The sequence below is a fragment of the Symphalangus syndactylus genome, chromosome 1, assembly GCF_028878055.3.
Source record: "Symphalangus syndactylus isolate Jambi chromosome 1, NHGRI_mSymSyn1-v2.1_pri, whole genome shotgun sequence".
NCBI lineage: Eukaryota > Metazoa > Chordata > Mammalia > Primates > Hylobatidae > Symphalangus > Symphalangus syndactylus.
The window spans coordinates 90,013,440-90,153,424 of record NC_072423.2 but is presented as its reverse complement, the minus strand read 5'-3'; the positions used below and the strand labels follow the sequence as shown (position 1 = coordinate 90,153,424).

At 55.1% G+C, this 139,985-nt stretch overlaps 2 protein-coding genes, 1 long non-coding RNA gene and 1 pseudogene across 15 annotated transcripts; 1 reads left to right on the top strand and 3 right to left on the bottom strand.

The window, feature by feature from the left end:
• Nucleotides 1–2,395: 2,395 nt before the first annotated feature.
• Nucleotides 2,396–25,235, bottom strand: LOC129490380 (large ribosomal subunit protein uL10-like; annotated as a pseudogene).
• A 33,924-nt stretch (nucleotides 25,236–59,159) lies between these two features.
• SYT7 (synaptotagmin 7) lies at nucleotides 59,160–126,331 on the top strand. 13 transcript variants are annotated; one of them, XR_008658422.2, is made up of 14 exons: nucleotides 59,160–59,522; nucleotides 84,144–84,247; nucleotides 88,931–89,010; nucleotides 93,048–93,179; nucleotides 94,103–94,327; nucleotides 97,774–98,142; nucleotides 102,058–102,180; nucleotides 107,209–107,344; nucleotides 112,184–112,454; nucleotides 115,880–116,049; nucleotides 116,470–116,584; nucleotides 117,139–117,338; nucleotides 119,404–120,059; nucleotides 121,043–122,892. XR_008658422.2 is itself a non-coding variant. In XM_055282162.2 (13 exons), the coding sequence occupies exons 1-13, from the start codon at nucleotides 59,492–59,494 to the stop codon at nucleotides 119,692–119,694; spliced, it is 2,247 nt and encodes a 748-aa protein (XP_055138137.1). In that variant the 5' UTR covers nucleotides 59,160–59,491; the 3' UTR covers nucleotides 119,695–120,501. The 13 variants fall into 13 exon arrangements, 12 of the variants coding, with proteins under 12 accessions (XP_055138137.1, XP_055138271.1, XP_055138444.1 ...); XM_055282162.2 differs by lacking the exon at nucleotides 121,043–122,892 and having other exon boundaries at nucleotides 119,404–120,501; XM_055282387.2 differs by lacking the exons at nucleotides 119,404–120,059; nucleotides 121,043–122,892 and adding an exon at nucleotides 122,901–126,331 and having other exon boundaries at nucleotides 59,167–59,522.
• A 4,259-nt stretch (nucleotides 126,332–130,590) lies between these two features.
• LRRC10B (leucine rich repeat containing 10B) lies at nucleotides 130,591–132,850 on the bottom strand. The gene has a single exon (XM_055294177.2). It carries the CDS (start codon nucleotides 132,608–132,610, stop codon nucleotides 131,732–131,734), a length of 879 nt encoding a protein of 292 aa, XP_055150152.1. The 5' UTR covers nucleotides 132,611–132,850; the 3' UTR covers nucleotides 130,591–131,731.
• Nucleotides 132,851–134,919: 2,069 nt separating this feature from the next.
• Nucleotides 134,920–138,690, bottom strand: LOC129490360 (uncharacterized). Its single transcript, XR_008660225.2, has 3 exons — nucleotides 138,570–138,690; nucleotides 136,336–136,413; nucleotides 134,920–135,812 (listed from the first exon to the last, which is right to left on the bottom strand). It is a non-coding gene; the product is annotated as an uncharacterized lncRNA (long non-coding RNA).
• Between the last annotated feature and the right edge of the window lie 1,295 nt (nucleotides 138,691–139,985).

The following is a 139,985-nucleotide window of genomic DNA, read 5'->3' as shown; positions in this document are numbered from 1 at the left end:
TACATGCAAAGGGCTTCTCCTAGTGTCTGGCACATCATTTTATTAGCAATTTCTTTCTTTTTTTTTTTTTTTTTTCTTGAGACGGAGTCTCACTCTGTCGCCCAGGCTGGAGTGCAGTGGCGCAATCTCGGCTCACTGCAAACTCCGCCTCCCGGGTTCACGCCATTCTCCTGCCTCAGCCTCTCCGAGTAGCTGGGACTACAGGTGCCCGCCACCACGCCCGGCTAATTTTTTTGTATTTTTAGTAGAGACGGTGTTTCACCGTGGTCTTGATCTCCTGACCTCGTGATCTGCCCGCCTCGGCCTCCCAAAGTGCTGGGATTACAAGCGTGAGCCACCGCGCCCGGCCTTCATTAGCAATTTCTACTGCTTGGAGGGGAGCAAGGGAGCATGAGTCTGACCCAATTTACCTGCCCCCACCGCCTTTTTGAGAGAGGGTCTCACTCTGTCACCCAGGCTGGAGTTCAGCGACGGGATCCTAGCTCACTGTAGCCTCAGAACTCCTGGGCTTAGGCAATTCTCCCGCCTCAGCCTCCTACAGGAGGGTGCCACCACACCCAGTTAATTTTTTAATTTTAATTTTTTGTAGAGATGGGGTCTCATTATGTTGCCCAGGCTGGTCTTGAACTCCTGGGATCAATCCATCCTCCTACTTTGGCATCCCAAAGTGCTGGGATTGCAGGTATAAGCCACTGCACTTGGCTTCAATTTACCTGTCCTTTTATACATTTAATAATCATAAAAATCTTTGAGTTCTGGACTATTCCAGGTACTTTACAGGGTACCACACCCATAAGGCCAATACGGGGAGCAAGGCATGGGAAAATGGGTGTCTTGCTCTAGGTGCCCTGATAGAACCCCGAGTTCTCTTCTATATGGATGTATACAGGGGTGGGAGGTAGGAATAGGGCGGCCCAGGCTCTGTAACTCTCCCAGTGGTAGATTCTCTGGGATGGGAATCACCTCCTTTCTTTGTCCATAACACCAAGCATAAACCCTCGCACCTTAAAAGGAGCTCAAGTAGCCGGGTGCGGTGGCTCACGCCTGTAATCCCAGCACTTTGGGAGGCCGAGGTGGGTGGATCACTTGAGGTCAGGAGTTTGAGACCAGCCTGGCCAACATGGCAAAAACCCGTTTCTACTAAAAATACAAAAATTAACCGGGCATCGTGGCACACATCTGTAATCCCAGCTACTCAGGAGGCTGAGGCAGGAGAATCGCTTGAACTCTGGAGGCGGAGGTTGCAGTGAGCTGAGATTGTGCCACTGCACTCCAGCCTGGGAGAGAGTGAGACCCTGTCTCAAAAAATAAAAATAAAATAAAAAGGAGCTCAAGCAATGTTTGCAGAGCTCTCCCAGGGCTGTAGAGCAGCCCCACTGCTGGCGAGAGGTCACACGCTGAGAGCTGCAGTCCTCCCTGTGGCCACGAGGGGTCTCCACGCTCCACCGAATGGCTGGAGGGTCTCTCCTAAGGCTACGCGCTAGGCCACGGCTAACTCGGAGCCCCTGGACACTAGGCACGAGGGTGACAGGGTGGGACGCCAGGCCCTGGCCTCCCAGGGTGCCATCCTTCCTCCCTCCTGTCCTCCCCTGGGGTCAGGTTAGAGATCACCATGAGGTCCTGCCTCAGGCTGTCATGGCCTGTCAGGGGCTGGGGGCCTGCTTCATGAGGGCTGAATGCCTACTGTGTGCTCCTTCTTCCTGCTCTGAGGCTGTCGTAACCTGTCAGGGGCTGGGGACTTCATGCTGGCTGAACACCTACTGTGTGCTCCTTCTGCCTGCTCTGAGGCTGTTGTGGCCTCTAAGAGGCTGGGGGTGTGCTTCACTCTGGTTGAACACCTACTGTGTGCTCTTTCTGCCTGCTCCTTTTCTTTTCTTTTTTTTTTTTTTTGAGACAGAGTCTGGCTCAGTCACCCAGACTGGAGTGCAGTGGCGCGATCTCGGCTCACTGCAAGCTCCGCCTCCTGGGTTCACGCCATTCTCCCGCCTCAGCCTCCTGAGCAGCTGGGACTACAGGCACCCGCCACCACGCCCGGCTAATTTTTTGTATTTTTAGTAGAGACAGGGTTTCACGGTGCTAGCCAGGATGGTCTTGATCTCCTGACCTTGTGTTCCGCCCGCCTCAGCCTCCCAAAGTGCTGGGATTACAGGCAGGAGCCACCACGCCCAGCGCCTGCTCGTTTTCTTTAAACCCCACTGTCACAACCGTGGAAGCAGGTGTTGTTTTATTTTCTTTTTTCTTTCTTTCTTCTTTCTTTCTTTCTTTCTTTCTTTCTTTCTTTCTTTCTTTCTTTCTTTTCTTTCTTTCTTTCTATCTTTTTTCTTTTTTCAAAGAAGTAAGCCTTTATTTCCTTGTTTTGCAAATAAAGCTGGCCAAGTTGGTTGCTTTTTGGTGATTAGTCAAAGAGACCAAATCCCATATCCTCGTCTGACTCCTCCCTCCGACTCTTCCTTGACTTCAACCTGAGCTGGGGCTGCTGCAGCAGCAGCAGGAGCAGCCGTGGTAGCAGCAGCCACAAGGGCTGCAGCCACAAAGTCAGATGAATCAGCCAAGAAGGCCTTGACCTTTTCAGCAAGCAGGAAGGTGTCATCAGTCTCCACAGACAAGGCCAGGACTCATTTGTACCCGTTGATGATAGAATGGGGCACTGATGCAACAGTTGGGTAGTGGATCTGCAGACAGACACTGGAAACATTGCAGACACCCTCCAGGAAGCGAGGATGCAGGTTCCTCTGTGATGTCAAGCACTTCAGGGTTGTAGATGCTGCCACTGTCGAACACGTGCTGGATGACCAGCCCAGAGGAGAAGGCGGAGATGTTGAGCATGGTCCGCAGCGTGGCTTCGCTGGCTCCCACTTTGTCTCCCGTCTTGATCAGCTGCACATCACTCAGGATTTCAATGGTGCCCCTGGAGATTTTATTGGTCATACCTAAAGCCTGGAAAAAGGAGGTCTTCTCGGGCCCCAGACCAGTGTTCTGGGCTGGCATAGAGACTTCACATGGGGTAATGGCACCAGCACAGGTGGCAGCTGGCACCTTATTGGCCAGCAGCATGTCCCTGATCTCAGTGAGGTCCTCCTTGGTGAACACAAAGCCCACATTCCCCCAGATACGAGGCAGCAGTTTCTCCAGAGCTGGGCTGTTTTCCTGGTGCCCTCGGATGGCCTTGCGCATCATGGCATTCTTGCCCATCAGCACCACGGCCTTCCCGCAGAGGGACATGCGGATCTGCTGCATCACATGTGGATCTGCTGCATCTGCTTGGAGCCCACAATGTCTGCTCCCACGATGAAACATTTCAGATAATTATCCAATAGTTGGATGATCTTAAGGAAGTAGTTGGGTTTCCAGGTCGCCCTGTCTTCCCTGGGCATCACGGCGGTGCATCAGGGATTGCCACACAGGTTTTTTTTCTTTTTTTTTTTTTTTTTTGAGATGGAGTCTCGCTCTGTCGCCCAGGCTGGAGTGCAGTGGCGCAATCTCGGCTCACTGCAAGCTCCGCCTCCCGGGTTCACGCCATTCTCCTACCTCAGCCTCTCCGAGTAGCTGGGACTACAGGCGCCCGCCACCACGCCCGGCTAATTTTTTGTATTTTTTAGTAGAGACGGGGTTTCACCGTGGTCTCGATCTCCTGACCTTGTGATCCGCCTGCCTCGGCCTCCCAAAGTGCTGGGATTACAAGCGTGAGCCACCGCGCCTGGCCTCCACACAGGTTTAAAGACGATGTCACTTCCACCAGGACGCCTGGCAAGAGGCAGGCATTGTTTTCTATGCTGCCTGGGGAGTGAAGAGAGGTGGGGTTAGTGGGGTTGGGACTCCAACTCAATTCTGCCTCGTTTCAAAGCCTGTGTTCCTTTGGCATCTCTCTACCTCTCCTGGCACCCCCAGGGCATCTCAGGCCCGGCTTCTGGACAAGCCGACTGGGCCTGAACCTCACACACCCAGTTGCTCACACAATCGCACCCACGCACACTGACACACACGGGCCCCACACCCCATCCACACCTGGAGCCTCAGAGCTCAGCAGGGATTTGATACTCAGTCCTTCAAACCAGCTTCTCATCGAGGGGGTGGGCGGGGAGGAGTTACAAGCGCAATTGCTGTAATCCAATCGTCTCTTCTTTTCTTGTTTTCTTCTCTCTGAACACACTGCATTAAGGGCTTGTCCTCTTGGTTCCCATGAGAACGCTGTGCTTTTTCTTAAATGAAGGTTCGTTGATCGTTTTTTCCTATTATTACAAAAGCAATTTGTGCCACTGCAAAAAAACACAGAGAAGCCAAGAGAACAAAAACTCCTCCCTCCCCTCCTCCAGGGACAGCTCAGGCTGACAGGTGTGGCACTGTCCTCCCCAGCACACCCTCCTGCTGCCATGGATCCCTGGCGCCCTCATCAGGCCTAAGCTGCTTCTTCCAGATGGGGCTCCCAGGCTGGGAGTCAGAGGCTGGGTCTTTGTCCTGCCCCATCATTGGGTCCTACATGTCCTTGGCAGGTCCTCACCATTTTGGGGTGGGAAGGGGATGATCTCAAAGGGTCTTCTGCCCTCACACTCAAGGATCCTGTTCTCTTATTCCAGACAGATGAATCTGGGGCTGGGCCAAGAAGCAGCTATTAGGAGTTCCTAGGTAACAAGGGGTTCTCCTAGAATAATCTGGAGACCAGGGGAGGCATGGAACCCAAAGCCTCACTCATCGCCAGCATTGAGCAGACAGGCAACCCTCCCAAGGACAGACAGCTGAGCCCATTATAAAGATTCTGGTGTCCTGTGTCCCAGTCTCAGCCAGCTTCATGGTTGTGCAGCCTTTGCAACTGCAGAGGGCCCTACATTCCAAAGGGCTAGAGCTTGATTTAATGCTCTGCTGTCGACACCTTGAAATTCTTCATAATGTGTGAGCAAGGGCACCACATGTTCATTTTGCACTGGGCTCTGCAAAGTATGTAGCTGTCCCTGTTCCTAAAAATAATAACACCTGTTACTGACATACAGCTTGCTGTATAGCCGGCACTGAATATTTTTCCTGTATACTGTATAATTCACCTGTCCCTCACAGGAGCCAGGTGTAAATTGCCTCTCTCAGATTTGGCCAGCCCATGTGATAATGTGAACTGGGTGCTAGGCACTTTAGATATGTGATGCTCTGAAAGCTCTCAGCAGTACCAGGAGCCATTGTAAGCCAGGCACCATGGCTCACACCTGTGATCGCAGCACTTTGGGAGGCTGAGGCAGGTGGATCACCTGAGGTCAGGAATTTGAGACCAGCCCTGGCCAACATGGGGAAACCCTGCCTCTACTAAAAATACAAAAATTAGCTGGGCGTGGTGGCGGGTACCCGTAATCCCAGCTACTAGGGAGGCTGAGGCAGGAGAATTGCTTGAACCCAGGAGGCGGAGGTTGTGGTGAGCCGAGATTGTGCCACTGCACTCCAGCCTGGGCAACAGAGCAAGCCTCCATCTCAAAAAAAAAAAATTACAGATGAGGCATATTATAGATGACGCATGAAGTCTGGGGAGGTTAAGTAACTCGCCTGCAGTTGCAGAGCTAGTGAGGAGCCCACAGACCCTCCCATCCCTGCCCGGCTGGCCAAGGGCCACCCCAGGAGCTCTGCAGCCCTCATCCTGCCCTAGCCACCATCCCAGCTGTGGTGGGCACCTGGCAGTGCCTAGGGGGGTGAGAAGCTCCACCCACACTATCAGTTCCCATTTCCACCACCTCCTGATCCACCAGCAGTTGCTGCACTTCGCCACCTCCTGTGCCCAGGTGTGCAGTCGGCTTCCTACATGGGGCACGGAGCTGTGGGGCCGAGAGGTGTCAGTCTTCATTTCTCCGCACTGTGCTGAGCAACCAAGCATTCTTTTTTTTTTTTTTTTTTGAGATGGAGTCTCGCTCTGTCACCCAGGCCGGAGTGTGGTGGCGCAATCTTCGGCTCACTGCCACCTCTGCCTCCTGGGTTCAAGTGATTCTCCTGCCTCAGCCTCCCGAGTAGCTGGGACTACAGGCACGTGCCACCACGCCTGGCTAATTTTTCTATTTTTAGTACAGACGGGGTTTCACTATATTGGCCAGGCGGGTTTCGAACTCCTAACCTCGTGATCTGCCTGCAAAAGTGTTGGGATTACAGGCGTGAGCCACCGTGCCTGGCCTGCTCCTGAGCATTCCATGCTACAGGTGTGGCTCCAGGAACTCTGGTTCATCAAAGCTGGTTTCATTTATTTATTTATTGAGACAGGGTCTCACTCTGTCGCCCAGTGCAGTAGCACCATCACGGCTCACTGCAGCCTCAACCGCCCAGACTCAGGCCATCCTCTCACCTCAGCCTCCCAAGTAGCTGGGACCACAGGTACACATCACTACGCCTGGCTAATTTTTGTATTTTTTGTAGAGACGAGGTCTTGCTATGTTGCCCAGACTGGTCTTGAACTCCTAGACTCAAAGGATCCTCCTGCCTCAGCCTCCCACAGGGCGGGGATTACTCAGCCCCCAGTGCCGGTTATTGCTGAGGTAGCCCAGACAGAGAGGGGTGATGCCAGAGAAAGCCCAGGCAGCCGGAATTGGAGTGAACAGAACAGCACTAGGAGACTCGCACACACCCAGGCTGACTTGCACAGCATCTCTGTCTCAGCTCCCACATCTGTAACAGGGGGTAAAGCAGGGGTCCTCAAACTTTTTGGTATCAAGGACCTATATAAGGAGTGCAGAAGGCCAGGAGCGGTGGCTCATGCCTGTAATCCCAGCACTTTGGGAGGCCGAGGTGGGTGGATCACCTGAGGTCAGGAGTTTGAGACCAGCCTGACCAACATAGAGAAACCCTGCCTCTACTAAAAAAAAATACAAAATTAGCCAGACATGGTGGCAAGCGCCTGTAATCCCAGCTTCTCGGGAGGCTGAGGCAGGAGAATTGCTTGAACCCAGGAAGCAGAGGTTGTGGTGAGCCAAGAACGCGTCATTGCACTCCAGCCTGGGCAACAAGAGCGAAATTCTGTCTCAAAAAAAAAAGAGTGCATAATCTAGATCCCTCATATGTGCAGTTCACAGTAGGGTTCGTGCCCCTATGAGAATCTAATGCTGCTCCTGATCTAACAGCAGGCGGCACTCAGGCAGTAATGAGAGTGATGGGGAGTGGCTGTAAATACAGATGAAGCTTCTCTCACTTGCCCTCTGCTCACCCCATGCTGTGTGGCCCAGTGCCTAACAGGCCACAGACCAGTCCCAGTCCACAACCTAGAAGCTAGAGACCCCTGGGATAAAGAAACCAGCCAAGCAGTTAAGAATTTGAGGTTTGGGAATACAACACCCTGAGTTCAAGTCCCAGGCTCAGCACTTAACAGCCATATGACCTTGGGCAGGTTGCAAAACTGAACTTCAGTGTTCTCCATAAAAACACAGCAAAAATGGAGGCATTCTAATTAAGAACTCAGGCCCAGCAGACCGACAAGAGTTCAAATCTCACCTTGAGCACTTATTAATTATGGTAGCTTGTACAAGTTATTTCACTTTTCTGAGCCTTGGTTTCCTTGTCTGCCAAATGCAGATAATCCTTGCAGCATCCTCATGGGCTTTTGTGAGGACCAAATGGCCTGGTGCCTGCGGAGCCCTATTCTCAGCCCCTGGCACTTAGTAAGTGCCTAGTAAGCCGTTACGACAGGTGCAAACGGATGGGATTGCTGGGACGTCACGAGAGCAGGTGCCCTGCCGGAAGGTCTGTGTCAGGCCAAGCCGTGAAATAAGAAAGCCAAGCACAGGGCCACCTTCCCATAGCCAGGCGGCCCTGAGAATTGGTGGCTGAGGCCTGGGAGGGCTGCTTGTTCAGTGAGGTCCAGGGACTAAGCCACCAGGAGGCTGTTGACAGGTCTGTGGGGACAGCTTCTTTTAATGGGAACTGTGGCAGTGGGATGAGAGAGACAAAACCAGGCTCACATCTGCCTGGGCCGCCTCCCAGCCTCTCAGCTACCTCTCCTGCCAGGCTCTGGGGTCAGGCCTCCCTCCCCCAACTCCCGCCAGATGCCACTCTGTAAACCCTGAAGCTGTGCTCCCATGCTGCACTGCACCGCGCACATGAATTCCCCGAGGAACTTCTTAACGCGCTGATTCGGATTCAACCGTGGGGGTGGCCCGAGACCCTGCATTTCTAATCAGCTCCAAGGAATGCGAGACCACGCTTTGAGTAGCAGCATCTAAAACACGATATAAATGTAGGTCATGAAAATTAACAATAATGTGGGGTGTGGAGTTACTACCAGATCTGACTAGCAGACTTTGGGAGAGAGCCTGTCTAGGAGAAAATTCTCCCCAGAGGTCAAAAGGAACCCCCACCCCAGGTTCTGGGGGTGCTAGAATCTGATTTTGCTCCTAATAGCAAAGAGACAGTTAGAGGGTACCTTTCAGCTTGAGCCACACGGACAGCGGTTCCCAAACTGCAGACCACACACCAGCTGCATCAGAAGTACTTGGGGATTCGTTTTTTTGTTTGTTTGTTTTGTTTTGTTTTTTGTTTGTTTTTTGAGATGGAGTCTCAGTCTGTCGCCCAGGCTGGAGTGCAGTGGCACGATCTTGGCTCACTGGAACCTCTGCGCCCTGCTAATTTTTGTATTTTTAGTAGAGACAGGGTTTAACCATGTTGGCCAGGCTGGTCTTGAACTCCCAACCTCAAGTGATCCGCCTGCCTCGGCCTCCCAAAGTGCTGGGATTACAGGCATGAGCCACTGTGACAACTGAATTTTTTAAAAATACAGATTCTGAGTCACGAAAAGACAGATCCTGTATGACTCCCTTATATGAAGTATCTAAAGCAGTCAAATCCATAGAAACAGAAGTAGAATGCTGGTTGCCAGGGGCTGGCTGGGAGGGAGAATGGAAAATTGTTGTTTAATGGGTATAGAGTTTCAGATTTGCAAGATGAAAAAGTTCTGGAGGTCTGCTTTACAATGGCGTGAATATACTTAACAATACTGAACTGTCCACTTAAAGATGGCTAAGATGATAAATTTTATGTTATATGTTCTTTTTTTTACCATAATGATAGACAGAGTCTTGCTCTGTCACCCAGGCTGGAGTCCAGTGACCCAGTGGCTCTCGACTCACTGCAGCCTCCGCCTCCCAGGTCCAAGCCTCAGCCTCCTGAGTAGCTGGTATTACAGGTGCATGCCACCACACCCGGCTAATTTTTGTATTTTTAGTAGAGATAGGGTTTCACCATTTTGGCTAGGCTGGTTTTGAACTCCAGGCCTCAGGTGATCCACCCGCCTCAGCCTCCCAAAGTGCCGGATTATAGGCGTGAGCCACCACGCCCCGCCTCATAATGATAATTAAAAAAAAAAAAAAAAAAAAAACAGGTTCTGGGCCAGGCTCAGTGGCTCATGCCTGTGATCCCAGCACTTTGGGAGTCCGAGGCAGGTGAATCACCAGGTCAGGAGTTCGAGACCAACCTGGCCAACATGGCGAAATCCCATCTCTACAAAAAATACAAAAAATTAGCTGGGCGTAGTGGCAGATAACTGTAATCCCAGCTACTCAGGAGGCTGAGGCAGGAGAATCACTTGAACCCAGGAGACGGAGGTTGCAGTGAGCTAAGACCACGCCACTGCACTCCAGCCTGGGGGACAAAGTGAGACTCCGTCTAAAACAAAACAAAACAAAAAAACAGATTCTGGCTCTAGCCCCTGAGATCCCGTTTAAGTGCATCTTGAGTAGAGCCCAGAAACCTATTTTTTTTTTAATCTGCCCAGGAAATTTGGGTGCACAGCTGGGCTTGGGGACCACTGTCCAGGGGGAAGCTTTCCCCCAGATATCTCTGGAATCTTTCCACCTCTCCCACCTCCACCTCCATCTCCACGGCTGAGACTCCATTCTGGACAATGACAGAAGCCTCCTGCGCCCTCCCTCTCCCTGCCTCCATCCTCTCCCTGCCTCCATCCTCTCCCTGCCTCCGTCTGCCACGCGGCTGCCCCGGTGATCTTTCAAAGCACAAATTCGATCCTGTTGCGCAGCTCCTTTAAAACTGTTCCATGGCCTCCCGTTGCCCTCCGTACAAAATAGAAAAAAGCACAACCTTCTCAGCAGAGTCGAGTCAGGGATTCAGCTGTGCGCACAGAGTATTACAGCAGGAAGCCTTTGGAGCTGCAGAGGTCTGTGCAAGGGCCCCGGGAGCACCGGGGGACACAGATGAATTATGCCAGGAGGAGAGAGGTGGTGGGAAGCCTCCGCAGAGAAAGAGGCATTGAGTTGAGCTGGGCCTTGCAAGTGAGCTGGTGTTTGTCAGGAGAGTGGGGTGAAGGCAAAAGGCGGTGGCGGCAGGGGGATTCCAGGCAAGGGGGATAGCATCTGCAAAGCCAAGGACGTGTTGGGGGCTATGTCCCCCTCAGTGCAGGCAGGGGCTAGGTGAGCTGGGAGAAGAGGGAAAGGTGAGGGTGGGAAGAGGCAGTGAGGGAAGAGCAGATAGACTGTGAAAGTCCAGTTCAGCTGGGAAGCGCGCTTCTCGTGTGTGTGTGTGTGTGTGTGTGTGTGTGTTGTTGTTGTTGTTGTGTGAGTCTGGAAGGTCATGTGGTCACCCAGTCTCCGTCTTTGTCTGTCTAAAAGCTGGTATGACACAGCGTGCATGTGTTTATGAACACGTCCCTCCTGCCCGAGGGTTCCTAGCCTCAGGGTCAAGTCCCCTGGGCCCATCAAGGCTGTAAGAGGTGATTCTAGGGGCTACAGCAATAGAGACCCAGCCAGAGGGAGCAGGAGAGCTCCAGCCCACAATTCCAGGGGCCCCATGGCCAGCCACCTCCAGAGGAACACATGGCCTACGTGAAAACAGAGAGCCCACAGCACAGCCACAGCACCTGGGGTGGCTGAATTCCCCTCCTGCCCCGCTCAATGCCCAGCACCAGCCCGACGCTGCTGTAGAGGAACTTGGGAGCTGCATGCATTTTAGAAAGGGCCCCTTCACCACAGTTAGAGAGCAAATAAATGGGTCCTCTGGGGCTGGGGTTGGGGCTGGGATTCCCTTTGTAGCCCCCTTCCCCACTGTGGAGGCCCCTTTCCTCCACACACCCTCACCCCTGCAATTCCTCCCCTGGAGCAGAAACAAGGTTCTACCCAGGCCATGGGGCCTGGCCATGCAGGTCAGCCCTGGGTCCTGGTGGAGGACCCAAAGTCTCCCTGCTGAGGACCAATGTCCGGTGGCCCAGCTGGGGTAACATCACACAAGGGGCTCACACAAGGCTTCTGTCTTCCAGGAAGGAGATGGGAACAGAGATCTCCCTGCAAAGGCTGGAAAAGAAATCACGTCCCAGAATTGTTGGCAGAAGGTTAATTGGATGCATTTGTAAGCTCGTTCCTGGGACAGGCGTGTTAATAGCACTAAAACATCTGAAAACTTGCAGAGCCACACGGAGGAGTTAATAGACCTGGAGAGTCCAAGGTCACATTGAGGCACCTCCCAGGAGTGGAAAGAGCAGTGGACCAGGAGCCTGAGAGCCTGAACCCCTGGCTCCTCACCACTGCTCGCTGTGGTCCCCAGGCAAGCCCTGGCCTCTCTAGACCTGGAAAACAGTGTGGAAGGCGGGTCGCCTGGGTCGCCCAAAGGAAGCCTCACTGTGGTCTTGTGTGGTGATGTTATCATTATTTCTGTTTTGTGGAAGAGGAAACTGAGATTCCTCAAATGAAGTGGAATTTGCCACTGCTGGTGCTGGGGTCAGTACTGGAGCCTGACTGCAGGCCAAGGGCTGAAATCACAGGGCTGGACCACAGGCCAGCCAGAGCAGACGTTCCCTTGGTGTCCACTGGGAGGCGCCCTAGACTGCTTCTCCTAGTTGGCACCAGCACCTGCATCCCTCAGCCAGAGTGGTCTCCCCTGGGTGATCTCTGGACAAGGTGGGACTGGGGGCTGCCAGCTCCTGGGGCAAGGTCAGGAGGCTTCCTGGTCCTCCCTCCCCATCCTAGCCACACCCATGAAAGAGCCTCCTGCCCTCACCTTCCAAGGGCAAGGGAGGGAAGAGTGAGGTTTCAAACCCATGAGGTTTCAAACCTTCCCTCCTCAGGCCCCTGAAGAGCCCATGTATCAGATTGGAGTCAGCTACAAATGTCAGAGGCTCAGAGAGGGTTAGTCACTTGCCCCAGGTCACATAGTCAGGTCCGTCTGATTCTGAACACCTAAACTTGGTCCTGATTCAGGCGAGGCTCACAGCAGATGTGGTGGGATTCCACAGGTCACACGGCCCATAGCAGACAAGAAGGTGCTGGTCAGCTGGGCCTGCGAGTCTCACTGGTGGCAAAAGGGCTGAGTCTCATAGAGAGGGTTCCTACAGTCACTTGAGGGTCCAGGGCTGGGTGCAGGTAGTCAGGGCGGGGTGTGGGAACTCGTGAAAGGGCAGGAGGAGGCATTCAGCCAGCAGATGTCCTTGGTGTCAGGGTCGGTGTCTGTATCTGAAAGTGGGCGTGTAAGTGGGGGATGGGGTGGAGGCAGAGGGCTGCAGCTCAGGCCCAAGACCCCAGGTCATGCTCACTCAGAATTCAAGTTTGTCAGCTTGTTAGAAGAATGAGGATGGTGACAGCCGGGGATCTGGGGAGGAGAGAGGCCTTTGGAGATGGGAGTTGGGGGGCTGTGATTGGGGGATGTTGAGCAATGGCTTGAGGAGGTCGAGGGATCCAGCTTCCCGAGTATTCCGAGTTGGTCTGGAGCTGACGGGGAGTGGCTGGGCTGGGTGAGGGGAGGTGACAGTGGCATTGAGTATGGGGACACAGGGCTCTTCTCTCCCTGCTGGGCTTTCTGGAGGGTGGAGGACAATAGGAGGGAAGCCGAGCGTCCCAGGACAGAGCTTTGCAAAGTTACAGCCGGTTCCTGCCCTCTATACCCAACTCTTGCAACTGTGACTCTCTCCTAGAGCAAGCCTGACCCTACCAATATAGAGTCCACCTAACCCAACCCGTTACTCAGGTCACCTCACCACAGCAGAGGCAGGAGCAGGCCCAGGGCTGGAAAGAAGCCCATCCCCGGGCCCCAGGGCTCACAGCAAAGCCAAGGAGACAAACAACCACCAGGTGCCCCGGATTAAGACTGTCCAGGTAGGGGGCTCCATCTCCCCGTAGACAGAGGTAGCCGAAGGGACTATAGGGCTAGAGGAGGCATCCTGGAAAATCCCAGCCCTTCCCCAGCAGGTCACAGAACCGGCTCTCCCAGCTGAGGCCCTTCCCTCCCAGCAACATGTCCAGGGGCACCTGACTTGAACTATAAATAGAGAATGACGGAAGGCTCCGGAAGCCCAAGGGAGGGCAGGAGAAAGGGATTCTGATTCTCGCCCAGCGAGGCACTGCAAGGCTGCACTGACAGAGCAACGCCTTAGCACTGGGTCTTCGAGGTTGGATAGGAGTGCCCCTGGCATCGGAGGTCCGGTAGGGCCATTCAGGCAGAGGGAACAGTCTGGGGAGGCAAGGAATGGAGCAGGCAGGTGGCTCCAAGAGGCTGGACACAGGCTGCAAGGGGCTGTGGCAGTTCCTGAGACCCAGTGGCAAAGGGCCCTGAACGTCAGGCTAAGGGCTTTGTTCTGGAGGCCTGAGTCTGGCTTTCAGGGCAGTTCTGGTTTTGTGGTGAGGGGTTAAGAGTAACACAAAAGGCTGGGTGAGGTGGCTCACGCCTATAATCCCAGCACTTTGGGAGGCTGAGGCAGGTGGTCACTTGAGGTCAGGAGTTCGAGACCAGCCTGGCTAACATGGTGAAACGCTGTCTCTACTAAAAATACAAAAATTAGCTGGGCGTGGTGGTGCACGCCTCTAATCCCAGCTACTTGGGAGGCTGAGGCAAAAGAATCTCTTGAACCTGGGAGGCAGAAGTTGCAGTGAGCTGAGATGGCGCCACTGAACTCCAGCCTGGGCAACAAAGCAAGATCCCATCTCAAAAAAAAAAAAAAAAAAAAGTAACACACAAGAACATGTAACATACAAGAACAAGGTCACCTGGAACAGAGTACCAGAAAGTACATGGCCATCATTCTCCGTGGAATGGAGGAATACCATGCTGTGCCAGAGACTGCTAACTATTCCCCAACATCTGTTCTGTCTTCTTTGCCATGGAACCCCTGATTTTTGCTGGGCAACAACCCCCTGAAATACAAGCTACATTTCCCAGCCTCGCTTACAGCCGGGTATGGCCATGTGTATAAGTTGTAAGAAGAAGTGCCATTCAGAGGCAGGAGGTTGCACCTTGTTACCTCTTCTCCCTTTCTGCTGGAAAGGAATATGCATGTGATTGCTCGAGCAGGAGCAGCTATCCTGGATCATGAGGTAGAAGCCCCATGTTAAGGATGACCAAGCCACAAGAAGGAAGTGATCTGGGTTTCTGATGTTTGTAGAGCTGCCACACCAGCCCTGGACCAGAACCTCCAAATATTGTTTACCCAAGAGAAAAATAAACTTCTATATTACAGTTTACCACACAGTTGCTTAAGTTTTCCTTCAGATGAACATAACCTAAGCACATACAGGAAAGGAATTAACCTCAAAAGAAGAACCCCAGGAGCATTTTATACATCTTTTTTTTTTTTTTTTTTTTTTTTTTGAGATGGAGTCTCGCTCTGTTGCCCGGGCTGGAGTACAGTGGCATGATCTCGGCTCATTCCAACCTCTGCCTCCTGGGTTCAACTGATTCTCCTGCCTCAGCCTCCCAAGTAGATGGGACTACAGGCACCCATCACCACACCCGGCTAATTTTTTGTATTTTTAGTAGAGACGGGGTTTCACCATGTTAGCCAGGCTGGTCTCAATTTCCTGACCTCGTGATCTGCCCGCCTCGGCCTCCCAAAGTGCTGGGATTACAGGCGTGAGCCACCGCGCCTGGCCTTACCTCTTAAGTAGTAAGAGGTATGCTCTGATTATATTCCATATATCCTGTCTCATGAACTCTCTGCAGAACCCTCCTTCTAGGTGTAGGGGTGGAAAAGGCGTGATACGTCTTCTCACCCATCATAAGGGTCACGGCTGACACTCCTATACCAAAAGACAGAGAGAAGTTAACAAGAGAAGAGTATAACAAACGTATTCAATGAAAGTTTTACATGCCACTGGGGCCTTTGGAAATGAAGAGCCAGGCTGGGCGCGGTGGCTCACGCCTGTAATCCCAACGCTTTGCGAGGCCGAGGTGGATGGATCACTTGAGGTCAGGAGTTCAAGATCAGTCTGGCCAACATGGTGAAACTCTGTCTCTACTAAAAATACAAAAAATTACCCAGACATGGTGGTGCGCACCTGTAGTTCCAGCTACTCGAGAGGCTTGAGACATTAGAATTGCTTGAACACGGGAGGTGGAGGTTGCAATGAGCTGAGATCATGCCACTGCACTTCAGCCTGGGCAACAGAGCAAGACTGTGTCTCAAAACAAACAAACCAAAAAAAAAAAAAAAAAAAGAAAGAAAAAAGAAAAAGGAAAAGAGATGAATATCCAGATTGTACAATACCTTTTTATGCAAAGGTTCGATGAAGAATGGGCAGTCATGTAGGAATGTGATTGGACCAGCTGGGCGCGGTGGCTCACACCTGTAATCACTTTGGAAGGCCAAGGTGGGCGGATTACTTGAGATCAGGAGTTCGAGACCAGCCTGGCCAACGTGGTCAAACCCCGTCTCTACTAAAAATACAAAAATTATCTGTACTTGGTGGCGGGCACCTGTAATCCTAGCTATTTGAGAGGCTGAGGCACAAAAATCGCTTGAACCCAGGAGTTGGAGGTTGCAATGAGCTGAGATCTCACCACTGCACTCCAGCCTGGGCAACAGAGTGAAACTTCATCTAAAAAAAAAAAGTGATTGGAGGCCGGGCACGGTGGCTCATGTTTGTAATCCCAGCACTTTGGGAGGCCGAGGCGGGCCGATCACCAGGTCAGAAGATCGAGACCACGGTGAAACCCTATCTCTACTAAAAATACAAAAAATTAGCCGGGCGTGGTGGCAGGCACCTGTAGTCCCAGCTACTCAGAGAGGCTGAAGCAGGAGAATGGTGTGAACCCGGGAGGTGGAGCTTGCAGTGTGCCGAGATTGCGCCACTGCACTCCAGGCTGGGCGACAGTTGAGCGAGACTCCATCTCAAAAAAAAAAGAAAAAAACAGTGATTGGAACAAAAGAATATGACCTAAAGATAATAGGCCAAGGGAAGGAACCCAGCGAGGCCTGTGTGTGCACATTCTTCTTGACCTGTCTGCCATATTCCTTATTTCTGGGTATGGGGCAGGACCCCTCTGGAGCGAGGGTCTTACAGCCTACTATCAGACCAAGTGGGGTCGAGAATTTCCTTATGGCCAGCTCCTACACAGAAAGGCAGGGGAAGGTAAGAGTAATAGTTCTATTTTCTTTTCTTCTTCTTTTTTTTTTCTTGAAACAGAATCTCTCTCTGTCACCCAGTCTGGAGTGAAATGGCACAATCTCGGCTCACTGCAAACTCCACCTCCTGGGTTCAAGCGATTCTCCTGCCTCGGCCTCCCAGGTAGCTGGGACTGCAGGCGTGCGCCACCATGCCTGGCTAATTTTTGTATTTTTACTAGAGCTGGAGCTTCACCATGTCGGCCAGGCTGGTCTCAAACTCCTGACCTCACGTCATCTACCCGCCTTGGCTTCCCAAAATACTGGGATTACAGGCATGAGCCACCATACCCAGCTCCCAATATTTCTACTTTCTATGACCTACCTTAGGGAAGAGGAATTCTCATTTCTATAGCTGCCTTGGGGGAGAAAAGAGGGACAGGTCAGAGAGAGAGAGATACTGCTTCTGAGGCTGCTTCTGAGACCTTCCAGTCTCCATTAGCTCAAAGTACTCAGCATGCCACAGCACCATACTTTGGAATATCATTATCTCAGCTCCAATACGGGAAGATGCTTGAAAATGCACTGTCTTTGTTGCAGATGCCATGCAACATCCTATGAGAATGTGATTCCCACGCCAGGCCCCCCATCCAGACAGGCCTGGTTTTCTGGACCCCATGACTCAGGGCCCCGAGAGCCACAGGCTCACGGAGGCCCCAGAAACTTTATTTGACCCCTTTGGCATTCCTGGTCGCTTCTTTGTCTCCTTTCCCAAAACACGTGGTTATGTGGTCTTATCTTGGCCACCATAACTACATAAGAACAAGAAGCTGCCGTTCACTGAAGACGCTACCATGTGCCCCTACAAGATCAGCACCCTAGGAGCGGACTAAACATGTGCCCTCTCCCCTTGGCTGAGACAGAAAGAGAGGAGATGTGGCTCTTGGCTAAGGATTTAATGGAGCCCTTTCAGGGAACAGCCTTCTTGTGGGGAACTGAGGGAGCAGTTGTTAGGGGCCCAGGCACCACTCTGCATGGTCATGCCACTTACTGGATCCAGGGCCAGCAGTGTCGAGAACAGGAGGTGGCCGTTTCCCTCCTCTTCCCTCCACCTTATGGCTCAGGCTCCTTTGTTCTGTCTCTGAGTCTTCTGTTTGCCTTCAGGAGCAGCTTGTGATGTTCCCAGGGTATGGGAGTCCTGCCTGTGCAGGGAGATCTGCAGGTGAGCTGGGAGGGCCGCCTGGATCCCCGACACTGCAAAGGCCAAGCCCACACCCTACCCCGCCATGCTGGGGCTGGAATGCCTTGGTCATTCCTCCTTACCCTGGTTGCTGGTAAGGTCCCTCCTGGTCCTGCCCCATACCTGGTGGGATGCACTTTCCAACCCTGGGGGAAGGGGACATTCACATGGGTAAGGCAGGAAGAGGTGGCAAGTTTGAGGTTAAGACAGTGTGGGACAAATGAATGACTGGACCCAGAACCGCCTGGGTTTGATCTTGACTCCACCACCAGCTCTGGGAGCTGCCCAATGACTTGACCTCTCTGAGCCTCAGTTTCCTCATCTGGATAACAAGAAAATTCATTATACCTTCCTCCTAGGGCTGTTATGAGTATTAAACGAATCAATACATGTCAAAGTTTAGGATGGTGCGTGGCACATAAAACCTGCGCAAAGAAGAGTAGCTGTTAGTATTAGTATCAGTGTTAATATTATTGTTAAAATATTTCTTTTTTTTTTTGAGATGGAGTCCTGCTCTGTTGCCCAGGCTGGAGTGCAGTGGCACAATCTCAGCTCACTGCAGCCTCTGCCTCCTGGGTAGCTGGGATTACAGGTGCCCACCACCACACCTGGTTAATTTTTTTGTATTTTTAGTAGAGACAGGGTTTCACCATGTTGGCCAGGCTGGTCTTGAACTCCTAACCTCAGGTGATCCGCCTGCTTCGGCCTGCCAAAGTGCAGGGATTACAGGCATGAGCCACTGCGCCTGGATTGTTACAGTATTTCAAGAGATAAATTCAAACTCAGTGAGCCCCCTCAGGGAAGAGAACTAGTGAGGAATTAACTTCTGAAATGCCACCCCAGACATGCTGTCTCTAGCACACACCTTGAAGTATTACTCCAAACCACTGTAAAGTTATCTAATCACTCCAGCCCATCGGGAAGAGGGTCTCATCCTGTTTAGGGAGGCAGAGGAGCGTAGTGGTTTTGAGTGCAGACTTTGGGGCCCGACTGCCTGAGTCTGAATCTGAGCTCTGCACTGCTGGAAGGTTCCTTAACCCTCTGTTTCTTGGTTTCCTCACTTGTGGCATGGGAAGACGCAAGCACCTGCCTGGGAGGTTTAAGTGGGATCATGTGTGCCTGGTGAGCCCTGATGACAGCCTGGCATTGGTAGCACTGTGGACTAGGGGCTGGGTGTAGAAAGGTCAGGGCTGCCACAGGCCACCCCCGCTGGTGTCCCTAAGGGGTTGTGCCCAGGAACTCCAGTGTGACCAAGAGGGGGAGGGTGGCAAAGCCACACCATAACTCCCTCGTAGGCTCCTCTCTCTGAAGAGCCCTCGAAGCAGAGGGGCCCGAGTGGCTGCTTCAGGTGACCAGAGAGGTTGAGGCTCTGTCCAGCTCCCTCCAAGCTGGAGGCTGCTGACTGTGCAGGACACAGGGTGGGGCACGCTGGTCCCCACTTGGTCATCTCATTCAAGCCTCCCTCTACCTACCTCCAGGAGGTTGGCATTTACTGTCCCATTCTGCAGACGAGGGACTAAGGCCCAGAGACCCAGACATGAGGGTATCAATTCCAGGCCTGACTGACCCTGGAGCGGCCCCATTCCTCACCAGGACATCCTTGGCCTCCCTGCTCTGGGATGAAGCCACTGTCCCCCATCTCAGGTACAGAGCCAGCCATGCACACTTTCCCTCCTTCCGGGTCTAATTTTCCATCCCAACTAACTTTTCTGTTCCCACTTGCTGGCTCCCCCTTTCTCTATGTATCTGAAAGCTCACCCTTGTAATCCCAGCACTTTGGGAGGCCAAGGTGGGCAGATCACTTGAGGTCAGGAGTTTGAGACCAGCCTGGCCAACATGGCAAAACCCTGTCTCTACTGAAAATACAAAAATTAGCTGGACATGGTGACGCATGCCTGTAATCCCAGCTTCTTGGGAGGCTGAGGTGGGAGGATTGCTTGAACTTGGGAGGTGGAGGTCGCAGTGAGCCAAGCTCATGCCATTGTACTCCAGCCTGGAAAACAGAGCAAGACGCCATCTCAAAAAAAAAAAAAAAAAAAAAAAAAGATCAGTGATTTTTCATGCCTATAGACTCTGTCATGGAACCTCAGAGACTCACAAGCCCTCCCTTCTAGAACTTGTCCAGGAGCTGGGAGGAGGTTATGGTCTGGAGTAGACATTCTGCAGCCCGGGAGGTTGGAGAGATCTGCCCTGGAGACAGCCAGGAGGGCTTCCTGGAGGTGGTGGACCTTGAGACCGGTTTGGAAGAGGTGGGGCCTTTTGGCCAAAACAATTCATGAAAGGCAACAAATGCCTGCAGACCTGGGATCAGATCTCAGCCTTGCTGCCACCTAGTTGGGTAACCTTGGTCCTGGTAATTAACCCGTCTTTGCCTCAATGTCCCCATCTGGAACAGAGGCATCGAGTCATTGATGAAGGAGTGTGACTTCATAGCATGTGCACTACAGTGTGAGTCCAGAGGCCTGGGTCCCCACTGCACTGCGAACAGGTCAAATAACTTTTTTTTTTTTTTTTTTTTTGTGACAGAGTCTCTCTCTGTTGCCCAGGCTGGAGTGCAGTGGCGCTATCTCGGCTCACTGCAAGCTCTGCCTCCTGGGTTCACGCCATTCTCCTGCCTCAGCCTCCCAAGTAGCTGGGATAACAGGCGCCCACCATGGCGCCCGGCTAATTTTTTGTATTTTTAGCAGAGACGGGGTTTCACAGTGTTAGCCAGGATGGTCTCGATCTCCTGACCTCGTGATCCGTCTGCCTCGGCCTCCCAAAGTGCTGGGATTACAGGCGTGAGCCACCGCGCCCGGCTCAGATCAAGCAACTTTGATAATGGTAGTGGCTGAGCTGATTGGTGCTTGCTTGGTGCTGCATGCTTTACATGTATTATCTCATTTAAATGTCACAGTCACCTTACTTGGGAGGTCTCCATTTTTCAGATGAGGAAGCATGTCCAGAGAAGTCTGGTGTGACTTCCCCAAGGTCACACAGTTGGCATGTGTCAGAGAGAGTGTCTGTCAGATTCTCGAGCTCGTGCCCCTAACATTCTGGACACTTTGACCGACCCTCCCTCTCAGGCTTCCCCATCATTAAAAAGGGCAGGGGGCGGGCAGGTGACATTCTGCTCCATCACAACTCGCAGCCCAGTTGCCTGCTGCAGCAGGAAGGGTCCCTGCTGGAGCCCAGTGCCCTCACCCGGCCTTTCAGCAACTTCCCTGAGGCCTCCACCCCCAGGATGGTGAGAAGTCGTGCCTGGGGGCTCTTTTCCTGCCTTTGAGAGGGTGGGACCTTAGGGAGGGAGGAGCTGGGTCCCCAGTGCCCAGGTCTGCTGGCTAAATTTAGGTGCTGGGGCATAGAAGGAACAAGGGTAATTAAGGGGTGTGGTGTCACTTTCCAGCCGCCTCTCACATCCCCTGAGAAGTCACACGCCATTTGGGAAGGAGCAAGGAGGCGTGGGTGATAGAGGGGAGGAGAGGGGAGGAATGATGGACAGTTGGAGCCAGAGGTGGGGGAAACCTACAGCTCCTCCACAGACCTGATGGCTGCCTGTATCACAGTGAGACAATTTTCAGCCAAACACCCCAAGGGCTTCCTTCAATTCACACCATTCATAAATGGAAAGTCTGCCCTGAAAGTAGTGACCCCTGCCGTTGGAAATGCTCTGCCCAAAAGGAAATCTAGCAAGCATTGATCAGGCACGAGATGCAACAGGATTTACACATATGTTCTCAGCAAGCCCTTGCAACAACGCTGAAAGGAAGGTGTTATCATTCCCATTTTACAGAGGAGGAAACTGAAGAGTTAGCCTCCCAGGTTGCACAGCTGAGGCTTGGGGGAGCCAGGATCTGAACCAGACAGGCTGACTCCGGAGCCCGTGTGCTTAGCTGCAGGGTACAGCTAACTCTGGCCCACTGCAACATGGTCGGCGATCACTCTGCGATCAGAGAAGGATCATAAAGGAGGTTTAAAGAAGGCTTTACCGAAGAGATGAGAAGAGAAGTCATTGTAGGTGGCAGACACTGCTTCTGTAAAGACTAAAAGGTAATTCTGCCCACCCCAAAGTGCACAGTCTGATGTCAAAGCAAGCACAAGGCTACTGTGTTGGAACCTTCACAATTGTTGCTTTATCCCTCTATCAAAATGAGACCTGAAGCCTGAGCATGGTGGCTTATGCCTGTAATCCCAGCACTTTGGGAGGCTGGGGTGGGTGGATCACTTGAGGTCAGGAGTTTGAGACCAGTCCACATGGTAAAACCCAATCTCTACTAAAAATACAAAAACTAAGGCAAGCCACGATGGCCCACACCTGTAATCCCAACACTTTCGGAGGCTGAGGTGGGTGAATCACCGAGGTCAGGAGTTCGAGACCAGCCTGGCCAACATGGTGAAACCTCATCTCTACTAAAAATACAAAAATTAGCTGGGCATGATGGTGTGTACCTGTAGTCCCAGCTACTTGGGAGGCTGAGGCAGGAGAATCGTTTGAATTCCGGAGGCGGAGGTTGCAGTGAGTCGAGATGGCGCCACTGCACTCCAGCCTGGGTGACAGAACAAGACTCCATCTCCAAAAACAAACAAACAAAAAACAAAAATTATCAGGTCATGGTGGCAGGCATCTCTGATACTAGCTACTCAGGAGGCTGAGGTAGGAGAATTGCTTGAACCCTGGAGGTGGAGGTTGCAGTGAGCCAAGATTGTGCCACTGCACTCCAGCCTGGCCAACAGATACCCTGTCTCAAAAAAAAAAAAAAAACACCCAGACCTGAATCATCCCATTAAAAATGGGCAAAGGATTTGAACAGGCATTTCTCCAAAGCAGATATACAAATGGCCCATAAGCACACAAGAGATGCTCAGCATCATTAGTCATGGGGGAAATGCAAATCAACACCACAGTGAGATACCCCTTCCCACCACTAGGATGGGCTACAATAAAAAAGAAAGACAATAACAAGTGCTGGAAAGGATGTGAAGAAATTGGAACTCTTGTGCATTGTGCTGGGAATGCACAGTAGTGCAGTAGAAAACAATTTGGCAGTTCCTCAAAAAGTTAAACATGGGCCGGGTGCGGTGGTTCACGCTTGTAATCCCAGCACTTTGGGAGGCCGAGGGGGGTGGATCACGAGGTCAGGAGATCGAGACCATGGTGAAACCCCGTTTCTACTAAAAATACAAAAAAAAAAATTAGCCGGGCGTGGTGGTGGGCGCCTGTAGTCCCAGCTACTCGGAGAGGCTGAGGCAGGAGAATGGCGTGAACCCGGGAGGCGGAGCTTGCAGTGAGCCGAGATTGTGCCACTGCACTCCAGCCTGGGCGACAGAGCAAGACTCCGTCTCAAAAAAAAAAATTACAAAAAATTAGCTGGGTGTGGTGGCGGGCACCTGTAATCCCAGCTACTTGGGAGGCTGAGGCAGGAGAATGGCATGAACCCAGGAGGTGGAGCTTGCAGTGAGCCGAGATCGCACCACTGCACTCCAGCCTGGGCGACAGAGCAAGACTCCGTCTCAAAAAAAAAAAAAAAAGGTTAAACATGAATTACCATATGATCCAGCAATTCCACTCTTAGGTATATACCTAAGATATCTGAAAACATAAGCCCACAAAAAATAGTGCTCCTATGAATCTGAATGTTCATAGGCTGGATCTCGGCTCACTGCAATCTCTGCCTCCTGGGTTCAAGAGATTCTCCTGCTTCAGCCTCCTGAGTAGCTGGGACTATAGGTGTGTGCCACCACACCTGGCTAGTTTTTGTATTTTTAGTAGACACGGGTTTCACCATGTTGGTCAGGCTGGTCTCCAACTCCTGACCTCAGGTGATCCACCGCCTCGGCCTCCCAAAGTGCTGGGATTACAGGCATGAGCCACTGCCCCCGGCAAAATGGAAACAAGTTAAATGTCCATCAACTGATGGATATATCCATACAGTGCAATATTATTTGGCAACAAAAAGGAATGAAGTACTGATAAAAGCTACAAGATGAACGGACCTTAAAAGCCTTATTCTAAGTGAAAGAAGCCAGACACATTTGATATAATTCCATTGATATGAAATGTCCAGAATCAACAAATTCATAGGAACAGAAAGGAAATGAGTAATTTTCAGGGCTTGGGTGTGGGAGGGAATGGGGAGTGACTGCTATCGGGTGCAGGGTTTCTTTTGGGGGTGATGTAAATGTTCTGAAATAGATACTAGTGATGAATGCACGACTTTGTGAATATGTTAAAAACCACTGAAGCATATACTTCAGAAGGGGGAGCTAAGACTCCCATAAATTACATGTGAATTATATATACATATATATCAATAAAGCTGTTATTAAAAAAAACTCCCAGACCTGTCTCTAATATTTGCAAGAGCACAAATGAAGACCCACATACCATATGCCTAAATATTTCAAAAGCAAGCGAACAAGCTGTTAAATAAAATATGTTCTCTTCTCTTACCTTGACAAATATACATTCATAGTGGCACAATTGAAAAGCATGTGTAAAGCTCTGGTTTTTATATGCTTGAAAGCTGGTGTGTTTGGGTATTCTGTTGAACGGCCGGCTGTGTTTAGACAAGTGATCAAATAAAGACATACGTAATTCACAAATTCTTATCGTTTTAATCCATAAAAATGTTCAGGCCTTTATTTCACCAAAATTGCTAATTTGTGTTTTAGTGACAATACCCATCCAAAAAGATTAAAGAAATAAAATACAGTTTTTGTCCAAAAGGAAAATTATAGTAAAGGTAAAATTTTAAATGATTTTTATAAAGGTACTTTTTCTAAAATATCCAAAATTATTTATTGAAATTAAAAGGTAAAATACAAATTATAATGAGTGTAACTGTTTTTTGACAGAGAGTCTTGCTCTGTCACCGAGGCTGGAGTGCAATGGTGTGATCTTCACTCACTGCAACCTCCACCTCCCAGGCTCAAGCAATTCTCATGCCTCAGCCTCCCAAGTAGCTGGGATTACAGGCGCATGCCACCACGCCCAGATAATTTTTGTAGTTTTTGCAAAGACAGGGTTTCACCATGTTAGCCAGGCTGGTCTTGAACTCCTGGCCTCAAGTTATTTGCCCGCCTCGGCCTCCTAAAGTGCTGGGATTACAGATGTGAGCCACTGCAGCCAGCCTAGTGTACATTTTAAATCATCATTTTAAATTAAATCTGGGGCTGGGCATGGTGGCTCACACCTATAATCCCAGTGCTTTGGGAGGCCAAGGTGGGAGGTTGGCTTGAGGTCAGGAGTTCCAGACTGCTTGGGCCACATAGCAAGACCTTATCTGCACAAAAAATTTAAAAATTAGGCAGACATGGTGTCGCACACCTGTGATCCCAGCTACTCAGGAGGCTGAGGTGGGAGAATCACTTAAGCCCAAGAATTCAAGGCTGCAGCGACCCATGATCACGCCACTACACTCTAGCCTGGGCTACAGAGTGAGACCTTGTCTCTAAAAAAAAAAATAATAATTTAGAAAATATGTTAAATCTGAATTTTTATTAATCTTTTGAAATTGTAATAACATTTTATTAAACATTTTTAGAAAAATGACAAATTAGCAATTCCAGTGTTTAACACTATATTAGTTCGTTTTCACACTGCCAATAAAGACATACCCAAGATTGGGCAATTTACAAAAGAAAGAGGTTTATTGGACTTACAGTTCCACGTGGCTGGGGAGGCCTCACAATCATGGCAGAAGGTGAAAGACACGTCTCATGTGGCAGTAGACAAGAGAAGAGCGAGAGACTGAGAGCAAGTGAAATGGGTTTCCCCTTATGAAACCATCAGATCTCGTGAGACTTACTCGTTACCACGAGAACAGTATGGGAGAAACCATCCACATGATTCAATTCTCTCCCACCGGGTTCCTCCCACAACACGTGGGAATTATGGGAGTACAATTCAAGATGAGATTTGGGTAGGAACACAGCCAAACCACATCAAACACCCATCTAGTTGGTACTGTAAATAATCAGTATCACACTTCATGCATGTTATATCTAAATTTATATATACAAATATAAGAGTAAATGAACGGTTTAAACATTGCAAAAGGTTCCTCAGTTGCTATAGGCATCATTGTGGATATTGCATTAATCCACAAGAACCTCTGGAACCAAGAATTGGTACATGAAGAAAAGCAAGAAAATGGACAGCTGACCCTGCCGAGAAAATGCTTTGGTTTGCAATAATCTACTGCATTCATGCTCTCTGAGAGTGAAGATTTAACAAGTTCATCTCAGGCTTTTCTCACACATAAGCACTGCTGCCTCTCAAGTCTACCCTGTCTTCAGAAGCAGAATCTGTCTCTCAGGTCAGCAGCTGCACCACCCCTAAACCTTCATACATTCCAGACTTAGATCACCTTTTGTATCCAGGACCTAGAGCAAGAGAAGAGGAGAAGCAGTCCCCCAGGACCTGGGTGGTGCCAGTCACAGGAGTGGGTGTTTAGGACTGTCCTTGCAGGGGGGCCAGTGCTGAGCTGAGGGCAAGGGTGCCTCTTCCCCTGGTGTGCCAGTGGGACTGAAGGAAAGTACAGACCTTCCATGGGTCACACATCCCAATGGATGAATGCTCATGAGAACTGCCTCTTTGGGCCCCTGACCCTACTGTCTTCTCTCACTTGTCTACCTGCCTACCAGCTGGCCCCAACACCCCCTTCCTCACTGGCTGTCCTGCCACCCCCTATCTGCCAAGCATCAGCCTCAGCAGGGGGTAGAGAGGGGCCGCCCTCTCTCCCCAGCTGATGGGCAGATTATATAGCTGTCTCTCCCAGAAGAGGGGGTGACAAGGGTAATTACCCACCCACCAGCTAGCCACCCAGAGGAGCGGGCTCTGCCCCAGGAGTTTATGACAACAGGGGAAGGCTTCCTTCACCTCCCGTTATGGCCAATGCCTCCCCGCCTCCTGAAGGCTTCTGGGTGCTGGAGCTTTGAAGATGCCCAGCCCCCTAGTCCTCTAAACGGGGCTTGTCAACCAAGCAGCCATATCACGTTGTGGGGCTGTAGAAACAGCTCTGGCTGCAGCCTTAGGAGGCCTGGGTTCCAGCCCTGCCCCTGCTTTGCTGTGTGACCCTGGGCAAGTCATTTCCCCTCTCTATACTCTGGTGCCCTGATATATAAATGGGCCTGGCTGGGGGATGACCAGCTCCAAGCCCCCTCCATTGTGTAACAGTGCAGACCCTGTTGGCTGCCCACCGAATTCCTTTTCCCTCCCTCCCTGCTTCCTGACAAGATTCCAATTTTGTACAGGGTTGCCACATTCCCCCACCTCACATCTGTATAAACAGATGTTGACTGTGTAGGGTTTCAGGAGAGTTTTCACTTTTAAAAATAAGGGGCAGACTGGGTTCGTAGGGTTTCTTTTGGTCCTAACTTCCATTTATCTTGCCAGGAATCTGAACATGAAATCTGGAGGTACGGTAGCCATTGTGGCACCATACTGTTGAAAGTCAACATCTAAAGCTGTGGGAGCAGGAAGCTGGCATCCTGAAGTCAGCACACTGGTTCTGGGCAGCTCGCCTCCAGAGTCCTTGTAATGTGAGAAGAGAAAGCCCTGAAGTGTTTAAGCCACAGTTTTTGGGTTTCCTTTGTCTTGGGACCAAATGTGTTCCTCATAGACACAGATTAGAATCTGTCTGTGGGGTGGGCTGGGTGTGGTGGCTTACGCCTGTAATCCCAGCACTTTGGGAGGCCGAGGCAGGTGGATCACTTGAGGTCAGGAGTTCAAGACCACCAGCCTGGCCAACATGGGGAAACCTGGTCTCTACTAAAGTACAAAAATTAGCCGGGCGTCGTGATGCATGCCTGTAATCCCAGCTACTCGGAAGGCTGAGGGAGGAGAATCGCTTGAACCCAGCGGGTGGAGATTACAGTGCTTACAGTGAGCCGAGAGCGTGCCATTGCACTCCAGCCTGGGCAACAGAGTGAGACTTGGTCTCAAAAAAAAAAAAAAAAAAAGGAATGTGTCTGTGGGGTGACTCCATTGCTGTAGGCCACTTTAGGATGTTTGGACCTGTGCCTGGATGGTATTATTATTATTATTATTATTATTTTGAGATGGAGTCTCGCTCTGTCACCCAGGCTGGAGTGCAGTGGTGTGATCTCAGCTCACTGCAAACTCAGTCCCAGAGTAGCTGGGACTATAGGCACATGTCACCTCTCCTGGCTAATTTTTGTATTTTTAGTAGAGACAGGGTTTCACCGTGTTGGTCAGGCTGGTCTTGAACTCCTGACTTCAGGTGATCTGCCCACCTCAGCCTCCCAAAGTGCTAGGATTACAGGTGTGAGCCACTGTACTCGGCCATAAGCATTTGTTAACCTGTTTGCACATCTCCATCTCCCCCTTGCTCCCTTGTAAGCCCCTGCAGGTCTAGAACGGTGTCACTCACCATCTCAGTGTCCCAGGGCTGCCATCACAACATACCACAAACTGAGTGCCTGGAAACAACAAAGCTTGATTGTTGCCCAGTCCTGGAGGTCACACATCTGAAATCAGGCATCAGCAGGGCTGTGCTTCCACCAAAACCTGCAGGGGAGAACCCTCCTTTGCTTTTCCCTACGTTCTAGTAGTTGGCTAGGTGTTCCTCAGCTTGTGGATGCATCACTCTCATCTCAGCCTCTGCCACCACTTGGCATTCTCCTGGTGTGTCTGTGCCTTCACAAGGCTGTCTTCCTTCTTTTCAGAAGGACACCCGTCATATTGGATTAAGGGTCACCCTACTTCAGCAAAACCTCGCCTTAATTTGATTACATCTGCAATGACCCTATTTCCAAATAAGGTCATATTCTATGGTGCTGGGAGTAAGGACTTCAACATTTCCTTTGGGGGGATGTAATTCAACCTATAACTATCCGCAAGGCATCCTCAGCACCTGGTGCAAGAGATATCTGCGGGATGAACAACAAATACAAATAAATAGATCCTTCTGCCTGTGAGCCCCCACAGGCAGGGCTCAGCACCCCATCTCTGTGTCCTGGGGCCTAGGTCAGAGCCTGCTCTCCTGAGGGCAGGTGGATGGATTTCCATTTAGATGTATCACAGGGAATCTGCCCAGCCAGCTGGCTGACCAAGCCACCCCTGACGAGAGTCCTCTGGCCGGGGGTGGGGGTGGCCCAGGGAGGGGTTTTCACCCCTCAGAGGTGCAGGCCTGACTGCTGAGCCCAGAAAAACTGACAGCCTGCTCAGTACCGCTGCCACTCAGCACAGACGGGGCAATCCCTAGGGAGATGTCACAGGCAGCCGGGGGCGACTGATGTCTTGGTGACACTGCTAATCCGGGGCCCAAGCTGCCCTGTGTGTGTGCGTCAGGCTGACTTGCAGTGGGGGTAGAAGGGTTCCTGGCTGGGAGGGGGCAGCAGATGCTGAATCAGGGAAGAGTGGGCTCCTCCTGCCTCGGGTGGGGAGGAGAGGGCAAGCTGGGCTCTGCAGGGCCTACCTTCCCGTCCCCCGTGCCAAACAGCCCCTGGCCACCACCACCTGCCCCCTCTTGCCCTTCAAGGCTCCAGTATCCGGTGGCCAGCCTGGCTGCACTCAGAAGGCTGGAAGGGGAAGAAGGACCAAGGCAGCAGCCGTAAAGGTCAGCAGCCCTTGGGGCTGGGAACATCCATGATGCAAATGTGGAATTTACACTCCTGGAGTGCCTGTTGGCCAGCCTCCCGCCTGTTTCTATGCCAGCCAGCAGCCTGGGCAGCACGGGCACAGCAGATGTTCTGGGCCCTGGCTGGAACGGACAGCTCTGGGACTCCCCACTGCTTTGCGCACCTCCCCAGAAGAGCCCTGATGTGCATGGGGGCAGGCCTCGGTGGGACTGGGCAGGTCTGCTCCGGCTGGATGAGTGCAGCCCATCCTACTGGTTGCGGGCTGTCTGCCTGGGATCTCCAACCTCAACTCTCCTGGTTCCACGGCTGAAAGGGCCAGATGTGGGGAGAACAACTAGACACTAACTGTGCCCTTTGCCGTTCATCCTGCTCCAGCCAGCTTCTTTCCAAGGCCAGTTCCATTCAATGACTTTCCTGACCGTCACAGGGACTTGGGATGAGGGGCAGAAGAGGCAGGACCATGGAGCGCTCCTCTGTGCCAGGGGCTTTCCTTTAAACCTCCCAACAGCCCTGCTCTTATCATCCTACTATTCCAGGAGAGGAAACTGAGGTTCAGAGAAGAATGCCTCCCAACAAGATCACACACCCAAAGAACGGCAGAGCCGGGACTCAAATCCGTGTCTCCATCATTTCCTATGGCTCAAGGAGCTGACTCTGATCTTTACTCAGTACCCACTGTTCCTAGCCACCGTTCTGCAAACTGCTTAGCCTAGCAGACCCGAAACCATGTCCTCCAAACCTCACGCCAGGCACTGAGAGTCACATGCCTTTGCTGTGTGTGTGTGTCTGTGTATGCGCGTGCCCCATGCAGTTGTGCAGTGCTGTGGTACTGTGTGGTGAGTGTGAGGCCAGGAGTCCCAGGCCCAACACCTCGTCAGCCTCACCGAGCCTCTCTGGACTGCAGGCTCCTCCCATGTCCTCTGTAAGTCTGGAATCCCCAAGGCAGAGTTGACCTCCCTCTCTCTCTGCTCTTCGAGCTCCCGCCTGCCCCCCGGCAACCACAGCAGAGCCTCACACGCCGTGGGTGCTTGAGACATCTTGTCCTTGCCTGACTGACAAAGCTGCCATTCTGAGTCCCTGGGGATGCCATCCATGGCTTCCTCAAAAGGCTTCCCAGGGCAGAACCCTTCTCGGTGCTCAATCTTAATTTTCCTCTCATTTACAAACTTGCTTGTCCCCTCCCCCATCCCACTGCACTGTCACACACACACTCCCCGGCATGCGCGCAGGCACTCTGTCAATCTCTCTCTCTCTCTCTCAATCTCTCTCTCTCTCTGTCTCTCTCTCTTTCCTTCAATCTATCTCTCTGGTTTCTTTTGCTCTATCTCTCTGGTCGTATCTAGGATTCTGTCTCTCTCAGTCTTTCTTTTTCTTCTAAACTTTCTCCTTTCTTGGTCTCTCATGCCTTCCTTTCTCTCCTTCTATCATCTGTCTCTGGCTTTTCTCTCTTTCTCTGTCTCTGTCACTTGTCTCTGTCTCTCTCATCTTTGCTTCTATGTATTTGCCTCCCTTCCCTCTCTCTCTGTCTCTCTCTCTCTCTCACACACACACACACACACACACAGGACCCCACCCCCCGGGAGCCCTTCCATGCGTCTGTCATGATGTGTCACGTCACATTTTTCTCCTGGACCATCAGAGCCTTTAATCCTATTGACATTCAGTTAACGAGTTTCTCTCGCTGTTGACAGAACCTCCTGCCCCACCCGTGCTGGGCTGACCGGGATCAGAGTTCAGAGTTGTTGCTGGGCAATTTCGGGCCTGCGGGGAAGGGAGTGGGGAAAATGGCCTCGGTTGTGAGGGGCTCGTAGTCTCCTGCAGCGGCCTGAGGGCTGCCATGGGGAACAGCCCCTCGAGTAGTGGGAGTCGCCTCCTCCTTCCCTGGGATGAGGCCGGCGCTGGGGGAGCTGGCACGTCGGGGAGGTGCTTCGTGGCATGCAGGAGGCCGTGGACACAGTGAGGCCCCAGGAGGCCGAGGGACCTGCCCAGGGCCATGCAGTGAGGTGCACTCATGGCTCAGGGCCCTTCTTCCCCCATCTCTGTGCTCGCCAGCCAGTTGTTGGTTGTGCCAAAGAGATCTGGTGGCATGGAGCCAGAGAGGAGTGGGGCCAAGCCCAAGGGATCAGCGATCCAGCGCTAAATGTGCACAGGCTGCTGGGGCTGTGGGTTGCCTGGAGAAGGACAGGGGTGGGCTCAGGAAGGGGACAGAGGCCTGGGGGAACAGCCTTCGGAAGTTGCTGCTGAGAAACGAACCCTTGGGGGTGCCAAGGGAGGTGTTGTCAGCATTGCCCTCTGGGGATGCCAACCTGCCCAGAGCTTAGGACCAGTGGAGCCCACCTCCCATGGAATCGCACCCTGGGAGAGCAGAGCTGGGCTCTGGAGGTCCTTCTCAGGGAGGGCCTCTACCCCCATGCAGGGCTGTGGGGGTCCAACCCTCTGTTCATCACCCAACTCCAGAGAAGCAATAGCCCTGGGAAGGTCCAGAGCCTCAGTGGGCCAGGTGGGGTGGCTCCTGGCCTAGGGTGTCCTCAGCAGCCTGTCACTGAAAGGCAGCCTGGAATAAGGAAGGAGCATTGGCCCGAGTCAGACAAACTGGGTTCGAACCCCCACGCTGCTCCCAGGGCTGTAAGGACGGTAGGAAAGTGCCTAACCTCTCTGGGCCTCAGTTTCCTCCTGTATAAAATGGAGCAACTGCTCTCTGCCTCCAGTGGCTCCCCATGAGAAATGAGCAGTATGTCATATGTAAACGTGCCTGGCATGGTGTACTCCTGCTCGGTAAACAGCCACCAATATAATTGCTGTTTTAAAATGTCTAACCACACTGACATACCATTATTCAAATATCAGATTGGCAAAGCTCACAGAGTTTGATAACACTGTGCTGGCAAAGCTATGGGGACCAGACAGATGCAGACAAGGCCAGAGAAAGTGTAGCCTGGTGTAATCTCCAAGGAGGGCCATCCGACCTCTCCATTCCTTCACAATTGTGCATAGCCACGTCTAACCCGGCGGTTCCACTCCTGGGAATTTCCCACAGGTCCGCTAGCACACATTTGAAGTGGCATGTGTACAAAGTTATTTATTGTAACGTTTCATGTAATTACCAAACACTGGAAACAAGCTAAATGTGCATCAATAAGGGATCAGCCGGGCACGGTAGCTCATGCCTGTAATCCCAGCACTTTGAGAGGCCAAGGTGGGTGGACCATGAGGTCAGGAGTTCAAGACCAGCCTGGCCAGCATGGTGAAACCCTGTCCCTACGAAAAATACAAAAATTAGCTGGGCGTGGTGGTGCGTGCCTGTAATCCCAGCTACTCAGGAGGCTGAGGCAGGAGAATAACTTGAATCCGGGAGGCGGAGGTTGCAGTGAGCTGAGATTGTGCCATTGCACTCCAGCCTGGGTGACAGAGCGAGACTCTATTTCAAAAACCAAAAAACGAAAAACAAAAAATAAGGGATCAGTTGAATAATGTGCAGTCCTTCCATACAATGAAGTCATCTGCAGTCACAAAATAAGAATGAGGAACCTGTTTTGCAAGTGACATAGAACAATAATCAAGATGTGTTTTTAAGGGAAGAAAGCCAGGTGCAGAGCAGGATGTGTGTGCATTTTAAAAGGATAACAAATGAGAATCCCTAGGAGGGTGATGGTTTATACATAGACGATCTCTGGAAGAACACACAAGAACTGGCAACAAGGTTCCCTCTGCAGAGGGAAACTGGGTGGTGGGGACCAAAGGAGGAGCGACTTTGCACTGTCGGTCCTTTAGGAATTTTGAATTTTGAATCATGTGAGTGCATTAGCCATTCAAAATATAAATCATGTCTTCAAAAATAAATTCTTATTTCTGTACACTTAAAAAATATCCATTTTATGATTAGCCTCTCCTGGTCCAGACTGAGCTTCAAATGAGCTTTTGGCTCTATGTAAAGTTTCTAGGGGTAGAAATGGCTTCTAGGAATACTCAGAAGCTGGGCCCTGGTGTCTTCAGTGAGTTAGGACCCCCCAGGGGCCCCAAGCCCACCCCAAAAGCAAGGGAAGGGGGACACTGAGGGGCTGCGTTAGCACCTGCCCATCCATGGCCTTGGAACAGCTGTGAAGTCCTTGTGGACAGGTAAGTCCTCATTACGTTCTGCTCCACATCCAACTGAGGCTAGCAGAGAGGTGGGAGTGGGTGGGTATGAATGGGCAGAGGAGGGTCCTGGGGTTGAGGTCACCACTTTCTCTCATGGAGGGGGGACGGTTGAACATGCTATATCCTCCAGACAGCCATTGTCAAATGCCTGTCTCCTCCCCTGGGAATTCGGACTCTGCTGGTACCCAAAGTGTTCAGAATTCCACCAAGGAAAGATTCTCCCCATCACTAAGCATCTACTGTATACCTGTGCCAGGTGCTTTCCCTCTCGATGGCACAGGACCCTGGGGCAGCCAGGACCTCAATCTTACCTGCCACACTCCTTGAGGGGTGCACCATGCTGGCACCTGCCCCTGGGAGAGCAGGCACTCAGGCTGGCCCTGTCTCCAGTGCCCCTGGCTGGAGTCCCCTTCCCACTCCCAAGAGCTAGTCAGTCCTGATGCTGGAGCGCCTACAGCCCCCAGTGGGCACGGCAGCGTCACAGACACCCATGGCGGGCAGCAGGAGCTCCGCTGCCAGGAGACTGTCTCCCTGGATTCTGACTCTCTGAGGTGGCAACAATGTGGAGGAAGGAGGGTGCTACCCACCCCCTCCCAGAGCTGGGGATGGTTGGTGCTGGGCTACTGGAAGTGGGATAAAGGCCCTCTGCCAGGACTGGTCACTAGGGACCAACTGGTATACAGTGACCCCTTCCTGGTCCTGTTGTTCAGAGAGACACTGAAGGTAGGGTTCTCCCTAGGGACAAGGGGCTCAGGGGACAGGTTTTCCTGCACTGCCAACACCAGGGGGTCTTCATTTGACTTCACAAGTGGGGAACTTGTCACAACGGGTAGTTATGGATTCATCGTGTGCCAGAACCTCACAGATTACCATTATAAACCTCGGAAGAAGCTGGGATGGATATCTTCATTTTGCAGAAACTGGGGCTCAGGGAGATGGGAACTTGCCCTGAAGCCACATAACTGACCCTAAAGCCCCAAACCTCTTCACTGACTCCCCACACTGACACACATACCACTGCCTCCTTCCCCCAGGCCTCTGTAGGTGCTTGTATGTCATGGGTCAGCTCAGGCATAGGGCACTGGAGCTCAGGCATAGGGTATTGGAGCCCAGGCAGACATAGGGGAAAGAGCACTCTGGGAAGTGTGCACAGCTTAAGGAAAAGCACAGAGGTGGGACCGTTCAGAAGGGAAGTGTGAAACTGAAGCGTGAGAGTGAGACGTGAGCTGAAGCTCCAAAGTGTGGAGGGCCACCTTGGGGAATGGAAGGTTAGTCAGGAAGGATGCTGTTTGAATGCCAGGAGGGATGCCTATTCAGGGAGCCCTAGGGCAGCACCAGAGGCTTCTGGCTTGAGGACTGGCAAGATGAGAGGCAGCTTCCCAGAAGAAGATGAGCACAGTGGCAGCGAGGCACTGGCTCAGGCGAAGAAGCCCCGGGGCAGGTGCAGAAGGTGGTAGTTCAAAGAGGCTTCTGGAGTCAGGATGGCTGGATTGAAGCCCAGCTGCTTACCAGCACTGTGACCTTGGGCCAGTTACTTAACCCTGGGACTAAGTAATCTCATCTATAAAATGGATATGACCATGATGATGACAATACAGGTTGAATATCTCTTATCAGAAATACTTGGAGCCGGGCATCATGGCTCACACTTGTCATCCCAACACTTTGAGAGGCCGAGGTGGGAGCCCACTTCTACAAAAATTTAAAAATTAGCTGGGTGTGGTGGTGCACAACTGTAGTCCCAGCTACTCAGGAGGCTGAGGCAGGAGGATCACTTGAGCCCAGAAGGCTGAAGCTGCAGTGAGTTATGATTGCACCACTGCACTCCAGCCTGGGTGACAGAGCGATACCCTGTCTCAAAAAATAAAAAAAATAAAAAAAGAAAAGAAAAGAAAACAGGCTGGGCGCGGTAGCTCACGCCTGTAATCCCAGCACTTTGGGAGGCCAAGGTGGGTGGATCACATGAGGTCAGGAGTTTGAGACCAGCTTGGCCAACATGGTGAAACCCCGTCTCTACTAAAAATACAAAAATTAGCCAGCCGTGGTTACAGGCGCCTGTAATCCCAGCTCCTTGGGAGGCTGAGGCAGGAGAATCGCTTGAACTCGGGAGGCAGAGGTTGCAGTGAGCCCACTCCAGCCAGGGCAACAAAGCCAGTCTCCATCTCAAAAAACAAACAGGCTGGGCGCGATGGCTCATGCCTATAATCCCAGCACTTTGGGAGGCTGAGGCAGGCAGATCACAAGGTCAGGAGATCTAGACGAGCCTAGCTAACACAGTGAAACCCCGTCTCTACTAAAAATACAAAAAATTAGCCAGGCGTGGTGGCAGCCGCCTGTACTACCAGCTACTCAGGAGGCTGAGGCAGGAGTATGGCGTGAACCCAGGAGGTGGAGCTTGCAGTGAGCCGAGATCACACCACTGCACTCCAGCCTGGGCGACAGAGCGAGACTCCATCTCAAAACAAAATAAAACAAAACAAAAAAATGGGCCAGGTGCAGTGGCTCATGCCTATAATCCCAGCACTTTGGGAGGCCAAGGCAGGTGGATCACCTGAGGTCGGGAGTTCGAGACCAGACTGACCAACATGGAGAAATCCCGTCTCTACTAAAAATACAAAATTAGCCAGGCATGGTGGTGCATGCCTGTAATCCCAGCTACTCAGGGGGCTGAGGCAGGAGAATTGCTTGAAGCTTGAATCCGGGAGGTGGAGGTTGCGGTAAGCCAAGATCGCACCATTGCACTCCAGCCTGGGCAATAACAGCAAACTCCGTCTCAGAGAAAAAAAAAAAAAAAACCGAAAACAAGTTTTGGGTTTCAGATTTTTTGGGGAATATTTATATTATTCTTATCTGTTGAGCATCCCAAATCTGAAACCCAAAAGTCTCCAGTGAGCATTTCCTTTTAGTGTCAGTCATGTGGGTACTTGAAGTTTTGAATTTTGGAGCATTTTGGATTTCAGATTTGGGGGTTCAGGATGCTCAGTCTGTTCACGCATGGGGCTGTTGTTAAGACAAAGTGGATAGACACATGTCCAGCACTCAGTGCCTGTTAGGATATAGTAAGCGTCCATCCGTCTCTGCGATTTGGTACTCGGTATCATTACTACCCCGACACTCAGCCCCGCCTCCCAGCCCTGGGCTGCTGGGACAGAGTGTTTCTGTTTCCTGCTCTGAGAGACAACAGAGGGGACAACATGGGCCCAGTGGGGGAAGGAGGAGCTGCCCTCCCTGGAGATTGACGTGTCCCTAGCCCAGACCTAGAGGGACCTCACTGGTTTTAGACCCCTGGTAGGTGACCAGACAGAAAAGGACCAGCCCTGGAGGCTGGATCCCTGCCACACCTGTCCTTGCCCCAATTCTAGGTGAGTGGGGAACTATACACCTGTTTCCCTAGTCAGGGATCACTGTACCCAGTTATCGAGGCCCCAGGCCAGACTCCTGTGTCCCCCCTGACACACCTGGGAAGAGGAGCGGGTGGGGTGATGTCTGGGCCATGGGCTGGTGGGCATGCCCCGGCAGCTCTAATGAGGCGTGTGAAGGCCACAGAGGCTGCCTTGTTAGCGGCACGGTCAATGAGAGGGCAGGGGAGAGGCAGGCCTGGCGTGACGGCCGTGGCAGTCGTGGGCGATCAGCCCTTCGCCGACGGTTGCTCGGGTGAGCAAGCGCGCTCCGAGCCATTCGGCTGTAATAACCCTAATCTGCTCATTACCACTCCCGGAGCTGACAGGTGACTCAGGCATGAGCTGCCAAGGGTTCCTGCCTTCGTAACCCCCATTCCACCCTCCCCCCTCACATCTGTGCAACAGCTGGGCTCCAGGACAGCCAGTTCCCAGCAGACTCTGGCACCATCTGCTTCTCCTGTGGGAGTCAGGCTCCGCAGAGGGTGTGCTCAGGGAGCCTCCTAGAAGAGCAGAGCTAAGGGACACCTGATCTAGTGTTAGGGAGCTCTGTGTCTCACTCTGCTCCCCAGAGGAGGTGCAGGGGTCCAGGCTGGGGGCTCAGGAGGCTTGGATCCTGATGGATGTTAAATGACTTGTTTCCCCAACGCCTGAGACTCTAGGTCTCTCCATCTGCGTGATGGAAGGACTGTCTGGCTCCCTCCCCACTTCTCCAGCCAACCAGACCTAGTGCCAGACAGGGTTTTTCCCCATCTGAGGCCTGGGGCTCCTGTGTGTTGTGTGTTGGGGTGTGGGGTGCATTAGAGGACACTTAAACTGCTGACTTCTATGGAGTGTGGACGGGGTGCAGTGGAAGGGGAAAGGGCAGAGGCACCACTTCCCAGTACCTTTTGCCCCACCCAGCCCCAGCCCGCCTATCAATTTGGGGGTTCTCAATCCTCCTCTCCTGCTCCTGCTGGCTTTTGAGACTTGTTCTGCATGGCTGCCACTTCCTAGGACTGGGAGGACCATCAGGATCCTTGGTAGTCATGATAGCAGCTAAGGCTTGCTGAGCACCCACCTTGAACCCTTAGAAGGCATTGTGCTGGCAGTCACAGCAATCCAGCTAGGTTGGCGCTATCATCCCACTTCCCAGATGAGAGACCTGAGGCACAAAGCAGTTACAGAAGGTCACACCACTAGCAAATGCATCCAGGGTATGAATCACAGTGCGTGTGACTCTGGGTCTCCTCACAGAACCGCAGAGCCACACGCGGCCCCAGTGTACAGTTGGAGATGGAAGACCCCCCTTCTAAAGAAGGAATACACTGAGATTGGAAAACCTGGCTGCCCTACATGACTCTGTGCCCACCTGGCATGCAGTAGACACTCAGCAATTGCTCAGGGCTTACAGGGCTCATCAGGCAAACTGCTTAAATTGGAACTGCTCTGGTGGAAGCAAAGATGGGGTCCCATTGGCAAATTGCTCATAAACCTCTCTCCCAGCCTCTCATTTTCAGGTAATGACATTGAAGTTGAGAGGGGGAAGGGACTCCCAGGGTCACTCATCAAGTTGGTGGCAGAGTCAAGACTAGAACTCATGTGGTGGGATATCCCCAGGGGAGCAAGCCCAGAGAGGTCAGGAGCAGGTGGGAGGCTCTCAGAGTGGGATGGGTCACGCCCCTGCCCCTTTCCTCAAGCTGAGCCAGAGAGACAGGGGAAGAGGCCTGGAGAGAGACGCGGCCTGGGCTGAGCCATCTGAGCACCCAATGGGCAAGTGCACTGGGCTCCACGGGCTCCCACCAGCCAGTGCCCTACATGGCCCTCTTGATGGCCTAGTCCAGGGACAGCCCTTGTGTGTGTAGTGCAGAGCCACCTCATTCCCCACTGTTGACATACTAGACTCCCTTATTCCATCAGCAAACACTGGGCCTGGAGAGACAGTCCAATTGGCTGGCAGTGTCTTCCTCCCAGCTCCCCTCCTTGCCTAAACAGACAGCTCTGTTTGTCCTCCCTGCCCAGCCACCAGGACTTCACTGTCACCTAGATCCCTGCCCTGTCAGCAACTCGCCTCCTCTCACTCCCACAGAATCCCGTGTCAGAGCTGGAGAGGCCCATGGGAAACTTTTAGGGCAACATCTAACCCCCTACCCAAGCAACACCACCTCCACCTTTTTTTTTTTTTTTTTTTTTTGAGACAGAGTCTCGCTCTGTTGCCCAGGTTAGAGTCCAGTGGAGTGATCTTGGCTCACCGCAACCTCCACCTCCTGGGTTCAAGCGATTCTCCTGCCTCAGCCTCCCAAGTAGCTGGGATTACAGGGGCATGCCACCACTCCCGGCTAATTTTTGTATTTTTAGTAGAGACGGGGTTTCACCATGTTGGCCAGGCTGGTCTCCATCTCCTTACCTCAGGTGATCCACCTGCCTCGGCCTCCTAAAGTGCTGGGATTACTGGCATAAGCCACCGCGCCTGGCTACCACCTCCACTTTTACAGATAAAAAAAAAAAACAGAGGGGTGGCCAGAGCCATGTAGAACAGGAAGGCAGGCCTCACATCCAACCACTCACTGCTGGGCGTGGCCTCTGTGTCCTGACGTGTGCTGTTTCTTGTGCTAGGACAGCCCTTCCTTGATGAAGCCTCAGCTCACTGAATGAATGACAACCTTGGCTGCACCTGCACGTCACCTGTGGCTGTGTTTATTGTGGCTCATGATGCCCGGCCCCCTTTCCATCACCCTGCAAGCTTCCGAAGCCCGAAACCTGGGTTGGTTCATTGCAGGGCCCCCAGCTCTCAGCCCAAGGTGGCCAGAATGAGATGCTGACAAAGGCTTGGACATGAATGAATCAGTAGGCTTGAGCCAGAACAAATTCTCTCAATCCTGGCCCAACTTGGACCCCCAAATCCCAATCCCTCTTCTCCTAGGCCAAAGCTATTCTGAGAGGTCTTTCAGGCCCCTATTTCCAGATCCCAGTGGGCTTTGAAGACTTGGTCTCCCTTGCTTCCCCTGGGCCTGGGACCCGCCTGGGCAGAGCCTTCTCTCAGTTGTTGTGGGTGAATCACTGGCAGGCTGTAAACAGCTCTATGGAGCACTGGCTGTACCACCAAGGCCCTGGCACTCATCCTAGCCGCGCCAGGGGGATCTAAAAGAAGACATGGCTCCCACGCACCCACGATGGAAAGGAGAAGGTGGAATAGAAACAGGGGGGAGGCTTCCAGATTTGCATACCAACACGTGCACAGGAGTCTGTAACGCAGCCCAGCCTAGGAGGGGACAAAACAGAACCTGGAGGACGAGAAGGGGAGGAATCAGAAAGCCTTCCAAGGGGAAGGGACCTGCAGCGAGGAGGTGGGCTGGCTTCTGGGAGTTTAAAAACCACCAGTATTTACTGAGCACCTACTATGCAACAGGCACTGCTCCAGGGCTGCAGGTACTGCCATGAACAAAACAAAGACCCCATGCCGCGCAGGAAAAAAAAGCAGAGCAGGGCCAGGGAGGGTGTGGGCAGCTGCCTTATGCATCATTTGCAAGATTCTGTAGAAGGACAAGAGCTTGGAGACCTTTCCAGCCACTTAACAGATGGGGAAACTGAGGCCCAGAGAGGGCTGAGGAGTTGCCTGGAGTTGCACAGGAAGACGGGGCAGGGGAAGACCCCCAGGCCCTGTGTTGGGCTCAGAGGTGAGGATGACTCTTTGGACTTCAGAAAGGAGAGGCTTTGACCTTCAGTAAAGCCCTGAGCTCAGTCCCTCCCCATGTGGCCCAGGTGGGGACTCATTTCCATGGTAGGTAGTTGGGGGCTGGCTCAGGGCGGGACTCCTCCCCTCCTGCCCCTCAGAGGAGGGATCCCAGGACACTCAGAGAAACAGCAGAGGCTCGTGAGGAAAGCGAAACAAGTCACTCAGCGGTGGGTTCCCCAGGGCTGCACCTCCTCCGCTCCCTGTCTGTAGATGGGCAGCTCTGACTTCGGGCTTTTGGCCTTTCCAAGACCAAAAATGTAGCTTCCTTTCCTCCCCCAGGAGCAGCCAGCTGGGGCCGCCAGCATGGTCTGGCGTCTGGAAACTCAGACTTCTTCCAGCCCCACACCCCACCTACACCAGCCCCAGCGCAGAGCTTGATGTCTGCTGAGTGACTCGCTTTCTGTGGCTTCAACAGCCTCGGCCGAAGCAGGGTCAGAGCACGGGCACTGACTTTTCAGGCTCTCACTCTGCTAAGTAAACATTAGACCCACATTACATAGCCGCTGAAATTTGTGGATGCCTCCTACAAGCCATTTGATAAGCTCTTATTGTCACCTCCCCCTGGTTTGTGTGCATCCCCAGGGACTGGGGCAGCTTGTTCACTCAGAGCCAGGGCGCTGCCAGGGGGCAGGAGCGGGGCATGGGTGGCACAGAGCCCTGGCTGGGAGCTGTGGCCCACTTGTGTTGCCTTGAGCATGACGCTTGCCCTTTCTGGTTTCCCCTGGAAATGGCTCTCCAGAACGTGACTCAGCTTCCCTGTTCAGCCGGCCCCCTCACTGGTCCATTCCTAGGCACAGTCCTGGACTCTGGACAAAGCAGCCTCTTCTGAGGTCACTAAACCAGCCCCCAGCCCTAAACCTTCCCCCAAACAATTTGTCATCCCAAGACTCTTGGACCTCTTCCCACAGCTTCCCAGTATCCCTACTCCAAAGCTATCTTCCCCTTCTCTGAGCTCACCTCGCCTTGTCCAGGCTCTGTCCAGACAGCGTCCTGGGCCATTGCACAGGTGGGTACTCGATAGGGGTGGGGCCTCCTTTACATTGGACCCCCCTGCACAGGCCTGACACATAGTTGATCTCTATAGATGCCCATTCAGTCACTCACCAATTCAACAAACAGCTCTTTGGGCCAGCTTTGTACTCAGCTCCACACTGGGTCCTGGGATATTAGAGGCTAATAAGGCACTGCCTTACCCTCAAAGAGCTCCCTGTCTGAGGAAGAGAAATACAACGACAAAGCAAGTGATTCATGCCCCAGTGGGGGAAGCCCTGGGAGCAGCGGGAGCACACAGCAGTGCTACCTAACCCTGGGGAAATGAGGGAAGGCTTCCTGGAAGAGGCAACATCTAAACTGAGACTTGAAGAATGAGTAAGAGCCAAATAGGGGAAGCAGTTCCAGAAAGTGGGAGCGCCCAGGCAGAGTTCTGGAGTCTAGAGACAGCACATGGATTCTGGGAACTCTCAGGAGTCAGGCTGGCCTCTTTGCTTCTTCTATTGACTGGCTATTCCCCACCCCACTAAGAAAGGAGGGGAGATAGTTCTCTCCCACTGGGTGGGCTTCCCAGACCCCTATTCCTGCCGGAAGAGGCTCGATAACTCCCAGGTGGCTGGTCACTTACCACATGCACCTAACCTGCCCGTCACTTCTCTGCTCTGAGCCTCAGCCTCATCTGTCAAATGGGGTGGGGCACTTATGCTCCTATGTCATTCTTACGAGAGACCTGGAGGAGAGAAGAGAAGGCCCAGCCCTTCCCCTGCCTAGCTAGGGGTGCAGCCCGGATTGGGCCTGGGTCTGCAGGGGGCAGTGGGGTGGGGGAGACCCTGAATGCTATTGCCCACCAATCTGAGCCCAGGCCGGCCGAAGACCCCTGGCTTCTCTCCCATCTCAGGAGACTTTCTCCCTCAGCCCCCTCACTCCCAGCCACGTTGGATGATGATAAAAAAAGAAAAGAAAGAAATGGTCCTCCCACTACCTGGCAGGCATGCCCACGATGAGAAATGCCTTTCCAGGGGAGCGTGGTCTCTGCAGAGCCCTTGCCAACCCCCAGCCCTACCTGTCGTGATCCTCTGGCTGCTCCCCTATGTTTTCTCCCCCTACTCCCACCTCCAACTCACTGGCTGGAGGGGAGCGGGGAGAGAAAACAGCCTTCATGGTGGGGCTGAGGACTCAGAGACTAGGCACGGGGGAATGGGGGGCAGAGGGTGGGAGGGGAACCCCAGGACCAGCTTGAAGCAAGTCATTCTTCCCTTCCTGGTTTATAGGGAGGAGGAGGTGAGGGGTGGGAGTGGAGTACCTGACCATCAGACACTCTAGGTCAAATTCAATGCCCAGAAAGGGCTGGGCCCCAGTGAAGGGCTCAACAAGCTTATGGGATTAGATCAGAGAGCCAGAGGGACATCAGGAATGGTCTTATCCAGCAAATGTGCAAACTGAGGTCCAGAGAGGGGCCAAGACTTCCCCAATCACACAGCAAGTTAGAGGAGGCTGAGGCAGGACTAGAACGTGGGCCTTCTGTATCCAGCCCCAGTGGTGGGAACGGAATGCAGGATAACTTAGAGGACTGTGACAAAGCCAGGCCAGGCTGCCACAGAGGCTGGGGTCCAAGCCTGACCACGGCTTTTATTCCTTCTACACGCTGGGCTCCTGTCCCACCAACTTCGATGCCATCACAGGGAGAAGAGAAATTCTTGCCTGGATCTTCCGGGGAGCCGGATTTCCAGGTCTTTCAATGTTCCAGAATTGCAGAAATGCTGGAAGGAACCTCCTGGATCACCTACTCATGAGAGAACTCAGGCCAGGGAGAAGAAGGCCATGCCAAAGGCCAAGCCCCAGTGAGTGACCCATGCATGTCTCAGGCTCCCAGACCAGGGCTCTTTCTGGTGTATCACAGTGGTTAGGAGGCCAAGCTATGGATGGGTCTGACACACCAGGGTTTGAATCCCTGCTCTGCCATTCACTGGCTATGGGACCTCACTTTACTTTGTAGTCATTTATCTGAGCCTCAGTTTCTCCACCTGTAAAATGGAGATGGCAGCACTTACCACATAGGGTGTTACAAGAATTTAATGCAACAACATTAGCTCCACGGGGACAGACTCTGTCTCATTCACCACTGTCTTCTTAGCATCTAGAACACTGCTCAGCACATAGTAGGTCCTCAACAAAATGGAACAGTCATTATCACACTATACTATGCTGCTCTGGCTTGACATCAGTAGCAGGGGCAGAAAGGGGATGACCTCTTTTATTCCACTGGCCCCTGAAGAGAAGCCAGAGTCTGCCTGTTGCAGAGGGAGGCCATCAGCCATGCTAGAAAGAATGGCTGTGCAGCCTTAGACATGTCCCCTCCCCTTTCTATTTGGTTTCCCCCACAAGACAAGGAGGGCATTGCTAAGTGATGACGTAAGTCTCCCAGCTTGAGGACTGCTCCTGGACCCTGTGCCATGGCCCTATCTGAGATACTTAAATTTTCTCCTCTGCGATGCCCAGAGAGAAGGGCTGAGGGGCAGGGCTGGGCATCCCAGATGAGAAAAGGGGTGGGGACGGGGCAGTGGCCAGGCTCTGCCAGGATCCTGGGATCCTGTGCTCTATTAGGTGGTCGGCTTATAGGACACAGGAGTGATCAGGGCAGCCAGGCGTCAGTGCAGGCACCAGCCTCCGCTGGGGCCTGAGAACGAAGCTTCTGGTGGATGCTGGCTGGTTCATTAAGGGGATGAAGGGCAAGGCTGGAGACTTGCTGAGCACTTCATCTGCCCCCACCCCCAGCCCCAGCCCAGCCTCACACTACCTGGCAATTAGTGGTTCCTTCCCCAGCAGGCACCAGCAAATGGTGAGGAACTCTGAAGCTCTCATAACAGTCTCCAGTGCCCGCTCTGCCCATTAGCTCCTGCTCCTTGTGGCTCTTTATTGTGAGGGAGGCTTTATTGCTACCTCTGGGTTGTAGGGTGGAGGGTGAAGTTTTAGGAGCAAGAGGCCCTGGCTGGGCATGACAGAGCAGGTTCCCTGCAAGACTGTGAGCCCCCTCCCAGGGCTGCCAGCTCCCAGCCTGTGGTCTTGCCATGGTTTGTTGCCAGCCAAGCCACATTTGTCCCCATGAATCCTCTTGTCCCCTACACACACACACACACACACACACACACACACACACTGACCACACCCTCAGCAGAGCCCCACCCCACTCCTGGCATCAGGGCCTCTGGGGAGGGGCTAGACAGCCAGGCTACTTTCCAGGGAGTTTCAAAGGCCCAGATCCGGAGGTTCATGAGTCCAGAAAGCTCTGGGCTCAGGAGAAAACAAAGCAACACCCTTCCCTGACTCCTTGGAGGAAACGGCCTCCAGGGGCCAGGGAGGAAAAACAGGAAGGTCCAGGCTGGGGAGGATGTCCTGAGGGTGGGGATGGGGAAGAGGGCCAACCTATCCCTGTCTTCCTCCCTACAGTAGTGGGCCCTGTGGAGGGAGCGGCCAGTGTGGTCCTGGCCTTGGGCTGCGCTAGGGATGGTCCTGGGCTGCACTCGGAAGTCTGTCCTCAGCTGGTGGCCGCCCACCTGAGAGCTTCCTCAGGGATCCCAGTTCCTGTGATGGGAGCTGAGCCCTGGGGTTAGAGAGTCGGAGTCGTCCGTGCACAGGGGCAGAGCTGTGACACCTGCCCTCCTCTCCCCACTCCTTGGCATGTGGGGGCCCAGAGCAAACTCCCCTCCCCTCATTCACCCTTCGCTCTGCATTTACGGAGCCCTCCTCAGTACAAAATAGCAACAACAGAGTAGAGGATAGCAATAACACAGAGTGCTTCCTCCTACCTCTGCCCCTACTTCACAGATGAGAAGACTGAGGCATGCGGACAATTAACGAAAACAAACAAAAACTTTGCCCAGGTTACACAGCCAGTGAGCAATGGAGGAGAATTCAAATGCTGGCTGCCTGACTGCACGGGGCTTGTTGGTAACCTTTCCTGGAGCAGTAAGGGCTTAAACCTCAGTGGGGTCAGGGAGCCCCGGGATCCCGGAGGTGGGCAGCTGACCCCAGCCCGAGTGGGGCGGGAAGGCTCACGCTGGCGATTCTTCACACTTACCGCTGAGTCCGTTCACCCTCCCTTGCGTGTGGGCGACTCATGCTTTCTCACGATCTCCTCTCCTCAAGCCCCACCCCACCCTCCCCCGTCCTCACTCTCAGCTGTTGACCTTGTTTCTCACTCCCCGAAGACAATCCAGTCTCTCAGAAGTACTTCCAGATTTGCAGGGGCACATCCGCCCCCACCAGCCTCTGCACCCACACATTGCCTCCCCGAGTCCTAGGAGAGATGACTGCCCACGCCTGCCCTCACCCACCACCCCAGGCAGGCACCAGAGCCCACAGTCCCTCTGATCAGCAAGTCATGCCGTCCCTCTTCACCAGACCATTCCTGTCAGTGGCTGTTTTTCCTCCCATCTTACACATACCTGCTCTCGATCCTGCTTCCCCTGCGGCTGCCACCTAATTCCTTGTTCCCCTCTGCAACAAAACTCCTCCCAGAGGTGTCTCTATCCACTATCATCAGTTCTTCTCCTCCTGTTCTCTCTTAAACCCACTCCAATCTGGCTTTCATCCCCACCACTCTATCAAAAATACTCCTATGGGCCAGGCATGTTGGCTGATACCTGTAAGCCCAACGATTTGGGAGGCCGAGGCAGGAGGATTGGAAGCCTGGAGTCCGAGACTAGCCTGGGCAACAGAGCAAGACCCTGTCTCTACAAAAAAAATTGTTAAGGCCGGGCGCGGTGGCTCACGCCTGTAATCCCAGCACTTTGGGAGGCCGAGGCGGGCGGATCACAAGGTCAGGAGATCAAGACCATCCTGGCTAACACTGTGAAATCCCATCTCTACTAAAAATACAAAAAATTAGCCGGGCATGGTGGCACACACCTGTAGTCCCAGTTACTCGGGAGGCTGAGGCAGGAGAATTGCTTGAACCCGGGAGGCAGAGGTTGCAGTGAGCCCAGATCACGCCATTGTACTCCAGCCTGGGTGACAGAGCGAGACTCCATCTCGGAAAAAAAAAAAAAAAAAAAAAACTTAAAAATTAGCCAGGCTTGGTGGTGCACATCTTTAATCCCAGCTACTCAGGAGGCTAAGGCGGGAGGTGGGAGGATAGCTCAAGCCCAGGACGTTAAGACTGCAGTGAGCTAGGACCATACCACTGCCCTCCAGCCTGGGTGACAGAGTGAGACCCCATCTCAAAAACAAATAACTAAATAAAATGCTCCTATCAAGATCTCCAGGGGCCTCCCCATGGCTAAACTCAGCTGTCGGTTCTCAGTCTTTCTGCCACTTGCCCCCGACCCCATGACATTTGGCAGTGTAGCCCTCCCTCTTCCCTGAAACACTCTTTCCACTGGGCTTCTAGGCCACCTGCTATACTCACTTGGTTTTCTGTTACCTCTCTCACCTTTCCCTCTCCATCTCCTTTGCTGTTTTTTTCTCTTCTTCCAGACAGCCCAACATGGGGTGCCCCAAGCCCAGACTTTGGTTCTGATCTCATTCCTCATTCCTCTGGTGAGCTCACCCAGTCTTATGGCAACAGCATATATACACCAATGACTTTCACATCCATACCTCTAGCCTGGACCTCACATGTTCCACCGTCCACTCAGCGTCCCCTCCCTGCACTAGATAGCTCAGGTCCAACGTGTGCCAAGCTGAGCGCCTGTTCTCCCTTACAAAACTCGCTCCAACACATGCCTTCTCCACAGGGATGCCACCTTCCCCAGTGGGCAAAAATTGGTTCTCGAGGGGACAGAAAAATATTGATATTATAATGGTTTGTAATTTTCCAAAGGGCCAAAGTATAGGAACATATATACATTATAGCTGTGGTGGTAAAATTCCATTGTGGGCCGGGCACGGTGGCTCATACCTGTAATCCCAGCACTTTGGGAGGCTGAGGTGGGTGGATCACCTGAAGTCAGGAGTTCAAAACCAGCCTGGGCCACACAATGAAACCCCGTCTCTACTAAAAATACAAAAATTAGCCGGGCATGATGGTGCACACCTGTAATCCCAGCTACTCGGGAGGCTGAGGCAGGAGAATCGCTTGAAACCAGGAGGCAGAGATTGCAGTGAGCCCATAGCCCATATCATGCCACCGCACTCCAGCCTGGGCTACAGAGCAAGACTCCATCAAAAAAAAAAAAAAAAAAAAAGAATTCTGCTGTCGGGGGAAGTGGTTAGAGAAAAACGTCTTAAAAGGCTCCTGAGGGTGGGTGATAGTGAAAAACTGATTGAGAAAGGGCGCTGCTCCAATACAAACCCCATTTCAGCCGATGGCAATCCAAGCCTTCCATGGCTCAGGCCAAAGCCTTGAAGGCGATGATCTCGGCTCCTCCCTTTTTGAAACAACCCACGCCCAATCCATCAAGAAATCCAGTTGGTTCTGCCTTCAAAATAGATCCAGAATCCAAGCCCTCCCAACCACCCCCACAGCATCTACCCTGATCCGAACCACCATCATGTCTTGCCGGGATTAGTGCAGCAGTCCCCTGACTGATCTCCCTGCAGCTGCCCCCACTCCACACACACACACACACACACACGCACACACACACACACACACACCCAGAGTGATCTTTTAACAATATAAACCAGCTCATGTCCTTCCTCTTACAAAAAACACTCCAGTTGCTTCCCATCTCCCTAAGTTCTCACAGTGACCTGTCCTCCCCTCTCCCCCCACACTCTCCTGACCACCTCCTTCCTCCCTCTGCTCCAGCCCCACAAGCCCCCTTGCTTTCCTCCAATAAACCAGGCATTATCCCACCCTACAGCCTTTGCACTGGCTGTTCCCTCTCCCTGGTACACTGTTACCCAGATAACTGCAGTGCTAAATCCCTCTCCTCCCTCAAGTCTTTGCTCAGATGCCACCTTCTCAATGAAGCCTGTCCTCACCACCCTGTCTCAACATTGCAATCCACCCCCAGATAACCCTCACTTCTCTCCACCTTTTCTTTTTCCACAACACTCATCACCTTCTAACACACTATAACATTTCCTTCTTTTGCTCATTGCTGATTGTTGCCTTCCTCTGCTAAATGCCAGCTCCTGAGGGCAGGGACGTTTGTTTTGGTCACTGCTGCATCTTCAGCATGAGAACAGAGCCTGGAACACACTAGGTGTGCCTGGTACACCCTGGACACTCACTCTAGCCTCCTGCCATATCTGCTTTCTGATTTTTCCCACCCCAGGTTCCATCATATCTCCCCACCTTTGAAATCACATTTCCCTGTCCCTGAAATGCTCCCCACGCCTCCATCCCTTAGTGAGCTTTTTCTCAGCCTCAGAACTCTCTCAAAGATGACTTTGCCTCTCTGGTTAGGTCAAGAAGGGCCCTGCCTGCCAGACAGGGAATCTGAGCTTTTTCCTAAGAGCAATTAGGGATCCATGGAAAGGCTTTGAGCTGAAGAGCAACCTGGTCACACTTGTGCTTTGCTGCCCTTAGGATAGTGGACGGGAAGGGAGCCAGGCTGGAGGCAGAAGAGGAGACCCAGGGAGGAAGTCGATGCAAGATGGGAAGACTGGGGCTAGGGCCATGAATGAGGGGCAGGGGAGGCTGGGAAGGACTGGAGCCAGGAAGGAAAAAGACCAGGACTCACCACCAACGAAATGTGCCAAGTAAGGAAAAGAGGGAAAGTAGGGACATGGCCAAGGTCTCTGCTTTGTAGGGTCAGGTTCGTGATGGTGCCTTAGCTAAGGACAGGTCATAGGGGAGCATGCATCAGAGTCCTGTGCGAGAAGCTTCTCTTCTCTCTCACTACAGCTTCCATCACCTTTCACTGAAGCATCTTGCACCCCAACACTTCTGGCCATAAAGGGAGAGGTCAATGGGGATTTGGAGAGGGATGGGCCTTCCCCAGGGGAACCCAGAGCTCAGACCTGGAGTGAAGGGAAGGGGCTCACACAGAGGTCTTTTTCAGAAAACAGATCTTAAGGCTGTTCCCCAGAAATTAGAGAGGAACTTCCGGCCGAGAAGTCCACACTTGCCTCATGTTCTGCATGGCCTTGTTTGACCAGAAAGACAAACAGGACAGGGAGTGACCTTTGTGACATTATGAGGACTCCCCAACTCAGCCCAGGGTGTGGCAGTCAAGAGAGGACCGAAGGCATCCCCTAGTCAGACACAGCTGTCCCTGGAGCATCTCCCTGGAGGAGCCGGAGACCCTCAGAATCATCTCATGGTATGTCCTCATGTTGCAGATGGGGAAACTGAGGCCCCGAGAGAGAAGCAAATTGTCACAGGGCACAGCTGATATTACCATGAGGGAACTGAGGCCACAAGGAGAGGACTTATCTGGTCTGATGGGGATAGACTGATAATAGCCCCGATATTTGTATAGTTATTTTCTTCCCAGGCGTTCAGAGCACTGCACGTCCATGATCTCATTTGTCCACAAGACATCCCTCAGGGATGGGTGACAAGGCGACTTCATGCAGATGTGAAAATGCTCTGTCATCCCCCGCCGCCTGGCCCCAATAACCTTAATTTTCTTTTTCAGTCTCTATTATGTCCCCTTTCTTCCTGTAACCAATTTAATTCAGCAAAGATTTACGAGGCTACTGCTTGGTGCAAGGTGCTGGGCATTTGGGAAGCTTCAGGATTTCCCCAGGGCCAAGGTCATTGCTCTGCTTTCTGTGGTCCCAAAGCACTGTGTTCAGACCTGCATTTGTACACATCCTATTGTTTTTATACAGATACCATCCTGGAGGGCAGGGCTTGGTCTTGTTCAAGCTTGCACACCCCCATGGTGCTCAGGCCAGGGCCTGGCATTCGGGAGCCTGGAGAAATCCTTGCCCAGGGCCATGTTTCCCTGAATCCACCTGTTAATGCACTTGTCGCACTGTATGACAATTACCCAGAGAAGGAGCAGGATTCTGTATATGCAGTGCCTAGCACGTAGCAGCTACGTCATTAATGTTTGCTGAATGGATCAATAAAAAATGTGAAAGGAGGAAGATGAAGGTGGATAGTAATGGGTGATCCTTGCCCTGAAAGAGCTCCCAGTCCATTGCAGGGGTGGAGGAAGTGGACAGAAAGCAGGATTGAAGAGCTGTATAAATGCTATCAATGTAGACAATTCCATCACCGAAATGCTGAGAAGTGCCACGGGGCTACAGAAGAGGAGAGTTCAAACTCACCTGAAAGAATCAGGGATGGCTCCCTGGACAAAGTGACAGTGAAGATGGGCTTTGAAAGATGGAAACCCATAGGGAGAAATTCGGTTTTTAGCTGAAGGCAGGGCACTGGGCAAGACAAGGAAGTCAAAAGTCATCCTGGGGCAGACTCCATCTCAGGCTAACCTGCTCCTTTCCACAGGCATGGGGAGCCACCGAAGGCCCGGGGGCTGAGAAGCCAGCAGCGCAATTGGATCTTGTGTCTCAGAAAACCACAGGGAGGCGGGGCACGGTGGCTCATGCCTGTAATCCCAACACTTTGGGAGTCCCAAGGTGGGCGGATCATTTGAGGCCAGGAGTTCAAGACCAGCCTGGCCAAGATGGCGAAACCCTATATCTTTTAAAAACACAAAAATTAGCTAGGCATGATGGCAGGCGCCTGTAATCGCAGCTACTCAGGACGCTGAGGCACGAGAATGTCTTGAGCCTGGGAGGTGGAGGTTGCAGTGAGCCAAGATCCTGCCACTGCACTCAAGCCTGAATGACAGAGCAAGACTCTGTCTCAAAAAAAAAAAAAAAAAGAAAAGAAAAGAAAGAAAAGAAAAAAGAAAACCACACGGGGAGGGAGGACACTGGATGGAAAAGACTGGGGGAGGCAAGCGACTGGGCAGGAGCCAGGTGAGGCGGAGGCTGAGCGGCTTGAGTGTCTGACTTAGGGAGGTGGCTCAGGAGTCTGTGAACAGGGTGTGAGAGGCTGGGCAGAGAAAAGGGTCTGATGGATATGGACAGTAATTAGGTGCGGGGAAAGAGCAGTGGGAGGATTTGGGGAACCCACGTGGGGCTTGAGAGAGTGATGGGGCCTTAGCAGCTGTGGGGTGACCCCAGGGAGGTGATGAGTTTCCTCCACCTGGTGGAGAGGCTTCACTAAGTACACAGCTGTGGAGCTTGGGAGGGAGGTCAGGGCCCCAGAGACAATGCTGGGAATGGGGATGAAGCAAAAGCTGAGGCCGTGGGCGTGGATGAGGTCACAAAGAGAGTGGGTGAGAAAGAAGAGGGAAGAGAGAGGACGGAGCCTTGGGGGACGCCCACCGTTGGGAGGGGTGGGAGCAGGAAAAGAGCAGGAAATGAAGCAGCCACGGAGCTGGAGATCCCCCATTCTTCCTCCTTTCCAGGGCGCCCGGCCTCTGCTCCCCCTCACCTCCCACGGGCCACATCCAGCTGAGGAGCAGGCTCTGTTGCCTGCTCAGCCTCCAGGAGAGCTCCGAGGACTCGAAGACAGGAAAGCTCAGGGGTTGAAGGTTTGGGCTCTAGACCTGGTTGGAGCTGGTGTGACTCCCACCTGCCCCTCCACCCCGCCGGCTGCCCGACCTCAGGCAGGCCCCGCCCCAGGCAGGCCACGCCCCTCGCAAGCCACGCCCCTGGGCCTCCTCAGCCCCCTCACCCTCCTAAGGGGATCACAACTGGACTTCTGTGACTATTAAGTGGGATAATGCGTGTTATGCACTTGGCACCCGGGCCTGGCAGTCCCTCAGAGCTCAATAAGTGCTGCCGGCTGCTCTGATGATTATAATAGAGCAGGATTGGATTCTGGCGCTCAGGCTGGCAGGGCCAAGGAGCCCAGCAGCTCCCCCAGAGGCCTTGGTGAGGGAGAGGGCCTGGCCACCTGAACTTGCCCAGCCCTCGGAGTGCTGGGGCCCTTCCTGTCATCCTCCTGAGCCCAGAGCCAGGGATCGCGGAACTGGGACAGTCACAGCTCTCCCGGGGCAGATCACCCTTCCAAAACCTGCGAGGGATAGGCCCACACCCCCACTGCAGTCTTCAACTCCAGCTAGGGTGGGGCCTCAATCCTGGGGTTGGGGATCCCTCAGAGAGTCGTCTCCCCCGCCCTCCATCTGTGTACCGTCCCCCTCCTCCCTCCGGGCCGGCGCGGACGCGTCCTCTCAGGTCCGCGGTAATTTGTCTGCTCACGCGGGCTCCGCGGCACCCCCTCCGCGCACGCGCATTCCCGCCCCGGGCCGGATACTGGGGCGCTCTGGGTGGGTCCGTCCAAGTTGCAGAGAAAGACTTCTCTGCTGGGGGCGCCCGTCGCTGGAGGGGCCGGCCTCGAGCCCAGGCCGGGCGTTTGCGGGCGCTCAGCTATTAAGAGCGGAGACGCCTCGTCCCCCGCCCCCCAAGAATTCTGCAGCTGAGACTCAGCCCAGGCGCGCCTTCTGCGCAGCCCTGGAGGACCAGGAGCGCGGGCGGCGAGTGGTGCTGGCTGGGGTGGGGCTGCTGGAGCAGGTCTTGGGTTGGTGGATTCTGGCCCCTGCCTCCTCACACCCCAAGGCCTGAACCCTGGACTTCTCAGAGCCTCAGTTTCCCCTTCTCAGCCTCAGCCTCAGACCTGGAAACAGGTCAATTGCTATCATCGTGGGACTGCATGCCTGTCTGTGCAGCCTCAGCTGGACGGGAAGAAGAGTCATGGACCGCTGAAGGCTGGGGAACAGATCCCCCACCCCACACTACCAGACCTGTCCTGGGCTCCCTGAGAGGAGCGGGGCTTGACCCCTCTACCAGCTGGGCTCGGGTCTCGGGGTCCAACTCAGGCCAGAGTCGTTCAGCTCTGGGAGGCCCCCATTAACTAGGCCACCCCTGGGTATGGGCGGTGGAGGCTGGAGCTGACTGGCCTGGGTCCCCGGGGGAGGTGGCTGCAAGGCCCACGGCTTTGAACAAACCACAGAAGGTTTCTGCAATATCAAAAGAGCTCTTAGAGACTAATCATTAGGCGGAGGGGGGACAGTTGGGGAAAGAGCTTCTGCTTGGTTCCCATCAGTGGAGGATCAAAAAGCATTTGGTCAAAGAACCTTTAAATACCTTGAAAGGCAGGTGAAGCCAGTTCAGTGGGTTCCAAGAGAGATTGAAATGCTAATCTGAGCTGCAGACAAGCTGGCACCAGCCACAGGAAATGCTGGGGGAGGGGCCCACTGAGGCAGGAGGGAGAAAAGGTGTGGATAGGCCAGCAGCCCACCTCCCTAACTCTCCCCTCTTCCCCCACACCCAAAAGTCACTGTGGAGAGGATGGGGAGGGCAGAGAACTGGGTTCAGACTGATGGAGCTGGAAGCAGTCTTGCAGGCTTCTGGGCCAGGGGTTTTCATCTGGAACCCGAAGGACCCGCACCCCAACACACACCAATTATGGGCAAAATGTTGTGTCTGTGTTTGTGTATGCACTTTTCTAGGGAGGAAAGGTCCACTGACTTCATTAGATTTTCACAGGGGTCCAAGACCCAGTCAAGATTAAAAAACAACATCCTATGGTACAGAGTGGTAAAATGAGGCTCAGAAGGACTGAGGGGCTAACCCCGGGTCACTCATCTAGTAATCAGCAAACTGAGGTGCTTCCACAGTGCATCCCAGGGAGGGGGTCTCACTAGCCCCCATGGCCCTCAGTCAGTCTCAGGGGTCCCAGAGCTGCCCAAGGGGTAGGGAATGTCTCAGAGCAGAGGCCCAAGGCCAAACTTCTGACCAAGGCTGGGGCTGTCCCAAGCCAGAAGAAGCAATACCAACTTTAATCTTTTAAGGGTGGTGAGGGATTTAAGGGGCTGAGCCAAGCACTTGGGGAGTGTCAGGGTGACCATGGAGAAGAGAGAGACTGAGAGCCAGAACCTGGATGAAGAGGTTACAGGGTGAAGGGGTGTGGGAGGACAGATGGGGTGAGGGTGGGGTGGGAATAAGGTTTCTGGCCTGTAACATGGCCTGAGAGACCCTTGGGGGCCTATAGCTATGGAAGGTCAGCTTGCAGCAGGGTCTTTGGTGCCTGGGATTACCCCTAGGGAACCAAGAAAGACACCCAGCCCTTGCCATCTCCCCAGGGAATTCTCACATCTTTGTGTGGAGCAATTCTTAGCCTTATTTTACAGATGAGAAAGCTGAGGCCCAGAGATGTCAAGTAACCAGCCAAAGCCAAACAGAGAAACAGACAGAGGCAGGACCCAAGTTCGAGTCTCAGATTCTTCCCTTGATGCTGGGGTCCAAACCCTGCCTTTTAGCACCAGGCCCCCAGAGCAGAGCCCGGCAGCAATGTGACAAGCATAGACTCTGGGTGGGCCTCTGAGATCTGGTAGTTACTGGATCTGGCTAGAGGAGGCAATAGATCAGCAAGTATTGATGGTGATGAGGTGGGTAGAGAGATGGCTGCAGCTGCCTCCTAGTAGTTTGCTGTCATGTCGTTTCTGGGGTGGAGATATCTGTTAACTTTATACTTTTATCTTCTCCAGACTCTTGTCCTCTGCAGAGGAGGATGGGGAAGACTAGCGGGTAGGAGCAGGGACAGGATGACAGAACAAGTCCTCACTCCTGGCCTGTCACCACCAGTGGGCTTTGCTGTTGCCCTGCACAGACACCTTCCAGCTGGTCTCAGCCTGTCCCTCCTGAATCAGGCGAATGCTCAGCCTGGGTCTCTTGCCACATGGATGATGGCAAGGAGAGAGGTGTGTTTGTTCTGTCACGTGAGCTGCACAAACAGCTTCCTCAGCATTTTTATTAATAATTCAGCCCATAGCCAATGGGGTGGGGGTAGGGGGAAAGGACTGTGGGGAGACAGCAACAATGAAGGCCATGCCAGGTAGAGGCCAGAGGGGAACTCAGGAGCTCTGCCTCCTAGCCGTGGCCTAGCAACAGAGCCAGGCAGCCTCAGGGGCCCTGTTTGGGAGAGCGCAGGCCCAGCATCTGCGCCTGAGGGACAGAATGTCCCTCCCTGAAGCCGACCCAGGACTCCTGGCCCTGAGGATGGTGCCAGATAGGAAACAGGCCTGAAGGGTCTGCAGCACACAGCAGGGCAGTCCTTGGGGAACAGGTGCTGCCCGCATTTCCTGCCACGTCATGGAACCCGGGACAGGGGACCAGCAACGAAACAGAATGAGAGGGCCTCTTTGGGCCCGCCTCCTATCGGGGCTGGAAGGGGAAAAGCTGAACGCCCAGAGGCTCAGGCCCTCCCCAATGAGAGACAAGACCCAAGGGCAGGGCAGGGGTGATTCACAGCCTCTGATCTTTTTCCTCAGAGGACCTGCTCACTCCTGCAGGCTCCATTTTCTGCTTTTACCCAGTTCTTCATGAGTGCTCAGAAGACAGAATTGGGATTGGATTCTGGCTCAGGCTGGGAGGGTCAAGGAGCCCAGCAGCTCCTAGAAGCTCACAGTTGGCTCGGCTCTCATCGATATTCCAGCAGGAGAGAGTAGCCTTCTAATGCAGCAGAATGGTTCATGGTTAGACATCTGGAAGAACTTTCCTGACAGGCAACACATGGGAATGGGGAGTATGTGTTGTCTCTGTTAAGGGTAAACAAATAGCAACAACAATAATAATAAAGGCATTCAAAAAGTATAAAGAATAAATTATATGTTCCAAGTATCTTTTTTCTTCCTTTTTTTTTTTTTTTTTTTTGAGACGGAGTCTCATTCTGTCACCCAGGCTGGAGTGCAGTGGCGCAATCTCAGCTCACTGCAACCTCCGCCTCCCGGGTTCAAGCAATTCTCCTGCCTCAGCCTCCTGAGCAGCTGGGATTACAGGCGCATGCCACCACGCCCGGCTAATTTTTTTATTTATTTTTTTTTTTAGTAGAGACGGAGTTTCACCATGTTGGTCAGGCTGGTCTTGAACTCCTGGCCTTGTGAACTGCCCGCCTCGGCCTCCCAAAGTACTGAGATTACAGGTGTGAGCCACCGCGCCCGGTCCCCCAAGTATCATTTTAAGTTATTTGATTTTTTCACCATGCTTAAACTTAACAATAGTCAAAGGAAATAGGTGTTATTATTCCCATTGTAGAGATGAGGAAACTGAGGCCCAGAGGTGTCTGCCCAGGGTAAACACAGCAATGATGGCAGCACCACATAAATCTGTATTCTTTCCTCTTTCCCATGACTCTGCGTCCCCTAAACAAAGTGACTGAGGCCTAGAGAAGGGGTGTCTTCAAAGCTTTTTCTGTGTCAATGCTGCAAGCAGGAATTTAAAAACCACCCAAGATTCCCAATGCCCCAGAGCCGCAGTTTGCACAACTATGTCTCATGGCGTTTCTCTTGTGTGTCTGAGGAGCTGTCCAGCTCTGACATCCTGGAACAAGGACTGTCTAATGCCTGTGAGGAGAGGATAAGACTTGGCTTCACATTCTTGTAAGAAACAGGCTATAAGCCCTCAGATGGGAGCAAGCACTGAGTCTCCTCATGAATCCCACGGTGGTTAGCAAAGGGCTGGGAGTCTCAACCAGAGTGTTTCTTACTCTGGGTTCTGTCACCAGCTCCCCGGGGTGCTGGCTCCGGGGCCTTTAGCTCCCTGGGTCAGTTCCTTCTCCTCTAGAGGCCTTGCCTTTACCACCTGACACTTGCAAGGGGCAGCCTGGGGAATCTCTCAGATGTCCTCTCTGTCAACTCTGAAAAACTTTAGATGCTTTGTAAAGACCTGTTGAGTGGTGGAATGAGGAATTCTGCTCTCCCTCTCTGGACTTTCAGATTGATGGGTGGAGGGATCTGGAGTGGGGAGATTCCTCAGCAGGGAACCTGTCTGTGTGCCCACCTGTTGTGGGGGGTTGAGGGTGCCCTATTTGCTCTTCTTTTTTGAGACTGGGCTCACTCTGTTGCCCAGGTTGGAGTGCAGTGGTACAATCATGGCTCACTGCAGCCTCAAACTACTGGGTTTAAGCCATCCTCCCGTCTCAGCCTCCCGAGTAGCTGGGACCCCAGGGGCGCACCACTACACTGGGCTAATTTTTTTTTTCTTTGTAGATATGAGGTCTCACCATGTTGCTCAGGCTGGCCTCAACTCCTGGGCTCAAGTGATCCTCCTGCCCCGGCATCCCAAAGTGCTGGGCTTACAGGTGTGAGCTACCATACCCAGCCCCTGTTTACTCTTTACTAGGGCAATGAAAGAGGCAGCTGGGGTGGGTGGGGGAATGAGCCAAGGTTGCAGACCCTGCAGTCCCAGCCTGTTGGCTTAGCTTTCTGGGGTTTGCCAGGCCCTAAAGCAGAGTGTAGATAACTCCTGGGTTCTTGGCTGCACATGGGTGAGTGAGGGAAGACAACTGTGAGATGTATGGAATAGGATGGCCGTTCCCCACAGGGTGAGGGCTGAGATTTCTGGCCACTGAGGAATTGTGGCCTTAACCTACGATGCCTTTTTTCCTTCCATTTTTATTTAGAACATTCATTCCCAGGAAATCTGCTCTGCGCTGGAACAGTCTTCATGGAGGTTTGCTGGGGGAACTTCCTTATCTTTTTCTCAACCGGAAAAGCTGTAGGTGGAGGTGAATGTGTGTGTGTGTGTGTGTGTGTGTGGTGGTGGTGGTGGTTGGGGATAGACTCCATGTGATTTCAAGGGGATGGGGTCTGTTTGTGTGTGTGTCAGGGGAGACTTGAGAATAGAGGGTTGTTCCTGGCTGCCTTCTGCACTGTGGGCAGGTGGAGGTGTGGCTGGGTGTGAGTAGTGCAGTATAAAGCCAGCAAAAGTGGATTTCTCAGGGTGAAAATAAGAATCCTTGACTCTGGGAAGCCTGGCTTACCTGCAAACTGCATTCTTAGCACAGGGGAGGGCAGGATGCTGCCACAGACCCAGGGATTTTGCCCTCTTACCTGACCCATCAGTGAAGGGTAGGGGCAGCACCTGTACGTGGGGAGCGTCAGTGTATGTGTCTCTTTGTGTGGGCAGCATGTCTGTGTGGGTGTGTGTGTGTGGGGCAGCATGTCTCTCTGTGTGTGTGTGTGTGTGTGTGTGTGTAGGTAATTAGGTAGGTAGGTGTGTGCAGAGAGGTCTCTGCCTACCATACCACTAATGGTTCAGTTCCGGATTTTTCATATCCTTGGGAGACAGGTCTCTTCTCCTCCCTGCCCCAGAATCAAATCGCCCCAGTTCTTAGAGAAATGAGTGTTCACCTGATTTAGACTGTGCTAAGCCGGCAGAGAGGCAGAGAGGACCAAGAGAGGTCCAGGGTTGGAAGGAGAAGGAGGGATTTCCTTCCTACCCTCCCAAGTGCTAGGGTCAAGGAATAGAGAGGAGGATCAGATGAGGAGCTGCTGCTGAAGAGGGATAACCAGAGGCTGAAAAGTCTATTTTCTTCTTTCGTGGGGCTGGGTTAGGTGAGGAAGGTCACTAGGCCTAACCTCCCACCGAGGGCAGGGATCTTAGCCCTTTCGGCTCCACCTGTGTGCGAGCTTGGAGAAAGACCGGACTGGAGGACCCAGGCTCAGCGCTGCCAAAAATTCCACTCCTGGTTTTTGCACACACCAGCCCGTCTGCCCTGGACCGCCGCGGTGTTGAGTCCGGAGCTGACGCCCTCGAGCCGCCAGCAAGCGGAAAACCCGGAGTGGATCTCCACGCCTTTTGGATCGGAGCCATAGGGCACCTCGGAGGAGGTGGCCGGCTCTGCGGCCCTGCCCGGTGCCAGGCCGCGGCCATCGGGGGAGCACAGGCTGGGGGTGGGTCGCGCAGCGGAGCCAGACCCCTTGGCCGGACAAGCCCGGCCGTGGGGCTCGGCGGCCCTCCCCCCGGGGGCTGCGGGCGGGCGGGCGGGCGGGCGGGGCGCGGGGCGGCGGCCGTGCCCTCGGGGCGGCTTCGGGCGGCGGCGGGCGCGGGTGCAGTGCGGTGCGCGGCCGCCAGCGGGCGCAGGCGGCGGCTGTGGCCGCGGCGCTCGGCGGCTGGCGGGCGGCGCCGGCGGTGCCCCGGGCGCGCTCACACACGCGCTCACACACACACATACACACGGCCTCGTACACACTCACACACGCTCCGGCGCGCACACGCGGCGCACAGGCCGGAGGGAGGAGGCTCGGCGCGGCTCGGCGGCGGCGGCAGCGTGCTCCGCGGGCGGGCGGGAGGGCTGGCGGGCGGCCCCAGCTCCCCGGCTCCGCGGCTCCGTGCAGCCCGCTCGGCCCCCGCCCTCGGACCCGCCCCCGGGGGTCGCCAGGCCCCATGCCCAGCGGCGGCGGCGGCGGAGCAGCGCGCGGCCGCGGGCGGCTCTGAGGAGCCCGGAGGGAACCGGCGACGAGGGGACCATGTACCGGGACCCGGAGGCGGCCAGCCCAGGTAAGCGCGGCCCCGGCGGGCTGGGGCGCCCCGCACCGGCGGGCAGGACGGCGGCAGCGCCGGACGCCGTCTCGGAGCCCCAGCCTGGGGCTGCTGTCCGCCCGGAGCCGCACGGGCTCCCCCAGGGGTCATCCCAGCCCCGGGGGCGTGGGCTCGAGCGGCAGCGGCTCGGACCCCGATCCCCCGCAGTCTGGACACTGCCAGGCTGGATGTCCGGGACCGGCTTCGCAGTGTCCCCACAAGGACCTCTCCCCCACCCCCCAGCAGCCCAAGGACAACGTGTGTGGCGGAGCGAGGAGCCGCTGCCCCTGTGGGAGCCGGGCAGTGCCCTCAGAGGCACCCGCGTCTCCCCAGCACCGGTGCCCCGGGGGTGCCAGGGCTGGCGGACCCCAGGGCGAGGATCCCGGCAGCTCTTGGCCAAGGTTGTGGGCACAGGGGAGCGGAGTGGCATCGCAGTGCCAACTGTGAATTGAGAGGGTGCCAGGGGGCAAGTGGGAATCTGGTGCGGCAGCTGGGCAGGGAAGCTCTGGGGGGTGGGGAACCGCAGGGGCGTTGATGGGTGAAACGGGGGTGCCTGAAGGGAAAGAGAGCAGGGGCTCATGAGAATGGGGGTGCCAAGAGAATGTTCTCCTAGGCTTGGGGAGGGGGAAGCAAACAACCCCAAACTCTCTCCTGTCCTGGGGGGGAGGGCCGAACTCCTTTGCCTTCTGCTTCGCCCGCCAGGGGAGTGGCCTGGGAGCCCACTGTCTGCTTGGTATCCTCTAAGCCAAAGCCGAAGAATCTTCCCGTCTTCCTTGGAAATTGCTCTGCCATTTCCTCCTTGGCTCCTGATGCCTCCTCACCCAGTGCCCACCTGTAGGCAGGTCCCCTGCAGCTCCTGCCCAGGCTCCATCCCCGCTTCCACCTGGGGTGCTCCACCCAGTCCCAGCACCCACAGTCTGCCAGTTCTGGCATCAGGGACTGTTTCTGGGCTTCTCTCTGATGCTAAAAGCACGACTCCCCAGCCCAGGATGTGCTCCCAAACGAAGAGCCTCCAGGCTCCCTGCTGCCAGCCTCCTGGGGGCGGCGGTGCTGTGGGGAAGGAACGGCTCTAAGACCCTGCACAGAAGGAGCCTGCAGCCCTGAGGCTCCTGAAGGCAGTCCAGTGGGTGCTGGCTTTGCCCGCTGTTGCCCCAGCCCCACATTTGCTCTTTCCCCTCTAGGGGCAGCCTCAGCCTGTCCCTGCCTCCTAAGGAATCGGCTCCCACCCCCCATCAATTCTTTTCAGCCCAGTCGATATTAAGGACGACCTATGGGCGCCAGACATTGCCCTCACTCAGCACTTGGATATGAGGGTGAGAGATTCAGTCTCCTTCTCTGGAACCTTGCACCCTTCTCTGAATGTCCTCTAGGTGAGGGCTGAAGGGGCATTGCCTGTGGAGAGCCCTCCCCTCATCTGTCTGGACCTAGGTCACCTACCCTGGCATCTTCGTCAAAGAGGCCGCCGGCTTCCAGCACATGGCCCGCGGCAGGAGTATTCTCTTGCTCTGCTCACCTTCTTAGAAGCCAGTAGCTTAGTTCAGAAGCCAGCTCTGGGGTATGAGGATGGAAGGTAGGGAAGCAGTAAGGACACTCTCCGTCCCCTCGCCCACCAGGCTGGCAGCCTCCCCTCTGTCCTGTTAGGCCACTGGCCTGGGGCCATGCCCTCATCCCCTCTCCCTCCCTCCTCTTCTCTCCCATGCCTGGGTACCATGACATCACCACTCCTCCAAGCACCTCTGCCCTCACCACGGAGGCCAGCTTGACGTGCTTGGCATCTTCTAGGCAAAGGGTCTGCAGTCCAGTGCCATCCCTGGTGTGCTGGCAGCCCCCAACTCTTCCCTCACTCCCTCCTTGAATGGGCCTCTCTGGCTGCAGTTGGGACCTGTCTCGCCCACCCCAGTTGTAGCTGCAGGACCCACCAGTGTCTGTGGTAGGGCAGCTGTGACTGGAAAGGGGCTAGCCTGAGGCTAACTCCTCTCTGGTGTGGGCATTGGGCTGGGTGGGGTCAGACATAGGCTGGAGAGGGCACAGTCTGCCTTTGAGTCTAGTCGTCTGGGGTCCTTGAGGAGTCAGAGATCTCATTCTGGCATCTGCCCTCTGGCATCCCTGCCCACCTTTGTAGGCCCTATAGTTCCAGGTCAGATTTCCCTTCCCCCCGGCTCCCCCAAGGCTCCCCAGACTCAGCTCCCTCAGCCAGGGCTCTGTGTCCCCCATTTCTGCTCCCCCCTCTCCCCTTGGCTGGTACCAGTTGGGACTGAGATATGCAAATTGATTTCTCTGTAACTCAGGCCACCCCTCCCCTCCCCTCTGGTCTCCCAGGAGCCAGTGCCTTTTATATCCTGATCCTCTCATCCCACTCTCAGGAACACCTGCGGCCCAATCCTTTAAAAAAAAAAAAATCTGTCCTCTCCTGCTCCCCTTTGCCTCATGCTGGTTCCAGAAGATCCCTGTGGTACTCCCTCCCTCATCCCACTTACTGTGCAGGTCCCCAAGGGCTCAGCTACTGCTAGGACCTTACCTGACAGGTGCAGTTCTCTCCCTACTTGGGCCCCTGGCCCCCAGGCCCTTGGTTCCCTGATCTATTGTGAATGAAGAAAGGGACTGTGGGAAATAATTGGAGTCCAATGAAGAACCCAGACCAGCCCCCTCCCATGCACACCCAGCTTCCAGCTCCACACTCTGCCCAGCCTCCCTAGGCCATACCTGCAGCCTCCCTTCTGCCTTCTCTGAGACTTCAGGGCCTCTCCCTGCCCTCGGCCTTCACCCTCTGGTTCATCCTGAAGTCCCTGTTTCTCTCGGACTGCTTGTCCCCAGGCCAGGAAGGCCCTAGCAGGCCTGCAGGGGTCAGCGTTGCAGTGGGCAGGCAGGACAGCAGCAGGAAAAGAGAGAGGAAGGGAGAGGTGACCTTGCAGTGAGCTGGTAAGCAAGGCCAGAGAGGGAACCAATGGGACAGAGGTTAGGTCCTGAAGGCTGCCTGCCCTGCCCCCAACCCTCTGTGAGCTTGTCCCTGGGGGTAGTAGTGCTTGAAGCCTTCTTTTGTCCCACCTGTTAGTGGGCTGTGTTCCCTACAGACACTCCACCAGGCAGGTCATGCCTTGGGGGCATGCAGGGCAGGGGGCCTTGGCACAGCGGGCCTCTTCTCTCAAGGCGAAGGATCCGCTAGATTGTCCAGGCCAACCCTCCACTCACTGGGCACAAGTTAGGGGCAGAGGCTGATGGCGGGTGAGGGAGGTGCAGAAGTTAGGGGTGTGGCTGAAAGGGCAGATCAAGGGTGTGCCCTGAGGAACACCTGGGTTAGAGGCCAGGGCTGGAGCGTGGGAAGGTCCAAGGAGGCCTGACTGTGTCCACCCATTTCACCAACAACCTCTCTCCTCCCACCTACCTCCCCAAAGCCTGCCCCATCGGCACATGCTCGGGCCTCCTTGGCCTGCATCCTGGGCTTGAGTCAGAGTCCGGACTGAAGATCGCATGATCTCCCCACAGGCCAGGACACAGTGGAGGACCTGAGGCTGGGCAAGTCTAAAACCCAGAGGGGGCGAGGATGGTTTCATTGGGGCATGGGCCAGGGTAGCCAGTGCCCCCAAGCTGTTGTGTTACCATGGAGATAGGCCCCCTCCATGGCCCTGGTTCACACTGTTCTGTGGCCTTGCAGGGAAGCTTGATCAACAAGCTGCCTGCTTGAGGGCTGGGGGATAGTGGGGAGGGAGATAGCCCCAAAGCCCCTCCTCATACTGGGGAGGGGATTAGAGCAGGCCGGATTGAGGTGGGAACATACAGGCCAGTAGGTGACAGGTAAGGGGACAGCTGGAAGGCAGGTCAATAGGTGGGTGCCAGGTGAGCAAAGACAGGCCCTGGGCAGCTGGGTTCTGCTCCTGGCTGACCCCAAGCTCAGGCGTAAGGGGCATTGAGGGCAACATGGAGTGCCAATGGGGGCTGTCCGCTTGTTACACCCTCTAGCACGGCCATTGCAGGATGTTGTGTGGGACAGGCAGAGGAGCCGTATATGGTTCCCTCCCCCTCCTGCCCCTCCTGAGTCCCCCAGTCCCACTCCCCACCCACCCCCTATTCTCTCAGGGACTTTGAATCCTTACTGAATCTGATGGACCGTTTTCGTTTTCAATAACTGGCTCCCCCACGGGAGTGAGGCCAAGAACAGCAGGGAGAAGAGCTGGGAGGGGTCACGTGGGGGCGGGAGGCCCAGTCCTGAGCTGATGACCCCCAGCTGGAGAATGAGTTGGCTTGATGGCTCCTCAGAGCACTGTGGCATCCCAGGTGGGCATGGGCAGCCCTTTATAGAGCTGGTCCTTTGCTCCACGGACAGTGCCCGGCAGGTGGCATATGTGGCCAAGAGGTCAACTTTCTCTTGTCGGGGCAGTCACTGGTCTGGCCAGGTGCCGGCACCAGCCTGTGCCAGGCCCAGCCTGGGTGCCTGCCTGCCTGCCTTGCCAGGGAACCCCAGCTGGTGATGCCAGGTGAATTCTGCCAGTTCCATGGGCATGGAGGTCCCTGACCTTCCAGGCAGCAGGGGCAGCCCTGCTGGGCCCTGTCCAACTAGTGTCTACAGGGCAGGGCTTTGGTCTCACCCAGCAGAATTCCCCAAGGGCTGGAACAGAGTTGGCAGACAGCATGGGACCTGTGGAAGGGGCTGGACTGTGCCCAGAGCTTGCGCCTGGAATTCCAGGTCCAGTTGGTTGGAAAGTGGGCAGGTGCATCCGGCCTGCTCTGGGGGGTCTCTGCAGCCTCCACCTGGAAGGACCCCTTGGGATAGAATGGACCAGAAGCTGAGGTATTGTGAGCTGGAACCCCTGCAAAGCTGCATGTTTGGGAAATTGGTATCTTCATGTGATTAAGTCCACGGGTGGAAGGGGAGGGCGGAGCCGGGGGGAGAGGCACTGTCTGTGTGTGTACCTAGTGCGTGTGCGGGTGGCAGCTGGATGGCCATAATATCTGCGCTCATCCAAGTGCCAGGACCGCTGTAAACAGCAGCTAATGAGTGTATTTGTAGCGAGGTGCGTTGAGGTGCGTGGGGAGCTATGACGGAAAGCTTTAGGGGAGGGCCCCTCCCCCGGCCCTGTACCTGGCCAGGCAGGGCCTGTGTGCCAGGGACCCTGCCTACCCCCTGCCACACCCTCCCACCTGCTGGCATGGCCATGAAGGCCTCGTCTGCTGGGAGCAGGGCCTTACCTGGCTGTATGGCATACATGGGTGTGGATGGGGGTGATCATGGGAGCTTTCACGTGTACAGATACAAGCATTTCCATGACGGTGTAGGGCTGTTAGTATGTGTGTATGTGTCTGGGTCAAACTGAACTCGCCTGTGTGTTTGTGACTAGGTCTGGTCTGTGCGTGTGTGTATGCACTGCTTCCCCAGGCCCTAAGAGGAGGGCTGCCCATCATCTCTGTAGTGACCCTGATAGTGACAAACCCTGATAGTGACAAAACCAAAGATGCTGGTAAAACAGGCATATGCTGCTGGCCCTGCTCCTTCAGTGTCCTTCCTGGAATGCAGAAGGCTGGTGGCTTCCATGGCTGACCAAAGGAGAAAGGGGGGTGACTGCTGTGCCCACTAGAGGAGACAGGAGGGAGAGGTCTGAGCTCTAGCCCCAGTAGGCTCCCATAGTTGCTGCTTGCATCAGAGATTGGGGAGAACCTGGGACCTAGAGAGCCCTCTGGTTCTAGAGCCCCCAGGAGCCCCAGGAATGAGAGAGGAACGGTGCCTACCTATTAGTCCTAGCTGATTGGTGGAGCATGCACCCTGCCACCAGCCAGGGTAGGGTGGCATGAGGGGTGGGAGGCAGAAGAGGCGCCTGCATGAGGCTCTGCACAAGGGGAGTGGAGGAGAGAGCGTGCGGCTAATGTGTCCAATTAAATTACTTCAAACTCTGCCGCGGCAGCTGCTCCCGGCGGGGCCCTGGGTACAAACTGGATCCGTCTCATTACCATGGGGTGGTGTCAGCGGGGCCAGAGAGCGGCGGCCAGCATGCCCGGCACATAGCAGGCTCTCTCCCGCTCTGCTGGGCCTGGGCCCGGGAGGGCCCCCTCAAGCATTTGCTTGCTGCAGCACCCCTCAGAGGAAGTGCCCTGGGTCCAGATACTGGGGCTCCCTGCACAACTCCTTGCCATCCTTGACCCCCATCCGAGGATGGGGGTCAGGGATGGCAGCCAAGGGACCCTTGGAAACACTTTCTCCAGGAATGGGGGTTTTATGCTTTGCAGAGGGACCGGCTTAAGGAATCCCATCTCAGGTCACCAAACACATCCTGTGTCCTCCCCTGATAATAACAATAGCATGATAGTAGCAAGCCTTGTGGAGCACTCAGTATGTGCTGAGCACTTTACATATGTGCCTCCAGGGACAGCTTGCTTGAGCTAGGATTCTAGGGTCAAACAGCTATTGATTTGAATCCTGGCAGAGACACTTGCTGCTGTGTCTCTGGAGCAGGTCAGCCCACCTCTCTGGCCTTGGGTTTCCTCTTCTGTTCAATGGGTATGATGATGGTTCCTACCTCCCAGGTGGTTGGAAGATGAGGTGAGATAAGGCAGAAAAAGTATTTAGCAGAGAGCCAGTCCATAGTAAACACTCAGCCAGCAGCAGCTGTTCTCCATATTGTCCTGTACCAAGCAATTGATGTGTGGGATGAGGGTTCTGGATCCTCCAAGGAGAACATGCCTGCTACCACCATGGTGGAGGAGTTGGGGAGGGCTTCATGGAGGCAGTGTCAGTTAAGTTACCATCAGAATAGCAGAGACATGTTGTGTGCTCACTATGTGCCAGATGCCGTTCTAAGCACATAACATGCGTTAGCCCCTCCATCCTCAGAACCACCTTGGGAAGTGCGAACTTGCAGTTAGAAGTAGGTCTGGGATTCCAGCCACGCTGTCAGACCTAAGGGTGTGAACTTCAGATACAGGGCCTTGAGTCCTGAAGGAAGAATAAGAGCTTTGCCATGTGAGCGAGCAGAGGTGAGGCGGTTGGCGAGGTGGGGACAGCACATGCAATGGCTCAGAGGGTTCGAGGGATCTTGGCCAGTTGAGGCAGCAGTGAGTGCTTCAGCATGGCCAGAAGGGAAAACTTTGGGGCACAGTAGCAGGAAGTGAGGCTTGGGAAGGTAGGTTGGGCCAGATTATGAAGGAGTTGGCATTTTGAAATAGGAAAACTGAAATTCTTTTAAAAAGTAAGGCATGGAGTGCCATGGATGGCTTTTGAGCAGATCTCTATAAAGAACTTTGACAGCACGGTAGTGTGGAGGGTGGGAAGTCGGGAGGCAGGCGGGTAGATGGAGCTAGAATCTCAGCCATTAACATATCTGTCCCTACCTCTGCCAAGAGATCTGCAGTGTCCAGCCAGCCTGGGCCCCTGCCCTTGGAAAGCTTGCAGCAGATTACAGGCAGTAAGGGGGTAGCCGGGTGCAGGTGGGCATGAATGAACACCCTGAGGGGGCTTCCCAGGTGCCTGGGGTATCAGAGAAAGCCTCCCAGCGAGGGATATAGAGCCAAGATGGGCGGGCCCAGGGCCCTGTGGACACAGTTAGTCCTCTTGAGGATTTGTTCTGTACCCACATAACCCCTGCAGGCATCAGGGCCAGGCCGGGGAGGGGCCACACAGCTCCTGCTCCAGCTGCCAGGCCTGAGCTCCAGAGCCCCACCAAAGCCAACCTGTCTCCATGGCAACTAGGCGGGCCACCCCCCTCTCCATGCCCACGGCCCCTGGCACAGGGACCCATTCACAGCGGGGCCTGGGTATGTCTTCCCACTTCCCTTGGGGGTCTTCCCACTTCCCTTGGGGGTCTTCCCACTTCCCTTGGGGGTCGTTCCAAGGCAAACGCCCTCACACTGAGGCGCTGGCAGCACACATGCATGTTGGCATTTGGGTACATGTGCACACATGATGTGTATGTGTCTGTGTCCTGCAGCAGGAAGCAGGGAGGTGGGGACCATCTGTGTTGACTACCCACCTTAGTTGGAAATTTGTTCCCCCTGAGTGGGGGTCAGATAGGTGCCAAGGGCCCTGACGCCAGGATGAACTGTGGGCTCCTGTCTTGGAGATTGCAGTGAGAAAGCCAGCCCAGAGAAGGGGCAGCTAGGAGAAATGGAAGATCAGGGAAAGCTGCAAGGGAGAGGCTCCCAGTGGTGCCTGGTGGGTCCACAGACCACCTTGTTCTTTCCATTCATCATGTTATGTCATCTTTACAGCAGTCTTGCAAGGGAGATATCCAATTCACTGCAGTGCAAATGAGGAAATGGAGACTCAGAGAGGTTGAGTGTCTTGCCCAGGTCACTCAGTAGAGCAGGAATAAGATTGCAAGTCGGCCTCACTCCAAAGCCTGGGTCTTAACCACTGGGCTACGTTGCCTGGTGCCTCCTTATCCTACTAGGCTCTAAGCCAGCCCGTCTCTCAGCCCGTCTCTCAGAAGGGAGCACTACGAGTTGGTAGTGGCTGCAGAGCTGGACTCAAAGGGTGTCCCAGTGCCTCTTCTAATGCTAGGGTATCCCCTAAAGCCTTTGTTCTTCCTGGAGTGGAGGGGAGTCTCCTTCCCGCCCTGTCTCCATTCTCTCTACTGGCAAGGTGGAGGGATCCTCTCACTCATGGGGGAGGCTCTCAGGAGAAGGGGAGGAACCCCTCTCTCCCTCCTTGGCACCTGCCAGCCCTGGAGGAGCCTGATGAATTGTCTGTGTGCCCCCCCCAACCTCATTCCTCCCTCTCCAGCCCCCGCCTGGTTGGGGAGGTGCGAAGGGAGTGATTTCACAGCCTGTCAGCTGAGGCCTAAAAATACCCAGAACTCTAAGATGCTTGGGCAGGGGGAGGAGAGAGCAGGGACCGGGGATAGGGTGGTGAAGGGTGCAATGGTAACTTGGTCAGAGGAGCCCAGGTGGCACCACAGTCCTGCTCAGGAATGATGGGAGACCCTCTGTCCCCAGGGTCCCCATCTGACCCCATATCTGGCAATGACAGAGAGGGCCAGTGTCTCGAGGGTCTTGAGAGCTCAGCTCTGGCACTCAGACCTAAAGGAGGGCTTAGTCTCGGATAGGAGCCGTTGTGGACCCCAGGCCCCCTGGAGCCTCCAGTTGATGCCTCTCTCTCCCTCTCCACCCCCAGGTTGGCTGGCATCTTTGGGCCGTGGGAGCCAGGCTGTGCCTGAGTCTGCTTCCTTCCTGGAGAAGGTGCCCGCTTCTGCTAGGGGAGAGGCGTGAGGAAGGCAGTGTGGATGGGGGTGCCGGCAGGTGCGGGATGTGACGTGCCAGCCACCCAGGCACTAGAAGGAAGCAGAGGAGAAGGGGTGTGGTGGCCCACGTCACTGCCACATGGCTGTGTGCTGCAGCATGGCACATGGCCCCCACAAGTCAACCAGTGCTCAGAGACGGGAACACGTGTATATGTGTGTGTGTACATGGACCTGCTAGAGTCGGCTTGTTCTGGTGCTGGGATGCTTGTGGACATATGTGACCCAGCCTGGCTACTTCAGGTAGAAATTGGGTGGAGGCACAGGAGTGGGTGTGGGAGCGTGAGCTAACACACCGCACTTCATGCAGATGCATGACTCTGTGTGTGCTTCCCATGTGGAAACACAATGGTAGGTGTGTCTGTGCAGAGGCACATGGGCACACGTCACTGGAGCACCAAGCAGGGGCTGAGAGGGTCCTTAGGGAAAGAATGCAGAGTGGTGGCCAGGGCACAGGGGCTCTGGATCAAAAATAATGAGGCTCAAATCCCAGATGTGCCATGTGCTGACTTGCTTTGTGGCCTTGGGCAACTGACTTAACCTTTCAGTGCTTCATTTCCCACCTGTAAAATGGAGGGAATAATAGCACCGTCATGGGGCTGTTGGGGAAATTCGGTGAGTTAATATCTGTAAACCACCTAGAACTGTGCCTGTCACAGAGTTAGCACCATGTACGTAGTAGTTCTTATTATTATCTAGTCCTACCCTTTGATGGTACAGGTGGGAACATGAAGGCCCAGAGAGGGACAGTGACCTGTCCAAAGTTACACAGTAAGTTAGTGGCTGAACCAAGACTAAAAACCAGACTCTAACGCCTTAAGACAGGGCTTGTTCAAGTCTTAGACCTCATGGATTGCAGTCCTACTGGAGTTTGGGGCTTAGATTGTGCCAGGGCTGTTCTGGGACCTTGGGAACTCAGGGACCTGCACATCTTCAGATAATGTTGAGGGGTCTTCAGGGCAGCGGCCCCAAAATGACCAGCTGCATGAGTCAGAACCATGCCACTGGCTAGCTGTGTGGACTTGGCCAGGTCACCCAACCCTCCTGAGTCTCAGTTTTTTTCCTATAATGGAATAATAGTGATACATATTTATAGGGTTGTTGGGATCAAATGAGATCCTGCATGTAATGTCTTAAGTGGCTGGCACACTGTACCTAGTAAGTGTTCAGTAATGTTTGTTACAATTATAACCCTTGCAGAACCCTCTCACCCTGTGCTCCATAAACGTGAGTTCCTTTGGTTCCCTTCCAGCCCCTGGCCACCCTCACTCCCTTCTGCCTGCCACCCCACACTCCAGAGGGCTTTGATCAGGACTGACTTGCTGGCAGCCATGACTTGTCTTTGTCTCCTCTTGTTGCCCATTGCCCAGAAGGGAACAGGACCCACCAGTAGGACTTAGCCCCTGAGCCCTCTGAGTCTGGCCTCATCACTCACTTGACCTTGGACAGGCACTGTTTCCTCTCTGTGCCTTGATCCTCCCTCTGAAAAGTGGAGAGGCTGAACACAGCCCCAGAAGCTCCTGGTCATGTTGCTGTATGGCCCAGGAGGGCCCCTGGCTCAGCCTACTCGAGGGGGTGGCAGGTTGGCAGGGAGGGAGGTCAGCTGGCTGCCCCGGGTGAGTGGAGCATCTGGGGCCTGAGCCGGCTGGTGGCCTGCCATCATGCCCGTCCGCACCTGTGGCTGCGTAGGAGGGTGTGCAGGCCCAGCTGGCTGGGCACTGACATTGGGGGAAGCTCAAGGACAATGACGTAGAGAAAGCCCTTCTTGGGGCTCTGGGAGCTGCCACTCCAAGCCGTCCTCCCTCGCTCTCCTCCCCCTTCTCCCTGGGGTTTTCCTTCAGCAATTCCTCCTTCCTCCCTGTCCTTCCTCTCCCCTTCCCTTTCCTGGAGTCTTCCAGTATCTCTCTCTCTCCCTCTGCCCCTTCTGTAATCTTGACCATTTTCTGGGGCACCTTCTCACTTCCTCTCTCTCCATAGAGGGGAGATTCCTACCCCTTCCTGTCTCTCTGGTTCCTGAGATTCCTCCTTTCTTCCTTTGATGTGTCCCCGTTTTTCTGGCTCCTCCTGGCTCCCTCTGCTGCCCCAGAGTCCAGGTCTCTCTCACTTACTCTGCATGGGCATGTTCAGGCTCCTTCCAGCTTTTTGTCCCGTTGCTCTCTCCCACTACAGAGTCCCTCCCTCCCCAGCATCCCTGCCTCCCTTCTTCCAGTTCTGTGGAGCTCTTTGCTCCTCCATCAGCATCCCCTGCCCTGACAGAACCCTGACCCAGGCAGTTTCTGTGGCTGGAGCTGCTACCCAGTACCTCCACAACCCCCCTGCCCTCTGTGGGTTGAGAAAAGGGTCAGTCCAGGGCCCAGGGACTGGCAGCCCTGCCTCCTAATTAGCAGGAGGTAATTGCCTGGAAAAAAAAAATTCATTTAGAATGAGACTCCGAGACTCCAAGTTAAAGCTGAGCCAACCAATGGACCCCGGGGAGGAGGAGTGGGGAAGCAGCCCAGGTCATGGCCTCAGGAAGCCCCTCAGGAGATGAAAGCCCCTAGGACTCCCTGCCTGGCTTGTCCCCAGCACCCCAGCCTTAGGGAAGTGGGAAGAATACACTGGACTGGGTGTCCCACCGTCTTTGCCTGAGTTCTGGTTCCACAGCTCACGGTGTGACTTGGGGCAAGCCATTTATTCCTTGGAGCCATACTTTTCTCTCCTACAAAGTCAGAACAGGGCCATCCCTGCCCACTTCACCCCTCAAGATCATGAGGGTCAATTCAGACAGACAGTGGCTCTGAAAGCACTTGGCAGGCTGTAAAGTGCTATAGAGTGCAAGGTGTTACTCTCTTCCTCCACCTGGCTCTCAGCCGAGAGGTGAGGATGGTGGGGGGCTGGAGTGGTCTTGGAGAAACCTGAAGGATAGTGTGGCCTCTAGAACATGGAAGGATGGTGAGGTAGATTCAGCTGAATGGCAAGAGTAAGGGCAGATGGATGCACTCTCCCATACCCGTCTCAGCACTCGCTGGCTGCACCAGCCTGAGTGGTCACCTCCCTTTCTGATCCTGACTTTCCTCATCTGTAGGAGGCTGAGCATGATGCTCCCTCCTGGGGAGGCAGGGTGGCTGGAAGGCTAAATGAGATCATGTTTGCACAGCTGTTAGCACAGTGCTTGGCATACAGTAAGTGCTCAATAAATGATACATACCAGCTATGTCTACTGTAATTGAAGGCTATTATCTTGACTCCCTTGACTTCAGAGAAGCTGTGGTTTTGGGTGCTGTCTTTTCAGGTAGTATTATTTGTTTTGCTTTTTGTTTTTGGAAGAGGGAGAATCTCTACAACCCAGTCAGGTTCATATCAAGCAGTCCCTAGAAACACCAAACAGATCTGCCTTTCAAAGAGCCCCCACGTGTAGGGTGGGGGAACAGGAGTGGACTGCAGTTATGGCATTCTCCCTCAACCCCTCACTTTTTTCTGGGGCGGGTGTGGGCAAAGTTCTTGTTTGGATGGGGGAGAGGTGTGGAGAGTTTGCCCTGGAGGAGGCCTTTGTGTTCATCTTGGCGGGACTAGCCCTGCCGCAGAGGAAAGGTTGGTGTTTGTTGAAACAAGCCTTCCCCACCCACCTTGGAGGAGGGAGCAGGAAGTTTTGCCTGCCCCAGGTCTGGCCAGCTGGGTTGAGCCTGCACTGTGACCCAGGCAGCCCCAAAGAGGCCAGGACGCAGTCAGACAGGCTGGAGTGTGCGGGTGTCGGGCAACGCCGTAAGCTCTGAACGCCAGATTGCCCCGGGAGCGGTGAGGGGGCGGCGGGGGCCGGAGGACCGTCTGCCGCTGCTTCCCCGCCGGCCCAGGCCGCCACTGGGGACCGTCTGTGCGCCCGCCGGGGTGCAGTGCCCGCGCCAGCCACCAGGAGGCAGTGCGGCGGGCCCCCGGGAGGGAATGGGGCGTGGTATTTACCACGTTCGCGGGGCGGCCCTTTTTGTCCTGAGTCAGGACTGGAGTCTTCAGCATCCGAGGACCTAACTCGAGGAAAGGGGGCTCTTGAGGTCGCTGGTTGCTGCCACAGCTTCAGCTGAAGGTTGATCAGGGAGGCATTGGCAGAGGAAGGCGGAATCACTATGCACAGTCTCTCGGATCCTGCTCGCTGGGAGCTGCGCAAAGGGCGACCTGGAAGAGGGCGCAGCCCCGGAACTGAGTTCTGTTTCAGCACCAAGGACAAGGAGCCGCGTGGCCGACAGCTGTTTCAGCACCTTGGACAGCTCTGGGGGGTGCTCAATGGCGCCATCCTAATATTTGCCGTGTAAATGATACCCCTGAATATGATAGAACGGCATCTCGTAGAGGGAATCTTAGACCCTGCATTCCAGCCAGGAGGCTTAGGACCAGAGAGTTGAGTGAGTAGCCTAAGGTCACACAACTGGCAAGTGACAGAACAGGATTCAGATCCGCAGTGGTCTCTCTATCCATTTCTCCCGCCCCTGGATTCCCACTAGTTATCTCTGTCCTAAAACCTCTCTGGGAGCTTCACATTATGTTGCATCCCCAGGAGGCTTTGAGCTTGCAAAGATTAAATGCACTCCCCTCCCTAGCCATAAGCCCTGGCCATGGATTTGAATCCCAGGATGGAAGATTTCTACCCTGGTGGCCTTCACGGCTCCAAGCCTCAGGTGGAAGGGCATTCGGGCAGGTGGCCCGTGAGGAAGCCTATGACTTGGAGAGATAAAGTTGAGTCATCAGCATCAGGAGCTTTTAAGTGCTCTGAGATACTCAAATGAAACATAGCATACAGTTCCAACCCCAGCTTCTTTGCAGCGTGTATTATTAATAACAATAAGATGCTGATTTAGGCCAAGGCACAACAATGCATTATTCATAGGAGTAACTAGTGGTCAAGGCCCACACTTAATCATCACACGTCCCTGATCCTGCCTCTGCTCCGCATTCCCGGCGAAGAGCCCCCTCCCCATTCTGAGCCCCTCCTTTCTTGGGCTCCTGCTGCTCTGATAGACGTGATCATTTTCACAGCTGCTCAGGTGGCTCATCAGCTTTGGGATCAAGGTGGGTGGGGAGGGTGTCAGGTTCCGAGCTAACTCCTGGCTAGCCACTCTTCAGCCTGGGCTCCCAGCTCAGAGCTGGCACCTGGCCCTTTCCATCCTGAATGGCTTTGGCCCTGATGACTTCTGGGCTTAGCAGCTCTCTGGGGTCTACAGATGGCCAGTCTCCCCTTCCTCCTCTTTTGAGGCTGAATACTGAAGCCAGATGCACCAGGCCTTCCTAGGCCAGGAATTGTGGGAGGTAGGGGTGGCTGTGGTGAGGTGAGGTGAGGGGGTCACTGAGCAGAAGATACCGTCACCTCCATTAAATTCAATAATGCATGTGAAACTCTCGGTAAACTGTGGAACACTTTATAAACTGCTCTGCACTGTACAGATGTGAGCCATTATTACCAAGGCCATGTCTTGACTGGAAGAGACAGCAGAGGTAGGGAAGGCATGGACAAGGTCCTCATAGCTCACCAGGCCTCGCTCTCTGATGAGGAGTAGGAGTGCTTGTGGATCCCCACATGTCCCCGTCCAATTTCTTGCTGGAACAGCTGCTGGCCCATCCAGATAATCCTTCATTTGCTGTTTACTCAGTTGGCATCTCCTCTGAATTCTAAACTGTCTGCATCCAGCCGGCCTCTGCCGCCCCAGCCAGCGCACTCTCCCTAGCTCACTCACACATTATCTGTTTTTATTACAGTCAAGGTTGAGGAAGCTTGCTCGTGCCGAGCCCCTATTTTCAGCTACTTGTAACTTTCCAAAACAATTCCCCTTGGGCTTCCTCTTTTGCTAGCCTAGTTCCTGCCCTGGGTGAAGCCCGAGGGGTTGTGGGCACCTCCACAGCTTTCCAAAGGACACTCAGAGAATGTCCGGAGGGCATGGGGTGGGGGTAGGTCCAAGGCCTAGCTTTTCTGGAAAATAAGTGCTGGGTGTTCTCCCTTCCTTCTTTTTTCCTTCTCGCCTATCTCAATTTGTTTTTCCTCTTTTAAGAGAAGAGCTGGCCCTGTTCCCCAGGTGGGTGGCCTGGAAGGGAGAGTTTTACAGTGGAAAGAGGTCAGGAAATTCTGCAAGATGGCAAGACCTGGAGCTTTGCCTGGTTGTCTGGGGTGCAGGGTTTAGCTCACTGGCTTTCTGTTCCTTTCTCCCCAACTCTGCCTCTTTCTGGCTTTCTTGTGTGTGTTAGGTTGAGGGGAGGGAGGGAAGCAGGATAGGCACCAAAAATGTCCCCCTTTCCATGCCCAGATCACCCTGGAGCTGGTAAGCTCTGCCCACTTGTAAATGCCTGCCATCTTCCCCCATTTCCATCTGCTCAGCATGCGCATGGAGGGTGCTTCCTATGGAAACCTGTGACTCCAGCTTTCACTGTTTCCCACCTTGAACGTCATCGGGAGCCACCAAAAGATGGGGGTGGGGAAGTGCTGGGGCTTGACGTGTATTGCAGAATCAGGTGGGAGGAGGCAAGCTCAGGATGGCAGATGTAGCCCCAACCACCCCCAGCAGCACTCTGCTTTATCTCCGGAGTAGTGGTTGCACCCTGATCAGTACCAGAGACAGAGCCCTGGGCAACTCCCTGGGACACCCCATTGTCCTCCTCTTCCCACTCCTAGACTGTCCAGTGCCAGATACCCAACCCCCAACCTGTCCTGGGACCCTGAGGCCAGCTGAGACTCTATCTATTGAGGGTACTTCTCTGAGGCCAATGCGTGGGCCAGTGGATGGGGGAAGGATCCCCAGAAAAGGTGTGTGTGTCAGAGGAGTCTCTGAAGTACCTGGGGTAATTTGGGCATGGCTCTAACTGGTAAAATTCTTGGGAGAGTGGGAGCCCTTTCCCTGACTGCTGTTTGTGTCCACTCAGGTTCTTTCTTCTTTTCTGTCTATTCTCAGAGTGTCTTATTTCAAGGCATGGCTCCCCTACGGTGGAACAAGAGTAAGAGCCACAGGGTTTGAGGTCTTACAGACCTCCAGTCTAATCCTGGCTTTACCTCTCTTCTGCTGTGTGTTCCTGGGCAAGCATTTAACCCTCCTGAGCCTCAGTTTCCTTCTTTGTAAAATGGGCATAAGAGTTATTTACCCTCAGAGGGGTGCTGAAGTCTGCAGACATGATTCAATGCCAAGCATACATTTGTTACTGTGATGAAAGACACTTGGGAAGAAGAGCAGTGGCCTGGGACCTGTGAATGCCTGTAAGAGCCTCCAGGAGCAGAAGCAGTCTAGGTTGGGAGGGCTTGCAGGTGTTGGAACAACTCTGGAAGGGCTGGGTGTGGGGAGTGTGCATGTCACCATCTGAGAGTGTGAGCATACATGAATTCTGGGGGAAAGAGCCTATAGGCACAGATTCCCAGCATGTCCAGCAGCTTCTCTGTACCTTGACCTAGGCTACAGGCTGTGGGAGACCCTGAGCAATTGGGAGACAGGATATTATCCTGTTGCCCCTGCTTGTGGGGGTCAGGTCTATCCCCAAGAAAAGGGGGTTGACAAATGGATCCATTAATTCAAGTTTGGAGAAGGAAGAGACTGCTATGAGTGCCTGTCATTGGGGAGGGCTTCTTGGGGGAGGTGGGCTTATCTGAGACCTTGAGTGATTTCATGAATTTGTTTAGCAGTTAGTTCTCCAACCTCTCCTGTGTACCAGACTTTGGTCTTCAAAGCTGAGTGAGCTGGGGGTCTCAATCCTCTAGGTGCTCCCAGTTGGGGAAGGACACAGAAAGAGCTAATTATTAACCCAAAATAGTTAATTGTCATAGTTACTAGGGAGGCAGAAAGGATTGTAGGAGGGGAGACCATCTTTGTCTAGTTGCCTTGAAGACAGAGAAGGAAAGGCATTCCAGGAAGAAGGAACAGCCTAGGCAAAGCATCACAGGTGTGACAAGGGTTGGCCTGCTTGTGGGAAGAGGAAAGTGTGGCTAGGTTGTACAGTCTAGCACATTATAGAATGCCATCACATTCATCAGCTCAAAGGGAGGCCACTGTGGCCAGGCAGGAAAGGATGGGCTCAAGCACCTATTATTCCCCATGCCTTAGTTTCTTCCCCTGTGAAATGGAGATAATAACGGTCCGAGGTTGTGGAGATGGTGCATGTAAACTTCGTGGCACAGTATCTGCCACATTGTGTGCACTCAACTAATGTTAGCTATTATTTGGTGGTGACCTCCCCAGCAGGGGAGGTCAGGGGTCATGATCATCATTTGAAGGTAAAGTGTTCAAGCCCAGCATGGGCCTTGCCCTGGGTAACGTAGTTGGCCAGGGACAGAGGTGGGGCGTAAACCCAGGTCATCTGCCTCCAAGTCTACAATATATCCCACTGCTCTGCCTCAGAAGGACAGACAGAATCTGAGTAGACAAGTGACGGCAAATTCATGGGGAGAGAATTCCAGGCTAGAGGAAGTGCGTGAATGCCTAGAGCTCATGAATGGCGGAGCTGGCTGGGCATCTGCTTGTGGCCACAGCCATGGGTGTGTGTGCATGTGTGCATGGGTGTCTGTGCCAGGGTGGGTCTCTGTGGCTCGTGTCTGTGGCCTGTGTGCATGTGCCCACTGCTCCTGCGGCCCCCCTCCCATTCCCCTCTGGGCAGCTGGTGAGCTTGCCCTCAGAAAGCCATTCCCTCTCCTGCAGCTCCCCAGGGCATCCCAGCAGCCAGCAGCCCTGTTTGATTCTGTTCATCCATAAATCATGGCTTGCTGAGGAGATGAGAAGGAGTTGGGAGTCGGGGCTGAGCCCTGGTAAGGGACCAGGTTGGGTCTGCAGTTCACACCTGAGGCCCAGCCTGGCTTCCAGCTGTCACCCCTGATCCCGTGTCCCCATACCTTAGCCCTCCCTCTTCCATACTGTAGGTGCTCACTGATGCTTGCTTTGGTCAAGCCCTGCAGGTCCTGGGAGGGGTCAGGGGTGCACAAAATTGAGTAAGATGTGACCTCTGACCTCTGCATCCTGTGGAGAAAACTAGAGTGTATCCAGTCCAGTATTTCATTCACCACCATTGAGTGCCAACTCCGTGCCCCAGATATCTCTAATCCAGGGCACGATGTGATAATGCTATGATAATAGCTAGCATTTAGTGCCTACTTATTCTGTGTCAGGCACTGTGCTGAGTGCATTGTACATGCTAATTCCTTTAAACCTCTCCATAGTCCTATGAGACTATACTATTATCAGCCCTCGTTTACAGATGGGGAAACCAAGGCACACAGAGATTAGGTTACATGGCTTGGAAGAATCAGAGCCAGAATTTGAGCCTGAGCAATCTGACTTCAGAGGCCTGGCACTAATCACTATTCTCTAAAAGAAGGATGTAGGCTCGGTATGCTGGGAACTCAGAGGCAGGAGAAATTAATTCCCACTGGGCAGACTAAGGGAGGCTTCCTGGAGGAGGTCTTTTCATCTGGGCCTAAAAAAATCAGGAGTTTGTCAGGCAAAGTTGAGCATGGGGAAAGAACAGAAGGGGTCCTAGTGTGTGTGTGTGTGCGCGCATGTGTGCGTGCACGTGTGTGCGTATGTGTGTGTGTGCACGTGTGTGCATATGTGTGTGCGTGCGTGTGTGTGCGCGCACACACACATGCTTGTAAAAGAGAGCTCTCAACTCATCACTGCAGCCTCTCCCATCTCTTCTCTTCCATCTTATTTGGGTGACAAATGAGATAACATATACAAGCATTGAACATTCAACAAATATTTGCTGAGCATCCCCTGTGTGTCAGACACCGAACTCGTCATAAAGGATACTGGAGTGAGCGAAGCAGATACAGCCCCTTTCTTTGTGGACCCTGTAGTATGGCATATAGTAGGTGCTTAATAAATAGTAGCACCTATTATTATCTTTGTTCCTGGAGGCCTGGGATTCTTCCTCCTTCATTCGTTCAATAAGCATTTATTGAGCACCTATTATATGCTCCACCGTTGGTGCCGGGAATACAGTGGTGAACAAGAGACCAAGCCCTGCCCAGATGCTAGAAGGGAAGGTTGTGCATGGGCATCTTGTCCACCCTCAGAGGCAGGCCGCTTCCTGGGGTACACAGACCTTACCCTGAGATTTCCTTGGGGGGTGGCATGGCCAGGAGCATAGGCTGTGCCCACAGGACCCAGCAAAGCACACAGGACTCAGTTAGACCCTACATCCTGAGCTCTAGTCAGCTGATATGCCTACCACAGGCCTGGGCAGAGGGGCAGCAGCCTGTCCCAGCTCATACCTCACTCCCAAGACATCCCGGCATTGGACCTAGGAGGTCTGGTTCTGCCTAGCTCCTGGTTCACCCTGCCTCCCAGGTTTCCTGTCTGCCCTTGTCTATGCTGTGCCTTACCCACCGGGACCCAGGATGTCTCCTCTGCCTCAGGATAGGTTGTGGCACTCAGCCCTGTCAAAAGGCTGACTAGGGCTCCAATATTTTCTTTCCCCCAGTGTTAATATGCTGACAGTAAGGGGACTTGAAACCATGCATGTCATCTGAGGAGGGGTTAGAGGGCTGGGGCGGCTTTGCCTGGAGAAGACTTGAAGGGGACATTAGAACTGTCGGCAAGGATTTGGAGGCCTGTCATGTGGTAGAGGCAGCCAGCTCGTTCCTGGCAGCTCCGGAGGGCAGGCTCAGGACCAGCAGGGAAAGTTCTAGGGAGACAGATTCGGCCTGCGAGAGGCACAGCAGCCCACCCTAACAATGCCCGTCCAGGAAGGACCTGCTTCCTGCTTTCTGCTCCCTGCAGAAGCTCCCTGTTACCAACAGGGCTGCCCATGGGCTTTGTGCATCCCTGGGGCCTGACTTCATGACTTTCAAGGTTCCTTCCAGCTGGAGACACAGTGACTCCATACGCAGGGAATGGTTCACTCTGACTGGTAGGCAAAAACATGCCTTCACCCCTCGATGGCGACATCTCCCTTAGGATCTCCTTAGGATGTCCGCATGCTGGCCGAGGACATCATGTCACTATTATTCACAGCATCAATGCAATCTGCAGTGGCAAGTGTTTGTTTCACCCTGCCTTTGAGGGCCGTCCAAGGGAGGCTGAAGGGTCTGGGGAATCTGTGGAGGCCGTACCAGCTGCCTGGAAGATAACAGCAGCCATCCACACTGTAGGGGACCCTGGGGTCACTCATCCAGAAGAGTTCAACTTTTCTTAGCAACACAACCCCTTCTCCAAATGGAATTTTCTGCAAAAGCTCAAGAACACAGAAGGAAACAGTGCTACTGTGGCTGAAGAGGGCTTGAGGGATCACAGCCTTATCTGCTCAGCCTCCACTCCCCAGAGCCCCAGAGAGACTCCAGGCAACCCTAGGGTTTCCAAAGACTACCTCTTGAAAACTAACCACGTACCTCTAGTTGGTGTGATGTCAAAGCAAAGAGTATAGAATCTGAGCCGGATTGCCTGAGTTCAAACCCTGGCTTTGAACTTGGACATGGTATTTGACCCCTCTGTTCCTCAGTTTCCCCATCTGTAAAATGGGGACAACTCATAATGCTTATCTCTGTTGTCGTTGTGACTGCATGTGGAGCACCTGGAATACCTGGCTTGTCCTCTGAGTGGGGAAGGGTCAGGGTCAGCTCTTCCACAGATGAAGGCACTGATAATCCAAGAGTTGAGTGCCTTGCCTGCCACATGACTGGTTAGCAGCTGGCCTAGGGTCTTAGCCTAATTCTCCTAGACCCCAAACCTAGGGCTCATTCTGCTGTGCCCACAGAATGCTAATTGCTTAAGATGGGTTTTCTGTTGGGTTTCTGGGGACCTTTCAGAGTGTGCCCACTGGACTCTGGGATCAACAGGCTTCTGACCTAGGGACTCTCTGACCTGCAGCAGGGGTTGAGGATTGGTTTTTGAGAAGGATCTTGTTTGACAAAAAAGGAGGGAGCTCCAGGAAGGTGACCTCTTGGAGAATTCCTAATGGCAAAGAGGTATATGGGGGAGGGGGGAGTGTGGAGAGGGCACCAGAGCAGAGGAGCCTACCTGGAGTGTGGCCGTGACCTCCAGCTGCTTCCTACTGTAGCTACCAGATCATGAGCTTGTGAAACACTCGTCTGATCCCATCCTTCCCCTGCTCAAAAGCCTACCATGGCTCCCATGGTCTACAGAACAAAACAAGCCCCTCAGCTGGATAGACAAGCCTTTTCCCCATCAGGCCCTCCTTTCCTTCTAGGCTGGTCTCCCTGAATTCAATCCCCATACCCTAAGTCTGGCTCCTCACACAATGTGCCTGACACTTTTCCCACCTCCATGCCTTTCCCTCTGCCTGGAATATCCTACTTTCGCCTCACTTCCATCTTCAGACTACACCAAACACTACCTCCTCAGGGTGGCCTTCCCAGATAGCTCCCTAGTCCCGCAAGATTGATAAAGTCCTCATTTGTGCTCCCAAGGTCCTTTGTTTATGCCTGAGATAAAACAAACACCAACAACCATACTAATAGTACCCATCTATTGAGTGCTGACAGCAACCCTGTGGGAGACACTGAGTGGTTAAGACACTTGTCCAAAGTCACACAGCTGTTAAGAGTCAGAGGTGGGGCTGGGCACAGTGGCTTATGCCTGTAATCCTAGCACTTTGGGAGGCCGAGGTGGGTGGATCACCTGAGGTCAGGAGTTCAAGACCAGCCTGGCCAATGTGGTGAAATCCCATATCTACTAAAAATACAAAAAATTAGCCGGGTGTGGTGGTGGGTGCCTGTTATCCCAGCTATTCGGGAGGCTGAGGCAGGAGAATCACTTGAACCATGGAGGTGGAGGTTGCAGTGAGCCGAGATCATGCCACTGCACTCCAGCCTGGGTGAAAAGAGCAGAACTCCGTCTCAACAAAAAAGAGGCAGAGGTGGTACTCACACTTGGGTCTTTTTTCTCAGGTCTTTTGGAGTCTGGGGCCCCCTGGCTGGGTGTCCTGCTCTTTGATGGTTCTGGGGCACCTAGCATGCTAGGAGATAACTTAATTCTAACCTGTCTTCCCCACTGGAGTGGTAGTTCTTTGTGGGCAGGGCCTGTTCCCCCACAAACACACACCCTCATAATTTTTATGTATATATATGTGTGTGTGTGTGTGTGCGCGCGCGCGTATATATATGTGTGTGTATGTGTATATATATATATATATATATATATATATTTTTTTTTTTTTTTTTTGAGACAGAGTCTTGCTCTGTTGCCCAGGCTGGAGTGCTGTGGTGCAATCTCAGCTCACTAAAACCTCTGCCCCCCTCCAACCCCCATGCCAGAGTTCAAGCCAAGCAATTCTCATGCCTCAGCCTCCCAAGTAGCTGGGACTGCAGGCACACATCACCATGCCCAGCTAATTTTTTGTATTTTTAGTAGAGATGGGGTTTCGCCATGTTAGCCTTGAATTCCTGACCTTAAGTGATCTGCCTGCCTCTGGCTCCAAAAGTGCTAGGATTACAGGCGTGAGCCACCATGCCCACTCATAATATATTCTTAATAGATAGTTGCCGAGGAAAGCTCAGCGTAAGAATGGAGTTTACTTTATTTCAAAGTGAGTTAAACAAAGGAAAGTGTGGGCTCATCTGCTTTCAGCCCACACAGCTCCCCTAGCCCTTCCAGTGGGGCTGGGCAGGTTCCATGGGGAGAGCTGGGAAACAGATCTCGTATCCAGAAGGCACCTTTGCCCATCCCTTCCTTGGAGGCCTGGCCATGGGCCGTGGAGCTGTGGTGGAGTGTCCTGCTTCTATTCTCCCTTGGAAGCTTGGAGATCAAAGTCCTAGTTCTCCCATTTGGCCTGAGAACTTTGACAAATGTGGCCCCTCCAGCCTTGCAGAGCTGTGCTCCTCAGCCCAGGAGAGGGAAGGGCAGGACCTTGGTGATTGCAGGTTGTCCAGGTCAGAGTTCATGATGCTGTGGGCCCTGAGGTTGAAAGTGAACTGGGTGCAGGGGCTTCCGGGGGGTTGAGGCTGCAGACTTGGTACAGGAGGAGGCTGAATTTGCCTGGCAGGTGGACAGGTGGGAGCCTCACAAGTGTGGTCTTTCCCCACAACTAGGAGGCTCAGGAAGTCAGGAAGGGAGAGATGGGGCCCAAAGAGGGTTCTAGTAGAGCAGGTAGAGAACGGGCTGCTCAGGGTGCTGGAGTGGAGGAGGGAGGGAGCCCAGAGGCCCCTGAGAGCTGATGAGAGTCATCCCTGAGGGTGACTGCTGGGCCCTCCTCCACCAGGCTCCATGGCCAAGCAAGAGAGACCGGGAGAGGAAGAAAGGCAGAAGCTAAAACCACAGGAACCAGAACCAGACAGATACTATCAACTCTTAATTACCATGATCACTGGCACCAAAAAGCCCACACAGGCTCCTCTGTAAATAAACAGCATCTCCTTGGCTTAGGATGCATCCCAGCACACACAACAGATTTATAGCGCATGTGTGATCTATGCAGGTCTCCACCCACTGCCCCACATGAGAATTTGTCCTCAAAGTTTTTGCCTTCCTTACGTTTGGTTTGGGCTAATGTTTACAATCACCCATGAGGAGGGCGGGGGAGGAGGTCTGATCTGCACTTATAGAGGAAGAAACCAAGTGCTTCTGTGACTGGTGGAAGCCACACAGCCTGGGAAGGGGTGAGATTCAGACAGGGGCCTGAGATTTTCCTCCCAGGACAGGTCTCATCTTTGCCGAGGGTGCCAAGGTTTCCACTTCTGAAGTTTATGGCACCTCGGCACTTGGGACGAGAGCATTTAGGAATTACAGATGGGCTGCAGCCATGGTGTGGTGGGGGTGAGCTTGGGGGATAGGGATGTGCAGAGGCCAGTGGGTGGGCTTCCAGACCAATGAAAGCTGGGCTAAATGGGACAACAGCTGGCCAGAGGGTTCCAGAGATTCCTTTGACTACACATATGGCTGGTGAGTCTTGGGAAACAAGACGACTGGCTAGTGCCACGAGGCAGATATCCTCAGAGGGGCTGTCAGAGCTAATAAGGACCCTTTGGACAAATTTCACTGGAGTTGCAACTCAGAGTGTGTGTGTTGTCAGGGCAGCAGGTGGAAGAGTGCTGTGTGAAAAGGCCATCCAGGAGCAGTGGCCTGTGGAGGGATTTGATGGACGAGTGAAGTCTGGCTGAGCTGAGGGGCACATTTGGCCTCTCCCTTTGACGGTCTCAAGTTTGGAGGACGGCACAGATCCCATGGACTCACACAGGGTCCATGCAGGGAGAGACAGAGAAAGATGCCAACTGGCACAGTTTCCCCATTTTACAGATGAGGAAACTGAGGCACACAGAGAGAAACTACCCAAGTTCATCCAGCAAGGCAGAACTGGGAGTAGAACCTGGGTTCAGAGTTCCCAGTGAAGGGGCCAGATGGAAGTGTAGGGTGGTGGTTCTGGAGGGCTCTGGGCTGAGGGAGGGTGGCAGGCCCTGGCCAATGAGGGTGTGACCTGTACCTGTCCTCCCCAGGGGCGCCCTCTCGCGACGTCCTGCTGGTCTCTGCCATCATCACCGTCAGCCTTAGCGTCACTGTCGTCCTCTGCGGCCTCTGCCACTGGTGTCAGCGCAAACTGGTGAGGCTCCTGAGGGCCCCTTGGAGGGCGGAGGGCGGTGCCTGGCCCTGCACACTGCCCCCCCCCCCCCCCCCGCAAAATTACAGGCTCGGGAATTTTCTCAAGGGTGCACACAGGTGACCCACCTGTCCACATAGTCAGGGGGACTTCCATAGAAATTCAGACCACGTGCATACGCATGCATGTATGCACACCCTGCCTTTACCCGGGTCTCGGCCCTATACTTCTGTGTATATATCCAAAGCCATGCATCTAGGGATACATTCGGGGACAGACTTAGGACTCACAGGCATTCGCACACGAGCAGCTACACACACACACACACACACACACACACACACACACACACACACACACGCCCTGCCTCCCGCATAAAGCACCGCAGGCACACACACGCAGACTGAGAATCGAGCCCCTACTCTAAGCACCGCGCCCCCTCCCCTCTGCCCGCTCCCCTCCATGGGCGTGGCCGAGCCGGTGGCCAATGCGGAGGCTCCACCCGCCCCACCCCCGCACATCCATCCTGGCTGTTGGGTTTGTACAAGCACAAACGGCTCCTTTTCATTTTTAACGAGGGCTGGGGAATTAACGAGCAGGATTAGTCCATCAATAAGTAAGGAGACCGTCAGGAGGGACATTCATCCCCCGAGGGCGCCGGTAGGGGGAGCGGGGCTGAGCCGCCCGCCCCGCATCGCGCCGCCCCACCCAGCCCTCAGCCCGCAGCTCCCCGAGCCGCTGCTCCGCAAGACCTCCACTCCCGTCCCCATTCCTGCCGCCTGGCCCAGAAATGTAGTGGGACTTTGGGGGCAGCAGGGGGCGGGGAGGCGACGGTTGGCCCGGGGGTGTCCGAGGTGCGATGCCTTTGGCGGAGTCAGGTGAAGGAGGGTCACTGGCAAGCATCCCCCATCTCCCTGGGCCGAGAATGGTGGGAGTAGGAGCAGGGCACCACCTCTGGGAACCCCATTCTCTTCCTGCGCAACCACAGGGGGACCTTAAGGACAAGGGGGGAGCAGTGTGGCTGTGGGCACTGGGTGGGTAGAGGCTTCATGCCCCACTCCTCTGGAGGAAGAAAAGGGGCAGATACCCCTGGGAAGGGGTCTTGGGGTCTTGTGAGAGACCTGCGGGAAAGACCGGAGAGTCCCAGAACTCAGCATGCCTCCTTCAAGAAAGGCAAACTCAGGACTTGGGAGTATGCGGCTGCATCCTGGGTGTTGAACTTCAGGCAGCTCCGACCCCTGGGGAGGAGCCACAGTGGAGGCAGCTCTGCTCCCTCTGCGAGTGTTTGTGCATGTGTGCGAGTGTGTGCGTGACCCCATCCCCCTCTGCCTGCAGGTGTGTGGAACCGGGCTGGCTGCCCTGCTTTGTTCCTGGGTTCCCTGTGTCTGCGTCTGTCTCAGAATTTCAGGAAAGGTGGTGGAGGAGGCTGGGCCATGTGCCTCTGTGTGTGAGTGTCCTCGGAGGTTGGGGGAGTGGCTGAGTGTAGCTGCAGCCCTGAGCATCTTGTTGCAGGGCCCCTTAGGCTGTCTTGCTGTCTGTCTGGATTTGAAGGCCAGGGAAGAAGGCTGCATGAGCAGGCGCTGCTGGCGACCTTGTGTGTGTGTTCTGTGAGGGGTCTGTGCTGAGTGTGTTGACTTTGAGGGTATTGGTGCACTGTGTGTGTGTGTGTGTGTGTATGTCTGTGTGTGTGTCTGTGTGTGTGTGTCTGTCTGTCTGTGTATGTCTGTTCACCCCTCAGTGGTGGGATGTGCATCAACTCATCAGAACCCTGTGTGAGCCAATGCTGGGGTCTGCCCCACCCTCCTGGCCTCCCCTGCATATGTGCTGCAGTGTGTGGGTGTGTGGGTGTGGGTGTGGGTGTGTGTGATGAGAGATGACTTCCAGGACCCAGGTACAACTGAAACTGGTTTCTACCCCACCCCCATGCACCTCCAGTCAGGGGCAGGGCCTGGGGACAGGAGTTCAAAGACAACAGCTTTTGCAGCAGATGGGGGGCTGTCAGCACAGGAAGGACCTTGGAGCTGAGAGATGCAGAAGCAGCCTCTTCCCTGGTCCCAGCCCCTCCCCGCAATCCCCAGCCAGGAATCCTCCCAGGGTCCAGACCACAGGCTGTCCCTCTTGACCTGCTGTGGATAGAATGCTACTCTCCCCAGTCCCCCAAGCCCTGCCACCCCCTCCTCTCTGCCTCAGGGGTTCCAGAAGCCAGGGAGCTCGTTGATCAGGCTGTCTCCTTGCTCCATGGAAGGGACTTTAAAACGCTGTCCCATCCCCCAACACACACAGTTGTTGGGCTCTCCTTGCCTGCCTGTCCCCTCAGCAGCAGTGACGTGATACCCTGACAGCCCAGATCCCATTTCCAAACATTAATAACTTCCTTAATCTCCAGCTGGCTTTTTCCGGATCAGCCTGGCCACCCCTCCCTGAGAAGCGGGCTGGTGGTGTTGGGCTGCTTTGGAGCTGCCTAATGTCACCTGGACCCTGCCTGGTTTCCTGTTAACTTGGGTTGTCCCCCTGCCCTCCAAATCAAGTCCTGGCCTGGTTCCTGTCCCCCATAGTGCCTCGGCTCCTGCTGCAGAGCAATAGTCGAAGCCAGAGGGGAAGGTTCTCGGAGTTGGGGAAGGAAGAGTGGCAGACAGAGGCTCCCAGAATGTCTGTGGGGGTGCGGCTCAGAAAGGGCTGACCCTGCCCTTCCTGGCCTCGGGGAAGGGGCAGCGGACCAGCCTTACGAGAGGGTGCTGGCCGGGGCAAGCTCTCCTGCCAAGCCAGAAAGAAGGAAGAGAAGGGCGAGGGGTGGCATGGGATGCCCTCAGCAGCCCCGCTCTTGACCCGCACTGCCTGTGTGCTGGAGAATAGTGGGGCGGGGCTCCTGCCTGAGGGTCTTGCCAAAGGGGGCCTGAGGTCACTGTGGCACAGCCTCGTAGGATCTTCCAACTTCCAGTTGGAACTGGGAATTATTTGAGATTTGGACCTCTGGGTAGTGATGGGAGGGATCGGAGATGGAGCTGTGAGTGGCAGCTTTTGTGAACCCAGGGTGTCCGGCATCTCTATATTTCAACTCTTAAAGTTCTGACTTAGAGGTAGCTGCTGGGGGCCCAGACTCCAGGGTGGGTGGGGCCATAGAAGGGATACTTCCAGGTGAGGATTTCTGAGAACTGCCCAGTACCAGGTTCCACACTAGGTACCAGAAACCCACAGCCTTGCCTCTGTGGGAGCACATGCCGGGAGATAGGAGCTGAAGTAAGTAAACAGAAATACTCATATCTGTGATGAGAGCCTGGAGGGATGAGGAGTCTTCCTTCTAGGGGTTCATATGGTGACACCATTTCAGAAAGGAGGAAAGAGGCCAGAGAAGGGAAGAGACTTGGCTAGGATGACGGGGGAACATGTGGCATTGCTGGAGCCAAGCCCCAGGCAACGCTGAGGTGTAGGGCACTGCTGGTGGGATGAGGGAGCTTTGCTGCCAGTCTCCCTAGATAGGTGGCTCCCGTGCCTGGGAAGGGGCTGCCCCTGGCAGGAGCGTCAGGGAGCATGGCTGTGACAGGAATCATGGCAGTGACAGCTCTTACTCTGCTTTAGAGAGGATGGAATAATTGACTGTTGTGGCTGTGGTGCTGGTGCACATGACGGGGTGTTGGGAAGCATTTGTGTGCGCATGTGTGCGTGTGTGTGTGTGTGTGTGTGTGTGTGTGTTTGCAGCCGGGGAGGGGCAGGCCAGTGCCCAGTGGGAGAATGGGCTGGGAGAGGCAGCCCCAACCCCCGCACAGCCCCTGTCCCCCGACTGCCCATATCAGCCCTGGACCTGGCCCAGGTCTGTGGCCCATGGGTGCGTGTGAGGACGCTTGGTGGCAGCCAGGAATGTTAATGGGGCTAGGCTCTGCATGAGCTAAATTTAGAAACCCAAACTGAGAAGGTGAATGGTGCTCACCTTCCCGGCAGCAGGCCCAGTTGCCGCTGTGCCCACGGCCCTTCCTTTAGCTGGAGGACCTGGGGTACCCACCCGCTGCCCTGCCCCCTCCCTCCCCCTGCTAGTGTGAGGGACTCTGGGGGGCAGGGGCCCAGGCTGCCTCCCCGCAACTGCCTCTGAGTCAGCGAGCAGTCTCTCTTCCTAAGACTGCCTTCCTAAAACAGCCTTGCTCCTGCCTCACAGCCCCAGGGCACAAGGACCCCCCAGAGAACCCCCAGACAATGGTGGACACAGCCCCAAGCAGGACTGGGGACATGGCCTTCTCCCCGCCCCCACTGCTCACATCACTGGCCACTGCCAAACTTGCCCTGCAGGATGCCACCCCCACCATCTGGGGGCGGTGACGTGGACAGTGTGACGTGGCCAGGCGCCTGAGAGCCGTCTGTCCGTGGCAGAGGGAACTGTGTTTCTGGGAGCTAGGCCAGAGCCCCAGGAGATAGGCAGACAGGAGGGGCTGATCCCTGGGAGTCAGGGATGAGGTTCAGGTTGAGGTGGGTGGGGCAGGTCCTAGAGCCCGATGGGGCCCAGGAGCTGCCAACCAAGGAGCAGGCATCCAGGGGATTGGCCCCCACCGCGGTGACAGCCTCGCACGCTGGTCCTGGCCTTGTTGCCATGGCCCGACTCCAGTCTATCTTCTCCCCCTACCCCCGGGTCCCTGTTCTGGGGAGGTGGGGAGGGTACAGGCCTGTTCCCCAGGAGTGACCCCAGTGCTATCTCCACAGGGCAAACGCTACAAGAATTCCTTGGAGACGGTGGGCACGCCAGACTCAGGGCGTGGGCGCAGTGAGAAGAAGGCTATCAAGTAGGTGCCAGGCTGCCAGTTTGGGATGGGGCCACATAAGCAGCCCAGGTGGGAGGAGCCCCTTCTCTCCCCCAGCCCCACAGACCTGACCACACACTTTCACTTCCCCCACACCCTGATGCCATGCTCTCTACACCCTCAACACACCCCCAACAACTCAGGGGCCCCGTCTTTTCTGCCTGTGCCCAAGCCCCTCACAGTGCTCCGGAGTCCCTGGCCTCCGTTTCCGCTGCTCGCACCGTCTGCGCCCACCTCAACCCTGGTTGCCGCTTTCTCATCCCACCCTCCTGTCACACACACTGTGCCCACCACCCTCAGGCTTCCTTGGACCTCCAGGCCCCTCTCATGGGGCCCCTGCTGCTAGGCTGGGGAAGCCCCTCCCTAGTGGGCCCCAGGTTCTTTTCTCAGATCCTGCCAGTGTTTGAGGATGACTTGGAAGTGGGGAGGCAGACACACCTGTGTCTGGGCCACTTGGGGAGCAGAGCGCTGGGGAGCAGTCCCTCCCTCCCCGTCACCCCCACTGGCTGCTGCGTGTCTGGCTGTCTCTGCCTCACCCAGGTCTCCTTGTTCTGCCGTAGAGCCCTCTTCAAGGGGTCTGCCCTCCCACTGCAGACCACCTTGGCCAGCCCTCTGCTGAGGTCACTGGGAGACACCAAGAGAAGTCCCCCACCCACCTGGCTGGGGACTCAGGCCACCTGGGCTCTGGAAATGGAGGCTTTTGCTGAGGGGGAGGCCTCTGTGCCCACTGGCCAGTGGCCCCAGCCCCTTCCTCTCTGCTGAGCCCAGAGGTCAAGGTAGGGGTGGTAGCCCCACATCTCAGCCTGGCCTGGACCAAGCCTGCCAGGCAAAGGGCTCTGCCTAGAAGCCGAGCGCCCCCAGCCCTCCCTACCTCCACTCTTCCTCCCTCTGAAGGCCTAGCCACCCTCCCCCTGCCCTCTGGCCCCTGCCCACTGCTGGTCTCCCCTTCCTTCCCCTGTGTATCTTTCCCCTTCCCTTCCCTTCCCTTTCCTATTTCTCCACATTCTCTTCTCCACTCGTCCCCAACCCTCCACCCCGCTCTTGAGGGCTCCCTCCCAGGTCCTCCTCTGCCCCATTTTGTTCATCTCTTGCACTGATCCTGTTTGGGGCCTTGGTAGGAGCTGTGTGCATGTGTCTGGGGTGGGGCAAGAGGAGGGATGGGCCAGGCTGAGGCTAGGGGAGGGCGGGAGGCTCAGGAGGAGGCTGTGGGAGCCTTTGAACCTAGGTTGGTTGCGCAGGCTCCAGTCTTCAAAGCCAAGTGCTGGCAGGGCTCAGGGGCTCTTGCAGAGTGCAGGCCCGGGCTTTCTGAAGGCGAGGGAGCACGTGGGGGAGCGCGGCCAGCCCAGCACCTGTGCCTCCTCCAGGACAGGCCGTTTACAGCTATAGGCCAGGGCTGGGGGCCTGCCTCTGCCAGGTGATCATAACCTTCCTGGATAGGGGTGCGTGTGGCAGGGCCCGGAGTCCTGGAAAGGGCCCACGAGAGGAGACAAGTATTCCCAACCAGGGGGAGGGCGGGCAGCAGGCTGTGCCAGGCTGGGACCAGTGCCCATGAGGGCTCTCTAAGACAAAGTGAGGCAGCAGCGGCCGTTCAGCCTACCTCTGTGTGGTCCTGCAGCCCCCACACTCACAATCCTAGCCTGCCCCCGATGCTGCTGAGTGGAGAGGCCCTCTGCCCCGAGGGACGGAAGCCATCATGTGTGTCTGCATGCACCTAGGCCTTTGCTTCTTTCCAGAGAACAGAAAGGTCCCAAGTCAGTGGAGTCACAGGAGGCAGAGCCCTCCATGGGCTTAGGACCCCCCACAAAGGATCGTCTTATCAAGGATTCTGGGAAACTGTGTTCTTTAGCAGTGCTTTCCAAACTGCGTTCCTCAGGGCCCTTGTGCCCCAGAGATGAGTCATAGCTATACCACGAACCAAGGGTCTCATGTCCAACTAAGTTTGGGGAACACTGCACACTCTATCTCCCTCTTGCCAATAGTGATATTCATGGGCACATTAAAGGCTCTGAGAAGTCCTGCGGTAAAGGAATCAGTGTCTCCCAAATTCTTTAATCAAAGATCCTTTTTTCCAGTACCGCAGTGGAAAAACCTGAGGGACCCTGGAGCTCTTCAGAACACAGGGTGGGAGACAAGTCTGGCAGTGGTGACTCTGGGTGGATTTTTTTTCTGGGACCTCGGGTTGGATGGCCCTAGATACTGGAGATCTGGAGGGAGCGGGAAAGGGGGGCTCCTACCTGTTCCATCTTTGTTACACCTGACACAGGGAGGCCCCATCCATACCCTTGTGTGAGGCTCTGCTGGGAAGGGACATCTGTGGTGGGAAGGGGGTTTTTTTGTCAAGGGATTAGGTTCCCCTGGGGCCTGTCCTGCCTCCTCCATACCCACCACTTACTGCCCCCGTGAGCTGGCTCTACGCTTTGGCTTTGAACCCTGCACACAGAGTCCCCTGTGAGACATTTCCAAGGTGTACTCTGGACAGAGAAATCTGTCTACAGCAGGGATGCCCAATGCCACATCTCATCTGGGCCTATGGTGGCAGCTCAGTCTCTCTTCATCTTTCTCACTTTTGTGCCTGAGTCTGAGGTTGAGAACCAAGGTCAAGGTCAAATTCTAAATGGAGGAAAAAGCAGGTCCCACAAGAACATGTTTGCTTGATCCTGGGGGGTGGGGTGTGCCCCCGCCAGTACCCTTCCCCACACTGCCCCACCTTGGCTTGGGGAGCGGCACAGCCTCAGTCCTCCCCAGGCCCACCCCAGCGCTCTTCCCGGGGCCCCTTCCCTAGAGGCATTCCCGTGCCTGAAACATGGCTGCCTTCCAGAATAGTCACTGTCTCTATTCCCCCTGTACTCCCAGTCCTGCTTCTTGGGGTCCCAGTAGCCTGATGAGCTGGTGGCGCCCCTTGTCCTTGGCTCCCAGGGTTTCTAAGCCATGCCCTCCACCGGCCAAGGCTTCTGCCACCCACCCCACCTGCAAGTCCCCACGTTCTCAGGAGAAGGTGGAGAGTGCGGGGTGAGGGTCCCTTCCAGACCCAGCAGCTCCACCTTGGAAAGGGACAGGGACCCAGGGAGGGGCTGCCCCAGCAGGCAGGCCAGGGACACACCGAGAGAAGGACAGGTTCCTGCTACAAAGGACAGAAGGGCCCCCTGGTTACCCTAGTGACATCCTCAGCAAGGTCAGAGGCCCAGGAAAGCTCCCCTTTCAGGGGAGTGGGGGTGACCCAGCTGCCACATTTGCAAGGAGTAGAGATGGTCTCCAGCTCAGCTGAGATCCCCCAGTCTTAGGTTAAGGCCGCAGCCCAGCCTCACGGAGTAGAAGAGAGAGCAGAGGAAGCCAGGGAGCCCCTCAGGCCAGTGGGAGGAGGAGGAGAAAGATGGGCAAGGGGCTGGGCCTGCCCCAGGAGGGCCTCAGTGGAGAGAAGGTGGAAGAGGAGTGAACCTTGAGTTCTCCAGTACTAGAGCTTTTATTCTGCAGTGAGAGAGTTGATAGTATAGCAGTTACAGCCAGTCTTCTCCTTTGACAGGCAGGGAAACTGAGGCCAGGAGAGGTAGGGCCCAGCAAGTTGGCACCTGGGCCTGATCTGCCTTTCAGGTCCATCTAGCCAGAAACCAGCACTCTCCTTCTCCCACTCCCCCTGCTTACCCCAGGCCTCGTCCCCAACCCTTCTCCCCTCTGTCCGCCTCCTCTCATCATTTTCTCTCTCCCACCAGTTTCCCAGGTGCGAGGCTCCGGTCTGCCGCCTGCCGCTTGCCTCCTTTCTGTGTGGCTTCCTGGCCCTCGAGTGCGTGCACGTGTGCATGGGTATGCTTGCACATGTGTGCGTGTGCGTGTATGCGTGTGTGTGCCAGGCACAGACTGCGGTGCCCACCTGCCTTTCTTCCTCCCGCAGGAGCTGACCCATGAAGCCCTGCCCACTGTGTGCCCGGCCCCGGGGCCCTGGTCCCTTCTGCCCCCACAGGACTTGCAGTTCTTGTTTCTTCTTGTATCTCCCTGTTTTCTCCCCTCTCTCTCTGCCCCTCCAGTGATCTAGACAGAGACTTTTGGAATAACAATGAGAGCACAGTGCAGCAGAAATGGAGCTCCTACCCTCCCAAGGAGTTTATTCTAAACATTTCACCCTACGCCCCTTATGGCGACCCACGACTGTCCCTCAAGTGAGTGACTTTACCTGGTTTGATCATATGTACCGAGTATCCGCGCACGCCCTCCTTCCCTCCTTCCGCCCCCACCCACCCCTGGCCCCGCTCACTCCCTCTCTCCTCTCGCTCCTGTCCCCCAACTTCCCCACCCATCCACCCCATGGGCAGGCCGACCATGGAGACGAGCAACCCCACCTGCCCCCGCCCACCTGCCTGCCCGCTCCCGTCCCCTCCCCCAGGGCCAGCCTTACAGGAGAGCCTCCTCGGCAGCCATACCTGGCCCCCCCAGCTGGTCCCGGGGCCCACCCCACCTTCTGTGCAGTCAGGATGGGGTTGCCCGTTTGGGTCCCGCCCCCTCGGTTGTGGTCGCTTCTTCCTCCCCGCTGTGTGCTGCCGTGGCTGCTCGGTGGTCGGTGGTCGGTGGTCGGTGGTTCGTGGCGGTGGTGGCGGTGATGGTGGTGGTGGTGGTGATGAACTCTGACTAACACGGCTTTCTCTTTCTCCCTGCCTTGGGGCCTCCTGGCCTGGACAGCCCGCTCTTCCTCCGTCGTTAACCCTTCGTTGTCCTGTGGGATAGAGTTGGAGGTGGCTGCCCTCCCCCAACCCCCGCCGCCCCTGCCCCAGGCGGTGGGGAGGGGCCCCCCCTCCGTTGTCGTGGTGCGTTGTTCTCCGACCCCCAGCCCGCCCGGTCCCCCTCTCTCCTCTCTGCAGGCTCCGCTGTTAACCCATTTGCAGTGCTGATGTCTCTCTCTCTCTCTCTGTCTGTCTCTTGTCCGTCTGTCTCTCTCCTCCTCCTCTCTCACTGTCTCTTTCTTCCTTTTATCTGTTATTGTTTTTCTTCCTCTTCCACCCCCCGACCCCCACGTATGGCCTGCCCTCTCTCCCCCACCGCCACCCCCGGTGCCCCTCTGGCCTGGCTGCCTCATGCATGCCTCCAGTGGCACCCTCCTGTCCGGCGCCAAAGTGGCCGCCGCGGCGGGGCTGGCGATGGAGCGGGAAGGCCGGCTGGGGGAGAAGCCGGCGCCGGTGCCGCCACCTGGAGAGGACGCCTTGAGAAGCGGCGGGGCTGCCCCCAGCGAGCCGGGCAGCGGTGGCAAGGCGGGGAGAGGCCGCTGGCGGACGGTGCAGAGCCACCTGGCCGCAGGGAAGCTCAACTTGTCCAAGTGAGTGATGGCGCCCCATGGCTGCTGGAGCCGTGAGCTCAGGCCTGCCCTGCCAGGGTGGACAGCGGGACCCCTGGCATGCCCGCTGCTGCCCCCAGAGGTGCCGTCCTCGGCCCCTGGCTCATTCCATCCCTTCATGAGACTCTCCCATCATCCTTGCCATCTGGCACAATGAACTCAGCCATACAGTGATGCATTTCAGCCTCTGGCTGATGCCCTATCAGTCCCTTCCTTTGCCAGTGACCAGGTCATTCCATTTTCTGCCCCCAGGGCAGCTTCATTTCAGTCCCCGGGTCATCCCATCCTCTTTGATTGGCCGCCCCATCTCAGCCACCAGGTCATCCCTCCATGGGCAGCAGGCCTGTGGTTGTTCCATCTCATCCTGGGTATCTGGCCCACTCTCAACCTGACAATCACCCATCAGCTCCCAGGCTTTCCCTCTTACTGCCAGCAGATGGCTCTAGACCCAGAAGTTGAGCCATTCCATTTTTGACCATTGGGTGACTCCATTGGCTGTCCCAGTCTTGCTTGAACCATACATCATCTGTTGTGGAAGCCACTCACGAGAAGCCGCAGGCTGCCCCATCGGTTCATCCTCATCTCAGCCATCCCCGTTGGCTGTCCCAGTCTTGGTCACCGAGCTATCCCACCACTGGCTGTTGGGACCATGTATTCCTGGAGGTTGGGTTGTCAAACCCCAGCTAGCTTCACTCGCCAGATATCATGGGGTGTTCTAGACATCAGGCAGAAGGAGCCGTCCCCTCTGTAATAGCTGTCTGAGCTTGTCGAACCGTCAGGCCCACTCTTGGCTGATGGACGTAGGATTGGCCCCTGTTTTCCACAGACAGTATATCCCCTCTCATGGGGCAGCTTTATTCTCATCTTGGCCTTTGGAAACTTCTGATTCCCCTCATCAGAGCCCTTCTAGGTCCTGAGTCCTTTGAGCTGTGACCAGTCTCCCTTGGGGTATGAATTCCATTTTCAGAAGTTGGAACTCCTAGTTAATGGAGCAGCCTCCCACTTAACAGGCCAACAGCCCTGCCCCTTCCTAGCTGTTGGGCCATCCTGTTGCCTCAACTGAGGGCCCTCCTGATTCTCTTCAGAAGACCTGTGGTTCCTGCCATTGGGAGCACTGAAGGCCACCGTACCGAGATCTCTTCCGCTAGTTGGCTTGAGTGCACACAAGCCAATTTCTCCCAACATCTGGCCTCAGGAGGGTCCCACAGGGAAGCCACACACCCCTTCAGAGAGCCCGGCCCAGTGCCCCACCCTCCCAGCCTGCCCCGGCCAGTCTCCAGGCCGGTTAGGCCTCCATGCCATCCACTGCCTCCAGGCCTGGAGGAACCAATTTTAGTTTCCTGTGACTGAGAGGTTGTAAATTGGACTAATTTTGGATGTGATAGGAAACCAAAATGAGGTCACCAAGGAGGGGGAGGAGGCAGCTGCCAATATGCCGCCCTCCCTCTGCCTTGACCTGCCCCCAGGAAGCTGTGGGCCTACCTGGCCGGCCAGGCCTGGGCCTGCCCCTGGAGGTAGCCCGTATTTCAGGCCTGAGTCAGGCAAGGCTGCCACCCCTCCAAGACCCCAGCTAAAGCCACGTTTTGCTTTCTTCTCTCTTTCTTTCGCTCTCTCTTTACTATACTCTTTCTCTCCCTCTTTCACTCTCTCTTCTTCTTTCTCTCAGCCCACAGGGGTAGCCTAACTGTTGTCTTTTGGTTCCCAGGGTAGGCTCAGAGGGTGAGCAAAGCTGAGATCTGGTTGCGGTGGTGAAGGTGGCTCCCAAGGGCTCTGGGGCCTCCTCCCTTGGGCAGCCCAGGGGATACTTGGCTGCCCCATGGCCCTAGACCAGAGGTCAGCAAACTTACTCAGTAAAAGGCCACTTGGGAAATATTTAGGCTTTGTAAGCCATATAGTCTTGCACAATGACTCAACCCTGCCATTGTGGAATGAAAGCAGCCAGAGACACTATGTAAACTAATGCCAATGGCTTGGTTCCAATAAAACTTTATTTACAGAGATAAGCAGCAGGCCAGATGTGGCCCACAGGCAGTGGCTTCCCAACCCCTCCCCAAGACCACTGGATTGAGAGGTGGAGGGAAGGGACAGAGGAGGAGAAGATTGGAACCCCTGAAGTTCCAAGATGAGAAATGATTCACCCAAAGCTGCTCATTCAGCCCAGTCTCTGGCTCTGCTCTGGTGCCTGGGGGCAGCCTGGCTCTAGCCCTGCCTGTGGGATATGGTGAAATCTCCAGCCAGCGCATGAAGCAGACAGATTCTCCAGGGGTGGCCAGGGACTTCTGACTCCAACCACTGGCATGGGGAGCTTTTACCAATACAGCATTTTCAACACAGCCCAACCTCATTAGATCCTCATGGCAATTCTGTGACAGAGGAAGCTTGGGGATTATTTTATTACTCCCATTTCGTAGATGAAGAAACTGAGGCCCAGAGAGGTGGAGTCACTTTTCCAGAGTCCCATATTTAGTAAGTGGCAGAGGTGGGGTTTGAACCCAGTTCTCTCTGAGGCTATACTGCATCTGACCAGACATGTCCTAGTTCCTCTCTGTCCTTGCCCCACTTCCCAGTGCATTTCAGAGATGCTGATGGGCCTGTGGGAGAGCATCCCCTTGCAGATACATCAAAGACAGTCACCCTGTTCTCTGTTAGAACTGCGGTGAAGTGTTGGATGAGGGGATACTGGGTTCCACCCTGTCTGCACTCTTTCTTGGTCCAGTCCTCTGACTGGGAGATATTTCCAAGGTCCCAGGAGAGGATGCTGGACCTCGGAAACAAGGAACCCTGGAAAGAGGGCAAAGATCCACACCAGAGCCTGAATCCTAAGGCTGCGCTGGCCACAGGGTAGAGGTCTGCCGCTTCCTTGCCTCTGTGGACAAAGTATAAGAACTAATGGCTTCCCCGGCCTCCCCAGGATTACTAGGCCAGCTCTGCACTGGCCTGGATTTCTTCCTGTCTCCAAAGGATGGCAGTACTTAGAACACAGAGGCAGACTTTCCTGGTGTCCCCCAGCGAGATAGCGGGAGGGGCCACAGCAGCTCTCTCCACCCCTCCCACTCCAACATGACAGGCAGCCGCAGGGCCCAGGGGACCTGCCTTCACCACGCAGCCTCGGCAGCACTCGCAGCCCACTCAGACCAGCAGGGAGGTCGGCCTAGCCAGGAGGTATTCTGGCACTAGCTGAGCCAGGGCCAGAAGGTGGGTGGGCAGAGCCGACCTGGGGCCTCAGGGTGGGTGCGAGGGCTTTGCAGCCTCCTGAGCGAGGCAGTGGCGGCGACGGCGGTGGCGACAGCTCCGATGGAGGCCTGGCGAGGTCCGGCAGCACGCACCCTGCACTGGGGCCTCCTAGTCCTGGCCCTCGGCTTCTTTCTCTTCCACTGTGATCCCTTCATCTGCTTCTCCTTTCTCTCCTCTCCTCCACCTGCCCCAAGTTTCGAGGACTCCACCCTGTCCACGGCCACTACCCTTGAGTCTATCCCCAGCTCCACGGGAGAGCCGAAATGCCAGCGACCCCGCACCCTGATGCGGCAGCAGAGCCTGCAACAGCCGCTGAGCCAGCACCAGCGGGGCCGGCAGCCCAGCCAGCCCACCACCAGCCAGAGCCTGGGCCAGCTACAGGCCCACATGGCCTCGGCGCCAGGCCCCAACCCCCGGGCCTATGGCCGGGGCCAGGCTCGGCAGGGCACCTCGGCCGGCTCCAAGTACCGGGCGGCGGGGGGCCGCAGCCGCTCCAACCCGGGCAGCTGGGACCACGTGGTGGGGCAGATTCGAAACCGAGGCTTGGACATGAAATCCTTCCTGTAAGTCCTCCCCTTGAGCGGGCCGGCCCCCACCTCCCTGACCCAGCCTCCTGCCCCCCAGATCTCCTTGGGAGCAGCTGGTTGTGTGTACCTCCCGGCCCTCCATCCCCTTGGCAGGGTGCCAAGCAGACTCGGCAGCCCCTTCCTTAACCTCTTGTGGCTCATGCCTGAAGGCCACCACGGAAGGATTCTCAGCCACCTCCCTATGAGGACCCCTGCCCCCCTCAGTGCTCTAGGGCTCAGGGAAGTTCCCCCCTGAAAGTTAGGTGGAGACACTGGACAATGCCCTGAGATACATCTCTTCTCCCCAGCTAGTCCCAGGCTGCTCTTGGCCTCCTGGCCAGTCTTCCTTCTCTCCTGTGACCTCTCTCCTCCCCTTTCTGCTCCCAAACCCATCCCTTTTACTCATCTCCAGCCCTGCCTCCTCCCCTGCAATTTACTTCTGCCCTGTAACCCGACTCTGCTAGCCTTCCTGGCCCACACCCCTCCCTCCCTCTCACTTCCTCTATCCCTGTCCCTACCACCAGCCCTCCCCCATCTCTCTGACCTTCTATAGCCACCTGTCCTCCAGCTCCCGTCCTGACTTCCCAAGTCTCCTTCCTCCAGTAATGACCCATCCCCTGAGGACAAATCTGAGATGTTGCCCCAAAGCTTTAGAAAAGGTTGTTTCTAAATTGGAGCTTTCTTTCAAGTATACAGGTCTAAGAAGTAACAACACACCATCAGTGTCTAACATTAACCATTCCCTCCAGCCATTCGCCTACCCCCTGCTCTCCCTGGAGGGGCCCCACCCAGGAAGCCCCTTCCCCAGCACCTCTCTGGACATCTGCCCTCCACTCTCAGAGCCTAAGACAGGTCTGGGCTGCCATCCCCAATATCACCCCCCTCCTTTGCCCTAACATGAGCTTCCTTCTAGGCCCTGGGGATTGTTCCCATCGCCCAGGTCTTCCCTGGGAGCACTTTTCACGGAGCAGGAGACCAGCACACTAAGCCTGGGCGAGGAGAAAGGGAGGAGGAAAGGGAAGCATTGGCAAGATATAGGGATTCTGAAGGCAAGCAAGTTCCTCGGAGCATCCTGTCTCTCCTCTGAGACCTCAGCCAGGCCTTCCCGGGCAGATGGGAGCGCTGCCCTGGGAGAGGCACCCCACCCGAAGAGGCCCTGCCGTGCCAGCTTCCCATACCCGTGCGAGTGGCCCATGGCCAGCAAGACATGCTGCCTGTGACTCTTTGGCAAATCCGGACACCATATTCTCTGGGACTCTACCCCACTCGAGGACCTGCAGGAATCTAACTGGACGCCTGCACAACATGAGATGCCCAGAAGAGCCTCCTGTCTTCCAGGTGGCGGTTTGTTTTGGGACAGAGGCCGTGATCCAGGCGTGGATCTTGGAGAGTCGAGGGAATTGGTTCTGCGTGGCTTGAACAGGACTGAGAGCCTGCTGGGCCCCTGCACGTCCCTGCTCCTCCCCACTTCAGACTGTCTTATCACAGCTATCACCCTACTTCCTGTTCCAGCAGCCATCAGACTGGGCCAGGGGCCTGCCAGGATCCTGGGTACCATCTCTTCCCTGCCTGCTGCCTTCTCAGCTAACCAGGATTGGTCCAGCATCACGCATGCAACAGCATCCTCTGTCCTTGTTCTGTGCCCCAGGACAAGTCTCATGTCCCCCTAGTTGCTGGCAACCTCCAGAGCTCACCTCAAGGGTCAGCCAACTTTTCCTAGAAAGGTCCAGATAATAATTTAGGCTTTGCAAGATGCATGTGATCTCCATCACATATTCTTTTTTTCTTTAAAACAACCCTCTAAAAATGTAAAAACCACTCTTAGCTCGTGGGCTGTAATTTGCCCCTTGATTTACAATTTAGCTGCCCTGTTTCTGAGGCTCTTTTCTTGCCCAAACGCTGGTGGCTCCAGTAGAAAGGCAGGTGGCGAAGGTTGTCCCGACCCCCCATGATCCCACCCACCCCTTGCAGGGAGGGCAGCAGCCCTCTGCTTAATGGTCGTGACTCCCCTAACATTGCCAGCTTCTCCCTCCACTCTCCAGCCCCTGCCCCTCATCCTAACCCTCGCGGCCTGCAGAGCTGGAGAGAGTGACGAATCGGGAATTTATGCAGAGGAGCTGTTCTGGTTTTAAGAAGAGAAAAAGGAGTATCTAAAAAATGCATTAACTGGGGAAAAAACATGTTGTTTTCACTGAGTTTGCCTTCCCCCAGCACAACTAGCTCCCGAGCAGCCAAATGGAATTTTACCAACTCTGAAACAGTACTGGTGGGCAGAAAACAAAGAAAAGGAGGATTTGTCCTGAGGGAGGGGACAGAGTTTTTTCCCGAAAGTTAGATCCCAGCACAAGGGTCAGCCTGGAGTAACTGTGCCCAGGACCAAAGATGCAAAGACAGGGAGGGGCACAGCAGCCACTTAGCTCCCTCCGTTCACTGGGACCCCAGAGGTAATGTCCCATTTTCCAAGACCGTCGTGCCCTCGCCCCTCACATCAGAGGCTATTTGTCGCCTGTTTGTTCCCTGTTTGACAACGCTCTGAGAAGTTAGAGCAAGCTCTTCCTCTGTAAACCTCGCCTCCCTTCACAGTGGTTGAAGTGGTAGGCTTCCTGACCCAGCATCCTCTCCCTTCCAGAATATTCCGTCAGCCCTACTGTCTTCCCTTTGGCCCTTCTTGAGACATGCTTTCCTGCCTGGCCTGTCTGAGAACCCCTCCCTCTCCTTTTGTTCTGATGAGAGGCCCAGCGCTGGAGGAGCTCCACAAATCACCCAGAAAACGCTCACGGACTCTGATGGTCTTCGGGGACAGCAGGGTCGCCAATGATGCTCCCTTCTCCCCTGCCCGGCAAATGCGGGTAACCTCGCAAAGACCCTGGCAAGTTGCCCGATGGTTCTCTGAGAATGCCCCCTACTAAAGGTGTCACACTTGGCCTCATCCGGCTGCCCACATGTCCACTCCAAGAGAGTCTCGCCTTCTTGCCTACCCCCTCCCCGTTCAGCCTTGACCGTGCTCCCTCAAAGCACGATCTCTCACTGCAGGCACAGGCTCCCTGCAGTCCTGCCAAAACTTCTCCAGACCTTGCCAAGTTCCTGCACTTTCTCGCCACTTTGGCTTGTGGTGCCTTCTGGACCTCTTCTCCAATGGAAGGCCCTTGACCTGGACTCAGCAGTGGTGCTCATTCCCTGGATCTCCAGTAAGGAGGACACGGGAGACAGCCATTATGGCCGAGGTGCCATATCCACAAAGGACTTTCATTCTCCTCCGATGGGCTTGTATATCCAGGAGCCTAGAGGAGGTAGCTCCTTAGACCCTACCTGGCTTCAAGGACATCTGGTTCACCATGACACAGCGTTGTCTATGAAGGGCTTCCATAAGGACAGGGTGCAGTGCCCATTGGATTTCAAAACTTTCTAAGCCTGCGCAGTGCCGGTGCAGGATAGTGACGGAGCCCCTCCCTCTTCTCCCAGTGGCCCAGATGGTCAGAGCGAGTCCAGCTGGGCATGCATTAGCCTTTGGAAATCTGTGGGGTCCCAGGGCCTATGCTCATTCCCCCCACCCTAACCCCCGTGTTCCCTTGGGACTGTCCCAGCCACAGGCCACCTCTGCAGGCCTCTGCCCAGCCCCTTGCAGTTTAGCTCTGGAGAATCTTGCTCTTGGCTCGGACCAGTGGAGTCTCAGGCCGTAGTCACCTCCCCTCCCTCCCTGCCTCCACTCTCCCCACTCTATCCTGCAACTGTTGACGTTTGCTTTCTTTCCTGCAGGGCCAGTTTCTTACACTTTTTTCTTCTCTCTCTTTGTCTCTGTCTCTCTCTCTCTCTCTTTCTCTCTCTCTCTCTCTCTCTCTCTCCTTCCCCCCTGCCCCCGCCCACGGGGCCTCCTCGTTTCACCCTGGCCTGTGGGCTGCCCACCCCGGGCAGGGAAGGCCGGATGGTGGTGCTATCCTTGGTCTTAGGGCTTTCGGAACAGGATGACTTTGCCAATATCCCTGACCTGCAAAACCCAGGAACCCAGCAGAACCAGAACGCTCAGGGGGACAAGAGGTACGAGCACAGGCGAGGGCCTGCGGCGGCGGCGGCAGAGAAGGAGGCGCGGAGAGGCCGCCTGCCTCGACCAGCCCCAGCTGCTGGACGAGGTGGTGGTGCCTTCAGCGGATGCTGGAGCGGGAGGACAAGCCCCCTCCCCAGCCGGTGCCCTCACGCACGGCCACCTCGGTGGTGTTCCTGGGATCTGAGGCCACTTGCGGCCATCCTGGGACCATTCTGGATCAGGCCTGCTCTCCGGCATGCTTGCCCCGGCCCGGAGCAAGCGCAGCCTTTTCTGCCCCATCTTCCTGCTTGGCTCCTCTCTGCTGCCCCTCCATCTTTCATCTCTGTCCCCACCCCAACCGGAAATCCCTGTTTCTCTGGTGGTTGGTGGGTGGGGGGGATGTCAGGGAAGGGGCGCCAGCCTGTTCTCCCTCATCCCCACCCCCTCAACCTCCCTCTTGCCTGGAGGTCCTGTTGGGCTGCTTGGCTGATGGAAGAGGAGCCCATGGTGGGAGGGTCTGGGGCATGGGAGAGGCCTGGTGACCAGAAATAACCAGAAGGCTCTCCCCTGAGCCAGGGCACCAGGACGGAGCTGGGGAGGGCCCGGAGAGGTGCAGGCAGCCGTCCTGAGCAAGGGTGAGGCCTGGCTTTGTTGGGCTCCCTGTCACTGCAGCTGGCCTCGGGACCCTGTGGAGACTGGGCATAGCCTGTGTGGCCACAGCACAGGCCAAGCAGAAGGCTGGTCACTTAAACTGCCACAGCCTCAGCTATCAGGAATTCAGGGAAGCATCTCCTACTGTCTCCATCTCAGGGAGGGGGCGGGGCGCTGCTTATGGGCAAGGGGTAGGGTGGGAGGTCCCAGGGTTCAGGCGGCATCCCACAGCTGGGGCCAGTGGATGCGTGACCTTAGGTTGGGTTGACCACACCTGTGGTTTCCAGGATGAATTAGCCTTTGGGAATCATGGGAGGAGGGCTTGTCACCTTGATCGGGTCTGCTTCCCATCAGACCAAAGGCCTCCAAGAGAGCATGTGGCCTGGCAGCCAAGACATCTGCCTTGCCGCTCTGGTTCTGCCAGAGCCTCGTTCTGCAGCCTTGGGCAAGTCACAGCCCCTCTCTGAGTTCTCTGCTCACTTATCTGTCCAGCAAAGGATTGGACAGGCTAACCTCTAAGGAATGGCCCCTCAGGCTCAGATATGCTAAGCTTTTCATGAGGGAAACAGGCCTTTGGGCTGGGGCATGTGTCCTGTGAACTGGGCAGGGACTGTTTGGACAGGCCATCCTGAGGCTCTTGAGAGGCCCCTAGGGGCCAGAAGGGACTGTCCCAGGCTGCTGCCCTGGGCTTGTGGGCTAGGGAGGGTGGATAGGCTGAAAGGCAAGATGGCCGGCTTGCCTGTCCCTCTGGTGGCTCCTGGAGACCACCCCTCCCAGTTTCTTCCCATCCTGAATCCACAGTTGCATGGTCTGTGGTGGGCAAGGCTGAAAGTCCCCAGAGAGTGGGGACTTTCACTGAGTGGCACAAATGGTGTCAGGCGCTGAGCCCATGTGCAGGGGTACTGGAGGAGTGGAGTCTGCCACCCCTGACCCACCTGGGCACTACAGGAGCTGTGACTTCCTGAGCCAGGGTCTCAAAGCTGGGCTGCAGGGCAGTCAGAGGGCCACTGGGAGGGCCAGGGGCCAGGGGCGAGAAGGCACACAGGGGGTGCTGAAGTCCTCTGAACGCCCACTAAGAAGCTGAGACTGGTGCTGGGAAAGGTGTGAAGCGTGAGGGAGCAGAAGCAGGCTGGAAACGAGATTTCACATCACCCATGTGTTAATGAACCGGCTCCATTGTCACCCACAGTCTATTTTTACCTCCTTGCCACTTAGGTCTCACTCCGTATTTAACACACCCATCCCTTCTGATCATCACATCAGCTTGTCCCCTGCCTTCCTGGGAAAGGTGGGTGTGGGGGTGGAGGCCGTGCGCCCTCGCCACCACCCAGCCTGACTTTCCGAGTGGATCGTGCCATTCCCGCCTCGTCATGCCCACCCCGCCTCGTCATGCCCACCCATCCTGGAAACTCATTTCTCATGGCCACTGGGGTGCTTCTCGGGTGGTGGACTGCCACAGGGGTCCAGAATCCAAAGTTTCCTTCCCAGCAGACTCTCCCCTTCCCAAAGCTTGGCACCAGCACCACCCACTGGGCACCGGGCAGCTTAGGGCCCCACCCCTCTGAGCTCCTAGACCCTCAGACCTTGGGGTGGTGGCCTTGGGGCGGCTGTCCCTCCCTCTTCAGCCTTTCCTTCTAGACCCAGGGTCTGCCCTTCTGCCCCCAGCCCCACCTTTCCCTCCCCAGCTGACCCCTTGACCAGATGTCTCTGGAGGAAGGAGTGGTGGCCCTTGGCTGTCACCGGGGAGGACACTCAGCCCCCTTGGTCTGTGAGCAGCAGGCTCATGGGAGACAGCGCCCCGGGAGGAGGAGTGGCCATTCCAGGTTCCAAGCAGCGTGGGAGTGTGTCCAACAAGCAGCGGGAGATGGGAGGGCCAGTCACTGCCTCTGTCCCCACGATTCTTGGTGTCCCTGAAGTCCCCCATCTGGGATCCTTCAGCTTCTGGGCCTCGGCACCACACTTCAGACTGCGCTCCCAGGAGGGAGGGAGGGAGGGAGGCCCTGGCTCCACGCCCTGCTGCGCCCATTCCGCCCTCAACCACTCTGCTCGTGTCCCCCTGCCATGCTGTCTGCCATCGTTTCACCACTGCTTCTTGGGATCCAAATGGTTTCCACCGCGGCCCACCCCCACCCCAAGTGGGGGACAGGGCAAGGCGGGGACCAGGCCACCCCCATTGCTCTCCCTACTCTGAAGCCACCATGTTCCTCTGTCACGGTGTGTGTCCCCCGCCTCCTCTCTGCCTCTCCTGTTGGCCGCACGCTCCTCCCTGTCCCCTCGTCCACACGGCAGCCTTCACACGTCTCTGACTAACTTTCTTGGCCTCTCTCTCCCTCTGTCTCCTTTCTCCCATCTGCTCCTCACAGGGCTGCCCTGGGCCGGTGATGGGCCCCTCTGCCTCTCTCTGTGCCTCTCGCCTCTGTCTCTCTGTTCTGTGACCTCCGACAGCTTCAGTGGCGCTGACCATCTTTCCCAGGCTGCTTGGCAGCTGTGCCGACGCTGCGGCGTGGCCAAATAACTCTAACGTTCTCATATCTTCAGCAGTCAATCTCGCACTCTCCCTGCTCTCCCACTCTGTTTCTAACCTGACTTTACCTCTCCAGCTGTTTCGGGCTCCTTTCCTTCCCCCTGCCTGCCCATGTGAGCACGTGTCCTCTCGTATGTGTGTGTGTGTATGTGGTGCGTGTGTCCACATGTCCATGTGTGCCATGGCCCTCTGGGAGGGGCGCCCGCGTGTCGCTGGGTGGAGTGGGCGTTTCCGTGTTGCAGAGGCAGGGCCAGGTTTTCACAGCAGGTGTATCGTGCTTCTGATAATCAGGATGTTGGGCCCTGAAACCACTCCCTGCCCTTTCTGTTTCAGTTTGTCCCCCTTCACGTGCACACGCGGCATGCCTGGGTCTCCCCAATGCATCTCCTCTTGGGATCCCTGCGTGCCATCGCTGTATGTGTGTCGTCACTGCTGCTGTGGTTGGCCTACCTGTGGCCTCTGCCATCCCCTCCCTGCCCCTCTAGATGTCTGTGGGGCTCATGTGCATGTGTGTGTGTACATACGCACGCGCGTGTGCGTGTGTGTATGCGCGTATGTGTGTGTGTGTGCGTGCATTGCGTGTGTGTGTATGTGTGTGCGTGCATGTGCGTGTGTGTGTGTGTGCGCACGTGCACCCTGCTTTGGGATCCTGATGTCTCCCCTTCAGGGCCTGGCATATTCTGTGCATGTCTGTCTGTGCCTGTCGTGGTCACCTGTGTGCTGGAGGCTCTCTACCAGAGGGCCATGGCTCATGTCCACCCTCAGCGTGTGGCTCCCAGTTTGTGGCTGTGTGCTCTCAAAGCTGCTCTATTTTAGCCTGTCCTGAGCCTCATGCTACTGGTCCCCCATCTCCTCCTCCCTACCTACCCCTACCTCTCTTCCTCCTCATGGGACATTCCAGCCTGGTCCCTGGGCAGGCTTTTAGTGCCCCCTTCCTGACCCCCAGCTGAACGGAGCCTGGGCTTACCACCCAGCCATTGGGTCAAAGAGCCCAGCATCTTGGGAACGGCATGGAGTCAGGTGCAGACAGGGCTTCTCGGTGGTGCCCGTCTTTCGGTGACCCTGGGTGAGAGCCTTACCAAATGCACAGTGTTCAGCAAGTGGGAGAAGGATGCGAACTGGGGAGCAAGGGGGTGTAGGCTCACCCTATCCAATATGGGGCCATTAAACCTAAATGAGCTTACATTCAACAAAATTAAAATTTCAGCTCTCAGCCACACTGGCCACATTGCAAATGCTCAAATGCACACGTGTGACATGTGGCTGCTCCACTGGACAGCACAAATGCAGGACACTCTGTCACTGTGGAGAGTTGTCCTGACCTCACCTGGTCAGTCTCGTGTCTGGAGGGTGGGAAGAGGATTCTTGATGAGCCCAAGCAAACACAGGTGGGGCATCTGGGAAACAGACATTCTGGGCGTGTTTGCAGAGGGTAATGACGCGGAGAGGCACCTGGACACACCACGCCACGGTGGAGCCTCCCCCTTCCAGGCTGGGGGCGGATGGGATAGAACAAGCCTCTGGGGAGTGGGGGCGGTGGCCAGCTCAGAGACCGACTATGCAAGCCAATGACTGGAGGGTGGGGGGTTTCTGGGGAACAGGAAGAATGGGGACACCCCCCAAAATATCCACTATAGGAGTAGTTAAGCCACAGTCACCTGGGGTAGAGGCTGCAAGGAGAATGGGCCCCGGGCATGGGTCTCCAGGGAAAACCAGGTGTCCACGTGGACTGGAGTACTGCTCCTGCCGGCCCGCTGGGGATGGCAGCTGCTGGGGTCTTCAGAGAAGGTCCTGCCACCCCCCAGGCCGGGGTGCCCAACCCAGCTCACTTCCCAGCCCAATCTCATTTGGACTCCCCTGCCCCCAGGTTGCCTGCAGGAGGGAAGGCGGTGAACACAGCCCCGGTGCCAGGCCAGACACCCCACGATGAGTCCGACCGCCGGACCGAGACACGCTCCTCTGTCTCAGACCTTGTCAACTCCCTCACCAGCGAGATGCTCATGGTGAGAATGAGGGAGCCTGCGCTGCTCCGAGGAACTGGGCTGGGAGGCCAGGGGCAGGAAGAAGAGGGACGTGTGTGGGAATGGGCAGCGGCATGGGAGTGGCCAGGCAGGGGAACGGGGTCAGAAGCAGCCTGGAGAGCCAGGCCCAGCATGGTGGCCACTGGGCGCTTGGTGACTGAGTGTACAAGGCCTGGGTTTGCTTCCCAGCTCTTTCACCAAAATATCTTCTCCATGTCTCAGTTTCTTACTTTGACAAGTGAAAATAAGAATTCCCATCCTGCTTTGATCCCTTTGTGGATTGAGAAGGGGCCAAAGAAAACCCACTCGTGCAAGATACTTTCAGGATCCTAGAGGGAAAGGCTGGTGGGCAGAGGACTCAGGGCAGAAGGTGTCCCCTCCTGAGAGTGATGTCCCCTTAAGTGGAGGTCTGGGGTGGAAGGCCTAGCCCAGCGACCTGCCCCATTCCCATGGCTGACGGCCCCTGAGGACAGGAGAGCAGGAATCCACTGGTCCAGGCTCCTCTGAGGGGACAGCTGTGATGGGGTGCTCCTGTCCACACCCACGCCCCACCAGAGGCCGCCAACCCTGTGGGATCCTAGTTCTAGGTTGTTTGGCCCAGACAGAGGTTGTGGTTCCCATGGTGCCCCCAGGGGGGCAGCAGTGAGTCACAGCCACTTGCCCTACCTGTACTTTCCAAAGAGTCCCTGGAGGGAGAAAACTGGGGAGACTGGCAGGCAGGGATTGGCTCAGAAGTCCCAGTAAGGCTTGAAGAGGCGATGAGGCTGGGAACCCAGCACCTGCTCTGTTCCTACTGGACTTGACCTGGGACACTTCATCTCTTTGGATTGAACCCCTCCCTTCTGTAGAGAGAAGGAAGTAGGCTTGGGAGCTCCCAGCCCTCCCCCACTGCCCTGGCACCAGAGCCCCCACCCTTCTGCCACGTAGGGTTCCAGCCAGCTCTAACCATACATCCCCACTGCACCTTCTAGCCTGGCGTTTCTCAAATTGCTACGTGCACAGGAATCACCCAGGAACCTTGGTAAAATGCAGATTCCTGGTCAGTGGGCCTTAGCTGGGGCCTAAGAGCCTGCTTTTTTTTTTTTTTTTTTTTTTTTGAGACAGAATCTCACTGTGTCCCCCAGGCTGGAGTGCAGTGGCACAATCTCAACTCACTGCAACATCTGCCTCCCGAGCTCAAGTGATTCTCCTCCCTCAGCCTCCCGAGTAGCTAAGATTACAGTAGCACACCACCACGCCCGGCTAATTTTTCTATTTTTAGTAGAGACGGGGTTTCACCATGTTGGCCAGGCCAGTCTCAAACTCTTAGCCTCAAGTGATCCACTTGCCTCGGCTTCCCAAAGTGCTGTGATTACAGGCATGAGCCACTGCGCCCGGCCTATCCTGTGGTTTTCTTGAATCCACATTAGAGCATCAGATTTTCCACATCCTAGATCTGGTCACCTTGGGCCTCCCCACCTCTCCCCTTCTCCCCGCCCGCCAGGCCCCTGTGTGTCTGGCCCTCCACTGCCCTCCTTCCATCTTCCCCCACCCAGGCAGACTGGCCCCGGCTGTCCTCTCTTCTGGATGGGCCATTGCCACAGCCCACCCTGCCTCCCTGCACAGCCCCTTAATTGGTTACAGCTTCCCGGCAGCCAGGTTCCCAGAAGGGACAGCCCCTTCCCAGCCAGCTTGCCTACCCCTTGCTGCCCCCAGGGAGGGGCTGACAGCTGCAGCCAGCGGAAGGAAGGGCAGGCCTCATCTCCCTCTCCTGTGCTGGGAGGATGCTCAGAGGTGGGAGGGCAGAGTCTAATTGCACAGCTCTTTTCCAGTGCTAGGTCGTTGACGTTAACAGCCATGATAAGATAAGCAGGGCAGAATCAGCCCACTGTGACCTCAGCCTGTCCTGGTCTCTGGACCCTGGGCTGTGGAATCTGGGGATCAAGAGACAAGAGTTAAGCACTCAGAGCTGGCCAAAGAAGGAGCTGAGGGGCAGAGGTGTCTGAGAAGAGGCGAGGCCACACCTGCCTCTGGGTACCTCCTGCCCTGGTACAGGGGTGGCTTGCTGCTTTTCGAGGCTGACTTCTGCTGGTGCAAGGGCTCAGGAAGCACCTTCACTGACTGTGATGGGGTGGCCAACCTGGTTGCCATAGAGATGGCTCTGCCCCAGCTGAGTAATTAGGGCTCAGGGTTGTGGCTTAAGAAGGCTGGGAGTGGGCATAGAGCTGCCACCCCTTTCCCAGGTGAAACCTACCTGGCCAGCCCAGGCCTTCCCAAGACCACACCGTTTGGCAGCCAGGAGCCAAGGGACCAGAGGGACCTCAGGTGGGGCTGGGGCCAGCTGGGCTCCAGTCATCAGCAACTCCACCCCAACTTCAAAAGCAAGGGGGAGGGCGAGTGATCTTTGCTGGCACTGTCTACCCATGCTATGTCCCAGGTGCTCGGTCCATCTGCCAGTGGGTCAGGCCACGGGGCAGAACTCTAGAAGGAACCCCTTCTAGCTCTCCCAGGACCCCTCAAAGTAGGTCTCATGGTCCCCACTCTGCAGATGTAAAAGCAGGGTCAAAGGGTGTGGGGCTGGCATGAGCAGGGAAAAGAGTGTCAGGAAAAAGCAGGCTGTGGGCAGGGAAGCCACATTCTCAATGGGCCTGCGGTGGGGCTTGCAGGTTTATCTGGATAGGCCAAGGGGTGGGGGCGGGAGGGAACATCTTCTGCTGAAAGGCAGCTCGGTGCCCCCAACTAGGCAGGACTGGGGTAAAGCCTCAGACTCTAGATCTGAGGGCAAGAGCAAGGCGCAGGTGGAAGGGCACTCAGGATTCCTGGCCGCTAAACTGGGTTCCATTCCCCCTGGCCATTCAATCGCAGGTGACTTGAGGCAAGTGACCTAACCTCTCTGTGCTCGCAGCCACAGTTGGAACACCGGGAAACTGTTCCAGCTGTGTTCCGAGTGTTCCAGCGGGAATGCCTGCCTCGTTGGGATGTTGTAAGAGGTCAGTGAGGACAAGGCACAGGGCACAGGGCACAGGGCAGGGTCTGGTGAGGTGGGCGGCCAGCCAGTCCATGGTAGTTACTATTGTGAGTGTGAGGCTGGGTGTGTGACTCATGCCTGTAATCCCAGCACTTTGGGAAGCTGAAGTGGGCATATCACTTGTGGCCAGGAATTAGAGACTAGCCTGACCAACATGGCGAAACCCTGCCTCTACTAAAAATACAAAAATCAGCCAGGCGTAGTGGCACACGCCTGTGGTCCCAGCTACTCAGGAGGCTGAGGCATGAAAATCGCTTGACCTTGGGAGGTGGCGGTAGCAGTGAGCCGGGATTGCACCACTGCACTCCAGCCTTGGCAACAGAACGAGACCCTGTCTCAAAAAAACAAAAACAAAAAACTATCGTGAGGGTGATTCCGACGCTTTTCACCTTGGCACGGTGAGTCTATGGGTCTTTGCTGGATTGAGGGGAAACTTCAGTGTTGCCCTGGGGTGTGGGCCTGCTTTAGTGGAAAGAGCAGGATTTTGAGTCAGAGAGGGTTCATACTGCTGTGCAGTCTTGGCCATGTGACTTAACCTCTCTGAACCAGTCTCCTCAGCTAGAGGGTGGTGACACCTGCCTCGCCTGGCTATTGTCAGGATTCAGTAAGGAGACGGCGATTCGAGAGTCTCTGGTCGTGGTAAGAGCGCACTGGATGCATTATTATTATCTGGATTATTGAGTCTTTCAGAGCCTAGGGCTGCCTCTCCAGGATGAAGGAGAGGGCACAAAGCAGGTTTCTACAGGGGAAGTGGGGGAGAGAACAGATGCCTGCAGTTTTTCTGAACTGTGGTACCCAGGGTCCTACTTCTGTCCCTCATCCAGTCATCGTGGGAGATTTTAAAGCCAGGGGTGCCTGAGCCATACAGCCCCCTAACTGGGTCTGTTGTGGTCAGTGGTCTGGGGCTGCGCTCAAGCGGCTGGGGGATGGGTAGGGTTCTAAAACCTCCTAGGTACTACCAGTGTGCTCACAGGTTCAGACACGTGGCTGGGAGACCCTCCTCCCAGCTGCTTCCTGTGGTTCGATGTCAGGATGGGATGAGATGCCCACCCTGCCTCTGTGTGACTGTTTATTGGTGGGTCAGCCCATGTGCCCTCCCTCCCAGCAGTCCTCAGCCCCCATGGACGGTACAGTCATCTGAGGCGCCTTTTACACAGCACTGATGCCCAGGCCCACACCAGCCCCATCGTCAAACTGCTTGGGGACGGGGCCTGGGGAGTCTGCAATTTTCTTGTCCCTAGTGATTCTGCCTTACACAAACAGACGTTGCTCCTGAAAACTTGCCTTTCTCATTTTGTAAATCACATCATTCTCCGCACCCTAGAGAGTCACTTTCCAAAGAATTGTTGCGGTAAACTCTTTTGTGATGTGAACAGCCTCCCTCATCTGCTGTGTAGCCCAGGTTTGTGTCGGTGCATCCCACAGTTGGCCCTACCGTGCCACGAGAGGGCAGGGAGGTCTGGAGGGCTCAGGAACCCCAGCACGCGCCAGGGCAGCTGCAACCAGGAAGGCTAGGCAGCTGAGCTGGAGCTTGGGACAGGCGGCAGACCCAGGGCTTCGAGGAGAGCCTGGGAAGTGAGTGTCGTGCATACCGCTCTGAGGTTCAGGAGACAGGTCTGTCTCGGCTCTGCCCTCCCCCTCCCCTCCTGGGAGACCCTGGTCAAGGCACCTGCCCTCTGAGCCTGAGCAGCATCCGTAGGATATGAGTGTGGGCTGGGCCACCGCCTCTGGCCTCTCTACCATGCTAGCCAGCAGTGGGGACATGGGGGAAGCAGAATCCTCCCCAACCCTGCCGGCCTCTCCCCCACCCCCAGCTCTCCCCAGGCTCCGAGGAGGATGAGGCCCACGAGGGTTGCAGCCGAGAGAACCTGGGCCGGATCCAGTTCAGCGTCGGCTACAACTTCCAGGAGTCCACGCTCACCGTGAAGATCATGAAGGCCCAGGAGCTGCCGGCCAAGGACTTCAGCGGCACCAGCGACCCCTTCGTCAAGATCTACCTGCTGCCCGACAAGAAGCACAAGCTGGAGACCAAGGTGAAGCGGAAGAACCTGAACCCCCACTGGAACGAGACCTTCCTCTTTGAAGGTGAGTCTAGTGCCACCTTCCCCCACCATGGTCACCTCTTGCCGTCCACCATCCCCCCTACCCAACCACACATGTGGCCACATGCACAGACACATATGTGTACACACACCTGCAGGCCCACAAATGCACAAAGACACATGCAAGCAGATACACTTATGTGCACACCTGCATGCGTGCACAGGCACAGATCCACACACATGTGCTCTCGCACACGCCCACACAGGCAATGTCCTGGCCTGGTTAACCTGATGCATTTTGTGTCTAGTTGGGATCAGGTCACAGGAGCCAAGTGGAGCCAGCATCACAGCCAGAGGCCGAGGAGGGAAGCTGGGCCACCGCCTGGTGTTTCAGCCCAGACACAGAGCTCATCCTGAGGAGGGCAGGGAGGGAGGGAGGCACTCGTAGGACTCAGAGCTGGAGTACCCTGGAGCCACCAGATCATAGTGGTTCAGTGCACAGGCTGTGGCCCAGGCTGCCTGGGTTTGAATCCCAGCTCTTGCCACTTACTCGCTGCGTGACCTTGGGCAAGTTCTTGAGCCTCCCTATGACTTGGTTTCCTCATCTACAAAATAGAGATAATAATAGTGAGGGTTCAACAAATGAGTAAATTGTAAAAGCACTTAGAGCAGTGCCTGACACCCAGCAAATGCTTAATACCAGGTTGTTAAACACACTCCATCTGTTGCCGTTCTCTGACCCCCTCCCCCGCATGGGACAGGAACAACAGCTCTGAACCATGCCTGGAGGCCGCTGAGACAAATGTCCTTTCTCTCTCCTGCAAGCCCTCTCTGAAGGCCGGTCTTTATCTCTTATCTCTGAGGATTCAAGGTAACCAGGAAGCTGGGCGTGTGATTAAGGAGTGATTTCTATCCCAGGGCCTTTGGGTGCCAGGACCCCGCTTAGACAAGCCGTAACTCTTTGCCAATGGCCCCCGGTTCAACCAGGGAGAGTAAATCCCTACTCCAGCTGCCCCAAGCCCTAGCCTTCCAGAATCTTCACCGTGTACCCCAGGGACCTTTCCCCACCTGCCGTCCCAGCCACTTAGCACCCCACCTCTTCTGCAAGATGACAGCCAGGTCACCCACTAAATGGCACTGAGGGTGAGCAGTGAGTGTCTGTGTGTTTCTGGACACCCTCCTTTGCAGGCACCATGAGAGCCAGTTTAGAGATGGCTCAACCAGCAAGAGGTTCAGCTGTCTGGATGTATATGTAGGCAGCTGGCAGGGCGAAGTTTTTGAGCAGAACTCCAATCCTCTGGTCTCTTCCACGAGCATGTACCCAGCAACAGCCATGAGCTGGACACTCTTCTAGGTACTGGGGATGTAGAAAAGAATGAGGCACCATTATGGCCCTCAAGGCATTTCTGGCCTAATGGAGACACAGATGTGTAGATAACTCAGCCACACACAGCATGACAGGAGCTGCAGGAAGCCAGTATGAGCTCCCTTTGGTGGTGCTGAAGAAAATTTCCCAGAAGAGGGACCATTCAAAATGGGTTCTGATGGATGAGTAGGAGTTTGCCAGCTAGGAGCCTGCCTCCTCTGGTGTTGATGAGAGCTGACTGGGGTGCAGCGACCTCTTGGAGCTTCCAATATTCCCAGAACACTTGTCCTCGTGCATTTTACCTGAATTGATGCCAAGGGTCCTCTGGGCAAGGTCCCTGGGAGGCTCTGAAATAAGCAAGACACGTCTTCCTGCAATATGAGGAAAGGGACCCTGAACAAATTCAGAGTCTCCTCTTCCAGCTCACCTGCTCCTGTCAGAGCTCCTCGGTGCTTCCAGAGTCTCTGGGGGAAGGTGCTGGAATCCTCTGGAGCTCCTCCTTCCCTTATCTTCTGCACCAGCCAGGCTGAGGTTCCAGGCGTCCTCCTTCCTGCTCATACCTGGTTTCAGAATCTCCTCACCTCAGGCCTCCGGGCTGGCCTGTGCCCCTGGCACCTCCTGGGCCAGTCCCACCTCTGACTAAGCCTCCAAAGAGCTCATGACTCCTGGCTTCAGACCTTCACCTGGCCCCCTCTTCCCTTCTGCATTCCATCCAAGCCCCTTCTGCTCCTCTCCCTCTGACCTTAGCGGCCGCCTCACCTCAGCACAGTCCTGCTGCTCCATCAGGCCATCTCATCAGCATTGATTCATCTGTTCAATTATGCACAGTTATGCAAGAATGCACAATTATACAATTATGCATTCACTTAACAAATATGTATCGAGTGCCTACTATGTGCCAGAAGCGGTGTTAGACACCGAGATCCAGTGGTTGGTAACAGAGAGGCCTTTCTGGGAATCCTTGCCTTCCGGGAGAGCCAGACAAAAATCAGGGAAAGAGACAGAGAAATCTATTACCGCGTGGGATATGTTTTTGCGGAAAAAAAAGTTGCTAGAATGGATAATGGGATCCGACACTGTCCGGGGTGCCAGGAAAGAATGCTGAGACCTGAAGGATGAGAGTAGCCAGGAGGGGAGTCATGATGGGGCCAGTGTGCGCCCGGCCCTGAGGCGGGAGGAGTCGGGGTGTTGAAGGGCCAGGAAGGAGGCCGATGTGGCTGGAGCCCAGTCATTGAGTGAAGAGTGGTCACAAGCCAAGCAGGGAGAGGACAGCTGGGCCAAATTGTGGAAGGACTTGAAGCCAAGGTAGGGTGCCCGGCTTTTATTCTAAGTGCACTGGGAGCCATTGAAAGGCTTTAAGCAGGAGCACATCATGATGGAATTTCTATTTTTAAAAGATCTCTCTGGCTGCCGCGTTGAGAATGGACGGTAGGAGAAAGCGTGGACGCGGGGAGGGCGGTTTGGAGATGCTTGCAGCTGCCTAGGCAAGAGGTGCCAGCGGCTTGGATGAGGGAGGTGGCAGTAGAGAAGGGGATGCTGCGGTAGGAAGGATGGAAGGCACAGGCAGGAGGAGAGGGGTGTGGAGTCACAGGACACTTGTCACCTCCTGCTTCTGTGCCTTTGCCTTTTCCCTCCCACCGATGCTTCCCCATGTCCCTCTGCCCTGAGTCCTCCTGGGGCCTGTGTACTGGCAGCTGTGGCCACCTAGACAGAGCCACTTGCCCAGACCTGCCTCGGGACGATTGGCAGAGGCTGCTCAGCCACTGAAATGGACACAAGGTGCATGGGTGAATGGATGATTGCAGTTCTACTCTTTACTAGCTGGGACTCTGGGCAAGTACTTTAAGCCATCTGAGCCTCATCTGTAAGATGCACGAGATGCCATTCACCTTGGAGAATTGTTGAGGGAATCCCATGAGACGGTGACAGTTCTTGCTGGCACTTCAGTAAGGTCTAATTGCAATCTGGTGTGCCTGCTGGCCCGGTGGGGTGGCAGCGGGAGGGCACAGGGCCTGCCTCCTCTTCCCAGGGCCTTCCTTGCCTCCCGGGCCCTGTGCAGCCCCTCTGTCCCCCTCTTCACTCACACTCATCTATACCCCCAGGTTTTCCCTATGAGAAGGTGGTGCAGAGGGTCCTCTACCTCCAAGTCCTGGACTATGACCGCTTCAGCCGCAACGACCCCATCGGGGAGGTGTCCATCCCCCTTAACAAGGTGGACCTGACCCAGATGCAGACCTTCTGGAAGGATCTGAAGCCATGCAGCGATGGGAGTGTAAGGCCTCATGGGTGGGCCTTAGCTGGACAGGCAGCAGGGCAGGGCTGGGAGATCTGGTCCCAGACCCTTGTCAACCTTAGGAAGGCCAGGAGGGCTGTGGGAGAGGGTGCAGATGGGTGGACCCGATGGAGCTCAGCCTCACTAGCAGTCAGAGCATTGGTGTTTGGCACCTGGGGGGACTCAACCGATCTGTAAGAAGGAACCTAGGGCTATGTTCAGGGAACAGAGAGGCGATGGTGGCCCTGGGAGGGGCAGTACACCCACCTGCCAGATGGGGGGAGACAGAGTGAGACAGAGGTGACAGACAGGGGCATGGGTAAGCGCCAAGGTCAGGGTAGAGGGGGCTTGGGGGCAGCTGGGCCAATCAGAGAGCTCTGCTAGCCTAGTTCCCCACACCCGTCCTGTTGTGCCTCCCAGGGGAGCCGAGGGGAGCTGCTCTTGTCTCTCTGCTACAACCCCTCTGCCAACTCCATCATCGTGAACATCATCAAAGCCCGGAACCTCAAAGCCATGGACATCGGGGGCACATCAGGTACGGGGCTTCTCCAGCAGAGGATGGGCGGGCCGGGGAGGTGCTGGTGACACAACGGTTACACTGGATGTGGAGAGCAGGGTCTGCAGTGGTCCTCACCCCAACCCGCCACATCCCCACCTCCAGTCCTCACTCCTTACCCCAGAGACCCTGGGGCCCCCCTTTGAATCACCCTCATCTTGGACTGTGTTCAAGAGTCAAGACGTCAGCATCATCCTGGACTATGTTCTTCCCAGAATCAGAAAAAAAGGGAACATTGTGGGAAGACTTGGGTTCTATGCCCAGCTCTGATGCTACTTGTCTGAGATTTTGGGCAAGACCTGGCCTCTCTGGAGCTCAGTTTCCTCGTTGGTAGTAACGGGAAGGCCCCAGGTGATCGCTAAGGTCCATCTGCTGATTCTCCCAGGTCCCTCTTGTTCTTGCCTGGGTCTCTCCTTGCCTCTGGGGAAAGCAGACGGCCCTCCTGCCTCAGCTTCCATTCCCGGAAGGGGAAAAGGATCCTAGGAAGTCCCTCCCCCATGGTCCCTCTAACCCTTCCCCACTCCCTCCCCCAGACCCCTACGTGAAGGTGTGGCTGATGTACAAAGATAAGCGGGTGGAGAAGAAGAAGACGGTGACGATGAAGAGGAACCTGAACCCCATCTTCAATGAGTCCTTCGCCTTCGATATCCCCACGGAGAAGCTGAGGGAGACGACCATCATCATCACCGTCATGGACAAGGACAAGCTCAGCCGCAATGATGTCATTGGCAAGGTAGGGGCTAGGCAGGTGGTGTGGTGCACCTGCTGGCGCCAGTGAGGCTCCATTCCTTAAAAGAAGCAGGGAGGGTAGTGGACGGGCACAGGCTGGACACCAGGAGAGATTGGGATCAGTCTCCTCTCCTCTCAGGCCTCTGTTTCTTCATCTGAAAATAAGGGGATGAGATGACCCCCTCCCTAGGGTTCCTCTCTCAGTGTCCTCCTATGGGTAGGTCAGCTCAGGACAGACCACCAGCTGGGCAGGGAAAGAAGGAGTGCAAGAGAGGAATAGCCTGGATCTCAAAAGGAAGGTTTACTGGACAGGATGATGACGTTGGAGCAGTATTGCCCGGGGTCCCGTCTGCACAGGGTGAGCTGCACGGGGCAGCGTTGGGAGCTGCAGTCAGACTCCAAAGACCTCGTTTCAGTTCCCACTCCATCTGCCGATAAACAACCATATAACCTTGGGCAAGTGGCTTGGCCTCGCCAAGCTTTAGCGTTCTCATCTGTAAAATGGAGCAACTGACATTGTCCCTGTAGAACTTTACAGGGTGGTGTAAGAATTGCTTGAGGTATGTGGATGTTCTTGTAGAAATTTGGCCGGACACAGTGGCTCACGCCTGTAATCCCAGCACTTTGGGAGGCCAAGGCGGGTGGATCACCTGTGGTGGGGAGTTTGAGACCAGCCTGGCCAACATGGTGAAACCCCGTCTCTACTAAAAATAGAAAAATTAGGCCGGGCGCAGTGGCTCACGCCTGTAATCCCAGCACTTTGGGAGGCCAAGGCAGGCGGATCACGAGGTCAGGAGATCGAGACCATCCTGGCTAACACGGTGAAACCCCATCTCTACTACAAATACAAAAAATTAGCCGGGCATGGTGGTGGGCGCCTGTAGTCCCAGCTACTCGGGAGGCTGAGGCAGGAGAATGGCGTGACCCTGGGAGGCAGAGCTTGCTGTGAGCCGAGATAGCACCACTGCACTCCAGCCTGGGCGAAAGAGCAAGACTCTGTCTCAAAAAAAAAAAAAAAAAAAAAAAATAGAAAAATTAGCCAGGCATGGTGGCGGGTGCCTGTAATCCCAGCTACTCAGGAGGCTGTGACAGGAGAATCCCTTGTACCCGGGAGGCAGAGGTTGTAGTGAGCCAAGATTGCAAGACTGCACTCCAGCCTGGGCAACAGAGCGAAACTCTGCCTGAAAAAAAAAAAAAAGTGATCTCTTCATATCACGTAACCAAAAAATTCATACCTGACCTTGAGTTTTCCCAGGACAGGATTCTGTGACATAAACCCTTCCGTGTTTCTACCTTAAAATGTCTATTCCTGTGTTTATTTATGGTTTAGTGTTGAGAGCATGGGCTCGGGAGTCAGATTGCCTGGGTCCAAATCCTAGCCTTATTTTTTAACACTGTAACCTCTCTGAGCCTCATTTTCTCCTCTCAAAATGAGAGTAGGATGGTCCTACCCTCACAATGCGCTGGGAAGATTAAGTAAGATCACACAGGTGAGCTGTTTAGCATAGGACTTGAATACATGTTAGCTAGTATGATAATAAAGGGGCATGTATATCCATTCAGGCAGGACAGTTTGACCAGGAGTATGTGAGGAACCGGTGCTCAGGGCAGTCATGGAGGAAGGGGAGATGCCAGGAGTGAGAGAGGGGCACATACCTGGGCATTACCCTGTATGGGGGAAAGGAAAAGGGGGACTGGATACCCACAGGGAAGGGAGCTGAGTTGAAGGCAACCCTCAGACAGATGGGAATGGAGAACACACCGGCTGGGGTGAGGGAAGCAGCCTGGCCTAAAAGAGGAGAGCTAGCCCTGCTTGCCATCAGGTATGGCATGGGGGGTATGACTGGCCAATCTGTGGTCACAGGTGAGACAGCTCCCCAGGACATCGCCACTCATACTCCAGAGAGAGTATGCGCCCCTGCCTTGCCAGGGCTTGGGTCCTGCCGAGTGCCCCCTTGACCGGCTCAGCCCAAAAGCCAAGTGACCATATCTACTTTGATGTTCTTTTGAAGCTTAGCCTTTTGGCGTTAGGTGTTCTTAGATACCAATTAGAGCTCCTTTTGAAACAGTCCTACCTTCTGTTGGCTGAACCAAAGCAAATGTGGATTTGTTCTCACTTTGGCCTGGTAACTTACCGAGCCCAAGGATCTCTGAATCCTTCTGATTCCCGGCTCCTGCTCCGCCCCTGGAACCCAAGAGTCTGCCCTTTGTCTGCCTGGCATCATCCAAGGCTGTCGGTATCATGCTGGGCTGAGGTTGCAATGGGGGCAATCCCAGAGCAGGGCAGGCCCATAGTGGCCCCAGAGCTCTGTGACCTCCGAATAGTCAACCAGCTCCAGCAGGATGGAGCCGCTGGCTGAGAGAACTCACTACACAGAGGCATGCCACTGTTCCCAGCTGAGCACATGACATGCACCATCCCAGCTATCTGTGAGGCAGGTACAGTCATCAGCCCACTTTACAGAGGAAGGTCTGGGGCTAAAAGAAGTTCCACCATATGTTGCAGAGCTGGGGCTTGCTCCCCATCCTTTTTGTTTTGTTTTGTTTTGTTTTGTTTTTTGAGATAGTCTCACCCTGTCGCCCAGGCTGGAGTGCAGTGGCACAATCTTGGCTCACTGCAACCTCTGCCTCCCGGGTTCAAGCGATTCTCCTGCCTCAGCCTCCCAAGTAGCTGGGATTACAGGCATCTGCCACCATGCTGGGATAATTTTTTTTTTTCCCCTTAGTATTTTTTTGCTATTTCTTAGCTTTTCCCCTTGTTCAGCATCTGATCAAAGATCATGCACTATATTTAGTTGCTGTCTCTTATTATTAATTTTTTTGCACACAACACAATAAACATTTTCTAAAAATACATACAAACAAAAAGATGCGTATCAAACATATTAGGAAGGTTGCACATGGGAAGACGGGGAATAGAAATGGGGAGTGGGAATTAAAGAAAATAAATGAGAGAGGGACTTTATATGGATCAATGATAATAACTCAATCCTCTATTTGACAAAGAAGAAGGAGAAGGAAGAGGAAGAAAAAGAAAGTGGGATAAAGGATCAGAAAGGGAGGAAAATAGAAAAAATTAGAGTATGACTCCAGGGTAGACCTGTTTTGTTGTCACTGGGTTGGTTGGTTGGTTTGTCTGTTGTATTTTTCATATGTTTTGCCATGTTGGCCAGACTGGTTTCAAACTCCTAGCCTGAAGTGATCAACCCGCCTCGGCCTCCCAGAGTGCTGGGACTACAGGCATGAGCCACCACGTCCAGCCCCCACATTGCTTCTGGCCTCCGTGGTAAACCTCCCAGACGGGGCGGTCGGGCAGAGGCGCTCCCCACATCCCAGACGGGGCGGCCAGGCAGAGGCACTCCTCACTTCCCAGACGGGGCGGCCGGGCAGAGACGCTCCTCACTTCTTCCCAGACGGGGCAGCCGGGCAGAGGCGCTCCTAACTTCTTCCCAGACGGGGCGGCCGGGCAGAGGCGCTCCTCACTTCCCAGACGGGGCGGCCGGGCAGACGCGCTCCTCATTTCCCAGACGATGGGTGGCCGGGCAGAGGCGCTCCTCACTTCCCAGACGATGGGTGGCCGGGCAGAGGCGCTCCTCACTTCCCAGACGATGGGTGGCCGGGCAGAGGCGCTCCTCACCTCCCAGATGATGGGTGGCCGGGCAGAGGCGCTCCTCGCTTATGCTGGGATAATTTTTGTGTTTTTAGTAGAGACGGGGTTTCACCATGTTGGCCAGTCTGGTTGAACTCCTGACCTCAAGCAATCCGCCCGCCTCGGCCTCCCAAAATGCTGGGATTACAGGCATGAGCCCCCGTGCCTGACCTCCCCATCTTTTTTTTTTTTTTTTTTTGAGACGGAGTCTCACTGTAGTCCAGGCTGGAGTGCAGTGGCACAATCACGGCTGACTGCAGCCTCGACCTCCCCAGGCTCATGTCATCCTCCCACCTCAGTCCCCCAAGTAGCTGGGACTCCAGGCATGTACCACCATGCCCAGCTAATTTTTTTGTATTTTTTGTAAAGATGAGGTTTCACCATATTACCCAATCTGGTCTCAAACTCCTGGGCTCAAGTGATTCTCCCACTTTGGCCTCCTAAAGTGCTAGGATTACCGGCGTCAGCCACTGTACTCATCCACTGAGGCCACAATCATCCTTTAAAAAAAAAAAAAAAAATACACTGTTTATTGGCTGGGCGTGGTGGCTCACACCTTTAATCCCAGCACTTTGGAGGCTGAGGCGGGCGGATCACGAGGTCAGGAGTTCGAGACCAGTTTGGCCAACATAGTGAAACCTGTCTCTACTAAAAATACAAAAATTAGCCGGGCATGGTGGTGGGCACCTGTAATCCCAGCTACTCGGAAGGCTGAGGCAGGAGAATCACATGAACCCAGGAGGCGGAGGTTGCAGTGAGCCGAGATCGTGCCACTACACTCTAGCCTGGGCGACAAGAGTGAGACTCGGTCTCAGAGACAAACCAAACAAACAAAAAACACTATTTTTGAATAATTTTAGATTTACAGAAAAGTGGCAAAGATAGTAGAGAGAGTTCCCATCTACCCCTTACCCAGCCTCCCCAGTTGTTAGCATCTCACATTTGATGGGACATTCGTCACAGCTTGAGGAACCAACATGGGCAGTGCATTGCTGTGAACTAGACTCCAGCTGTTATTTGTATCTCACCAGTCTTTCCGTTAATGTCCTCCTTCTATCCCAGCATCCAATCCAGGACACCACACTGCATTTAATAGTCATGTCTCCCCCATCCCCTCTGGCCCATGACAGTTTCTCAGTCTTTCCCATTCTCTATGATCTTAACGGTCTTAAGGAATATTGGCCAGGTGTCCTATAGAAGCCCCCATGTACCTGTTTTTTCTCCAGTGCTCATACTCTTAATCACCCCCAAGTCCCAAAGCTGAGGTCAACTGGGCCAATCCTGGGGGTTCCGGGGGAATTCATGCATGCAGCCCCGTGAGGCTGCGAAGCAGGATTAGGCTGGTAGCATAGAGCTCCAAAGACCTGGATTTCAATCCCTCTGCGCCACTTATAAACCCTGTGACTGTGGGTAAGTCTCTTAACTCTTTGTACCTTAGTTTCCCCATCTGAAAAATGGAGATAATCATATAATCCTACCTCACAGTTGTAGGATTTGATGATCTATGTGTATGAAGTCCCTAGCTCAGTACTCACATGTAGCAAGTGTCCAGGAGTTGGGAACGATTATAATTAAGAGGGGCTGGATAGCACCCAACAGATAGGGCAGGGAAGGCCATGGAGACAAGCTGCCTCCAACCCCACCTTCCAGACCCCACTGCAAAATAGGTTGGCAGTCTAATTCCGAGAGGCCTGGCATGCCCAGGCTTGGGGGTGTGGGGGTAGACAACCAGGAAAATAGATCAGGCTGACCAGGGGAGAGAGGAGGGCGCCTCTGTGGGGTAGGTTGTCACAGCATGTGGAGGCTGGGGGGCCACAGGCTAGGGTATCACGGTGGAGTTGGGGTGTCACCCCTGTGGGGGAAAGGGCCAGTGCCCTGGAGCCTGTGCCAATGCCATCCTCTCCCCTTTCTCCCCAGATCTACCTGTCCTGGAAGAGCGGGCCAGGGGAGGTGAAGCACTGGAAGGACATGATTGCCCGTCCCCGGCAGCCCGTGGCCCAGTGGCACCAGCTGAAGGCCTGAGTGGGGCCAAGGGAGGCCCAGGGGACCGAGGGCCTGGGTCCCCATCATGCCCTCACCACTTTATGCACAATGCCCGGCCTGAGCCCCCTGCCATAGGGAGGGGAAGACCCTGAGGGCTCAGCCAGGGAGGGGTCCCAGGACTTAACTGGGCCCCATTTTTAGGAAGTACCAGCCCCATCCCCCACAGTCCAGCTCTGGGGAAGAGGCTCTGGGAGGCATTTTCCTGCTTTGCCCCTTTTCTTCCTGACTTACTAATACTAAAGAAGTTGGGGGAGCTCAAGAGCCAGATGGCCAGACAGGCAGACCCCTCCAGAGGCCCGCCAGGTGGGCATGGTCCCCCCGTTTTCTTTAAGGCAGCACCTGGAGTGGAGAGAGGCCACTCCCTCTCCAGCCCCCATGTGGACCCGGGGAGGGGAGGCTGAGGCGTTTGGCCCCTGTCTGGCCAGGAGAGGCCCATCCCCAGGGCAGTTTCAGGTGCCGGCTGGGCCCTGAATGCCAAGAATAGTATACAGCCCGCTCCTGGGTCCTGGAGCTGTGGCCCTTTGTAGTTGTGTTGTGTCCATTGTGTGTGTGCATGGGGACAGAGGCCTGGAAGTGCAGAGGACTATACAGAGAAGGCAGGTTTCATGAAGGCCAGGCAGGGTTGGAGGCCAGGGTGTGAGAGGAGAGGCCTGTAGGGCTGAGTGGGGTAGGGTGAGGCAGAGGTGGGAAACAGAAGAGCTGCAGTTGCTGGAACTGGGCTGAGAACTGAGCTGCCTCCTGCCATCCCCCCATCTCCTCCCCTTCTCCCCTTGGTGCCCACCTCTGCTCAGAATCTGAAGTAGTTCCCTCCTCAGCAATTTCATCTCTGGAACACTGGCTCACACCTTTTAGGCACCTACTGTGTGCATAGCATTCCACCAGGACTCATCTCCCTTCCTTCTCAAGGGGTCCCGAACCCCAACTAGCTTTGCCCTAACTCCTTCATCAAAAGACCCCCCGCCAGCTTCCCACACCTCATACGCAGCCACATCTGCCCTATTCTCCATGCTTTCCAGCTTCCCTGCCCTTCCTCATCTCTCCCTGCCTGTGCAGACCCCCACCCTTCTTTCCTCCACCCCTCCATCCCCCAATGCTTGTAGACCTTCCATTCATTCTGTCTCATCCTGCGTGGTCTCTGATCTTCCATCACCTCACCTTCTCCAGGACTGTCTTCTCACCCTTCCCCACTCCCTGGTCCCCGGGAGCAGCTCCTTCTGCCCGACTCACTCACAGTGCAGGGAAAGGAGACAGGGAAAAGACCAGGATTCTGTGAGTTCTGAGGTTGCCACACACAAAGAAGCTATGGTTTCTCTGCCTCAGCCACTGATAAGACTAAAACTGGCTTCCCCTTCGAGACGGCAGATTTCAGGCTGATCCCTGCTTAAGCCCTCTCATCCCCACGCTGGTCCTGGTATTGATACAAGACCCAGCTGGTGACAAAGCCTCCAATCCTGGGGGTCCACGAGCCTGGGCCTGACATTCCCAGAACCACCGCCAGGTGGCGCCAGGCCCCCACAGTCTGTGGCCCTGGTCTTAGCCCACAGTTCCACTCTGGATGGGCCTGTGACACCCCAAAGAGAAAAAGGGGACTCTGGATAGGGTCCCCACATCCAGGGCGTGGGGAGACCATAGGCATTTGGGAGCCATTTTACTTCGATCGGCTTCCCCTTGAGCTGAGCATTCTGCTTGCTGCAGTAGATGGGTCGCCTTTTGCCCATACCGAAATTTTCTTAAATTGAATCGCTCACCCCCACCATTTCCTCTCCCTGGGATCTGGAGGAGCATCATACATAGTAGGTGAATCGTTTTGTAGAGTGAAGAATGCTAATGTAAAGCAAATAGTCACCCACGTTCCTTGTAAATCCAAATGTTTCTATATTGTAGCTTTGCTTAAAATGGGGTCGGCCCCAACTGCATCCTCCTCTTTGGCGGGCTGGGGAGTGGCCCCCAGCCGCGACGAGAGGGCAGCGACCCCGAGGCCTCGTGGACGTGGGAGAGGGTGTGGTGGGAAGTCTTGAGCGGAGGAGGGGATCTGCCCTTCTCCACTCCTCCCTTGGATCCGCCTCGGTTTCCTGTCCCCCCACCACCCGCCTGCCCCGCAGAAGACCGCCCAGTGAGCCAGCCCCCGCCTCCCAGGCCCCTTCGCCTGCTAAGCAGTCCCCTGGGGATCCAACCAACTTGTATCGAGTGGGCGGGGCAACGGCTCCCCCTTTTCCCGAGCCCCGCCCACAGATCTCTTAGCCAATCCTATGCAGAGAGCATCCCCTGGCAGGGGTCTCTTCCCAACCAGACCCCACCCAGGCACATTGGCGACCAGGCTTGGGCTTCCCCAGCGCCCCACCACCACCACATGCAGGTGGAGCTCTGGGATGCTATGTTGGGGCGGCAAGCGGTGGGCCGAGGGCCGGGTAGGCCAGCACGGGAGGCAAGAGTGGTATGGGATGGGGCGGGGGCGGTCTAGAGCAATAGGAGAGCAGAGAATGGGGGAACTTGAGGGTGGGGGGAGGGCACCGGAGCCCTGCCACCATCCCAGGACTTTGGGCAAGTCACCCGCACTCCCTGGGCCTCAGTTTCCCCATCTGTAAAATGATGGTAATAATACTTCACCTACCTCATAGGGGAGGTTGTGAGGCCACCATCACCTGACCTGGGGGTCAAGGCAGGAGGACTCCGAAGGTGCTACCCGTGAGCAAAGTGTAATTACCGAAGCCTGACTGCAAGGCCCACCTGCCCCTCCCCCACAGAGCCTCCAGAGCTAGCTGAGGCCAACGCAGGCCCATCCGTCTCTTCACTGTGTCGCAGGCCCTTTCATGGGCCTCGTCTGCCATCTTTGTGGGTGCCCTAGACTTAGTCCTTATCTTGTCCTGGTTTCCTTTCTTGTGACCATCTCCCCATGAAACTGCTGTACAAATTCCACCTGCCCCAGGACCCCTGTGCCTGCCCTCTGGCACCAGATGCCAGGGAAGGGACAGAGGAAAACAGCCACAAACAAGCCAGGGGGGCTCCCCTGAGTCCCCCCGGGGTGGGGATTGGTGGCCACTGTTTGTATGTCCTTGAGTGCAAGTGTTTTATAAAAAATAAAACAAAAACCCACCATCACAAAAAAAAAAATTTTGCAGCGAAGAGAAATGAAGAAAAACCGAAGAAAAAAAAAAACAGGAAAAAAGAACCATACAAAATTTTTCCACCACACATACCCTCTAAGCCAGCAAGATTTCCTCTTTGCAAAATCATATTTTTGTGGGAATGGGCCCTGCTTTTTGTGGCAAGGCCTGTTCTGATTAATAAAGGATCGTGAAAAAGTAGGGCCTTGGCTGTTTCCTCCGTGGGTCCCAGCCCTCCCTCACCTCCCTGGGGGCAGAGGCAGTGGGGTGAAGGGGATGGGGGCCCCGGGGCTGAGCCTCCCCTCAGTGTGTCACCTTTGGGATTTGACTTCACTGGTGACCAGGCCCTTCCCGAGTGTCCAGCCATCCTCAGATCTCTATACAATATGATCCCACTGGCTTCCCAGAAAGCAGAGAGGCAGCGACATCTCCCAGATCAGGCCTGACACAAGGCTTTTTGGGAGTAGAGTCCTCTCTAGGCCTCAGGGGTGCCCTCCAGGGTCACCCAGCCTGACGTCCCCTCTCTCAGTTCCCAGAGGACCCTTGCCACCCTCCAAGGCAGCTCAGACAAACCAAAGGGGGATGCTCCAGCTTTCCCACCACCACCCACGGGGCCACTGTAGTTTCAGGCCAGCACCTCCTTCCTGGCCCTTGAGGTGGGAAAAGGAAAGACAAGGAGCTCTGTGTCTGCTGGCTGGACCTGTGGCTTCTCTCAGCCCTCTTCTAGTTTTGTTCTTTAAGATTAGAAAAGTCTCTTCCACTCACTAGAACAGGTTCCAGCCTGAGGTGTGGGAAGCTGGGTTGTAATCCCTTCTGCAGCCTCTGTGGCCCTGGGCAAGCTCTTCCCTTCCACCTGTTTCTTCTGGCCACAACAAAGCAATAACCATCCCCATCCCCTGCCCTTTCTTCCCCACCCAGCCCAGGGGAAGCTGAGCCTCCGCAGCTCTCAGGGTACTTCAGAAGGAAGGTGCTACATCTGTTTCAGACACAGGCACAAAAGGAACGAGCACCTCCCCGTTGTCATGTGTCCACCTGCTGGCCCCTGCCCCCGCCAGGAGTGAAGGGGGCCATCCCATCCGCACCCTGCTCCCAGCACCTGGGGCCAGCAGCTGCCTCCTGGAACTGCACTAAGTACTCCATCCAAAGCTGTCTGTCCCTCGTTTCCCACAACCTGGTTTAGATATCCCTTCTGATCTCTGTTCCAGAGATCAGAGGAAGCCCCAGGGTCAGGTAAGTAGCCTCAGGGGCGCCCTTGGCCAGAGCTTCTGTTCAGGCGCTCTCCGTGAAAGCAGCCCCGGAAAACTGAGCCTGAAGTCAGAGACGGCTGAGGCCCAGCACAGGGCGCAGTCCCTTGCCACTGGCTCGGGCCCTTCCCTGGACTTTTTGCCTTCCTCCGTTTTTATTTCTCTGGGTCTGTCTTCATCCATGCCTGCTCTGAGATGCTCCCCCACCCCTCCCTGTACCTGGGACCACCGCCCTCTGGTGTTTTCTTTCTCTTGTGAGTCCCCCCTGGATACTGCTGCTTTCTGGAAGGCTGTCCTGGGTTACATCCTGCGCTCCTCTCCCTCCCACGCAAAGACAACCAGAAGGACAAGGCTTGAGCACGCTGATGCCCCAGCTCGTGGCTCCCCAGACCATCTGTTTCCCGCGAAGATGCCCCGCTCCCCATGTCTGTGTCCTGCGTGTATGTGTCGTGTCTTGTTTAGATTGTGAGCCCCCTGGGCAGGGATCCCTGTCTGCATACGTGTTCCATGTGGCACGCCCGGGTGTGCTAATAAACGTTCATCTTCAGAACAAGATCGCCAGGTGTCTTGAGGAAGCTTTGGGACAGATGGCTGAGTAAGCCAGTGTGGTGGCATTGGAGGCAGGGAGGGACTTCTGGGTAGGGCCCCCAGCTCCAAGAACCTGTTCTCCCCCTTTCCTGAGTCCCATGAGGGTGGGTGGGAAGGGGGTGAGGAATGGCATTCACAAGGCTCCAGCCCTGGGTCTCCGCTGCCACACTGGCCAGCAGGGCTGCTTGCCTGGAGGCTGGTGGGGGCGGGGGCCTCAAGAATAGGCGCAGTTCTTAGCCATTCCACTCACAGACCTGACTGCCAGCCAGGGACCAAGCAGCTCTTCTGTGAAGCAGTGAGCACTGGGTTGGGAGTCCTCACACCTCACACTTAGGGGTGAGTCACTCGCCCTCCCCGCCCTGTTTCTTGCCCTGCCGCCTCCTCTGCCTTTCCCTCCACTTGGTTCCCACAGCAGGAAGGAAGCTTCTTGCTCTGACTTCAGCTCCCTTGGCCTCTGCCCCTGAATCCCTGGTACAAACATGACTCTTGCGGAATTTCCCTGCCCTATTCCCCCATGGCCTGCCCACCTCTGACCGCCCCAGGACGATGTGGGGAACTGCAGAGGCAGCCCATCCATCCCATCCCATTGTTACAAGCGTCCCTTCCAGTCTCCCCTGCCCCCTGCTCCCCAGAGGCCAAGTGAGAATCACAGGAAGTTGTGGGTGGGGGAATGCTAGGACTTCTAATACAGTGCTATCTCCACCACCGAGGGGAGCCGTGACACCCAGTTGTCCCTGGCAGTAGCTCCCTCCCTACTCACATGGAGACAGAGACCCTCAATCGTGCTCTGTAGCATCAGCACCCAATTTAACCAAACTCAAACTTTCCAGAAGGGACTGGCTTCTGAGGGTGGAGAGCAAGTGAGTAGCAGGGCCAGGGACAGAGCCCATTCCCATTCCCCGGGGGAGCGCCTGCTCAGCTGGCAAGCAGTCATGGCTGCAGGTGCCACGTTTGACAAAGCAAAAGGGTAAGGTCCTGAGAGCCTCAGGATGGCCCAGGGGACTCATTGCCAGGACTTTGGCCCAACCTAGAGTCCTCAGGTGAGAGCAGCAGGGGAGGAGGTAGAGGAAACAGACCAGACAGAGGAAGGAGACCTGAGCTCACTAATGACAGCAGTTATTGCAGGTGATCATGGCTGCCTCTGCATCCTGCTGCTCCTGTGTCTAAGATTTGCGTGAAAGGAAGGTAGACAAACCCCTTTCAAGAAGTATTGAGCTGCAGCATCAGATCTAAATAAACCCAATTCCTTGGGCCGGGCACGGTGGCTCATGCCTGTAATTCCAGCACTTTGGGAGGCCGAGGCAGGCAGATCACCTGAGGTCAGGAGTTCGAGACCAGCCTGGCCAACATGGTGAAACCGGTCTCTCCTAAAAATACAAAAATCAGCCGGGCGTGGTGGTGCGCACCTGTAATCCTAGCTACTCAGGAGACTGAGGCAGGAGAACCGCTTGAACCTGGGAAACAGAGGTTGCAGTGAGCCAAGATCATGCCACTGCATTCCAGCCTGGACAACAGAGACAGACTCCATCTTGGAAAAAAATAAAAGTAAATAAATAAATAAACCCAACTCCTCGTGTACAGATGAAGAAGCTAAGGCCCAGGGGGGTCGTGACTTGCCCAAGATCACTTGGTCAATCGCAGAAGTAGGCCTGGAACCCCTGCCTTCTGATTCTAGGCCCAGGGGTGTTTTCCCTATGCTGCGATACAAGTGGCAGGTCAAGAGGAGAGTCCCCAGTCAGCTGCAGCTCCTACCCCACCTGAGTGATCATCTCTCAAATGACTTTCTCCAAGTTTCCAGACTCCTGGAAGGCCCACTGGCCCTGATGGAACCCCAACAGGGGGAACTCTGGGAGGGACAAGGTCTGCAGCAACCAGCCCCAGACCCTCTTCCTCCTTGGGAAGGTGGCAGTCTCTAATCTTCCCCACCCACCACCTCTTTCTGTCCGTTCAAGGCCTTCACTCTCATTTGCAAGCTGACAGCCCCAGACCCATGCCCAGCCTCCTCCTTAGCCAGGGCCTAGCCCCGTGTGCCGGCAGAGCTGCTGGGCAGGGCCTGACCTTTTGGCCCGGTATGCCACTGTTGCCATGGTGATGAAGACCTGGCAGGATTTTCTCCGGGGAGATGGGCCTCCAGGCTTAAGGTTTTACAACTTTCTTCCTTTCTTTAAATCGTTATTTATTATTTTCCTGAACAACAAGGGGAGAAAGAAATGCCAAAACTGAGCAAAAAGAGACTAAGAAGGAGAGAGACAGAAAGAGGAAAATAGAGCCAGAGAGATGGAGGCAGGCAAGTCTAGAGTCATGGAGGGGGTGGAGGGGCAGTGCCAGTGAAAGAGTAGGGAACGATCGGCCCAGCTTGAGGGTGACTCAAAAACATACAAAATCTTCTGCAGAATTAAGCTGCGGGATTCTGCAAGACAGGAAAGCAGCCTCCAGGGGCAAAAGCCACTCCCGATGACAGCACTTGTTCCCTAGACAGACAGCACACAACAGTTGGCAGGGTCGGTCTGACATGGAGCGGGGGGCACGTGGGGCAGGGGCAGTGCTAGAGGGAGTCCAGGGTCCCCACAGCAGTGGGTTCCGGTGCTCCCAGGGACTATAAATAAACAGGCACATGGGAAATGCACATTCTTTCTCCAAGAAATATAATTTATGTTTACAGCCAGTTGTTTTTTCTTCTCCCTAAAGAAAACATTACCATGTGGGGCCCCTGCCCCAACAGTGTCCCTGAGTGTCCTTGGCCCTGGCTCCCTCGTCCCGTTATTGCTTGGATGAGGAAGATCTGGCTCTGGGAATCGCAGAGCAAGGCCCCTCTCCTCACCCCCTCGGGGCTGTCCCTGGTGACGGAGTGGAGGTACAGAGTGCCAGTCCCGTGCCAGCCACCCTGGCTGTGCCCATTTAAGGGAAAGGAGAGTGCAGGCCGTGGGAGAGGCGCTGAGCAGCCTCCCAGAGCAGAGAGCCCCTCTCTGCGGTGCAGGAGGCCCTGGAGGCACGGTGGCTTCTTTTCAAACTTGACAGCTGGAAGGCTCAGGCTATGGGGTGGGGAGTGGAGGGGGAGCTCTCTCTTCCCAGCAGGATTCCAGGCACATGCTGGGAGGCTGGGAGAAGAGAACAGAATAGGGTGGGGGTGACCCCCTGCCTTCTGTGCCCCATACCAATCTCAGGGGGCCAAGGAGGGAGGTATGTATGATCAGCCCTGGTGGAGGGGTGAGGGCAGCTTCGGTGTTGGGGCCCCCATCTATTTCCCACTTCTGTCCTGGGCACCAGCTGCGCTCCAAGCCCCTGCTCCTGGGCCAGGCCCTCCTCGCAAGGGCAGTTGGGCCCCACACAGGCACGCAGTCCACCCCAGAGGTAGCGGCTCCTGCCCTAGAAAGGGTGGGCCTAGGAGACCCAAACCCCAGAAAGAGGGAGGGTGTTGGGCGCCCTGCATCCAGACTCAGGGAGACGTGACAGTTCTGTGGCCCTCAGTGACCCTGGTTCCAGGAGGAAACTGGTGCCTCTGTTACCAGTGGCTCCATCAGGGACTGGACCCAGCCCAGACTTCTTGGTCTGACAATTGCCCACAGATCAGCCAGGGTATAGTCAGTCCTCTTACTACCTAGGAGTGTCTGAAGATGAGCCCCAGCCCTGCCTGTGCCCCGCAACTCGCCAAAAGTGGCCGCTCCATTGACCTAAGTAGGGGCCCGCCGGTCCCGCAGGCCTAACCAGCCAAAGCTTCCTAGAGCCCGTCCTCTCAGAGTGGCTGAAGCCCATTAGCCAGAACGTAGGCTCAGGTGCCCAGTCCTGGAGCGGCTTCCAGGGCGCGGAGGCTGCCCCCGGGGGCGCCCAGAGCCCGGGAACCAGCGCCGCCTATGAGCAGGTCTTCCTCCTCCTCATCCTCAAAGGCCCGCGCTGGGCGCCGGGGCGGAGGCCGGGGCGTGGGGTCGTCGCGCTCCGCCATGCGCTCGACGGCGCCCTCGCCCACGAGGAACACGGTGTCCGCGACGCGCGGGGGCCCGGTGACGGGGTTGTGGTCGTAGGAGAAGACGCGCAGCGCGCGCAGCGGGTGCAGGTCGGGGAAGCCACCCAGGCGGTTGCGGTCGAGGTCGAGGATGTGCAGGCGGCCCATGCGCAGCAGCGCGGGCGGGAACTCCTCGAAGCGGTTGCCGTAGAGCCAGAGGCCGCGCAAGCCCGTCATGCGCGGCAGCTCGGCCGGCAGCGCGCGCAGCCGGTTGTCGCCCATCTGGAGCGACTGCAGCGCCACCAGGCGCAGCAGCGGCCGCGGGAAGCGCCGCAAGAAGTTGCCCTCGATCCAGAGGCAGCGCAGGCTCTGCAACTGCGCGAAGTCGGCGGGCAGCGCCAGCAGCCGGTTGCCGCCCAGGTAGAGGCGCGTGAGGCGCGGCAGGCGGCACAGGCCGTCAGGCAGGCGCTCGAGCTTGTTGAAGTCCAGCGCCAGGATGCGCAGCTCGCGCAGCTCCTCGATCTCCTCCGGCAGCTCGCGCAGCCCGGTGCCGCTCACATACAGCTTCTGCAGGCGGCTCAGCGCGCACACTGCGCTGGGCAGCCGCCGCAACCGCCGCCCGCTCAGCTCCAGCTGCTGGTCGCCGCTGCGCAGCTGCTCCTCTGCGTCCGACGGCAGCTCATCCGGCGTGGACTCGGCGATGCCCATGGTCACGGGCCCCGGCCGGGGCCGCCGCCACTGCCACCGCCCGGCATCGCCCCGCCCCGGCCGCCCCCCAGCCGCCCCGACGGTGCCGGAGCCGCGCCGGCCCCCGGGCCCCCCGCCCCGGCCTGCCCCCGCGCCGGGAGGGGGGCCGTGCGGGGCCGGGAGGAGGCACCCAGTTGGGGCACCGCCGCGCTCCACCGCCCGCCCTCGGGCCTCCCCCGTTGCCTCCGCCGGAGGCCGACTGGCTAGGGTTCGCGCTGACTCGCAGCTTAGCGACCCGTCGCCCTGGCAACCCCGACGCGCGTGCGGCTGCCAATGAGGCGGAGGGAGGGCGGGGCGGGGCGGGGCCAAGGCGCCACCCTAGTGGGGTCCCAGCGCCGGAGCCCGCCCCCTACCTGCCCATCCAGCCCACCGCGGAGCAAGCGCAAGCCGAGAGATTCCGCCCCGGCCAAGCCTGGCACTGAGACCCGACGCCCGACGCCGTTTGGTGTGCGGTTGTGTGCGCCCCAGAGCCGCGGGTTCAAGAAGAAGGCGAAGGAAACGCCTGCGGTGGATCAAAGACTCTGGACTAGAGACTCACAAGGAGGGGCTGAGGGGCGCGGTCACTGCCGGCCATTCACGTCCAGCGGCGTGCGGCCTGCCTACCTGCTGGGATCACTTCAGTATAGTAACTCGAAACAGTGTTACTGTCCGGCCCTTTTCACATCTGCTGGTTTTACCCGGACCCAGGGCTTGGCTCCGCCCCGCTAATTGCCCTACAGCTTCCTCATTGCTACACTCACACCCCTCTCTCCTGCCAGGATCCCTCCACCGACGCTCAAAGTCTGTGTATGGCTGCAGTGGACAGAGGTCTGGGACACGTGAACGCCTTTTAGCCACCAATCATGGCCACTCTCATTCCATGACTCTTCCTTCGCCTGCTACCACCAGCAGCAGTTCCCCGCTGCCTTCTCCCCCCACCTCCCATCCGGAGCCCTCCTGCCGGAGCTTCTGGCAGAAAAGCACTGGCTGTCACTGGCTTCGAGCCCACGTGTGCCCAGCACTATGCTGAAAGCATTGCGTTGGGTCCTTGGCACAGCCTATGAGGTAGACACCCTCATCACCCCGATTTTAAAGATGGAGAAACTGAGGGTCAAAGAGACATGACTTGAGCTGGGTCAGTCTGAGCTGGGTGAAGTGCCCAAGGTCACCCAGCTGATGAGCAGCTGGATTCGAAGCCAGGTAGTGTGACTCGAGAGCCTGTGTTCCTAGCCATAAACCATACCGATAGATGGAAACAAGGGTCACTCCACCTCCAGCAATGAATTTTCTCACAACAGAGCCTCTGATTGTCGGGACAAAGCTACAAAGACAGCATTATAATCCCACATGAAGATGAGAGAAGTGGCCTCACGGGGATTAGGCACTCTGCTTACGGTCACACAATGCATAGAGGTTGCAGCCCGGGAGCCAAATTTTCAGGCTCCAGGCCTCCTGCCTCCTGCCTTCTCTTGAACCTGGCTGGTGTAACCCATGTAACTGGCTGAATGGATTGACTTCAGGACAGCACGCTGCCCTTTGGCCCACCCTCATTGCCATCCCCACTGCAGGGGAAGGGGGATGGAAGACAGCCCAAGGGCAGAGAGCAGTTGCCAATGCAACGGGAGGATGGGAACCATCCCCACTGGAATGTAAGCTGCCCAGCCAGGGAGGTTTGGGCATCTCCTTCCCTGCTGGCACAGGCTCTAGAGAATACAGTAGACATTCAGTGCAAATTTTTATTTATTTATTTTGAGACAGAGTTTTGCTCTTGTTGCCTAGGTTGGAGTGCAATGGCGCGATCTTGGCTCACTGCAACCTCTGCCTAGCCTCCTGGGTTCAAGCGATTCTCTTGCCTCAGCCTCCCAAGTAGCTGAGATTACAGGTGCCCACCACCACGCCCAGCTAATTTTTGTATTTTAGTACAGACAGGGGTTGACCATGTTGGTCAGGCTGGTCTCGAACTCCTGATCTCAGGTGATCCACCTGCCTCAGCCTCCCAAAGTGCTGGAATTACAGGTATGAGCCACTGCGCCTTGCTGAAAAAATTTTAACATTAAAAAAAGTGGAGGCAAACATTGCATACAGTGAAATGCATAGATCATAAGTGTCTTCTTGGATGCATTTTGACAAATGTACACACCCCTGTCCCATTTCCATCAACCCAAGAGTTCTCTCAAGCCTCTTGCGGTCAATCCCCACCTTGCGAGGCAACTATGATTCTGACCTCTATCCTCATGGATCAGTTTTCCCTGTTCTTGAATTTCACACAAATGAAATTATTCAGCACATACTTTTTTTCAGATAATATATATTTGTTGGATAAATGAATGAAAGGACAGAGCAATAGCAATTCTAATATGGCAAGAGGTGTTAGGGGGTGGACAGATGATGGGGGGACACAGAGGCAGATGTTGCTCTGAGCCAGGAACCAGCCATGTACCCCCATCCTGGGAGAGACTGGCAAAACAAAAGCAGGAATCCAGGCCAAGGTAGAGGACCCAGGTGGAACCCAGACACCAGACCTAGGGTATAGGAGTCTCAGCCCCAACCGGAGGGGCTTCAGGCTCCTCCCAGATGTCACTTAAGTTCCAATCCAGCTCTCTCCCTTCTACTCATTCGGGAGGACTTCTTGGAAGAGGTAAGGCTCTCAGAGACCAGAAAGGTAGGGAATACCCAGCCAGGCTAATGGGATGAGGATGAGTCCCTCCCCCCCACCCCCAAGCAGTTTCACTTGGGGAACATTGGCTGTGGAGGAGGAGGCTCAGCAGCCCAGCCTCGCCACATGCTCAGGCTGGCACCCAGCGCCAGGCTGCCCTCTTGGGCTCCATCAGCACGGGCAGCACCATATGAGCCCACATGAGCCTCTCCACCCCAGCACCAGCCTAGCAGAGCTTCCTGGGGCCGAGAGCATGGAGGACCAGCCCTCTTCTTTCTCAGAGTCTTTTTCTTGCTCTCGGCAGATCCTGTACCTTCACCTCCCACCAGGCCCTTCTCAGTGGGTAAAGGTAAAATGTGCTGGCGTTCCAGGCCCACGCAGGCTGGCAGTGGGGCAATCATCATGATGAATCACGCTGGCACTGCAGGCACCCGGTCCTTGTTGAGGCGTAACTAATGAATTAGCTTCGCCCCCAGCACGGGGCCTCTCAGCCTTTCCCCACTTCCCAGGAAGGCAGGAAACTGAGACCTGGGAGGGGGAAGCAGGGGAGGAGGGAGGACTCTGTCAGCTCCACGCATAGGTCCCAGACCCTGGCTAGCCCCTCTGCCCCCACACACACTGCAAAAACACCCAAAGTGCAGGTCCCCCAGGGCCCCAGAAACTGCCTCTCTGTTACTAATCATGAGCTATAACTATTAGTGCCCACCCCCAACTCTATTTTTTAAAGGATTTCTTAAAATATAGGAAAAGTGTGGCGCTGTGATAAACACCCCCATGCCCAGTACCCAGCATTGACAATTGTTCACATTTCATCAAACTTGCTTTAAACCTATTTTCTTTTAAATAAAAGGAAGAAAACGGCACACGTAATATACAAGTCTCCTTTGTCTCCCCTCCAATGGCCCCATAGGCACTACCGCCCCCTCCACACTGACCCTGCCAAAGTCCCCTCTGGATTCCCGTCCTTGCCTTGGGGCCAGGACCCCCGTGGCTGCTGAATAAGATGATGGGATCTTAGCATCCTAGGTTCTTAGAAAACAAGGATTCAAACCTGTTAGAGCCAACTACATGATATCAGAGCTGGGAGGGTGCTTAGCTCCTCTGGGAGGTCACAGGCTCTGTTCAATGTCTGCAAGAAGGTAGGGACACTTGTTCCAGAAAAATGCATGGAGGCAGAGACTCACCCAATGATGTGCGCAATTCCCAGGGGTTCATGGTCTCTTGGGTGTCTAGGCCAACCCCTTCATTTGGCAAAAAAGGAAAGCGATGATGTCCTCACCTCATGGCCCACTCCCCTTACCTGCACCAGCCAGAACTTCATTTCCTGCCATCTTTCAGGTATTCATTCAACAAACCTTAAGCACCTACTTCTATGCCTAGGCACTGGGGATTACTATGAATGTAAACATAATAGACAAACCCCCTGCCTTTGTGGAACTTATATTCATGTGAGTGGAGATCATCAACAAAACACGTGTCAGGTCATGATCAGGCTACGAAGAAATAAAGCAGGGAAAAGAAAGGAGGAGGACTGGCTGGGCATGTTGGCTCACACCTGTAATTTCAGTACTCTGGGAGGCCAAGGTGGGCAGATCACTTGAAGCAAGGAGTTCAGGACTAACCTGGCCAACATGGTGAAAGTCCATCTCTATTAATAAAAAATTTAAATTTAAAAAAAAGAGAGAGGAGGACTGAGAAATGTGTGGGGGGTAGGGAGGGGCTGTCATTTAAAACTGAGTGGCTAAGGCCAGGCGCGATGGCTCATGCCTGTAATCCTAGCACTTCGAGAGGCCAAGGCGGGCAGATCACCTGAGGTCAGGGGTTCGAGGCCAGCCTGACCAACATGGTGAAACCCTGTCTCTACTAAAAGTACAAAAATTAGCCAGGGTGGTGGTGGGTGCCTGTAATCCCAGCTACTTGGGAGGCTGAGGCAGGAGAATTGCTTGAACCCAGCAGGCAGAGGTTGCAGCGAGCTGAGATTGCCCATTGCACTCCAGCCTGGGCAACAGAGCTGGACTCTGTCTGAAAAAAAAAAAAAAAAAAAAAAACACCTGAGTGGCCAGAGGAGGCCTCATTGAGACCATGGCATTGAGCAAAGATGGCAGGGTACACTCCTGGCAGTGAAGATGGCAGTGCCAAGCCCCTGGGGCAAGAGCATGCCTGGGAGTTTGGGAGCAGCAAGGGGCCCAGCCCAGGAAGCAAGGGGAAGCATGGTGGTCGAGGAGATCAGAGAGAGAAAGTAAGGACTGTGCAGGCCGAGGAGGACCCCTGTCCTTCATGAGGACTGTGGCTTTGACTCTAGGTGAGAGGTCATGGGGGAATTTTGCACACATTTTAATAGGATCCCTTTGGCTACAGCTGCAGGATATGGGTGTGCGTGTGTGTGCGCGCACGCGCGTGTGTGTGCATGTGTGTACGTGTGTGTGTGCATGCGTGCATGCATGTGTATGTGTGTGTGTTGGGGAAAGGATTTTGTGCAACTTTAACCTCTCTCTTCTCGGTTCTCTCCCACAGGATAATGCTAGCTGTCGTTTACTCAGCACCTACAGGTTGTCAAATTTATTCTTCACAACAGCTCTGCCGAGCAGGTACTATATTCCCCACCACCTCTGGCTCTACAGATGAAGAAACAGATTAGATTCAGAGAGGTTAAGTAGTTTGAGTTTCAATGTGGTTAAACAGCCACTGCCAAGCTACAAGGTCACACAGCCGGTAAGGGGCGGAGCCAGGATTCAAACCCAGTCCATCTTCTTGCAAAGCCTGGGCTTTGTCGACTATGTCTCATTGACTCTGTGGGCTGGGAGAAATTAGAGAAACCACCTGGGGGCTCAAACACTCACCCCCATCCTGCAAACAGCAAAAATATTTCTAGGGGTGCCCTACTTGGAGATGTTGATGTTGTCAGAGTGGGCAAGAGTGGCTACGAGCCACACCATTTCTCCTTTCCCATCCCAGGCCCCAGGGCTCATATGTTTGCCTAACTAGGGGGTATCCTGAAATCCACAGGGCAAGCCTAGGAACCCCAAATCAGGTCCCATAAGGCAGAACAAAGAGGTCCCCAGGTCCTAGGTCGTCCTAGGCCTGTGATCTGGGCTCAGGGCTTATCTGATACCAAATTCCAGGCAGTCTCTGGCCCACCGTTGGCCTAGAGCCCATCAGTGATAGCCAAACTCACCAGGCTGGCTCAGCCACTGCCAACCTACTCCTCCCATCCTGCCTAAGAAACCAGAGCCCAGGCATGGCCTGGGGATCATATTTACCTGGAACCCTAGCTCTGTGAGTTACCTGCCTGATCTGTTGAAAGCTGAGAGTCCTCCCAGGTCCCCCTCAGAGACGCCAGAGCTGAAGCAACAGAGGCCACGGGAGTGTGAGGAGGGGAAGAAGCTGACTGGTGCCCAAGGCCACATTCCAGAATGTTGTGGATGGAACTCTGACCACTCCAGTGGGTTCTGTTAGGCCATCAAGCTGCAAAGTGGACTCGATGACTCCTTCCTCCTGGGAGGAATGCTGGGGTCATGGCTGGCAGCCGCTCTTTATGTTAATACCTTCTTGGATCCGTGGCCAAATGCAAATCAGATCATCTGCTCCAATAATACAGATCCAGGTCCCAACCAACACTACCAAGGACTTGTCTGGCCTGGTCCCCCTGGGGCAGAGGCTACTGAAAGTGACCAACTTCTGTTTTTTCCCTCCTTCTTCCTGAGCCCTCAGTAAAACTACTTTTCCTAGCAGAGAGGGTAAGACCCTGGGATGACTGCTGGGCTAACAGATGTGGGCAGAAGTGAAACATACCACATCAATGCACAATCCTCCACGCTCTGTTTATGTACTGTGATGTTAAAGATGGAAAGGATCCTGGATCCCAGAGTCACCACTTGGAGATGAGCTAAGCTTGTTGTACCTGAGCGAGTTAGAGAAAACGCCACACTTTGAGACGAATTAAGAGTCCGTTTATTTAGCCGGCAGCCAAGAGACGGCTAACGCTCAAAATTCTCTTGGCCCCGAAGAAGGGACTAGATTTTCTTTTATACTTTGGTTTAGAAAGGGGAGGGGGGTCTAGTTAAAACAATTTTACAAAAATAAAGTAGGCAAAAAGTTAAAAGGATAAATGGTTACAGGAAAGTAAACAGTTTCAGGTGCAGGGGCTTTAAGACTATTACAAGGTGATAGACTCGGGGCTTTGGGTGTTGTCAATCAGACGAATTCCTGGGAATTGCGGATATTGCTCGCCACGGTATTTTATCAGTTAATTGCATTCTTGGATGTGCTGGGAGTCAGCTTGCACAAGTTAAGTCCTTGAGGAAGGGGCTGCCAGTGAAAGAGCCAAGATGGAGTCTGTCTGGCTCTCTTAGCTAAGGGAGAGTCAATTCAGGTGGAACCAAGGCTAGGTGATTAAAGGAAAAGGGAGAGTCTAAAAACAGGGTTGGTAAAAACAAGGTTGGGCATTACAACCTGACGAGCTTCTTTCCACCCCCAGGACCTTTGGACGTGCCAGTCCCTCTGCTTGGAATTCTCTTCTTCTCACTCCGCTTGGTTCACACTACTCATCCTTAAGGTCTCAGCTGAAACCTCCTGATAAGGTTTGGATGTTTTTTTTTTTTTTTTTTTTTTTTTTTTTGAGACGGAGTCTCTCTCTGTCACCCAGGCTGGAGTGCAGTGGCGCGATCTCGGCTCACTGCAAGCTCCGCCTCCCGGGTTCAC

Bases quoted from the DNA above. Each gene is read 5' to 3' on its own strand.
- LRRC10B (XM_055294177.2), bottom strand. From the start codon at position 132,610: ATGGGCATCGCCGAGTCCACGCCGGATGAGCTGCCGTCGGACGCAGAG.
- SYT7 (XM_055282162.2), top strand. From the start codon at position 59,492: ATGTACCGGGACCCGGAGGCGGCCAGCCCAG. The intron at 59,523-84,143 runs GTAAGCGCGGCC...TGTCCTCCCCAG, and splicing joins CCCGGAGGCGGCCAGCCCAG to GGGCGCCCTCTCGCGACGTC. The intron at 102,181-107,208 runs GTACGAGCACAG...CCCTGCCCCCAG, and splicing joins AACGCTCAGGGGGACAAGAG to GTTGCCTGCAGGAGGGAAGG.